This window comes from Anguilla rostrata, chromosome 7 (genome assembly GCF_018555375.3).
Source record: "Anguilla rostrata isolate EN2019 chromosome 7, ASM1855537v3, whole genome shotgun sequence".
In the NCBI taxonomy this organism is placed as follows: Eukaryota; Metazoa; Chordata; class Actinopteri; order Anguilliformes; family Anguillidae; genus Anguilla; species Anguilla rostrata.
The window spans coordinates 19,265,323-19,407,509 of record NC_057939.1 but is presented as its reverse complement, the minus strand read 5'-3'; the positions used below and the strand labels follow the sequence as shown (position 1 = coordinate 19,407,509).

Here is a 142,187-nt window from a genome sequence, read left to right as displayed (position 1 = left end):
AATCAATCAATCAAAGAGCCAGAAGATACACTCGGTGTTTTAAGACAGTCTGACTGAAGTCTGCACAAAGGAAAGGCTTCATGGCAAACCTGTGGCTCAGGTCTGGAGCCTTCCTGGCCCGTCATTGGTTGCCTGACAGTGTTCCGGTGAGAGACCTTCCTCACGCCGACGGTGAATGGGGACAGAGAACGGGAGCGCGGTTTCTCCCCTCTCAGCTCAGCGCCAGCCAGCCCGCCCCCGGGCATCCTCTTCCTCACCGCCGATGAAGCACGCCCCCCGGCCTCGGCGGTGCCGGCTTTCCTCACACCCCTCTTGGAGTTCACTTTCTTGGGCGCTATCCTCTGAGTTCAAACAGCAGAATGATCGCCATTTCATACATGGACGAGCAGCGATAAATCACCAGACACCGCGGCTATCAATGGATTACAGTATGCAGACCGAAATAAATGAAGGCATTACCGGGGGTACATCGGGGTTAATGGCATTCTCTGATCTGGCAGAGCATTCGATGATGGTCGTTCTGGTGGAAAATTCGATCCTGGGTGCAATTCCCTGGTGAATGAGGGAGACAATGAGGGAGAAGGGGCCGGAGTCCTCTGGGGCAGGCTTCTCAAACACAGAGCTGTGGACTGCTGTGCATGCTGGTTATTATTTCAGCAATTCACCAGATCGATTAAAGTTGTTGAAAACAGGTGTTTATGCTTTTTTTCATGTTTTGTTTTTTCTTTAATCTGTATCTGAGTTACAGATTAAATAAATTTGGTTCTAATTGCTCAAAGTGTGTACACCTAGTTATTGAAACTAAATGAAAGAGTCCCAAATGTAATACATTTAAATGTAAACACTTTCTCAAGGAATCAGTAGCACTACAGTACATTGCAGAACAGTTGATTGGACTGATTGAAAGTCCTGCGGTGTGAATATTAATTTTTCATTGCAAGCATAGCTATTTCTAACAATGTGACTAAATTGAGCTAATCAACCTTCAGGATATTTAAAATGTCTTATTAAAAATAATAACAAGCAAGTTATATTTCAGAGGTTGCAACTGTGGTACAGTGGTTCCCTAAGACGGAGTTTGAGAATCCCAGGCTTTGAGAAAGGCAACAGTATTTGCTCTGAAACATGAATCCATTCCTTGTCAGTCTGCTTGTGTGCAGTGACCCCTGCAGGAACAATGCTGATCCCACAGCACAAGGACTTCAACATGTTCCTTCAGAGTTCTGTGGGATTTTCATAAGTCATGGCAATCACGTTTGGTGTAAGGAAAACGGAAAAAGGAATACTGTTCTTATTTGATGTAAACAGAAATTTTAGCATGAACAGAAAATGTTCTGACCAAATGCAAGTTTTTAGACAGATAAGAAGTTACAAAATGTACATTGCACAATATAACATGAAACAAGTCTTAGCGGTAATATAGGTAGAACATGTATTAAAAATAGCAGCTACATTGGAGCGGTGAAAGAGCAGAGACTCACAGGGAAGGTTGGAGCCCGTGTCATCAGCACCTCTCTGTCCACCCCTGGTGAGGAGGGCACCAGCTTGGGCTCAGGAAATAAAAATGTCCGGGCATCCACTTCAAAGTATGCCAGTGACTCCCCCGCTGTTGCCACACCAACACAAACAGCATTATCTCATACAAATACATACTGTAAGCATACTTTCTGTATGATACCTGACAGAACATAATTCCTTCATGTGTACATATAGTATATACAACTATAACATGTAAAGCATGTCTTGCGTATACCCAAATTTTTTGTACATTTTATATACATTTTTTGAAGTATAGTTATCACACAAAAATAATAAACGGCACCTGGGGGAATCTGCTGTATCAGCTCAAATGTCACAGTTTCGCCTGGAAAAGAACATACCATTACATTACCATTGTAATGCCAGTAGGGGTTACAACGGAATTCCAACTAACAGTGGAATAAATGAATAACCCCTTATACCTTGCCCTAATGTTGTAATTCCACACATAGTATTTCAAAGTTACAGATGTTGGATAACCTAAAGGAACTGTCTTTTTACCCACAGCACAAATGTGCGATGTAAATGTATTAGGTATATTTTCATAGCACGGTGTGAAATGTGTACACAACCACATATCTGTTGCATTAAAATTGTTACTACATGCATACATACTTTCCAAGAGCTCAGCAACTTCAGCTGGGTCATTGACTTGCTTGAAAACCTGAGCAAAAACAAACCCAGTTTAATGAAATATGAGATATGTTTCTTGAGCTCAATCTTGGTTCTCTATGGCTTTATGCTTTAACTCTATCTAAATATATATTTACTTATGTGTGACCTCTGTGTCACTGGCTCGTCAATAGTGCTGCAGCCATGAGCAGAAGCTACTGCATCGTTTGCTTCTGCTGAAATTATCACACTTGCATGTTGATTTAATTGAATATTGGTTATAGCTCACCTTCTCAAATCTCATTTTTTCATTGAACAGGAGAGGGAAGACAGCTGGGTGACATACAGAGTTTTTATAATGACGCAGGATGCACACGCTGAGGTAGACGTCATCTTTGTCCACCAAAAACACACCAGGACAGGTCACCTACAACCAGGTAAATACAAGTGGAATAGACTGCATCATCCTGATTTAAAAAGAACTTGCTTTGTGCTTGCACTGCTGAACAGGTAGCCAGTACTAACTAGTTTACTGTACTTATTAGCTAGATAGGATACATGTATAATCTAGAAGCGGTATTTTCAACAGGGGGTCCGCAAACCCCTGGGGATACTTGAAGGTACTGTAGAGGGTCCCTGGCCAGACTTCATATGCAATATATAGATTATATAGACGATATAGATATGTAAAAATATTTCAAAATATAAAACCATCGCTAAATATAATCGCTTTTAATTTATGATGGGGTCTCCTGGATGCCTGTGAGACTGGGCCGGGGGTCCCTGGAACAGGAACGGTTGAAAATCCCAGTTTATGATTCTACAAACTAACGTTGGGGAGCGCCAGTACACATAGCCAGTTTAACTAAGTGTAGCACGCTTGCTGAATTGTGTCCATGCATTAATGTTAACTAGCTACGGAAGTGCATAGTCTGTCATGTATGATGCATAGACTGAGGCTTTTTGATCGGAAATTTTTTACTTCACTACAGTAATTCAGTTAGCTATGATAGCCAACTGCGTTCCAAAGCTTGGCATTGGTTGTATTAACGTTATACGTGACTACCTGTTGCCTAAATGGAAATAAAAATATTATTTGAACAGGTTCCTGGTGTAGTCCGAAGAAGTTTTTTCCCCCATACATGTAATTAACTTTAAACTGTTTGCTTTTTAAATTAATACTATCATTCATGCTAGCTAGTTAACTGTGCCTTTATTCAATTGTGAATAGCAACCAGCTATCTTAACTACAGGTTATGTGCGTTCTAACAGATCAAACGTTAGATAGCAGCGTTGTTTTTCTTACCGCTCTGATGTGCAGTTCAACAACCACTTTTGTGGCTTTTTGAGACATTTTCAAAAGCTTGTTCTATTTTTTTGTTTGCGTGTATTTCTACTATTTAGCATGCAAACACATGCTGCGACCAATATACTTTTCCGGCTCAAAACCACTGGAAAAATGCCACAGTACCAGAAATACTATTTTGGTTAGCGTCAGGTTTCCATGGCATCGCGACGACTACAACACGTGAGCCCAGCTTTGCAACTTCGAGCGGCTTGTAGTACTCAATGGCCACAAGACGGCGATAGAGCGAGTCACATGGAAACCCTCGAGGTTTATGTATTTTATCACCTTGACGCATGAAGGTTGGTGTTTTTATTTGTATTGCTATACGTTACCTTACATTTGCAATCATAACAGGAAGAATCTCGGCTGGTATAACCGAAGATAACGAGTGATGGTGACGAACACACATTGCACAGAATTCGCGTATCATTACTTTAGTCACGTCAGACAAGGACAGCCGCATTTTATGTCCATGTATTTTATTACGTAGTATTCATGTGCACAATATCAATATGTGCATTTTGTACGTATTCAGCGAGGAAATATTTCACACATTTTCAAGAGTTGTCTCCAGATGTGACTGCATTCACCACAGCTTTAAGCCAGTTTCACTTGAATGCTTCCCAGTTTCTCGGGAGGCATAACGCCATTTGACTTCCAGTATGAAATGCACCTTGCTAGTACTTATATAGATGGACAGCAGTGGTAGCCTTAATTGTTAAGTTCCGTATATTGCCTTCTACAACGGAATATTTCAAAGTTACTAAAAGAAAAAGACACCTGTTTGCCCTTGCACATTAATCCGGACATTAATGTTGCGGATCCTGATGAACGGCCAAGCCATGTTCGGAAAGTGAACATCTCCTCAGGCGCCCTTGGCTTGTTGATGAAAAATAGCCTTTTATTTTTAAATGGGTGGCCACCTGTCTCTATAGGCTATAGTTTTTATTAGTTTGCTTGGGTCAAATTCGATGTTACACATTCACCATTAATAGCAGCCAGATATCCAGAGGCAGTTGAAGTGAAACAAGCTGTTCAAGGGTAGGCTGCAGTAACAATGCAACATAACACATTACAATTGTTAGCATATTGCATTACTCTGCTTGCTGTATAATGAGAAATCTCGACTTGCAGTATACAACTAAGTGCTGGAGTGAGTGATTTGGTAAAATCAAGCTGCGTAAAATTTGGGTCTAGCATATACACTTCAGACGAGTAAAGACCCACTGAAAACTAGCAGTTATTCAGGACCATCTGGGATTCTGAGTTCTAAGGTCAACTAACTGACTTGAAAAGGTGTTGAGAGAGGTGAAAGAGGAGCTCAGTGTGAACATTAACCAGTGTGGTGAGTGTCAGGGCAATGTGTTGAAACTGGAGTTCTGAAATAGCCACTGCCTGTGGTACTCCAGGTAACAGTATCTGCTAGTACAGGCTTGTAAATGCCACTTAGTATCATTTTCTTTTACCATGTGCGGTTTTTTAAAATTTTTTAAATCGTTTTTAAAAAAATACAACAACCATATAATTTTGATCACTGAATGTATGCATGAATGGTAAATGGAACCAGATGTCTTATTGCGCATGTGGTTACAGGCCTTAATTATTCCCAATTATGGAGTCTTTTCCCTTACAGTGGGAAGTGCATAACCATTCAGGCTTTAGCATCATACAACCTGGCAGACTGACCGACCAGCTGGAGCAAATGGAGAGATATACCGATATCCTAACTTCTCCCATAGGTGACATTGCACCTCTGTTCTCCATGCATGGTGTCAGAGATTTGGAACCACAACAGAGACGATTAGAATTTTTGGCCCCAGTGAAGCTTAAAATGTTTTTTTTGTTCCCCCCCCCCCCCACATCATAATTCAGAGTAATATACTGAGTCATTGGTAAAGCCGCTGATACACTCATAGTGTGGCCAGACTGTGTGTGCAGTACCTTCACTCACACAGAGCCAGTTACTCTTGTAATCTTTGACTGGACATACAGTCAAACGTGAATTTGATTAAAATAAAACTGATTGACTAAGAGCCTTTTTTTTTTTTTTCTCACGTAAAGAACCAGTCAGAACTCATACGCAATTAATCAAAGACAATCTGAACTGGTGATTCTTTACAACATGACTCCTTTTCAGTTAATGATATCCACAAAGATTCGGAACAAATGTATAACTTCTATAATTCCTGTTACCCTGCAATATGAATATACAGTAGCGCACTCTGATTTCTTCACCAGTTTAACCAAAGATTTCCACCAGAACTACAAGAATTCCTTCCAGATGAAACAAAGTGAACTGTCTAGAAACACTTTTTTATCAGTATCTCATAACTTTAAGTAATCGATAAAAATTAAAGCATTGTTTAAAAAAAAAAATAAAAAAAAAACACTTTCCATACACTTCAGATATTATATACTTAGCTGTGCAATTTTGTATCAAGCAGCAGATTGAGGGACCCTCATATTAAAGAAATGGTCTAGCAGTATTTCATGTTTATTATTTTGAATTTGATAGTCTGCTTGATTGTGACTAATTGAGGATTGATCTTTACTGTACCACATTGTACATTATAGCTGTAGTGCATTTTCAGTATCTGATCTATACAGTACCACAGAAAAAAATATTCTGCCAAGAATAACTACTCCAGAAATCATTCAGTGGACAACTACGGCCAATATGAATTTTTCCAAACCAAAGCAGATTACATTTCTGTGAAAACCCAGTTCTCATATTCTCATCTGTACACTCTCTCTCTCTCTCACTCTCTCTCACATACACACACATGCACACACATCTCAAACTAAGACCACTTTTCAAAAAAGGCATTTTGATCATAACAAATAATACAATTTCATGCACTGATTTGGTCTAGGCTGCAGTGCCTTCTGTGATGGGCTGCCCTGATTGGCTGTGCTCTGCCTCCTGTCCACCTTGCTCCCCGCTCTCCGGTTGGTCCCGTGCACCGAAGCACTTTTTTTTGGCGATTGGCTCTGCTGAGTCAGAGTCACTGTCCGAGTCCTGCTCCTCTGCCTCATCCTTGGTGGCTGAGCCCTCCTGGCCCACAGGGATCGCCCCTTTCCTTTGGGGCAGGACTGTGAAGAAGGCCTCCTGCCAGTCTCTCTTCTCCAAGTACGCTAGGATGATCTCAAAAACTGAGAAATAGAAGAAATAGAAACACACACACACGTGCGCGCACGCACGCACACGCATCAACACACACACACACTCACAGTTACCTCACATTCACAGGCAAAATAAACCTGCCGATCATATTTCCGCATCTAAAAATATTATTGCACATGTCTATCCATTATTCTAAGGCTAAATGGGAAAAGGTGTGGCATAAAATAAAAAAAAACAAGGAACGCATCACCTCAGGGTTCTTCAATCATTGCTTAATATGAAAGGTCAGCAGCGGCAGTATCTCACCGTGGTTAACGGTCAGCACTTTACGGCTGTTCATCTTGACGAAACTGCCCAGGGGTAGCTGCGCATGGTCAATCCCCAGTTCCTGAGCACGCTTAAAGGTAAGTCCCTACAAAACATTGCAAAAGGTCAGCCGAACTGTCGGCAGAAAGCTGGGAGTCCACATTATGCCACTTTGAGAGCGCAACCTTGTGATGATTGTGGTCCACCAGCCCTCCTATCACGTAGGCCTTGTTCTCGTCCAGCTCTTCCAAAACAATGGGCGAGTCGGAGGTCAGGTACACTAGCTCCTTCTTGTCAAAAACGTCTTGGAAGTGCTCTGGCATGATCCTGATGTCCTGGAAGTGGGGCACACACATATGCGCACACACAGACACACGCACACAAACACTGATATCACAGGTGTTAATGCCATTTGCCTCAAACGCGCAAGCTGATGAAACACAACGCCTACGATTTCATGCCTGCGAAAGGTCTGCAATCAGATAGCCACATCCACGTGGAGTAGGTGGTGGGACCTCACACGCACAATATGGCTTTTTGTTACGAAAAATTACAAATTGAAATTGGGAATTAAAGCCTAGGCAACTGACAGGTATGATGTGGAAAACCTCTGAAAAGGAATTAGATTGGGTATTTCACAGCCTGCAGCTACCTTATCCAAGCTATGCTTTGGGTTTGGTGGGGCTGCTCACCAACTGGATATCCTGTTCCACTGGGTACCGATCTTCTGTTCCCTGAGGGGTTCATATTGGGAGTGCCACTAAAGGTATTAAAGAGACTTACATTTCTACTCCCCTGCAGATACTGTGACAGGGTTGTTTTGGATAAGAAAGCCTCTAAAGTTTTACCGGTGTGGTAATGTGAATTAAAGCTAATTTCCACAACACTCCTTAATTCAGGAATGTATGCATATTTTCTGCCAGATGTCCTCTTTTGGCCCAGCAAACCATTATATGCAATTCTAAAAGAAATTTACCTTCCAGTTCACCCATCCTTTGTCTTTTTCATCCATGTTCTGCTTTAACTGTCCACCATGACTGGTCAAATAAAACTGGGGAATGACCAAGGACAGAGCCATTAAAATAGTGTCGTACAATCCACAGCGAGGAGAGAGATTTACATTTTACAGAAGTGTGAAAATGCTCAACAGTGTTTATTCTATAATAAATGAGAAGAACATTCCATATAAATAGCTAGGACTCACCTGCACGGGGTGTAGAGCTCTCCTGTTTTCAGCATAGCACCTCTGAATTTGGTTGTGGAGTTTCTTAACAGCCTTCACAACACAACAAAAAGTAAAGTCATAAAAGTTAAGTCTGTAACTATTACGCGTTACTCTTCAAGATAAAGCTTTATTTATCAAAAGGAGCATGCGTTTGGGGATATAATGTTAGGTACATGCAATTAAAAACTCTTTGAACATGTGAATGCTATTGACTGGTCTACAGTCCAAAGAGATGATGTTCATGTGTTTCAAGGTTATGATACACGTGGGCTCAGGCTCACCCTCAGCATCATTAAGCTGTCAAAGCTGCAGTCCACCACCAGTCTGAGAGAGCTGGGCGTGGCCTCCTTACACCGGCGCTTCTTCATCAACCACTCTGTCTCCTCATCACCCTGAGCCTGCCTCTCCAGACGCCTCTTCTGCTTCTTCTCCTTGCGCTGTTGCCTTCCGAGCACACATATAGCCTGTCATACTGGAACAACACGGTCTCACACGCTACTTGAACGACACATAAGTGCATAGGGTGGGCCTGGCCTCCATATGTAAACCAAGGGTGAGTGTAAGAGGAGGTGTGATAACACCTTAAATGTGAACAGGGCCAACAGCTTTATAGGCGGGGAACTTGCGTGTTGACATGCCACAGATGTTCATGGATTTCATCTCACACATGGAAATGATTCCAAACATCTGTCCTTTAAATTGCCTTTAAATTGGACAACACCCATTTCCTCCACATACTTTTAGAATGTAATGGACACGTACTTGCGCAAGTCCCTCCGCTCCTCCCATTGCTGGAGCCTCAACAATCTCTTCCTCTGCCTCTTCGAGAGGACCTCGGTTTCATCTGCTTGGGTATCATTCTGTTCATTATCCTCTGATTCAACCCCAGCACCATCATCCCCATCTGTAACTGGCTTCGTGTCATTGCTCGCCTCGGTGGACATTTTTTCGGACTTATCTTGCGGTCGTTACCTGAATACATATGGATTATCACACATTAGACGGCAGTGGACTGTGAATCCATTTTTTTTGCTTGCATTTGTACGACACAGTGCACAACTGTCTATATGGTTGCTCAGCAACGCAGTTCAGAAGGCCAGGTAGCTATCGATACATTTATCGGCGCGTCCAGAACATCAACTTCACGTGATTATCAGCGATCAATCACGCGAGGGACCGCACCAACCGACGTTAACGTCAGCTAATACTAAAATGTTACATTTGCGAAGAATTCACTGTTACGTAGCGAGAGCCATGTAATGAGCACGCCAAACAATTTAACTAACTTAGATTAGACGGTCTAAACGTAATTCCAGTTTATTTTCCTTTCTCGGCAACAAGCTAGGTAACGTTAGTTAGTCTATCTTGCATAGATGTAGCTCCTGTACACTGCCAGCTTCCTAGCTAACTAACGTTAGAAAGCACGGCTTAATGTGCTACGTTGGGTCAGTGTTGTTCAGTCCAATGATTGGTACGAAAAATAAAAATCAAGCTATATATTTGTCCGATATATGAAAATACATTCGAAAAATGAATTAAAATAAACATACCATGTATCACAATATCTTCCCACAACCGTAGCACATGTCACCGGTCTGATGTCATCAAAAGGCGCTGTCGTAAAGCAGGAAGCGAAATGAACACATGATTTGGAGCTGTAGCCATAATGGGAAGGTCATGCTGATAATACTACAGAATGTTTTCCCCTGAAGATTTTCCATAAAATGAATTAATACAAAATTAAAATATAATTTTAATATGATTCAATTATCTATGTTATGAATATAAGTTACTCACAGTTCGATGGTATACCACTGCCTCAAATGCCGTATTACTTTTATAGACTTTTATAAAGAAAAAAAATGACGCTTTTTTAAAATAAACAATTCATTAAACCACTTTTCGTCCGCCAGAGGATATAGCTAGCAAGCTAGCCCCAGGGCGTACATGTAGGCGAAATAAACAATGCTTGGTTGCTATATGAATATCAGTATGCTGACTTCAGCCAACCAAGCGAGAGCGAATGGGCCTGGGAAGTTAAAAAAAAGAATTACATTAGAGAAGCCTTAATATAACTGAACCACGTAGATGATCTGCAGTGCTTTTAAACCAAATAAGTAAAAAATAAATTAATCACAATAGTCATGGCCTTTTTGTGTGTTGCTCATGAGGCTATAATCACAGCTATATCATAAATCCTTCCAAATAAATATTTACAGTAGATTGCAAATAAATAGTGTCTTGTAAATAAGTCAGGGTACTTCAATATTTCCCCTGGAGTTGTATTTTGCACATTACAGCCTATGGACTCCATATAGATAGTAAGTTGCTCTGGAATGAGTCACCCCTTAGATACTTTAATTGGATCATCTGTGATATTCATGGTGGGTGTATCAGACACATCTTGAATGTGTTTCAAGATTAACACGCTGAGAAATAAATGGTGCCAGGTTTTGCTTGAGATTTGCCTGTTATCAGGTTTCATACTGTCGTGCAGGGAGTGAGTGTGGATGTGCTACACAGACCAAAGGGCACCTGACAGGCCATCATACACGATACCCTGAATAGTTTTGCTTATTGCTTTGACTTTTCATTTCCAAATGTATCTTAAATGGCAGCACGATTATGGAACAGTGACTATTTGTAATTATATGGCCTCAGAGGTATTCAACAGTTTGAGGAAGGTGACAAGAATTGAATTTGTTTTTTGTTTCATTTATGCTTTTCAGGCTATGACTGCAGAATTATCAAAATAAAATCATCTGCTTAGCTTCATGTCTGAAGTATTGAGATCAGTCAGTAGTCTCAGAACTTCTGTACTTTGTAGTTTAGTACTTTATTTAGTCTCAAAATTACACAATAAGAATTGATTGTCTCTAAATGATCTTGAGACTTTGCAACAATCCCCTTTCCAAGTACATATTGTAGAATTATGCTTTTCAAAATCCTTTTAGTCACCACTATACTCCTTAAGCTTACTGTAAGAATAACCTGATTTACAGTCAGTAATGTGATAATATTAGCGTTTTGCTGCCTGGTGCTGTGGCTGTAAGCCCTTCCTAAGTTAAAAATTACACTGCTTGAAATAAGGATGCATACCATGGTATGGGCTAAGGGTCAAATATGGAAGCTAGCAGGACATGCTCTAGGGATAACTAAATGCAGTGGGATTTTTTTATTTATTCCATTAGTCATTATCAATGGAATATAAGCTGAATTCAAAGAGGAGTGTCATATGTTTCTCAGTTGATGGCTGAAACTCAAATAAATTGATAATAAAATTACAGCATTTGAATAAAATACTACTTCAAATGGGGTAACACTCCACTAAAAGCAAGAAAGCATAATGTCCTTTTCTCTTCGTTTTTAGCTTGGACTTAAGAAAAGCTACAAGGACATTGCTTGAAAATTTAAGTAGTTGGTGTTTAGATATCTATGAGGCCAAAGGTGAAATATAATCAGGAGCTAATCAATGGTTTGCTTGTAATTAAACGTTATTAATTGGTGCAAAATTCCTATTCTGAAGGTAACTGGAAGCCAGTGCAGAGAAGCCAGAACCCAAAACCTGATGACTTAGTTTAGTTTATTTGACAAAATTAAAACACATGTATCAAAAGACGTGCATGTGAAGACATTGTCAAGGATAACACGAAATAAAGACTTATTTCCATTGTGGTCCTTGATGTTCCATTATGATGTTCTTAATGATTCATTTTTGTTGTTTTGTATCAATTGATGCTTTCTTACAGCTTTCCCCCTCAGGCACTGGCGTTATTGGAAAACCCTCCATCTTCATCTTCAGTTATTTTTATTTTTTCAGTTAATGACATTATACTTTTTATAGAATTAAGAAATCACACAGTAAAGCATGCAATTCAATATTAATTTATTAGGACCTTCACAAACCTGATGCATTCCTATCATAAAAAAGTATGACAAATAGACCATTTATAGTCCTTGATGGGAATTTGCATATATATTAACTACTGCTTCTAGTAGTACTGTTAAAATGCTATAGTTGTGAATAGTAATGAAGAAAAATGTAATATTTTGGAGTTTTGCCCATTAAGATTGCTAGATTAATGGAGAAAATATATGCTTTTTATTATAATCTAGATCTGTGCTTCATTCTTATATCACAAAGAGAGTTGGGTTGCAATGAAGTGTAGCTAAATGTATTTTTAGAAGGCCTGTAGCATGACTGGATGTCTAGAAATGCACTGCAGACAAACTTTGATTAAGGTGTCCTTTCCATATTAATTTGATCTCTCCACAGTATAGTCATAGCGCTGTCCGCAGTTTCTCAATGTCTGGTGGAGACTCTCGTTTTTAAATTCCTGCCTCTCCTCTCTTCCCCTCAAGCTCTATCTTTCTCTCTCTCTCTTCTCCTGGTCATCCAGTTACAGTCTGAGGCCAGTGTGGGGTTACAGCCAGCTCTGCCCACTGACATTTCAGGTGGAATGGAGTCTGGAGTACAATATCTGGAGTCAAGATCTGAGTCAAAAACTGGTAAGATGCGGTTTCAGCCCTCCCTAGTAATTTTCATTCCCAACACCCCCCCTATTGGGGATTGACTGTTTTTTTTAGTTTATTTTTCCTTTATTTGATCAGGACAGAGATCCTCTGTTTAACAAGGAACTACAGGCCTCCAGGTTGCTGTAATGGCCTTGATCTGTGGACTAATTGGCATTCATGGCTGTAATAGCCTTGATCTGTGGACCGATTGGCATTCATGTAATGTTTTAACTGGGAAAGCCAGGTATTATTTGCGTCCCCGCCGGAAGGGAGAGCACGTGTACAGTGTGTGAGAGAACGATTCACACCAACAATTGCGCCTCCACAGCCTAAACTCCTCACAGTCACTCCCAGCCCAATCTGAGGGACCTTCATTATGAAGATAATGCTAATGCTTAATAGCTCCAAAATACAACTGGTGTCACAGTGATCGCTCAAATATAATTCCTCCCCTCTATCACTATTTCAACCATTACGTGGACTTAAGTTTTCATCTTTCTAACGCTGATTTGGTTGTACTGGCCAAGACTATTACCGTATATACATTTCCTTCCTTTCTATTCTGCAGTTTGTTGATGCCCGTGGCACTAACCCAAGTTTAGGTATTGTTTACAAACATAAATACACCATTTAATGTGTTTTGGCTTGACCGCTAAAATTTATTCTCACATGCTCCTTTTCAGATGAATCTGCTGCTACTGTTAATTAAACTTTGCACAAATGCCAGCTCTCAGATTTCAGTGCTATTATAAAATCATTGCACAAGATGAGACTTCGAATTTAAGATGTCTGACTCATGCCCGTGACTATGACTAAATGCTTCCCTCATCATTGTATGTCTGGAGCTGATGTCAGTATCTTGTAACTTTCAGCTAAATCTCCCATAAATAAACTTCATAGGTTCTGAAAGTGGGTATTAGAGAATTAAAACGGCTAATATTGTCATTGTCGTATGAGCTTAGTTTTAAGTGTAAAAGACACGTGTGTATGCCAGGGAATGGCATTGAAAGGTCTTGTATGTGAAAGATATTCTTTGTTTTGTTTTGTGCTCGGTTGCTGCATGTATGTGAGTGGCACCAACAGGTGGTAGAATCAACACGGTGCACAGCACCCTCACCGCTGACAGAGTAGCGATCTATCTATAGGACCATAACAAAACAAGCGGTATTGCTGCCTAGTTAAGATACACTTTAACACCCACTGTTCAGTGCACTAACGTCTATAGAGGGCCATGTTGATGTTAATTTATCCACCCAAGCATTTCAGATTTTAAAAAAGTATCAAGTAATATTTTTAATCATCATAAAAAATGACTTTTGTCCTGAAGTGTCACATGGCCTGCTGGTTTTTATTGTTACTCAGCACTTTACTGATCAATTAAAGCAGTTGATTACACAGGAAGCTCCACTCATGTGGTTTCTTGGGTGTGAACTGGTCGGGCGAGGAACAGAGTTGAGGGCCATTAAATGATACCGTAATGCAGTTCTAAATTAACAATTAAATTGTATCATTAACTTCCTCATTTAGGTCTCTTAGGTTGTCATTGGTTTTCACAGTTTTTCAGTAAACTTTTAAAAATGTTTTTTTCCCCACAATTTTCTCCTCAGTTTGGGATGCCCAGTTGTATAAATATCAGCACTCATTGCTGCACCGCGGTGCTATTGATATTGGCAAAGCGCAGACAAGGATATACCCTTCTCCAAAGCCCACAATGCCCCGCGTTGCATCTTATCATGTCACTGTTTGCAAGATGGGCATGCAGAAGGCTGAGTCAGAGGAAGACACTGTTTAGCTGAAGAGGTGGGTTTACAGATACCTCATCACCCAGCAGTTGTTGCTGATGCACAGTGAGACACAGTCGTCCCAGCTGACAGAAACCCGACCATCCCTGGGTGACGCTAGGGCCAACTGTGTGTCTGCCCGTGGGGCTGCCCGCGGGGCAGCCAGCCACAGTCGGCACTGAGATGGTCTGGATTCAATACTTGAAGACTGTGGGGGCCATCCATACACCAGAACAGAGCCTTAACAGGATGAATCTTGCAGCTGCTCCCTTTTCAGAGAGCTCCTGGTCACGTGCATTAGCCAGCTAATGCTTAAAAGGAGCCTTATCTCCTCTAATGTTTGGAATCTATTTCCCACTACCCATAGAGCATTAGAGCAGTCTGCAGAACGTGGTCTCCAAAATGGCTGATTTGGCAAAGGCACTCACCATAGTATAGGTTTTGAAATTTGAAACTCTCCTCCACTTACCATGACTATAGGAATGTCCAAATAATGTACCCAGTGGTTTACAGTGGAGTGCATCAGTGCAGGGATTTCACCAGCAGTGCTACTGGTGTGCAGATGCATGTGGCACTGCTGTAACAGAACTGTGGCAGAATACTGTGGCAGAATTTTGGGCTCTAAATAAGGAACGGGGAAGAACAAAAATACGTTTTTTGAGGCAACTTGACCAATCAGTTTTCATTTATTATGTATATTATGTATAAAATAGGTTTAGCTGAATTTTCAATAAGAACGCTACGTCTCTTTTATTTATCTAAGATATGTTGTAATTAGATAGCATTCTGGGTCTAGTTAGATTGACAAGGTGGGGTGGTTGTGGGAGGTTATGTGGGGACAGATGGTCCCCTGTGTTTATAGGCTGTGTCACAGACACCTGATGCTCACTGCAGCAGCAGGCTTAAGTGGTGCTGTCGTAGCCTGAACCACATCCACAGACTCAGCTCTCTAGTCTAACTTAACTGGCTGCATGTACTTATTGACCCACTGGAGAAACTAGCGGAGGGTGGGGGGTGTTGGAAATGATATTGTGAGCCTGATATTTTTCACAATTTCCTCACTAATATACTTTTTAAAATGAATCATTTATGAATTGTTGACTTTCTGTGGTTGGGATTGCAACTGACTGAAGTTCACTAACTTTCTCCTGAACTTGGTATAAATCTTTTCAATATCATTTCGGTTATCCTTTCCAAAGTACTATACTCTTCTTGGAGAACGTAACGGTATAAGCGCAGTCCTCTCATAAAATGGTGAAATAGGCAATAGCAACGGTGAACCAAATAATATAAATTGCACTCAGTAACATGTCTGAATTACTGCATTTCCATTTGCTCATCAATGCACCATGTACTCTGAATGTACACAAAATATTGATTCTGTAACAGTCACTTGGTTAAGCTGGGGGCTGTGAGTGGTTTTAAGACTACAGCACCATTGGCAGGTATTGTTTACATTGTTTATCATTCAAATTGTTTATTTTTAGTGTTGTATATATGTGCTCTGTCCTTGAAAGCTTGGAGATTGACCTTCACATTTAATATTTTCTCTGACAAGCTTCCAGATTTTATCTGAGTGTGAAACGGTTGGCCTCACTGGAGCAATAGTCATCTGCTTATCACCCAGAAACATGGATCAGCTTTATGGCCTGAATGTCCTTTCCTGTGTAACTCAATCATGGTTCATAACTATTACGCGGCCCCTGAGCTCCATTTTGAACTAATTTGGAGAGGTATACTGTGTAAAATGCTCTCAATATACCCTTCGCTCATCTTGTTTAGGAGGATAATAGGAATCAAAGTATTCTATCAAAGAACGTAATATGAGCACCCCAGAGTCAGCATTGATTCCCAGGCAAGTAGTAAATCAGAGAAATAAAAGTATCCTACACACAGTAATTTATTTGCTGGAAGGCACAGTTACGCTGTGCAGTGCAGCAAATAGACTGAACTTGGAAGCCTTAAGATGTGTGTGGGGTATTTTCTGTCAATGGAATGAAAAGTGTTGCATTGAAAATCCTGAGCTTGGTGCTAGCAGCGTATTTTAATTCAAAAGAACGGCAGGATTGCTCAGGCATCAACAGAAGCTATGCTGTCAGAGTAAGCGACTGTAAAAGCGAGCGTACGTCGGCTGGATGCTTGCATACTCGTTTCAGGTAACAAATTGGTCGGCACCGCTAGTATTGTATCTTGTGTCTGGGCGCAACGGGGTATTAATGCAGATTGTTCAGCAGCTGAGGGAGAGCAGCTGGGAACGAGGAGGTGAGTCACTGGCCATTTCTGTGGAAACCGCATCAACAAACCAGTAAACTCGCTGGAGGAGTCGGCCAGCTGGACCAGGGGTGTGTGTGTGTGTGTGTGTGTGGGTTTGGGTGGGTGGGGGGAGGGGGGCAGAGGCCATAGGAAATGCCGCCTTCCTGTTCACTGTGGCAAATTCTTCACCCCACAACTCTTTAACATGTACAGTAATAAAAATCAAATGTTCAATTAACATACAAATATGTCAATAATGCTGTGTAATTGTCCAACAAGATTGCAACTACAGGATTTAAATCAGTCATGTAAAAAAATAAAACACATAACAGGGAGACTCCTGCAACCTTCTTCTGTTAAAACCTTTTTTTCTTGGCTATAGTTTTTCTGTGCAATATCTGAACACATAACATATTGTAGCAAATAAATAAGTTATGGAAATATAAATTACTGGAAATGTACATAATTTATTGGACATCTTTCGCAATGTACATTGCTTTCACCCATTCACACAACCAACAGTCCACTATGTTTACATAGCACTTCTGTATTTTTCTTCTTCTGTTCTTCTGTTATATCACCCTTCTGGTGCAGTTCTCCCATCGCAGTTCCATAATGCCCCCACCTCATTCCCAGCTTGCCCCTGGCCTGCCGGCTCAGGGTTCCTGGTCTGGTGTCCGTACAGAGCCACCGGAACGTTCCCCTGTTCCAGAGGAGCGGGGCCCTGTTCCTGCCTCCTCAGAGTGCTGTAGCCGTCCATCTTCCTGCGATGTGCCCTTCCTTCAGTCCCTCGCAAACTTGCCGCTCACCCTCTCTCTACGTGCTGTACATACTGCAGCCCGGCCCTGTCTCGTCTCAGTCAGAGCAGTCAAACACTGCCCAAGCTTCCCACAGCTAGCATACTGCAAGAACCGCAATATGGCTGCTACTCCCATTGGGCATACAGATTACCTCTGTCTCCTATGGTTGGTGGTGTGGGAGATTTTTGGGTTAGAAAAAAAGGACTCCCACAGCTGAAAATGAATTTGAACCGTGCTGACCGGGTTAGCAGCAAACAAACCTTGGCAATATGCTCAGCTTTTTAATTAAATCAAGCTTTGTTTCGGTTTGGCTTTATGTAACACACTACTACTTATGTGACCCAGCAACATGTTCCCGTCAGCCGGTTATATAAGAAAAAATTGATCCACTGTTGCACTGATGGTGCGCAAATCCACCAGGTACCACTGTGGATGACCATTTCAAATGATTTCCTCCACAACTTAAAACTAACCCTGGCCTGGTGGCCAGACCATAATCTTTAGTATGACTTCATTATTGCATATATATGTTTTTTCACTGACAGGAGAAAACAATCAAACAAACTGACATTGTGCTTGAGGACAAAATTTCCATAGTTTTTAACATTCACCCAAACCAGGCTTCACAACACAGAGTGAGTGCATAGGTCAATTTATCAGTATTCCTTTCTGCTTAAAAGCACAGCAGGAAATCGTACATAAAAAATGAAAATAATGTAGCATATTGAAGGCACTTCCTTTTTCTGACAAGAAGATTAAATGAATTAGACTTTTGTGCAACTGGCATCATCATTATATTACTTTGTATCTTATTAAATTAATTTAGTTATTGTATTTCTTTTTCACGTTAAGCCATATGCTCCATCGTGAAGTGGAAAAAGGAACAATGATAAATTTGGCCCAGTTTGTCATAGAAAGATTTTTCAAGTATAACAGTCTTAGACAAGCCTGAGAAGTTGTTGTGCAAACCCACATGTTGTGTTATAGAATTTTCTCACAAAGCACCCCCTTAAAAAAGAAAACAAAGCTGTACATAGTGTTACATTGACACTTTAAATCCAAAGACAACTTAAAACAAAACAGGAGACAGGTATATGGACTGTCCTGCAGCTCCAATATCCTGGGTTTGTCTTAAATGTACTGTAGTGTAATCAAATTAGAAAAAAAACAGCAAACTGTGCAGACTTAGGAGTATTTGGTTTGTTAGAGGTTCTGAAGAAAATCTACAAAAAGGACAACTTGTTGTAATGGAGTCCCATAAAAATCCATTTTATATGCTCCTATTGCCTCCTTTAGTCCAAATTAGCACTGTTGTGCAATGTAGCAAAATATGTTTTCCTTCACTAAAATGGGGATTTGTTTTGCTCTAATAATTATTGCTTGATAGCAGAGGGAGCTACAAACATGGTCACCTCCAAATTCCTGTAAATTAAATATCAATATGACAAGGAATGAGTCCAACGGTTTTAAAAAGCAGATTTCGCCGCAGCAATACAACTAATACCATTGTGGTCAAGCATACCCTATCATAGCATAAATTTGGGGCAATGTCTCTCAGACATTGACCAGATAAGCAGTTTATTTATGACATGGATCGGTGTGATAGCACAGCAGGCCAGTGAGGTTTGAACTTACTCTTCCGGGAGCGCATTAAGAAGGTGTGAATCATGGCCGCTGGGAGGGCTGAATTAGCTCACGACAATATTTTAACAGCAGTCACATCATTCCACCGAAGGTTAGCTGGCTTGTAATCAGAGTCACCTCATCATTTCCAGTTGCCCTGGTTTGACTCTACTTCTTTATACTTTAAGTTCAAGTTCGCAACTAGACTTGACTCTTTCACCACTCAGCCCAAAGAAACGGCACCAAAAAGTTGTTTAACTCAGCGTGGCTTAAAACCATCAAGGTCACAGACACATGCCCAGTCTGGCACTATCTTGCCCCATTACACAGGGGGGCAAAGGCCCAGCTGGGACCCATAGAGGAGGCTGTCCCCTAAATAGTCCCAGCTTCAGCTGGCTCCATAGGCCCAGGACTGCCCAGCCTCTGGACCACAGGCCTGGGGGAGCACCAGCTATACAGAGAAACAAAACTTGTGTTTCTCTGGGTTTGCCATCACAGTACCAAGTTATCGTCACAATAGCATGTATAAATATTGGCAACTATATACAGTACCACACTGTGTACTGTAAATAAACTCTGTGAGCATCACTATGTGAGTAAATAATTCTGTAGTGCCGTTTCGGGGAGGGGGGGGGGGGATGAGCCTGTGACTGGACTTCACCCCGGGCACAGTGAGAAGGAGTAATCCTGGCAGGGTAACTGTCAGTGTAACTGGTAAGCCTAATGACAGCCAGCACCCACTTCTCCAAAATTCACTCTCAATATACTCCCAAGGTTTATTTTAAATCAGTGCATTACAATATACTTTCATCACCCTTTAACTGGATCAACGTAGTGAACATAACGGGATGGCAACAGAGGCACACACGCCTCATATCTATTTCACCTTTGTGTTTACTGTCCACAAATGTTGGGAGTCCAATGGCCAGGTCATATCAGGTTTTAAACATTAGGGTAATGCACTTATTATTTCTGCAATAGGAAAAAGTCATTTGATTGAAAAGCCGTTTAATTCCTATTTGAGTTGGACTCTTGATTTTCTCTTATATCTGAGAAAAATTCATGCAGATATTATGCTTGACCATAAATCATTTGGAAGCTGTTTGCTTGTGCATTTTACTTGGGAACTTTGCAGCTACACTATCGAATCTGGGTAAAAAGAGATCTGCTTAAATACTGCATTCAATGCAGATATTTACACAGAACAAATAACCAGCAGCTAGGATGCACAGCTTTAAAAATGTGTACTGCAGATTAAACACTAAGCAACAAAATGAAAACCTATGGATGTGGTAGGAGGGGTTTGGGGGGATGAAGTTCCAGGTGGTGTAGACGACCATGAGCCATGGGCTTCTGGCAGATGCAGAGATGCAAGAAAGGACCAATAAAAGCTCAGCATCAAAGGAATTGTGGGAAAAACCTTCAGAAGATGTCCCTGTATGGAACAGAGCACAAAGGACAATGAGGAACTAGGCAGGACAGGAAACAGAAAATAGCAGAGCTCATCAAAATTCTTCAAATGAAATTGGGGAAATGATGCAGCTGCATCATTAATATATGATATTGATCATACACATCAAATTGGCTCAAATTTCATTTATGGGGTTTTTCCATATAATTGGTTCTGGTGTACACCATCTCTATGAAGACTGCAATTAAATTAAATTGGCTATGTCTGGGGCTGACCTACTTTTTAAAATGAGAACTATCAGCTAATAACTACCAACAGTCAGTCAGTGGACAGATTACTGCAATTATACTGGGGAATGAGTGTAAACCATACCCCTCTTGAGACTAAAACATAACTCACAGTTGTTAGCATCTCCTAAGCTAGCTCCTTGACGATGCTACATAAAAGTTGCATCGTCAAGTATTTCTCTATTCATTAAAAATAAGAAAAAGCTCGGCTTCTGAGAAGGCTAGCTGAGGGTCTATGTGTTGGACCCAGGACATGATTTGTTTATGTAATAGCCGGATTCCTTCGCCGCTCGTCGCCTCCCTCTTTCCCCGTTTAAACGAGCTGGTCTATAAAAGGGTGACCTCGTGGCAGCCCAGTGCCACCGCTCCAGTCTTGATTTCTCCCAGCAGCTGTGCTCTTCCCTGCATCAGCACAACAAATACTTTGCATTGCGTGACCTTTTCCCTCCTGTCACTGCGCTGGAACTGCCACGCCCCCTTCGCCCACACAGGCAGCGCCCTGCGCTTCACAACAATGCCCCTGCAGCGCCCGTCCCTGCTTCGCCCGCACTGTTACAGCGCATCCATTTAGCGCATAGACCAGAAACCAGAAACAAACTGCGCCACTGCAGCAATGACCTGCTGTTTAGCTGGGCGGGTGAAATTACAAAATGGCTTCTGTAATAGGGGAAGGAGCTGGGCTTCTGTAATAGGGGAAGGAGCTGGGCACTTCATATGTTCCATGATCATTTAGCGGACAATGGCAAATTAAAGCTTAGAAAGTAAAATATAATGCAATAAAGTATTTTTGTTGCTTATGTGAAATGACAAATCAAAGTGCATCCTCAGATAAATAATCGACCTCATGTTCATGCCTCCCTGCAGCGATTATGATGACAGGGAATAATAACAAATACTTTTTTATTCACAAAGCACCAGCATATTCTTTAAAGTTTGGTTTGACTGAAAGTCACTACCCTAATGTAACAATATCTCGTTTAACCAATGAACTGTTTTTGTCCCCCTAATCTGAGCATGTGGAAGCCTGAAAATAGACTTGTGCCGTCAAAAATAACTGACAACCTTTAATGTGTGAAAAGGGAACTGTTTTCATGTTTGGTCTGGACCAAGGTCAACACCAGTTCCTCAAATAACAAAACCAGTGTCTACTGGTGTCAGGTTTCCCTGGGGAATAGTGAGCGGTCACTTAACACCATTGATGCCATTTAGTGGAGCATGACACAAATGGGGTGGTAAACATGCTGCATACCTCAGATAGCCTTCAACAAATCCAGTGCCTTTTTTCAGTTGACATTGGAGCCCCTCCAGATATGCAAAATGTACACTAATGCATAACTAGGACATTGCTGGTTAAATGAAATGTGCGTAACTGTGTTAAAGAACTTCATCTCAGGTTTGTGAGTTTTTGATACTCTGATACTCTTCACTTGATGCACTGTGCTATGAAACACATATGTAATCATATTAAATATGTGTTTAATCTGTACAAAATAAAGACAAGAGCTGAAATACTAGTGGAATATAAGCATATCATAAAATTATGACAAGACACAATGCGCATTTTTGGAAAATACTACAGGATCACTGATAATGAGAACATGCTGAAGTAAAGATTTAAACTCTGCTGCCAGTGTGCACAAGGCCCCTAGACACATCCTAGTGCTGAGACTCCACCCACAGTATTCAGCACCTTCTGCAATACAGCTATGTTCAGGTTATACACAATATTTACCATCTTAAATAATACATTTGTTTGCAGGATGATTTAACTCTTGTAACCTCTCATAACCTGTGGTATGTTTTTCAAATAAAACATTGTGACCTCAGTTGCAATCTTCAACTATAGCCCCATGATTAATTGTGAGCAAATAAATTCAATTTAATATATTTTAACTCCTATGCAAAGTAGCCTTTACGCAGTTTTACAAGTTCTGTTTCTGAAAATGCATTTCCAATGGGTTTCACCTAAATATGTACTAACTCAGAAGTTTAATCCTGTTTAACCATCTTACCCCTCTGATATGCCCATAGATTCACTTCTAACTGCAGTATATATTGTGATCTGAGATGATGCATTCATAGTTGATTTTCTATGAAAATTAGCAGACATACTGAAAATGAACTGCTTTTAAAGATTACATTGATCTGCGCTATATAATTGCCAATAGCATTTTAAGAACTGCTTCCACAACAGAGATCACGTGTATTGCAGTGCACAAACATAGTGACATATTCTTGAGATAAATATTTTAAAAGGCATGCATACAGCAGGACAGACGCACGACTCCACTTACCTGTAATGACGCCTGCAGTTTACCTGTGCTCCACTACAAAACTCATAGTAGTTCCATCAAAGGAGGGAGGGGCAATGATCCGTGGACCTTGCTGTGATGTGATGCTGATAACGGGCTTCCCATCAGAGAAGCCCTTGGCCCCCCTGGTGGTAATGTGCTGGGTCATGGGGGGTGCCTGCGGGGACTTCCCTGTGGGGATGTAGTAGGGGCTCTCCATGTAGGTCACCTCCCCCTGTGCCCCCATCATGTGGGGGGCCTTGTCCCCGCTGTCTGCCTCTGAGTGCATGGACATCTGGGACTGCATTGTCCTGGCAGGCAGTACAGTCGGGGTGGGCAAAAAGCCAGGGTATATCATGTAAGTGGGGCCGTAGGCGCCAGGGCTCAACGCTAGCGGCGTGATGGGCATAGGCATTGGGGCCATGGGCTGCTGCGGCATTGGGACGTCCACGTATTGTCCAGTCTCTGGGTCAAAAAGCCTCTTAGTGGCCGGCTGGACAGGGGTGTCCACCAGGTAGTAGTTTCCCGTGGTGGGGTCCAGCAGCATCTTCCTTTGCATCTGCTGGAAGTCTACTGCTGGCTGCTGGGGAACGGGCGAGGAGAAGCAGATGACCTGTGGCTGTGCCCCTGGCATTGCCATCTGCAGGGGGTGATGATAGATGGTAGCGGTGGGACTGTCCGGAGACCTTGTCTCCATGACAATAGAGGACCTTTTCGGCGACTGCTTGCTTTCCTGCTGTCTCCTTGCATCCCCTTGACCGAGGTGAGAGGCCAAACCGGTTGTTTGAGGCTTGCCACTACTGGCTGTGAAAGTGTACACAGATGTCTGCTCTCGGTTGGAGGAGATACTGGGTTTGCCCTCCGTGGCATGGGCTTTGACGGGGATGGTGAGGTAATTCTCTGAGTCTGCAGAGGCAGACACGCTGAAGGGTAGAAAAAGCTTCTCTGCCTCTGTGCCGTTAGGCCTCTCCCTGTCATCCAGCACCCGTTTAGGGTGGGATATCTTTAATGACACTGGGAGTTTGGGAGATTTTGGAGCAAAGCTTTTGGTGCTGAAAGGTACTTGTGAGGAGGCATACGTCTGGGAAGGTTTATAACTGGTGCTGCTGATAGTGGAAGACTTCTGGCTTTGAGTGAAAGTGGCTGCACTTTTGTTGCTGAAAGTTCCGCTTTGAAGAGACTGTGATTTGGCCACATCCTTTTCCTCCTGGACACAGGGAATGTGCAGTATTTTTGCAGCTTTTTCCTCTTTTTTAGGTGATATTGCTGACACTGGGGCAGCTGTCAGTGGAGGTGGTGATTTGTCTGAGTTAGGATAAGAGTCTCTCCTCACAAGTCTCTCCAAGCTACCTGCTGCTAAACTGTTGGTTATATTCCCAAGTTCTTCCTCAAATTCATCTTTTCCTAAACTGCCGTGCTCCTCACTGGCAATAAGTGATAGCACGTGGCTGTCCGTAATTGGCCGAGGCTCAGTTTTGCGTTTCCATTCGTTCCTATCAAAGACATAAAGTTGCTCCATCGTTTTAACTGCAGCCTGTAGCTTCTCTAATGCAGCCTGGTTCGCCATGTTTGACTCAGGTTTCTTTTCACTGGTGTCTTGCTTTCTTTTAGCCGCTTCAATTTTCACCCCAACAGACGCTTCAGATAGGTCAGCCTTTGATTGCTTTGCAGTGACTATAGAAGCTCTGCCTGATGGTCGGTGTATCGGTGTGGTTCCGTTTTTGGCGCCCTCTACAGGTAGTTGAGGAGATGACCTGTCAGCCCCTAGTATATCCTCAGCAAGTCCGTGTTGTGAAACCTCGATTAAATTTCCAGATTGCTTCACATTGCTATTTGTATTCACGGACTGACACTTTATAACTATAGGTGAAAGCGATGCGGGGTTTCGGTGAGGCCCTGTTTTGGAAGCCTTAAGTTCAGAATGAAGGTCAGCAATAGCAATAGCCTTGTTTTCGTTATTATCCAAAGAAACGAAATGATACGAACTTTTAACCAATTTTCTAACGTCTCTGACCTGGTGAATCGGCGTTTGTAGCTTGGACTTGTTTTCCCTTATATCTCTGACCATGAAGTGTGGCACTTTTTCCGAGGACTCTCCCTTTAATGGTGCAGCGAGCGCTTGACATTTAGAGTCATCAGCTGTCTTTATCAGGTTGGCTACATTGCAACCTATATTCGGAGTTAGAAGCTTAGCAATGTTGAACGGGTTGCTTTTGTTTTCTTTTACACTCCGCAAGCTGATTTTGATTTCAGGTGACTTCGATGTCACAACACTTCTAGTAGCATCCGCAAGGTAAAGAGTTTTATCAGAACGCAATTTCTCTACGCCTCCATTCCCATGATCCGTGGCTGCGCGAGTTGAATAATTAATATTCGGCAATGGCTTTCCAAGTTCACTCTCCTCAGACAAAACTTGGATACTCGGCACGAACAAATGCGTCATTTTTGTTAAGCTGTTGGCAACTTCGTTGTCAATGTCCATTTCCCCAAGCTTGCCGGTGAACATAGGCGGTTTCCCCACTGGAGTTTTATCGTTTTTATGTTCCTTTTGAAACTCTAGCTCACCGTCCCTCCAGGATCTGAATGCGCTATTTTGGCTACGAAGCAGCGTGCTTTTAGACGCTTCGAATGCTCCTTTTTTAGTATCGATTCCTGCTTCATTTGTTGACTCAAAATTCGTTTCTGGTACAAGAGTTAAAATGTCTTCTCTCGGACTTTCGTCCTTGTGACAACTCGAATTAGTGTCCACTATGTCCCCCAGTTCATCCAGGCAAACAATAGTTAGGTCAGAACCCGCCTCTGAGTATTTAGAGTTTTGCCTTTGTAACCCCTTTGACTCGCCCATTGTAACTCTCTCCTTTTGCGTGTCCTGCTCTTTGTATGAAAGACATGGAGACAGCACGGAGTAGGATTCACTGATTTCCCCTCGCTCCATTTTCCGCTCTTGTTCAAACTGCATTTTCTTGGAAATAACATTTTTAAGAAGGCTCGAGGCGAATATTGCTTTCTTGTGTGTGTCTTCCATGGTTTCCCCTGGATTACAGGGTTGCTTGCTGGCCTCATTCCCCGACTCGCTTGGCAAGATGTTGGTAACTTCATCTGTGGAACGTGATCCTGCAGCATTTTGTGCAAATTTTGCATGTCTATCGCTTCCAGGGCCCCCAGTTTTAACATTGCAGCGAAAATTTAACGTTTCCGTTAGAGTTATAACCCCACTCTGCCCTTGCCCAAATTTCCCCATGAGTTCTATCTTCTTAGTTGAAGATGATGCGTTTTTGGCATCTGACAAGTTGCCATTCAGTGCAAAGATCTGAGTCTGGGGCGCTTTTATATTGGCTAAAGTCAACCCCTTAATCCCTTTGCCCTCTGCATTCTTGGCGATTTCAAAAGTTGATGTTGCACTTTTATGGGAGACTAGATTTTTATCTCTTCCCTGTGTCATGTTTCCATATTTAAGGTCAACAAACGTGGACCACCTGTTGATCCCCAGCCCGTGCTCTGATGCAGAAGACTCGCTGGATGTACTGAAATTGATGGCGTCAAAGTACGGGTAGGCTAAACTTCTGAACGCTCTGGCAGTTAAATTACGAACTTCCTTATCAGCATCGTCCAATTCACTTACAGCGCTGGACGCACCGCTGGAATACTCGTTAACATCTTTCCCCTTTAACTTACTGCCAAAGTGCAGGCGGCAGGGGGCTGCGATAAAACATTTCGCACTATCACAGATTTTCTCTGCTTTTGCGTCTCTAAAAACATAGCGACTCATGTCTCCCTCGTGCTTGGCATGATAACGAATGTTTTCCTTTTCTTGTATGTTGCTAGGCTCATTTATAGCTCTGGAAGTAGTTTTGATTGACAGGTGAATCTGTCCTGCTGAATTCCCTCTGCCTTTCTGGTTCTTTGACAGACCTTCATCTGAGCTGGCGCATTTGTCCGAGTCACAGAGATCGTTTTCATGCTTATTGCTGACTGCTACTCTGGTAGTAGCGCGCCGGTTTGTATTATTAGATTTAACCTGATTGCTTTTCACTCTCGCTAAATGTCTGTCTTCTGGTACCTGTCTTCCTTCTATCGCTTCATCGCTGTCAAAAGAAGGATAATCGGCAAAAGAGTAGACCAGGTTATCGTCTTCCAAGTCCCAGCAGGATCCCAACCCAATGTCATAATCGGCATCGTGATCCTGTTCTGACAGCTGAATTTCGTGGGTTGTAATATAATGGGACTCGTCCTCCATGGTACTGGGCATGCAATGATTTGATAATTTCACGCTTGCGTCGGCCTCTGTTTCTTTCCTACTCAGGTACATATCAGAATATTCCAATTCTTCGCTGTCAGATGAAGTATTGTTTGATATGAAGTTGCTGGGCGCAATTCCTGTTTGGGGTCCTGTGTCGATATCCCGCTTGTGCATTTGGGATTTGGTACGGTCTCTGGAATCATCATTGTTTTTAGGGAACTCGGACGAAGAAGCGATTTCAGAAGAGCCAGAGAGATCGCCCGCGGAACACTTCTGTACTCTGGCATTACCTGAGCACTTTTTATTAATGGATTTGCAGTCCATGATAGGGAGATTACCGAAATTACTATCCCGTTCACGGTCGCCTGGGTTTCCGTCTCCCGAATCTGAAGTGGTGTCACTATTGCATTTAAATATTGCCAGTTGGCTCCCTTCGCCGGTGAATGTAACTTTTACAGTTTTTGTGCCCTCCGCTTTCTGGTCGAGTGAATTATTCATATCCACATAGTTAGATTCGTCTTGTGTCCCGGAGTTGCAAGTATCCTTGTCGGGTATCGGTTTTCTGCACGGATCGGTACATCCTTGGGAAGTTAGAGGCTTATGAAGTGCTTCCATTGTCGCTTTCCTACAGTTAGACTTATTGTTAGTGATATTATTTGTAACCCGGAAAAGAGAGAGAGCGAGAGAGAGAGCGGGATAGAGAGAGACAGACAGAGAGAGAGAGAGAGAGAGAGAGAGAGAGAGAGATATCCAGGAATCCCGACTTCGCTCCCTTGTGTCCAATGGTCCAAGCAGAGTCTAGTGAAGTTTTCCCTGTGTTCTGCAGCTCTTGTGGACAAACGTTTGTGTAGCGCACGAGTCTGTCGTTTCTGATGCCGTTGGCAACAGTAGCGGAATCGGTCTCCCAGCTCCCTGCCTTTGAGACGCGAAAGCAAAGCATATGGACATTCTCACTATTGCTGGACTGGACAGCACGTCATCTACCCTATCTGGCACATTTAAAATGAAACCATGGCCGTCTGGACTAATCATATCATGGCGTCTAATGGGATATCGTAATTGAAAACGTTTATCATAGGCCTAATGACAGCAACAGTTGGGGCATATCGATATTTAGAATAAAATCTGTTATGGTTATACATGCAAGTGTGAATATTCGGACAAAGAATGTTTGTATGAATAGACTATTTTATCCGTATAAAAATCCAACAAAATCTTTATCGTTGGATTTGCTTCCTAGACGTTACAGGATAGGTTGCCAAATGAGCAAGTAAACCCAGGGACATTCAAAAAGCTTTTATTCCCAAGTTTGCTGTATTTAAATATACGAAAGTGACAATAATTTCTTTCAGAATATTAAGTTCTTTATCATTTACGTATTTATTGGTTAAAAAACATTGTGGCAATCGTTTCAGCACCCAGCTCCGTTGGACAGCACCCACGTGAATCTAGAAACAAAAATGTGGTCGATTTTACTTTTGATTGTTCTCTTAGTTCTTTATGTAGCCTATTGTTTTATGGCTGTAGCGCTGCTCTAGGTGGCGTATTAGCAGGTGTTTAAATAGACTAAATAAACTAACATAACGTACTCTTGAACAGTCTTTGTATTGTTCTGAAACCATACAAATCATATTAACCAAGAAAGCACTGCAGGCCTACTTCGTATACAAGCTACAAAAACCTTGCCTTTTCAGATCACTGCCATCCATATATGATGTTATACATAGGTGTTGAAAAGATATCAATGTTAATTAAATGTGGAAATGAACTGTCATTAATTCACATGTTACCATTTAGATACTAACTATGTAATACTTCTGGTAGGAGTCTGAAAGATATCTGGTGATTCTGGAATATTGGAATATTCTATTATAAAATAAGTACCCTTCAAGAAACTGTTCAAGATTTTTTTTTATTTATAAAATTTGTATTTCAGATCAAATACCAAATCAAATGAGTAGCAGCCCATTGGTCACCTTTGTTGGAATAAGGTTCTTCCAGAGTACAAATAAGAATAAGAGACACAGAAGTTGTATGAAAATCAGCTAATGGCCTCTTTGCTTTGAAAGTGTAAGCTTAGCAGAAGGAAATGTATAGCATAGGATAGGAGGGATATGGTGAACTGTGCATATTCTGGATGTATATTACTGTCAGTTAAATAGACAAGTCCTTCCACTGTATGAAATGCAGCATACTGTAATTCTGACATTAATCTTCAGGCCTATTCATGTAATATGACTGACATAAACTCAGTCAGTGATATAATTAAACAGTCAAACCTGCATAAAACTGCTGCTTTACGTAGCTCTAGCAATGGGTTGATTATTTATTTATTTATTTGTTTACTTTTTTATGTATTATGTACTAGACCCCACTGTTCCTGTCAAATAATCAGTTTCTCAAATGTGGCCTAGACAGTCCAGCAGATCCAAGTTTAATTGTAGTTCTCAGTTGAACTTCCCTCCATGGTAGCATGGATGCATGAGTACTTACCTTTTACTTGCTTAATTCAGTTGATGCACTCGCAGGCACGAGGAATATACTACACTATCCTTTCCCCTGCAGCTTACACGTGTTTGCTCACAATCAGCATGAGACTGCAAATCCATTTTGTTTACTATTTATTTATTTATTTTTGTCTATTGGGGATTTTGTCTTTAAATTATCGCTTTGTATGACATAGCGACATAGGGGCGACATAGCTCAGGAGGTAAGAACGGTTGTCTGGCAGTCGGAGGGTTGCCAGGTTGATTCCCCGCCTTGGCGTGTCGAAGTGTCCCTGAGCAAGACGCCTAACCCCTAATTGCTCCCAACAAGCTGATTGGTACCTTGCATGGCAGCCTTTCACCATTGGTGTGTGTGTGTGAATGGGTGAATGAGAGGCATCAATTGTAAAGAGCTATATAAATGTAGTCCATTTACCATTTGGATGAAGAAAAGCTTGGATCAGTACTTACTCAGCTTTTTAAGTTTTCTTTGGTCACTTATCGATACATACAGTAGCACAGAGCACGCTGAGCATTTACAGAAGACCTTCGTAAAGTCGTCTAGGTGTGAATATAATTTTGAATTACCAGAGCGTCGACTCGAAATGTTTATGATTGTATTGCTGTATGAAATGGAAATATTGTCCTTCTCCAAGGAAGTAAATTCTTAATTCCATACCCTGTGTGTCATAAATTCTTTTTAAACCTGCCATTCACATGATACTGTAGCCTAACTGGGAGGGGGGGTTGGGGTGGTCAGGGGCGGTTTTAGTGATTTGGAGGCCCCAGGCAAAGACCAATGTGAGGCCCTTCTCCATTTTGCTTAACACAATCATAGCTAGTGAACAAAAACTATTTGGAGGCAGCTCTTTTCAGTTAACAAAGCCACAGAACTAAAGGACAGACCCAAACGAGAATTCTAACTGAAGAACTTCAAATGACCTTCAGTCAGTTAGAAGAACACAATATGACAAGAAAAAAATTATAAGTATATAATCTTTAATTCTTTCAAGACAAACATATAGTACATGCTTTTTGATAAAGCATTTGAACATCCACAATTCTCTAGGGGTAAAAGTCCCGGTCCGAGCGGGTGTCTGGTTTGTGGTGGGCTGCTGCTGTCTGTCGGTGTCGCCTCTGGCACTTTCCTCCCACACTATAGCTGGTTCACCGCAACCAGCAGAGCCAGTAACGCTAGAAGTTGTACTAGGTGCGGTGGGTGAACAACAGGCTGAGGCAGCAGTAAGGCTGCTAACGTTAGCTAGCTCAGCTTCTTCAACTAACGTCACACCTGTTATAACGTCAGCTAGAGTGAGAGCACCTATTGTCAAACAACTTCGTTCGACAGACAGGAAAACGTAAACTGATTTGCAACTACATATGAAAAAATAGGCGAAATATTGGTAACAACCTGCACCTAGTTATGTAAGAAAAATGTCCTCGTTATCCTCCAGTGGTTATTTTTTATGTGCCGGCAAATAACTCAGAGGTGGTCCAGCTCTAGCTTTTGGTTGCTAAGGGGACGTGTATCGACCACCCCTAAATGAATGGAACTAGAAAGATGAATTTGCTAGAATAGACTAGACCCTGTATTCTCCAAGTCACATGGTGCAAGCTCCTCTGGTGCAGCAGGTGAGGTTAGAAGTCATTGCATCGGTGGAGTAGGCCTCCCCTTCATGCACATCAGAGGGCAGGCAGAGGACTGTGTAACGGGGGCCGGTCTGCGGCAAGCTTTAAACCAAGGCCACTCCGCACAAGAAATATGAGTAGCCTGCCGAGCTAAAGACAAATGCTCCCCAGCTAAGGGAACTAATCAAACTCTTATTGCTTCTCCTGGGAGGACGACACACTCCGTAGCAGACATTCACGTCTTTAAATCACATCTCTGAACTTTTTAACTGTTGCTCAAGGAGACAGGGGGGGGGGGGGGGGGGGGTTTAGTCGGAAACTGCCACAGTCAGCACTGACACCCTCAGGCTAAGATTCTGGGCTATGGGGAGCATCATTGTAACAGGAGCTAGTACATTTAGTCAGACACACTACCCAGTTGGTGTAAACATCACTACATTCATCCAGAAATTCAATGCTTGTGTCTCACAGTAGCGTGTAATGAAACATGGTGTCATTGCAAATGGTACCCAACCAAATGGATGACAATGAGAAGTCCCGGAGTCAGAAAGTAAAAGTCCTGTTGTGTGTTTCTGCCACCCATGAACTCAGCCAGCTGATTGCAGTAATTAATTCTACCCCCTGTCTGCGCTAATTAGAGAATTGTGCTAATTAGCAAATCCGGGTGATTGGAACAAAATACTGGGGAGGACTTTTACTTTCTGAACCTGGATTTTCCACCTGTGAAGACAATGCATCTCATGCACCGCATTTGAACTGAGGCTCCAAACTACAGAGAAAGAAAATCTGCCTTATTGGTTTCCACGGGGACCTGTGTTATCAGTTTTCTGTTTGATGCTCCCAACGGACTGCACCACAAAGTGTTTTTTCCAAGTCAAGGTCAGGACCTGATGTAGACGTACTTCAAACACACACACGCACACACACACACACACACACACAAATTATAAATGTAATATAGTGTACCTAAGGTCTTTACGTTCATGTGCAATGTGTGTGTGTATTATATAGACAGGCACAACTGGGACAGAGGTAGGATGACCTCACTGTCAATGATGTATCTCACCTCTCAGTAACAATCTTTTATCACCATTTCATTAAGATGGTTTCCCTGGAACATGCAAAGGGCAGGCTTGTTGTTTCACCAGGATACAAAGACACAACACGGATAGCCTGGTAGTGCTGGGGTATCGGATGGAAGCCCACGGCTCAGAGCGTGTGAGTGAAGTCATATGGGAAAGCCTCTGTCTGTCATTTTGATGACATATTACATCTGACTGATGACCGTAAGCCTTGCTTCAAGGCTTTGGATAAATTTAGAGCATGAGACTTGGCCATACATAGAGCCAAAGTAACACTTCTGGAAGCATGGATTCAACCCCTCAGTTTATCAGTATTTTTTTTTTTTAAATATGTTTTTTTGCACTGTATTTTCACTTCAGTTACAATATAGGCTTTTTTGGCCTACAATATAGGCTTACACCCACAACTTTGCAATTCTGCAGTTTATATGATCACACAGAAGCACACACATTCTGAACTTATCTGATCATACTGGTCTTTTTGTGTGCTGTGATTAAAGTGAATGCGAAGGTGCATTTTTTTCTAATGCTTAAATTTAACTTCTTTTGCATTGTCTAACAAGACATGAAAGGGAGCACTTTATGCTGCACAGTTAAGATAAAGCTTTTGAATGATTTGTAAATGAATTACTCAGGTAATTGGCGAGCTTGCTAAGAAAGTAAAATAAATGACAGCAGTTTGATGCCAGTGAATGTTCTATTTGTAATACTCCTGCTCACCCACCCTTCATTTGTAAGCATTTCTGGCAGGCCCAAGACTATGCAGTAAAATGTTCATTGTAAAATCTACTCTGATGAGATTTTAATCAGATACAGTAATGTACATAGAGTTCAATCTGATACAGTAAATTTCATACATCTTGGACTCATATTAATTATGTTAGAATAAAAGTAGCACTGACTGTTCAGAGGCTGCAAAAAATGATCAAACTAAATTTTAAAGTTCACACTGGGTTTGCACACAAGACTGGAGCAGAGATGGTGAGGAGGAAAAAACAGTCAGTCTCACTGTGATCTCAATCCACTGTCACACACTTTCAGCCACCAAGACTCAGGCAGGCGATGACAACGAAGAGGACCTTTGGCAAAATCCCAAATTTTGTTGCATTTATGTAATAATTGTTCTCACCCCAAGGGTGAGCTCCTGTAGCAGTGTAAGCGGCTTGTTAAATGGGCGTGGTATCACATGGCACACAAGGCTGGTAGACCAATTAGACACATTCATAAGTGGCTTTATTTAGACTGAAAACCCCAGTACATGAGTAGCGATACATACTTTACAAATTGCCTACATGAGAGAGAGGGAGGTAGAGGGAGAGAGAGAAAGAGAGAAGGAGAGAGAGAGAGAAAGAGAGTGAGTTTTGACTGCTCAATGTTATCACCATTCTGCTCTCAACAGCTGCAGATTCCTATTCAACAGTGGCATCCACTGCCAGGACTTACAGGCCCAGAGGCCCCTGGCTGGCCATTCAGGACCAGTTCTGCTGGGTAGAGTGAGTCTGCCAGCACCACTGAAACGCAGGTTGGATGTTTGTGTAACTCGTTTGACCTCAGGATGTATGTCAGCTCTGGGCACAGTTCCCGGACGTCTCTGTGGAGTTTGCACACTCTTCCCATTCATACATCGGTTCCAGGTAGTCCACTTTTCCCCAGTGTCCCAAGAAGCAAAGGGACAATTTGCATCCACCTGGAAAACACAGCATTTATGGTCATGCCCACTCATGTGCTTCCACCAATCAGCTGTAAAGGGGAGGCTTAGAGGATCATTTAGAATAACTTCCATATTGTCATTTACCCCTTTATGTATACCATCTCAGCCACTTGACTGTCTTTTACTACTTTGAGTCATGGTGGCACCCCCCTGCAGTGCAATCAAAAAACACTCAAAAATGGTAATAACTGGCCATTTGGTTGGTCAGCAGGAAGTAGTTAAGGAAAAATCTCTTCTGACTCCTTTGACTGTGCTCAATTAAGCAATCCAATCTGGGTAGGTACGATAAGTCACTTTTATTTTCATTATGGTAGAAATGACAGAGTGGGGTGATGAAGGGTAATGGAGATCTGCAGGTATATAGAGGCAGTGGGCTGTGTGGAGGCATCTGGCTGGTGATTAGGGCAGCGTGCTGCTCCCTAGCAGTGCGGTAACTGGAGAAGACCCAGCCCACAGGGCAGATAGGACGTGGGCGGAGTCCTAGAAAGCAGCTGATGCCAAGCTTCAGTGCCACCTCTTTCTATTGGACGAGAAAGCAGGAGGAAGGAGCCACACATTCTTTCTCCTGCACTTCTGTTTTGCTGTGTTGCACCTCACCATCCTTTCTACTTGCATTGTTTTGTCATCTTCCATGCAGAAATGTTCAAGGCCATGTTTTAATTGCCTGCACAAACAGGATAAATTTAGGTAGCTATTTAAAAAATGAACCTGTCTGCATAAGTATGGTGATATCAGTTACTTTCAAGAGCTACATTAAAACAGCAGGTGTTAAATCATAGCCACCATTAATCAGAAGTGACTGGGAGTGCATAGACTTAGCCAGGAAAAGACGACATTTCACACATATAGACTCTCTCTCTCTCTTAAACACACATGCTGTACACAACACAGGTACATTATGTTTTCTGTGATATTGTTATATGAACATGCTTCATCATGCCACTTCCCTGGTGATAGGACCTGTTTTATCCAGCCATTTTGCTGCTGGTTATTTACCAGATTCTCCTGAAAATGTGGTTCTGCTCATTAAAAATGAATTATTCCTTCAACATGTTTGGTCATACTGTGTAGCGCAGTTCACCCAAATGTAGCAACATGAAGAATTGCTTTTTTTGGACACTATGACCATGTCCCTTTGGTTCCTGCACTGTTTTCACCTTCAATAATTAGTTCACTTTCCACACGAGGGCTAAACCTCAATTGTATGTATGCTGTTACCATGATAAAATGTAATTCTTCAGTATAATATACCTCAACAAATAGTTTTGCTGATCTTGGCGCAGTAGTGCTCTTAAGCACCTAGACAACTCTGTTGGAAAACTTTTAGGCAGAAAGATGAGAAAGTGTCACGCAGGGAGCTTAAAATCATTTTCGGTGGGGCACGGACCGCCGGGCCCGGGCAGTTCCTCAGTGTCCGGCGCGGAGAGTGAGAGCGCTCCGAAAGCTCCTGATCGGAGTCGTCGCTCCGCTGATGTACGGCCCCCCGTGCCCGGCGGGGGCCCCCCGGCCCCCGGGACGCCGGAGCCATATACTGTGGCGGGGCGGCGGCGGGCCTGACACCCGCGCCGGCACCTGGCGGGGCACCCCGCGAGAGGACCCGAGATGCATGAGCGCTCTGCCATCTGCTGCGGGGCATTCGTCAGCGGCCCCGGGGCCGTGCCAGGCCAGGGGCTTTCCCAGGGGCTGTCAGGCTGTAAAGGTTACTCCGCCCGCTCACTTTCAAAAGCGCCGACCGCATGTACTGCAGGTCAGGGGGCGGCAAAATCGCTAATAACAGTTTAGGTTCCACCCTGTATTACTCTGCATTTTTGACATGGCGAGAATTTGTTGGGGCCTTTACATTTTGTGCATTTTGTGGTTTCCTGCACTAAATAATATTGCCTTTTAGCGTGGTCTAACCCAGCGTTTCCCGACCTTTTTCCTTCTGCGGAACACTTTCCAAATTTACAGAATCTCATGGCACACCACTCTCAAAAGCATAAAAAAATAAACACCCTGCAGCCCCCCTCCACACACGCACGCACGTAGGCCTAAATGTTCTTTTGGGGTTTTAATTAAGCAATATGCATTTTAATGACATTTATTTTGGCTTTTGTGAATGGGATTTGTTCATTTGAGTTTTTTTTAATTAATCTGAACATTAAAAATTTTTAAAAGATTTTTCACATGGCACACCTGACCTTGCCTGACGGCACACCAAAGTGCACACCGGTTGGGAAATGCTGCTCTAACCTGCACAAACCAACCTGCAGAGAGTTTGGTTTATATACTGTTTGATCCTGAATGCTTCTTGTCACCCTGTAATAAACATAGTATTTTCTCATTTATGAACTTAAAGCCATTTTATGGCCTGCTATGATGATGCTGTGGACCTACAGTATGGCATGACAAGTAAAACTTGGCAATATGTTGCCATGTCAATCATGCAGCGCTGGAACAGTTTAAAATGAGAATTGAATAGCAGCTGAGTTAAAATTTCAAATTCCATGAATTGGTGGCAGCTCAAGTTCACATTGCCGAGACTGGGGAGTACAGCAGTAGTGCCTCAAAACATCATTTAACAGTATGCTATGGCATACACATGTGCATCATAAAATATACCATAGCATCGTTCGCACAGCTAGTACAGATAACAGAGTATCTTAAACTGAACTGATGAATAAGTGAGTGCCCTGGTGCATCCTGCACTGTGCTTGCTTACCTAGACTAGAATGTTACAGAAGCTCCAATGTTGCATATTGAATATTGCTATGAGGGATTGTCCAGCTATGCTTGTTACAGTGCAGTCCATTAAAATGTGGACACCGGTACATTTTTGCTTTTTTGGCTCTGTACTCCAGCACATTGGATTTGAAATGAAACTATGAATATGAAGTTAATGTGAATTTTTTTTATTTCCATATCAGGTGATCCATGTTGGAATTATAGCCTTTTTATACATAGCTGCAAGGTGAAGCACCGTCTAATGAATTTTTGGGTATTTGGTTAGATCTGAGCACATAAGATGTTTTTGTACACCTCTGTACACTTGCTGCTGCCATCAGAAATCACATAACACCACCAGCAGCATGTATCTCAGATGAAGGTTGCTTTGGATCATGATCGGTTCCTTTCTTTCTCCACACTTTCTTCTTTTTTGTACAATCACTTTTGTACAGGTTAAAACTCATTTGGCCATTTTTACCAGTGGTTTGCATATTGTGCTGAACCCTCTGAGTTTATGTTGGTATAATCTTCCCGTTATGCTAGTCTTTGACATGTCCTTGCCTACATCCTGGAGAGTGTTCTTGATCTGATCAACGGTTGAAAAGGGTTCTTTTCACAACTAAAAGTATCATTTGTTCATCCACAACAGTAGTCTTCTGTGGTTAGCAGGTTGTTTGCTATTGCTGAGCTCACCAGTGCATTATTGTTCCCTAAAAATGTGTCAAACAGTTGATTTTGACACACCCAATGTTTTTGCTATGTCTCTGATTGATTTATACAGATTCTTCAGCCTCAAGATGGCCTGCTTTACTACCATTGACACTCACTTGGTCCCCCATGTTGAGAGACAACAGCAACAGAATCTTCCAAACCTTTTGTTAGCTTACTTGTGAATGAATTAATGATGCAACAACACATAGCTGGCCAACAAACAGCTGAGTAGCAAATTTTCCCTTTACTTTTGCTCCCTTAAAATGGGGGCACTATGTAGAAACATGGCTGTATTTCCTACATGGATCACCAGAAATGGATATAAATACCCTCAAACTAAAGCTAACAGTCGGCACTTAAACCTCATACTCATTATTTTATTGCAAATTTATTAGTGTAAATAATACACTGTAATTTTTATAAAGTGATGTAGTACACAGCCAAAAAAACAAAAAATGCGTCACTGTCCCAATACATTTATCTGTGTATATGTATGGACACTGGCCCTGATCGAGTAGATGTCAAATGTCAGTTAGCTGCCAGAATGCTGTGGCTGTCTGGAGAACTATATTAGGGGCCTGGGGGAGGCAGTGAAGGCCCCAAAACAGAATTTGTTTGTACAGAAACACGACTCTGAACTATCCATTTTGAGGGAGTAGTTTTTCATCAAGCATGCTGGCATGATATGACAGTAACCCGGAAGCAGAAGATCGAAAATTAGTTTCTGGTTTTATGGCTGTGTGGCAACTGCAGAATAAATATAAGCATGAGTCAGTGAGCGAGTGGTGCTACGCTGGACATAGAAATAAATTATTACAGCTGTTATGAGGGAAAGCGTTATTGGTCTGAATGGTGGTGACTGTTTTCTGAAATCATCAGCCTTTACACCTATGTGATCTCTGTCTCGGTTATGTGGACTCTAGCAGTTAAACTGGCATTTGAAAAGTGCAAACTTGGAGTGAGATCCAGTTTCAAGCTCACTTGTGAGCGTGGAAGCAATGCTGGCTTGTTCTCGCTTGGTACCAAGTAAAGGAATTCACCCAAAAACATGATACAAGCTGGGACTACTGCTCAAACAGACACATCTGAAGAACTGAAAACAACCGAAAACACCATTATTGTTGTAGTCCTACTATCTGCAAACTGTCCCTCTCCCTGTGTAGCACAGCAGAAGCGTTTATGTCTTTAAAAAAAGCAATCCAAGATATACTGAGCTGTCATCAATACCCCGGGAAATGCAAGGCATGTGTGGTTGCTCCCTTCTGGCTCCAGAGTATCTGTTTCACATGTCTGAGGAGTACTGGCCCAACTACGACCACCGCGGAGCAGAAGTGCAGTTCCACAGGGACTTCCAGATGTGGCAGCATCTGCAAGCACAATGCTGGAGGTGAGCCTCACCATGTGGTGTTTTGCACACAGTTTGGGACAGATAGATTTGGTATCTTTGTAAATTGGTTCACATAGTACGTGAAGCCGAAGATTGTTTATATAAACAAGTTAGACTCCTTGTGATGCTAAAAATTGGAGTGGCAGGTGGCCCAAGCTGACATTGACATTATTTCTTCTGACACAGCCTAGCAGCAAAGAAGATGGCAGAAGTGTGCTTACTGATTTACACACATTCCATGGCTAGCTGCTTTTCCCTCCACTCCAATGCAAGACATACCAGGTGTAGTGCTGTGATGGTGCTATATCTTGCTTCTGGCCTGAACGCCTGTTGAATTAAGAATGGTGTTTACGTCATATTTACCAGTAGAGGGCGCCCACACACCCTCTGGGATGACATTCTTCTTATGGAGGGAGACTGCTCGGGCAAAAACGTTTATACGATTTGCATGAAGAAAATGCGTTTAATGATGCTTAAAAAATAAAAAATACAATAGTTTTGCTTTCTAACAATGGTAAAATTCTAAGACAGGAATTGCATCCAATATAAGAAAATATTATAATGTGTCATGTAGCAAGCCTGTGGTAACTGATTTTACATCATATGGAAGCAATGGAGTATTTTCTGATCATTACTTAGAAACACGTTTGAAAAGTAAAACTAGGAAAAAAAACTTGGTATTTGTTTTTGAGGGTAATTTTATTTGATTGTTTTTATTTTTTATTTTACTACGGTCTGCGCTGCGCACCACCTGCTCGGAACTGACGCTCAACACAGAGGGCGGGTTGTACCAGCCCCAGGTTTTTTATTGGTTTAGAGTATTCCATGCTTGCGCTGACGTATATTTTGTGCGTCGGTACATGTTATGATTCAGCCGGTAAATCACGGTACAAAGGTTGAAATTCCCAGATAAGCTTGCAGAAAACCATGAATCGATCGTTTTCAGTAAAAGATACACGATACGATGATTTGAAGTTTGTGTGTGTCCACGATTTGGTCAAGGGCTAGCCACCGTTTCTATTGCCGAAACTGTTAGATTGCTAATATCAGCTAATGTCAATAACAAAAAACAAAAAAAAGTTAACGTGTTAAGTGGAGCTAGATTCAATGCGCTATTGCAGACATGAACAGTGAAAACGTTTCTATTTGTGAGAAGATTGTGTCATCTTCATACATACGTCAGGGATCTCAGGCTCGTCGGAGTCATGAACAGCTAATACGAGTGCTGCTAGAGCAGGTAATATTCTGTCTGTTTTAAAAAAACAGTTACCGCATAAATGAACGATACAAGGTAATTGCAGTTTAGCGTTATGTGAAATGGTGCAAATAAGAACACTTGAAGTGTGAATAATAGTTTTTGTGGTCTTAATGGGATTGTTTCAAAGCAGAAATGTTAAAACAAGGGTCAGAATGTTTGACTGCAGTTTCATGGTATTGGAATAAGAATAATGAAAAAAAACTCAGGCTTAAATGCACCAGTGGCACATTCAGATGCCGACTTGAATTTGACTATCTCACTGTGAAGGGAAAGTGTCCTGAGGAAGGATGGAGTGAGAGCACCATAGAACTCTTTCTGAGTGAACTGGCGGTGATGGACAGCAACAACTTCCTGGGTAACTGTGGGGTCGGCGAGAGGGAAGGGAGAGTGGCTTCTAGCCTAGTTGCCAGAAGACATTACAGGTAAATTCCACAGCTGAATAAATCCGTCCATCCATTGTCTATACTCACTTATACCTGGGCAGGGTCGCAGGAGGTGCTGGAGCTTATCCCAGCATGCATTGGGCGAGCGGCAGGAATACAGGAATACACCCTGGACAGCTTGCCAGTCCATCACAGGGCCACATACCATTCACTTACACAGTCATACCAAGGGGAAATTTAGACTCTCTAACCTAACCTGCATGTCTTTGGACTGTGGGTGGAAACTGGAATACCTGGAGGAAGTCCACGCAAACACAGGGAGAACATGCAAGCAGAATAAATGACCATTTATATAAATTACAGCTATGAGACATTGTCATGAAAGCTTCAGCAGGGACAACTCAGTTTCCCAGTATCTCAATAATCAAATCTTTCAAAATCTTTCATCTTCATCTCATTTGTATTTTGTAAATAGTGCTCAAATTACATATATTTATATGACACAAATGTAGTATATGGTCAGTAGCATTGTAGGATCAACGCCTTTTTTAAAAACAGATTCTTTATGTTTATTCTGTATTAGCTGAACTGCTTTGGATATTTTTTTTTCCTACATGGAACCTTTGTATTTCCCCAGACTTATTCATGGAATAGGCCGCTCTGGAGACATTGCTGCCGTACAGCCCAAGGCTGCAGGCTCCAGTCTTCTCAACAAGCTGACCAACTCAGTAGTGCTGGACATTATAAAAGTAGCAGGTGTGTACTGGCTAGTTTTCCTATATCCATTTAAAATTGAACTGGGTTAATAAAGTTGAACAATGGCAACCACCTGAATTGTAAATCTGTAGATGTCCTGAATAGTCAGTGCAGATTTCAAAATAAATTGAACGTGCCCCAGGGCAAATAAGGTGGTCATCAGCCGTTTATTGATGTATTTTGACATTGCATGGCAACAGCACAGCAGCATAGTCAGTATGTCCAATGGCAGCATGTAGCCTACCCTTCGTCCAGTAGCATTATTTAATGTAAGAACATTCCACTCTTAAAAAACACTTGAAGCCAACAAAAGGGTGATGACCATCATTTATTTAAAAAAATACCACTGCAAACCAGTGAAACTATATGCTGTAAAAGCTGTTCTAATAATATCGGACCATTATAACTGTCAAGGAAAGTTTTGAAGGAATTAAAATTAAACGGGTCAAAGCACTTTGATAATTGAGTGTCCTCCCTGTAAAAGAAGCGTGACTAATACTGTTTGTTTTTATATGGAGGTGTGCGGAGCGTGGCTAGTTGTTTTGTGGTCCCCATGGCAACGGGAATGAGCCTTACACTCTGCTTCCTGACCCTGAGGCACAAGAGACCCCAAGCTCGTTATATCATCTGGCCTCGCATTGACCAGAAGTCCTGCTTCAAAGCCATGATAACTGCAGGTGAGGGAGTCCTTGCATTAGCCCACTTAACCTGATTATCTTTGTCTCTTTGCTGGTCTTTATTTGTCATCAACACACTTGCTTACAGTCTGCTTGATGTGCAGTCCCTTCTCATAGTTTGATTGACACCTCCCTATGAATGCAGCATACCCTGTTCTGTCAGGAATCTCTTATGTCCATTTTTGCACTTCTCCTATTTTTGCCTTCGGTGTCGGTAAGGAACTCGGCAGTAAGTAATGGAGTCCTACTGTATGTCTGTCTGAATGATCATTAGTGACAAGTTTTTTTCTGTTTAGAGAAGCATCTCAAGTTGAGTGACATCCTTTTACCTTTTTTTTTGTACTGTACGGGCTCAGACCTAATGCCAACATCTTTCCCATTTTTAATTTTGGCAGGGTTTGAACCGGTGGTGGTTGAGAATGTTCTGGAGGGAGATGAGCTGCGCACAGACCTTGAGGCAGTGAAGAGGAAGATTGAGGAGCTGGGTGCTGAGAACATCCTGTGTGTGCACTCCACCACTTCCTGCTTTGCCCCTCGTGTCCCCGACAGGTACACACTGTGTCCTGCTTCACGGTTTAAATTATTAACAATTTCAATTTGAGACTCTATTTATGCTGTTTAATGCTGCTTTGCAACTGACACCCAGGGAAGTACTCACTGAAGTATTTCAAACCTCTCCAGGGACTACAGGTTAAAATGAGCCCTTCGGCTGACTTGTGTAGCATACCAGAAACAGTAACATCCAAGCTGAAAATTATACTCTGTCAAATAAATGAGATTTAAAAAAAAATAGAATGGCAGTTTATGTTTCTGATGAATTTTTACACTGTCCATAAATGTTCTGTTTATAAATGGGGCTTATTGGGCAATGAAAGTCACAGGTAGCATCTCTGTCTCTCACAAAGCTTTGTGCGATGGTATATACTGATCCATAAAGGTAGCATCGAAATCATTACTGCAGCACTTCCAGCTTATTGCTACTTTACAGTTAATTAACTTAAACTGCCAATAACCAGGGACTGAGTGTCTGCGAGGATCTATGATAATGGTGATTTTTACGGGTGTGATATATGAACCGCACTGGCTGGCACTGGCTTTGCTGCTACGATGGATTGTAGGAGTCGGATCATTGCAGAGCGCAAAAGGAATCAAAACTCCTCTACCACAGAACTAATTCTGAGGATGAAAGAGAAATGCCTATGAAATATGTGGCATATGCATACAGCAGTCTGTTTCTACACGTTATGTCATAACTAGTAACATAACTTAAAATTACATGGTGAGTGAGGTTTGTCTTAATTACCTGCCAGAAAAAGGCATTTCTAAGCAATATGATTTGAGTTATAAAGAACACGGGTACGTCAATAATACAGTATTTAATTCAGGCTGCACAAGAGTACACATTTTCAGTTTGTTTAATTTTGTGACTGTTGACCTGCCATTTTGATGAACTTTGTCGACATGCAGTTGTGCAGCATGGCGGTGTAGTGAAAATAGCACTGCTCCCTCACAGCAAGAACAGTTTGCATGTTCTCCCCATGTTCATATGTGTTTTTCTGGTTTCCTCCCACAGTCCATGCATGTCCAAGACATGCAGTAGGCCCATTGGCGACTAAATTGCCCATAGTTATGAATGTGTGAGCGAATGGTATGTGTGAGCCCTGCGATAGATTAGCGAACTGTCTGGGGGTGTATTCTGGCCTCATGCCCACTGCATGCTGGGATACGCTCAAGCCCCCCTCCCTCACTTCTTGCGACCCTGACCAGGAAAATGTGGTTTAATGATGGATGGATATGCAGTTGTAACAGGGGACCAGATCCAAAGGAATACAGGCCATCCTGATAACATAGAAATGTGCCCAGGAACCCGTATTTGCCAACAAGAAAACAGCCCTTATTGCCATGGAATAATTGGTGGCGAGATTTATTTATGAAATGGCAGAAATATAAATGTGTTTTTGTGTCATTTTGCAGGTTGGAAGAGTTGGCAGAGATGTGTGCCAAACATCACATCCCTCACATAGTCAACAATGCATATGGGGTACAGTCGTCTAAGTGTATGCACCTCATTGAACAGGTATAATGCTGGCATTTCATAATAATCCACACTGTTTTAAAACACCCACACAACATTCACTTCATTGGCAATTCTCTAAATGTAACTGTATTGTTGGAGTAGTTATGTTGCATTTTATAGCACGTTGCTGTGAACTAATCTACTCTATGGCTCATTAATATCAAACTATATTGCAGTTTAATAATAAGCATTAGTTGGCTGGCTAACCATTCATATGTAATAAGTTCCAGTAATATGAAATCCTTGCCCTCTTGCCATTTCATAAAATAAAATATCTTGTCTTTGAATTTAAAGATTTTATCCTTTTGTGACCTCTGTGGTGGAACGTTGTAAGCCTAGACTGAACGCTTTTAAAAAAGGCTCAAGCTTAATAATTACCAATGTTTTGTTTTTCCTTCTCCTTGTCAGGGGGCACGTGTTGGAAGGATAGATGCCTTTGTTCAAAGCCTGGACAAAAACTTCATGGTTCCAGTAGGTGGCGCCATCATCGCTGGTTTTGATCAGTCCTTCATCCAGGAAATCAGCCGAATGTACCCCGGTTAGTCCTGTTATGCGCACAGTATTTTACACTTCTCTTTCCTATAGTTAAATGTTTGTGGCAGTTAAACTTCTGAGAATTCTTCTGCGTCTTTGCAGTACTGAAATGTGTCCTTTCTTTTCCCCTGTGTGAGAGTAGAGTCTTTAATGGTGAATTTTGCAAAGGGTTTGTTTGGATCATTTACTGGTTGGTTTTGTCAAGGAGGCAAGTGTTCTGACCCCACACCTACACCCGTGCTATTGTTTGCTCTCAGATGCTGCTCAGGGTTTAGTTTTGAACATGTCAGTTAAATTAGCAGCTATCAGACACTTTATATTCTTATCTCTGCAGCCCTGAGGCTGAAGTGCACGGTGTGCTGGTCTTCATTTTTACTCGCCATTTAATTGGTCGATTAAAGCAGTTTATATACACCGTTAATTCACCTCACCTATTTCATGGGACTGATTTCGTTGTTGATTTTATGGTAGAAGCAGAAACCAGCAGACCCTGTTCAGGGTTTGGCCTTGCTACTGTTACAGTTAAATAAGCGGTTATCAGACACTGTATGTTTTTGTCTGTAGACCCGGGGTCTGCAGCCCTGGTCCTGAAGAGCTGTGTGGTGTGCTGGTTTTCAGGTTAAAACAGAAACCAGCAGACCCTGCGGCTCTCCAGGACCAGGCTTGATGGGATCACATACATGTAGATATGTGATGTCATCATCATTAGATACAGGAGATCTTTCTGCAACAGAACAGCTTGACATATGTCATCATCTAATTACAGGTTGACTTAATTGGATGAACGCAGTTCATTGGATAATATTTCCACAGCTATTATTTGTGGTAAAAGCACAGCGATGTGTTTTTAATTAATTAGTTCTACCTCCTAGCAGAAGAACTGTGCTAATTAGAAAATCCAGGTGATTGGAACAAAATACTGGGGAGGACTTTTTACTTTCTGAACCTGGATTTTCCACCTCTGTCTACAGGTAGCATAGTACCATAGGAGAGAGCTAGCATTGATTGGAGGAGAGATGCATCCCTCCCTGATAATATAGTGCTAACACAAGGAATCATGGCTGGCTTTAGCCAAGCGTGTGTCATCGCACTAGTAGTGCTAGCTGTAGGCAGCTAATGACCTAGCCGAGTCTCAAACCTGCACTCTCTGCGGTAATGGGGAGGGCCTTTACCAACTGAGACCCTCAGGAGCCCAGTTCCTCTTTCACCCTGCTCTGAGAACATGGCCACTGAGGGGTGCAATTTTCCCTGCGCCCCCAGGCCGAGCTTCGGCAGCCCCCTCCCTGGACGTGCTCATCACCCTCCTCACCTTGGGCGCCAGCGGCTACAGGAAACTGCTGAGGGAACGCAAGGTAAGGCAGCGGGCGTTAGCATCGCGCAATGCGCCGTCCCCATGCCGACGCTCGCCGTGTCCGCTCTGCTGAGAGCGCGGAGTACTGCAGCTGCCAAGGCTACGCCGTAGCGAGCAGAAATTGATCCCGGGGAAGCTGAGTCGTTCACTAAAGGACCCCCACCCATCGCTTTCAGGAACACCTCAGCAGCACGCTAGGTGCTGCGATCTGCGATTTTATATTGAACCAGGTGCTCTGTGTGCTGGTGCTTTGAAGCATACGTGCGCTTTGTATCACGGTCAGGCTGCTGTCTTATAAGCTTGTGCCTCTCCTCGCTTAACGCGATATTAATCACACATTTACATATTCATTATCATTATATCACAGTATTGTCATTATTGAGAGTTATTGAGAATTATTAATCATTACCATTACATCTGTGGCTTCATTTCCACAGTGATTCTAGACTCTGGGTTTACTTTAAAGTTTCCCAAAGGGGACATTTGGATACAGTGCTGCTGCAGTGCAATACATTTCATCCATTACGGATGCAGGAAGAAAACACTGCGCGCGGACACCGCGTGCGCACCATGCGTCGACCCTCATGCAGACGCATCTGGAGAGCATGTCCTTATCCCCTGAGCTGACAGCCGAAAGCCCCCAAACACCCAGAGGTCTCACCTGCCCGTGCTGGACAGACGTATTTACAGCGCTTTGGAAAGGCCCCTGGCTCTTAACAAGTGGAGGGATTGACAGGACCTATCGATTTACGCGTGCTCCGCTCATGAATATTTGATGTAAAAATCCCTGCTGATGGAATATAATTGCACGAGCGGAACTGAAGGATATCCCTGCATCCTCTTAAAGGAGTAAAACGATCCCAGATAATACAGGAAGAAAAAAATGAATATTTCCTTCCCTCGCTCGGTACTTTGAGTGGGCCATTTGGCTAAGAAACCCTGGTTCAGTTGCCCTTACTTATGAGGATATAACACTACTTCACAGATGAAGGCAATATCCTGAAACACTTTCAAACTTTGACTCTTTAGCCTTGTCTTAATTGAAAAAACTTTTGTTTTCCCCTATTTTCTACCAGTTTGGAACTACCAATCATATTCACAGGCAGCTTGTCTCCTCCGCTATCAGTTTGGGAGAACACAAACACGTGTTGTCAGGCCACTGATTCTGTTCACACATCTACACACAGAGCCATCTAGAAGATCTTTAATGAAGGTTGCTACTGCTGCTGTTAGCCCTGAGCCGAATCAGTTTCTATTTAAAATATTAGCAATCCAGCCCTGAGGCGTCTCGCTACGCAGTGTTATGTGGTGGGCGGCGGCGGGGCAGATTCGTGAGGCGGTTCGGCGAGGTCAGAGCTGGGGGCGGTGGATCGGGGGTTGGGCCTGCTGGGCGCGAGTGTTGTTTTGTTCGGTGTTCTCCGCTCCCGTCCCCGGGCCGGGCCGGGCTCCCCGCCAGCGCGGCGGCTGTGTCCCGCCGCATACCGCCGGCCTCCTGTCCCACTCCCAGAGCCCCGGAGGGGAAGAGCAGGAGCTATTTTTACACTCGCTCGCCCGCCCTACACCGCCCTCCTCCTCGGTTGTAAAGTACAAAGAGAGAGAGAAATAAATAAATAAATAAATAAGTAAATAAATGAAAGCTGCTGGGGCATCAGTTTGTGTCCCTGGTGCTGCCTGCGTAAAAGCGCTCAGCTGGAACATATGGAAGGCTCTCCAGCATTAGCAGCGTCAGGAGATCGTATTTAGAACCGTGCAGCCTGGGAAGTTCGTCAGGAACACGGCTGTTTCTGTTTTTGTGAATTCTGCAAAAAAGCTCAGTCTTTCAGTTAGCTTCAGTTAGTTTTTTTTTTTTTTTTTTTTTACAGACTTTGCATTATTACTGTGTGTGTGTGTGTGTGTGGGTGTGTGAGAGAGAGCGAGAGAGAGAGAGAAACTGCAGAGAGTGTCTGGTGCTCTGAGCACAGAGTGTGTGAGAGAGTGTGTTTGGTGCTCTAAGTAAGGTGGGTTAATTATTGCACAGAGAGATTAGTTGTGCGGTTTTAGTGGCTGTAGGTGGCTCAGTGCCGGTTTTGGTTCAGTGCTCTGCCCTCCCCCCCCCACCCCCCTCACGGCAAATGATTTTTTTAAAGACAGCCACTACAGCCTGCACCCACGTAGCCCCCTTGACGGTAAAGATATCTGTACGCTACCGTCTTGGGTTTCCTGGATAACGGACGCGATCTCGGTGCCAGCGCTGCGGTGTGGATTACGCAACTCCCCATTAAATTCTCACTCCGCGGCAATTTGCACCTTCTTTTGTTGTTCCCCATCACTTAATGAGACCTCACGGCTGTGCGACTTTTATCACCGCTGTACTTTCCGGGGACTTTGATTGCTCTGCGTACAGTCCCACAAACACTTTCCCGGCTACTCATTACCGTGTAATGAAAACCCACAGGTGAGTTTCGAGTTATAATGGTGTTTCTAATTTAGCGACGCAGCCGAGGCAAAAGGAGTTAATGGTTCTAAAGCGAAGCCCCGTCCCGGAGCGCCGGCGTGTCGGTGGCACGCCCGCCGTCGGGAAATTGCCGGATTAGCGGCAAACAACCCCTGCCGCGCGAGGTGGGGCGGGGGAGGGGGGGGATGAAACCGCTAGGCTGCTATTCATAGATCTTCATTTGCATTTGCTGAAGGAGATGTACGGCCACCTGGCGCAGGAGCTGCGGAGGCTGGCCGAGGCGCACGGGGAGAAGCTGCTGAGCACGCCGCACAACCCCATATCGCTGGGTGAGCCGGGGGGGGGCGGGGCCTCTACACGTTACCACTTCCCTAGCCTAGCCTCGTCTCCCCACAGGCTAGCACTGTGTGCTTTTCCACCCTGTCCAATAAGTGCTGCTGCTGTCTGTGTGCATTTATGAATCTGAGAATGACTGGCTACATTGCCTATGTATGCTCTTTGAAATCACTCCAATGCTGCTCCAAGGTTCCAGTGGCACATATTTGCAATATTTATTTATTTAGTTTTATTAAATAAATAACAGAGATGCCTTAGATACATTTTTCTGTTTAACCAGCAGTATTTCTGCTCTGTTGAGTTGGGACTCACTTAAACAGAAGCTGCAGCCCACAGAAAATGCTAGTCTGCAGCCGCTGAAATTGCAGCACTAGATATCGCCTTCTGAAGGTGATTTTGTCCTGAAAGCGGGCAGGTGGGCAGTGCGGGCGGCCGGTTTAATGCGCACCTGTTCTGCGGCTCCCTCTCTTTCAGCCATGTCTCTGGACAGCCTCCAGGACCGTAGCGACAGAGCCGTGACACAGCTGGGCTCCATGCTGTTCACCAGACAGGTGTCTGGAGCCAGGTGAGCGCCTCCAAAAACAGCCCCCCCCCCCTCCCCGCGCCGGGCCGCACCTCAGAGACCAAATGGCCTTCCGCATCGGCGACGACAACGGCGCAGAGCACCAAGAGTAATATCGGTCCCGTCAAAACAATCTCCTCCATTCGGGCTCCGCAGTCGCACACGTGAAACCAGGCCAGCTCAGGTCCATTAACTTCCTTGCAGTCTATTACTGGAACAACAAAGGCATTCGTTTGGAAACTGAAAGTTCCTTTGAAAGGAAGGTCCTCTGAATACACAAGCACTTTCTGAAAGTAATTGTGTTAGCATCCTAATGAGAACGGGTGACTTTGCCGGCGTATTAATCTGCGCGGGTTTTCATTAGTGCAGATGGCGCTTAAAGCTCACCTCTGTTCTCTGGGGGCCTTCCAGAACTTTCCTCTTGAGCTGTCGCTTAATTGGCGGTGCTGAAAAAGAGAGGACTCTAATTTTATGCGTTTCAGATGGTTCGTTTAATTTCTGAGTATTTGCTTTTCGTTTCGCTTGCATCTTATCTTGCTGAGAGAACAATTTTCTGTGGAGTCTGCAGTAAAATGGATTTTAGATGCATAACAATTCTCCATAGCATGGACACCAGAGTGACTGCAGTGGTGACATCACGGTTTTTTTATTTAATGTGCGTTAGAAAAAATGAAGTCACAGGCAACGGGAGTCAGCAGCTTCTCGCACATTCCCAGCTGTCATTGATGTGTTGTTGAGATGGTTTTAAAGTCCTCTGGCTGCTCTTGTGAGCGTACCTCCCCATGAATAGACTTGGATGGCGGGCACACGTGTGGACATCAGAGATCAGCCGCTCTCCTGTTTTCCGGGGTCATTAGCATCTACGGCTGAACCCCCCCCCCCCTTCCCCTCCCCCGGGCCCTTCGATACTTAGGGTCAGGAGATCAATAGGAAAAGACATGGGGCAGAACTAGATGAGGGCAGCCTCTAGTTTGTTAATGCACTCCTCCTATCCAACTGGCTCCCCCACGCACATCAGCTCAGGGTCCTACCATTGATTTTCCATTGGAGTATAGACAGACGCTTATATAGTGTTCTCTTGTAGGGACTGCACACGTTTCTAAAAGCGAACGCGCTGAGGATGACTTAAACTGCGTGCTTGTTGCTAACCAGAGAATTATCGGCCCACTCTTCCCTTTCCGTCCTCCGAAGTCACCAGCAGTGCAAACAGAAAGAGAGGAACACAGCCGATGCCTTGTTTCCACAAAGACAGTAAAACTCCTTCACTGTGCAGATTTCGTCGACAGCGGAGAGGCGTTGAGGGAGCTCCCTGACTGCAATTCAAATGAGATCGCTGAGCTGCTACCGATAGCGCTGCCGCAGTGCGTCCTGCGGGCTTTCGGTTTAGCCGTCGCTATCGAAAAAGGCCCAGAGCGAGATCACGCACAGGATGTTATTTTAACACTCTCCCGGGGATATACCAGGATCTGGCTTATCCAGGGTGTGGCTGGTCACGGTTAATTGCTGCCTCCAAACTCTGTTGTGATGGGAGATAAAAGTGAAATGAAATCAGCCTGTTATAATTAGTCCTGCGTGGCTCTGCTTTGGGCTGCTGACAATGATGCTTGATGCTGATTTTCCCTTCTCACGTGACCCAACCCCTCCTGCCTACTGCTTGACCTGTTGGAAGAGAAGGGTTCCCAGCTGCAGGGTAACGTCTCTGTGTTGCAGGGTTGTGCCCCTGGGGAACGAGCAGGTGGTGAGCGGGTACACCTTCAAGGGGTTCATGTCCCACTCGGAAGCGTACCCACACCCGTACCTGAACGCCGCCTCCGCCATCGGCATCACCCGGGACGACGTGACGCTGTGCATGAAGAGGCTGGACAAGTGCCTGAAGAGCCTGAGAAAGGAGGCCGGCTCAGAGGAGACCAGCACAGCACCCCCTGCTGGGGAGAATGATTCTGCAGCAGAGTGAATAGGTAGCACTCAAAGGGCCCGATTTACTGTGCTCATTAGCTTGTGCCAAACATTTTAGCACATGCAAAGCCAATAACATGACCGATGATTGGTCACAGTATTTGTTTTGCACCAGTCATTGGTTGTGTTATTAGCTTTGCGTGTGCTAAAACGTTTCGCGTATGTTAAAGGTCTTAAATCAGGCCCAAAGCCTTAAGCAGTGCATGCTTCCATTTGTGGGCGGGGCTCGCTGCAAGACAACTCGGCCTAAGTCAGTATATCCTTCTTCATGAACTGCCTGACTGCTGAGGTGTACACAGAGTTTGTATTCTTGGTAGTTAAACCATTTTCTGCAAAGCTCTGACCTTTTAACTGTGCCTTTAGTCTCTTTACCAAATGAGAAAACCATTCCTGGTGTGATTATTGCTGAAAATGTAAAATGCTGCCTGTGGCAATATGGACGATGCTCTGAGCCTTGAATGTGTTTTCGCTGAATAAATGCTAATTTCCTCTAAATCGTTTTTTTGTGTTTTTGCCTTGTTCGGCATTGATCAGTCGCTGTGTTGGGGCAGCCATGCTTGTGATGTGCGGGGACTGGGATTGCCCAGTACGCCGTGCTGCAAATGTGACCAACTGGACCGGGCTGTCTGACAGGATTTCAATCAGATGCTCGTAAAAATGCTGGCTGAAGCTCTTTCCCTCCGGTCCCTAATCTCATTAAACTGTGTTTAAAAGGCAGGCCTTTCTCAAGACAGAAACATTGACGTTTGGGTCCAAACTTGTCAGTCATTTCAGACGCTATTTAAACCCCATCCCAATGGCAGTTAATATGGGATTTCTGTATGTTTTTATCACAGACCTAGTTTTTTGACCACTCTGCTAGTGCTGGCTGTTTATTTACCATATTAGTATTACTGATAAACAGATGGTAAATTACATAGCAGAACGCCATAAAGCACATCTCTTATAACAATGTACAATAGAGCAACTGCAAGGGATGCATTACCTTTTATATACAACATAGAATTTCTAGTAAAAACATATAACAGACTGAATCTTTGGTCTATATTCAAAGTTCAGGGACATCCAAATACAGTGAGCTCCATGATGATTGGGACAAAGACATATTTTCTCTTGAATTGGCTTTGTTCTCCACAATTTTAGATTTGTAATCAAACATTTCACTTGGTGCAGATTATCAGCTTTTCATACGGTATTTTTCGTACATTTTGGTTTCCCCATGTAGAAATTACAGCACTTTTTATACATATTCCCTCATTTCAGGTTACCATAATGTTTGGGACAAATGGAAACATAGGCCAAACCTCAGGCTTAAAAATCAACTGTTTGGAACATGATTAAGAAGAAAGTAATTGCAAAGGTCCTGGTAGGCTAATGAAGACCTCTGCAGTTGATGACCACACAGTGCTCACCATAATGAAGAAGAACCCCCAAACACCTGTCCAGCAGTTCAGAAACACTCTTCAATAGGCAGGCATATATGTGTCAGTGACAACTGTCCGCAGACTATTTTTCAGGAACAGAACTACAGAGGCTACACTGCAAGATGCAAACCACTAGCCGCAAAAGCAGGAGAGCCAAGTTACTGTTTGCTAAGAAGTGCCTAAAAAAGCCTGCAGACCCTTCTGGGAAGGCTTTATACTAGATATTGAAGCATTGCTGCAGTGGTTTCCATTCAGCCAGAAGAGCATTAGTGAGGTCAGGCACTGACTGTGCTATTAGGCCGGCTCGCAGTTGGCTCTCAAATTGATCCCAAAGGTGTTGGATGGTGCTGAGGTCAGGGCTCTGTGCAGGCCAGTCAAGTTCTTACACACAGATCTCAACAAAACCATTTCTATACGGACCTCACTCTGTGCCCGGGGGCATTGTCATGCTGAAACAGGAAAGGGCCTTCCCCAAACTGTTGGGGAAGCACAGAATTGTCTAGAATGTTATTGTATGCTGTAGCATTAAGATTTTCCTTCACTGGAACTAAGGGGCTAAGCCCAAACTATGAGAAACAGCCCCAGACCAATGGGGGTGTCCAGATACTTTCGGTCAAATAGTGTATGTCTTTGTCCCAAACATTATGGAGCTCACTGTAGCTCTCCTCTGTTTAAGCGAGGCTTGCCGAGGAAGAAGGTTCTGCGGGCCTGTCTCTAAGAATGGTAATTGATTAGTGTGCCCAACAGCATAATGTATCAGTGTTGGCAGATGGTTAATCTATATATGGATTCTGTACATTCTCTGTACATATCTTGTTTGAGGTAATGTGGTTTTCTCCATTTAAAGATGCGTCATTCCATCCATTGTTCCTTCCTTCATTATTCCGGTGACAAACTGCAAGACAGTTCACAGAGAGAGGCAGACGGGAGAAAATAAACAGGTTGTATTCAATACTGAGCTGTATATATAGCTTTTGGCAAGGTAGAAGCTTTTCAGCAAGACACCAAAGAACACCCAGAAGGCACCTTACTGTCTCGTTTTCTAAGTTCAGTTTTTTTCTTTCTTTTGTATTCTGTTCCCCCGCCCTCCTTGGGGATAACCATCCAGACAACAAGATACGACCTGCCCTGTGATGCTAGTTGAGTTTATGGAGGTTGGATTGACAGCTTAATGAATGATGCACTGGCATGGACTCCTCGCTCCTGCAGTCTCTGACCAGTGCTCTCCACAACCCTGACATTCTGCAGGGCCTCCCTGCTCCCGCTGCCTCTGCACTAGCGTGTGCGTTGACTGTTGCTCCCCATCTCTCTCCACGCTGAGCGAGCAACATTTTCTTCTAGGGCTCCTATTTCCACTCCTGCTGCTCCAATCTTGATGACTCCACACATGCGATGTGCTGGGCTAGAACACCGTCGTATTTGTAGAAATTGTTTTCACGGCCGCAGATTTTTGAAGTGTGTGTATCGATCGTCTCTTCCGCAGTGTTTAAATCTTTAAAAGACTGTATGCAGCTGCTGTGGCACTATGTTTTATAAACTCAGTATTGTGAGCATGGCCACTGAGACAAATTTCAATGAACAATTGTTGTACTAGGGTTATTTAGTACTCTAATTGGCAATTAGCATTCAACTCTAATTTGACTAACTTCTAATAACATTTTTTGGCTATGTTAATTGAAATATGTACAAGTCAATGAAAAAATGTGCAACTTTGCTAATGTATTTTCAAATTGCAAGGTTGCAATACTAGATCAAGGGCATTTTTCATGTAAGGGCACTGGTGGACTTGACATACTTTGCATATCTGACTATAATATGCCTGTGCCTATAAGTGCTGACAAATTGCCAAATAACAATGAAAATGAGAGCACTTCAGCATCAGGATCACAAACCCAATTATAGGGCAATCAGCCTGACACCGAAAAATTGAATGTACCTCTTTCATCCCAAATGCCTGATGTCTACTACTAATCTTATCCTTGTCTTGAAAAACCATTTGCCAACTCCCACAAGGTGTCTGCTATAATACTTTACTCAAATGCCTCCCAGTCGTGACACAGATTCCCTAAAATAGCCTGAGATGTCCCTCTCGTACCTCGCAGCACTCCATCATAGGTAAGATACCTGCAGGTTTTCCCTGGATGACAAAGCACAGCCCATCTGTGCAGCGACCTGGTACAGCTTCATAATCACTCAGAACCCTGCCTGCGTCACGGGGGACGTTCCAATGCCTGCACGCCATTGGCTCTTCACATCCTATTAGGCTGGCTCAATCAGACAGTTCATTAAATGTGGCCTTCCTCACATATATGTGTATGTGTGTATGTGTATTATATATCTTTCTTCTTTTTTTTAACCTCTGTCCTAATTGTCAGCATGAATGATAAATGTTGAGCCGTCCTGCGATTCTTTAATAAGGGGAACAATCACAATTATTTGTCACTATGAAATTACAAAAGTTCTAAGGCGACTAATAATGATGATTTCAAAAACACCTTTCCAAATTAACTCAAAATACAAAGTAACAATTTTAATCACTGACATTTTTATGAGCTTCTTTCGTTTTTGTTTTTTAAATTAATTGACACAAAATTAGAATTACTTCCTCGTGTTATTCTGGGAATGCCATTCATTGTCACAGCCTCGTGCGGCTGTAAGTACTGGACACATTTTTGAACGTTAAATTAAATGGGGCAGTCTAACCAAGAATCAACGGGATAACGTGCGTAATAAATAATGAATTCGGCGAAGGGGGCTGCAGTCGAAATGCTGATGTCAGGGATTCGGTGCAGCATTCCGTGGTGCAGGGTTTAAGAGTAGCAGCCTTGTCCGGCGTTCTTATTATACCCATGTGAGCCGGGCAGCCGAGATGTTGTCTATCGCTATGCATTGTACGATACTATGTTTAATTGTTTTATGTTTGGCTACACCGGTTAATCTCAGAAGGGTTTTCAGATGTCCTTCTGCGTGTACTTGCTCCAAGGAGTCGATTATTTGTGTCGGTACTTCGTCTGTCCCACGGATTACACCTAACGACATCAATTCACTGTAAGTATTCAGAGGTTTCTGAGATAAGAGAAGATGTAATGACAGGGTGTTTTCAAATGCGCGTGGTTCATTCGTTTAGAATGATTAATATAAGAGCAGGTATGAGTCTGAGATTGTGCAGGTATTTAGCGCTTTGCGCAAAGCTTACCTAATGTTTCAGTAAGTTGTTTCAGTGTTTATATTTTCATGTGTGTTTTTAATAATTCGTATGAATTATTTATAACAAAGACATATACCTGTGTTCCTATTTACTCCATATACGGGATTTAAACGATAGCTTTATTCGTGCCGTTATAGGCTGTTTGTCATATGTGGGACAGTACATAGGTTATGTTATTAGTTCTTAATAGCGTGTACTGTCAGAATCTTGCTTCATATCTGTTTTTTTTTCCAGGAGCATTGTAAATGGGACATTTTCAGAAATAAAGGAGGCTATGTTCTCACACATGCCTTCTTTACAATTGCTGTAAGTCAACATTAAAACTATCATTCATAGTTTGTTTTTTGTGTGTGGTATGAAATGAAATAATTTGCTGTGAATGTGGAATGGAATGTGTTTTGTTGGTATTCCAAGTGCCTGGCTTTAAAACTCCAGCAAAGTTCAGCTGAAGATGATATGTCAGGTTCAGAGATTGCAATGGCAGCAGCGCTGATCTAGGTGTCCTAGGTAGAGTTCTAGGTTGGTGATCTGGGTAGAGTAATGCACAGAATGTATACAAAACAAAGCACAGCACATTGCACAACAAACAAGGAGGCTACAATCACTTATCACCTTATCATCAAACATCCTCCACATTTTGCAGGCCTATGGGTGATATAATGAGAGTTATCTCAGTGGTTCTGTCATGTGCGAGTCAATGTCCCAGAGGGTCCCACAACAGTACTGACTGTAAACAGCACTGTATCCAAGAACATCTAAGATACATGCTATATCAGATCAGTTTATTTACCATTCAATGTCACAATATGGTCTCCTCGCAAGAACCTATCGATTAGCCTGGTTATAGGGATCATTCATACTGATGAATGCCCAGCTTTAAGGGTGAGAGAGCATAGCTACAACCGACATGAATGCCTGCAGGGCACTGGCCGAAAACTCAGAACAGTTGGATTCTGCCCGCTCAAAGCTGCCAAGTGACTGTTACCAGCTGCTCGCTGGGCACTGACGCCATGAGCCCCACATGCACATTGAGCCCTTGGTCCTCGGAACAGAGTGTAACTGTCCTGCAGGACATTAGGACATTATACCACTGTGCCTTGACTCTGTCGCCACAACGATAAAAAGGCAAGGAATTAAACTGAAGTTCCTGCTGATAAACAAACTGCTGGAACAAAACATGTATACAGAGCTTCAAAATATTTCCTTAATAGCCATTTTGATCTCTTATGAGTTACGGCAAACCTGACATTGCTCATGAAACATATTTATAATATATTTTTTGTGTGAAAATGTAGAAAAACTTGTCCAAGAAAATGTTTTATTACTAACCATGAATGAAAAATGAAGATGCAGTAGATTAAACATAATTGTATTGTGCATTTTAAATATTAATATTAAATATCAGACAGTATGCACTGATGATATGTAAATACGCTTCCTTTTCTTCTTGGATCTTATTTCTGAGGTTTGAACCATCATGAACATTGAACATTAGTTCAAACATCCACAAGCAAGCACAAAATAGAATCTGTAAATCTGTATTATTCAACCATGGAATGGTGATTCATTTCTGGTGTAATGTAGTGTGTTGTTTTTATTGTAACATAGTAAGTTCATTCCTGTGGCTTCTATTCAGAGGCTGAATCCATCTTTAGAATTTATGATACAAGTCTTCTGCACAGTAAAACACTCTGATAAGAGTATATTTTACTCTTACACATGGTAAATTCTCTCTGTAATCTCTGAGTACTCTGAGCAAATTTCAATTTTGGACTCTGTTAGAAATGAATAAGCAACAGACATTTTTACTGTGTGATACTGTGTGATATCTATAATACATTTTTCTGTATATACTTATTTAATGTGGAAATCTTCATTCCCGTATAACCAGTCTCATTTCTCTTATCCATAGGCTTCTTAATTCAAATTCATTGACAACCATAAAGGACGATGCCTTCTCTGGCCTCCCGCACCTTGAATATCTGTAAGTGTCTGGTTTCAGCGTGATTACTGACGCTGTGCGGTGATGGAGCAGAATAGTGATGTGGAGGAGTGAGGTGGCAAACCCCAAGGACAATAGCATGACTGTGCACCACACCCACATGCTCAGAGCCCAACCACTGGCACTGTTACATACGGGTGCTCGGGCTCACCAGGAGTGTTCAGCATTAGGGTTGTTGTCATGGAAGGTCAAGGACAGAAGGAGAATAATTCTGCATGAGATTAAAGCTCTGAAGTGGAAATTTCTATATGTCAGCCTCAGGAGCGCTAGATTCTGCTGCAAATACTACCGTGTAGGTTAACAGGAGTGTCATTTTCTGTATATCACAGCAAAAGCGAGGCATTTTTGTAACATATTTTATTTAACCTTAAAGTCCCAGTGGGATGAATCTCATTTTCAAGAGAGACCTAGCAAAATGGCTGCAGTACATACGTACAGTACATCTTTATAACAAACATGACGTTGGCTAAAATGGTTACAGCGTCTGGTTCTTTTTCACTGCTCTTATATTTGCTGCTGTCGCTTAAGCTGCTCCCCGTTTTGACAATCTTACACCATTTTGATTCAACAGATTCATAGAGAGTAACAAGATAGAGACAACATCCAGATATGCTTTCAGAGGTCTCCGGGACCTGACCCACCTGTGAGTCACAATTATTGTCATCATTACTGGATTTCTCATTATTCTGTCACTCAATGGATGTGGAGGGAAACTGCACTGTTGACTTGTTGTTCTCTTTGTAAACTGGCTGCCCTCGCAGGTCTTTGGCAAACAACCACATTAAGGCTTTGCCAAGGGATCTCTTCATCGATTTGGACTCTTTGATTGAGCTGTGAGTTGACAATTCACTCAATACAGTTGTGTACACAATAAGTTGTTATTTTTTAACATCTTTTCCAGTATCAGTATATTTAATGGGGGCATATATGGGGGTTCAAGTGCATTTGCACTTAAATGCAGCTGATAACCTTTCAGCATAACCTTTCTTAAAGAAACTGGTATTTGCTCCCTCTGAAGTAATATACATGTACTGTGTTGTATTTAAACATTTGCATTCCAGTTAATATTTGCTCTTTGGGCTCCAGAATTGTCTGCTTTTGAATCTGCACATGCACACATTTAACCTGTTAATGCCCAGATTTTTTCCCAGGGATTTCTTACATAAGCATCTATAGTCATCCAAAAAATGGAAAAAGAGTGGTAGAGACTTTGGCAACTTTAGTTGCTCACAGGCTTAAATGGGTTGAATTATACATTCTTTTATTCTTGACAATGTAGATTTTTGTTGATTTGGAATGTGGGGTGATTTTCTTTATTTTTTATGTGACAACTTCTAGATTACTGAAAGAAAATGATATATTGTGTCATCAGTTAATATGAAGGCAACATAATATTTAAAAAGATTATTTGAATGTTAGATTCAGATTTAATTCCTTGTTTGGTTGTCATTACAAAAACAATAATATTCTATTGAAATACATTTACAATATATTGGGAAGAATAACATTTTTAGCAAAGCCATTTACCCCAAATCACATTTGTGATTATTAAAATATAAAATAAAATATAAAGAAAGTTATGTTTGAATTGAGGACATGAAGGCAGACTGTTACGTAATGTAAAAAGTGGGAGCTTTTAGTTGGAGTTTGGTGTTAAGATTGGGATTAGGCCAGAATCAGTAGAAGTGCAAGAGGTTTTCAGGTGACCACTTTTGATACGTCAGGAGTGTATGGCTCCTATGCACTGTAACTGCATATGCACACACTGATCCCTGAGATATTTACAGTACTGTTTGCACTGTACTGCAATATTTGTTGCACTGGGGACAATTTAAGGACACTCACCCTGCTAGGATTGAGTTGCGTTTGATGATATACATTTCCGCCACAGTGACCTGCGGGGGAACATGTTTGAGTGCGACTGCCGGGCCAAGTGGCTGATGACGTGGCTGAAAAGCACCAACGCCACAGTGTCGGATGTGGTCTGCGCCGGCCCCGAGGACATGAAGGGCAAACGCCTCAACGACCTCGCCAGCCTGCGCAACGAGTGCATATCCACAGGTGACTCCGTCAGCACCTTTCTGCGGGGATGGCACGCCCCCGTGCCAGCCTAAAGTTACAGACACTGAGCTCAGCAAGGCAAAGACACTGATCTCAGAGAGCCGCAGACAATAAGCATCACCTATATTTCCTGATCTGTAAATTTAAGTTGTGGTTCCCTCACTACTTGTGCCAGGTTGCTCCATAACCATTTCTTAGTGCCTTGTAATCTGGATGTGTAAGCAAGCCATATTGTTTCTGACCCTTTTTATGGACATAATAGCGAATGAGGGAATTTTTTTGACAAGATAAATAGAATCTTTGTAAACAGGTTGTTAATGTGTTGGTATCTGTGACCACAAAAGAGCTGCAACCCAGCAAATGTTTTTGCGCTGCGACTGTTTCCTTACTAAATCTGACCCCGAGTTCTGAAAGGCAGAGACACTGAGCTCAGAAAAAACTTGCCCAGGTTGTGCACTTTGGCAAGTCAAAGCATACCAGTGCCACTCACATCAGAGATTCAGCCTCCCTAAAGATAATCTATGATTACTGTCATACTAAATGGATACAGTTATTTTATCTATGTTACAGCTATGATGTGAATGAGAAACAAACTCACAGGTCACCACCTTTTCACAGTTGTTTGGCAACCTTCATTTTTATACCCGTTTCAATAGACATTCAACCATTTTGATTCTGGACATCCATTTCATTACTGTTATCCACCAACTATTTTCATCAGCTTTTGAAAGAAGTTCACCTATTATATCCTGGCAACTGTTGAGGAACTAGTGCTGTGTAATATCTTTGATAATCCTCCATCCTCTCTGTTCAGACTTTGTCCTCCATCAGTCAGTGGCCACAGAATCTCTATCAGTGGACACCTTCTCCTATAAGAATGACGTCTACGTGGCCATTGCGGCCCCCACCACAGAGAGCTGCATGGTCATGGAGTGGGACCACATTGAAATGACCTTCAGGAGTTATGACAACATCACTGGTAGGCACTTTATAAAGCAGGTTTAATGTCCTGCCCCAGTTAATTCTGTCTTCTCTGGGGCATGTTCCCTATGGGGACAGTGGACTGCAGATGATGTGAAATGAGTGTTTCAACATTGCACAGTAACCTGACTGTCAAGGTCTTGCCAAAAAAAGCATCTCACTTGCAGTCCCTCTCATTCATTTTGCTCAGTAAAGAGCTTCATTGTGCCTGTTTGATTAGCATGTTTGATCCTTATTTCAAACACTTGAAGGTGGGAAATTAATATTTACTGTTTTTCAATGTTATGGGTCATCAGCTGATTTCCTGTTTTCTATATATAATTTAATGATAGGTATTAGTAGGTGATATATCTGTATGTGGTTCTACAAAACATCTTTTGACCATGTTGTTTAGAAAGTACCCCTTGTGTTTGTTGAAACTCAGGACAGTCAATCATTGGATGCAAGTCTGTCATCATTGACAACCAGGTTTTTGTCATTGTGGCCCAGCTATTTGGAGGCTCACACATCTACAAGTTTGACGAAGACCAGAGCAAGTTCACCAAGTTTCAAGATATTGAGGTGACCAAGATCTCCAAGCCTAATGACATCGAAGCCTTCCAGATTGGCAACGAGTGGTTCTTTGTGATCGCCGACAGCTCCAAGGCGGGCCTGTCCACCCTGTACAAATGGAATGACAAGGGATTCTACTCCTACCAGTCCCTCCATGAGTGGTTCCGGGACACGGATGCGGAGTTCATCGACTTGGACGGGAAGGCCCACCTCATCCTAGCCAGCCGCTCACAGGTCCCGGTCATCTACCAGTGGGATAAGAGCTCTCAGAAGTTTTTACAGCATGGCGACATCCCTAACATGGAGGACGTGGTGGCTGTCAAAGCCTTCCACATCAAAGAGGAGCTCTACCTGGCCATGACCCGCTACATCGGCGACTCCAAGGTCCTGAAGTGGACCAGCAAGCAGATAATGGAGGTACAGGCCCTGCCCTCGCGTGGCTCAATGATCATGCAGCCCTTCTCCTTCAAAGACAGACACTACCTTGCCCTGGGCAGCGACTACACCTTCTCCCATATGTACCTGTGGAACGAGGAGAAGAAACTCTTCGAGAGGTTCAAGGAGGTCTACATCCAGGCACCGCGGTCTTTCACCGTGGTGTCCACAGATCGCCAGAATTTCCTCTTCTCCTCCAGTTTCAAAGGCAACACTCAGATCTTTGAGCACATCATCATTGATCTCAGCTTGTGAATGTCAGTCAGTGCCCAGGGCTTGCCCAAGTCCAACCTCTTCCTCTGTCAGAGATTTAAGGGAAGGAGGGAGGGAGAGAGAGTCAAAGGGACAGAGAGGATTCATGTGTTATCAGGTTTGAATTCATACTTTGCATTTCCTGCATTTGTATAAAAGTTTTCAAATAAAAATATCTCTTGCAGCACTCTTTTAAATGTTTATATGCACAGGTATTTACAAACAGCAGTTACTTCACCGTTATCATAGAGATAAAAAGATGCGTTACCGATACATTAAAAGTATCGGTAAAGCCAATTTCAACTTAGCTAAGATTTTTTTTTAATTAAATTTTTGTCCATGTGACTTCAGTTGCCAAATATTCAATGGAGAGAAGAATTGCCTTACCTGTTCAAAGGCTGTGAGTTTAAGTCCTTTAGCATCCACTGTCATTGTCCTTGCTCATGACTGTCACCAGTAATATTCTCTCTAGAGGTGTACTGTAAGAGCTCCATTTTGAATGCAGAACCTTTGAAAGCACAAATTCCCAGACAAGACCACACAAATGGATTCAAATAACCCTTTACCTCAAATGGTCAAGACATATTGTGGTCTTTTCTGTCTGTCTTGTATTCAGTGTTTGATAACCTTTGCAGTGTTGCCAGTAGGTCCCAAGAGTGTTCTTGGCATTTTTGGGCTGTCTATCAGCCAGTTCATTAAATGAACAGACTGATTCTAGCTAACTTGCTTCATATCTTATTACATGGTGGGATGTTTCCTAGATTTTCTCTATCCTCTAATGCATTTCTAATGCATTTTCTACTTAACTTTTAGTCGCAAATTCAAGTTGTGCTGTACTTTCTAGATTTTAGTGGAGTTCTTTTGTTACTGAACTCATAATATGGGGACTTCTGCTTGCTCAGTTTCATTACTCATCATGGACAATTTGTTTTATGTACAGATTGAACCAGGGTCTGTATCTCTGTCTAGTTTGTTTTGATACCAAAGCTTCATTTACCTTTATAAACAGTCTCAAATATAGTGTTCAATATTGCGTTGTGAACTATTTTTCATTCAAGTCTTTACAGTCTATAGAGACAATGAGCACGACACAAATCCCAATCAGTTTATCTTTCTATCTGAGTAAAATAAATGTTGGGACAGTTGGGAAAGTGGAGCATGGTTTGTGCAGGGAGTTTAAACCAGGGATGAAGGAAAGTTTTACAAGACAAGCGCTTTGTAAATGTGTAGTTTTTGATCAACGGACAGAAAGAGATGGAGCGATTCTTTGTCCCGCTCAGCGTCCTAACAAAGCCTGTTTTTTCAGCCAGCGTTCACCCGGGCCGCGTGTCTGAGGATGATAAACTGCACCCTTTGTGGTAGCTGTCCAGATTACAGACTGCTAGACACGTAGAGTTCTCTCTTTTGCCATCCCCTCTCCGTGCATCACTTTAATACAGGCAGGATTGTTTTCGCTTGCCAGTTTGGCAGACCTCACCATAAACTGCAAATTGTTGTGTTTACTGCCAGCTAAAATGATTGAAGTAAATAACATTTCATATGTGGCCTCCCGGTTGGCCTAAAAAGGAAAGGGTTTAAAAGGACCAGCCCCTTTTGGGCATTTCAATTAATGAAGAACAGAAAGTAGAGGTATGCTCTGTACCTTCCAATATCTTGTCTCTGTTGGCGTTGTTTTGTATGTGTTTAAATGGGGTGGGGGACGCATTGTGAGATTACATTTTTAAATTGTGTAGGACATTGTACTCCTAAGGTTGTGGTCCAGTTCTGCCAAGTGTCCCATTGTGCTGTATCAGCTGCCCTGTTCTCAGTTATTGTATTACAATAACTGAGAACACGTTTCTCAGTACTGGTATGGGTTGTCATAGCATCAGAGCAAATTTTTCTTGAAAAATGTCATTCCAGAACAAACAACAGAAGTTGAATTTGCCTGGGTGAATATGTGTGTGGAATATGTTCTGTCACAGTCATATAAATTTTATTTCCTTTGTGTGATACAATAATGTAATGGCGTAACATATTCCATATTTTAACACAGATGTTAACTATTAAGAAACGAATATATCTGTTTTCAGTGTCATTCCACTTAGAATGGCACAGAATTGGTTTGCACATAACTCAAAAATACTAATGCTGCCCATGGGAGCATGCCGTTCAAGAATGAATGTTTAGTGCATTCTTATCTGATTAACTTTAAATCTTGGAAAAATCTTAACTGCATCTACAGTAGTACTACTATTACTCATGGAATTCCTTTGGCATTATGTCCTATGGTACCACTTAATCAGATATGCAAGCTATATGACATGTAATTGTTTTGTATCAGGATAGAAATTTGGTTTTAAGCTTATTGAATGTTATCCATATTATTATGACTATTCTGGAAACTCAAAATAAAAATGCTAATGATTAAAACATGTCTCCCTTTATCTCCAGGCATTCTTTGATTAGCAAGTAGAACTTCATTTTCATATAAGATTTGTGCATGTTTTTTTGGACAGGGTTCAATCAAGTTATTCCAGAATAAATTATGTTTGGTTTGGTTTGGTCTGGTTTATCGCAAATGAGTTAGACACCACAGAATCCAGGGAGGCAGTAAAAAAAAGTATACCATACTGTACATGAGAACATCTACATTCTTAGTCTTTACACTACAATATTGTGCCTATCTTCAACTGAAGTAAATGCATTCAACCCTTCGCTGCTTTCATTAAAAAACAGAAATAATTCAGATCTCCCTGACATCTTGTATTAAAAAAAACAATATTTAAATACATTATTATTGACAATCTGACAAAATACGATCATTGATGGATGCTTTAGCTGAACATCTTTGGCCAGAGAACATTGATTAGTAGTGAGGGAGGACCACACAGATAGAATATATGAGTTGCAAAATAATTGTAGTTTAATTTGATACCGATGCTCCAATGCCAATAAAATATAGAAAAGGGCAATTTTATGCTTGCATTCATCCCTTCAGACATGATTTGTTCTAAAAGTTTCCACAGAAAGATTGTAAAGAGTCTGGGTTGTGGGGACAGAAGTTCTTAGGTGAGTGGGGTAAGGTAAGTGGTCTGCTCAAAACAACTTTTTTCTAGATTTTGAAAAAATAGATCTTTGGAACCTTATAGATGGGAAGGGTGTTGGAAAAAAGGCTGAGTCAGGTTCTTGGTTCCAGACACAAAATGTAATATGAAATTTGGGGCATGATCTATCCTCCTTCTGAAAGGTCCAGCCTACACAGTAGTGTGAAATCACCCACAGAATGATGCTACCACCAAAGGATGCAGTAGGAGGGTCACAAACCAGAAAAATACAATTCTTGCTCTTAATTTTGTATTTTGAAATAAAACAGTCCAGTGGTTCCCCACATGCAATTCAAATCACTCACTCTGGCATATCCAGCTGTGAATGGTATTGGTCCTTCCTATCTTCAGACCATACACACACCGAATCTCTCCGTTCAGCATCCTCTCACCAGCTGGCTGTCTCATGTCTTTTAGGATCTGCCTGCCACTCTTCGTGACCCCATCTGTTTTCTCTCTCCTCAGCCACTGACAGTGGAACAAGCTTCCCCAGTCATCACAAAGGCAGAATCACTGGCTGTCTTTCATAAACATCAAAAAACGCATCTTCTCAGACTCAATGTTTCTATTTAATAATAAATAAATAAAAACTTTCCCTTTATCTTGCAGGTCTTGAAGGGTATATCTTGACAGTGGCACTTACCTGCTTGTAATGTTGCCTGTCTCCAGCTCTTGTGTTTGCTTACTAAAGTAAGCGACGTGCATTTTTCTAAATCAGTTTGGCTAAAAGCTGAATGACTAAGCTGTCAGTAGAGGGCAGCAGAAGAATGCCGTCATGACGAATGCAACCCAAACGGGATAGGAATCTGAAATCACCATCAAATCGACCTTAAAACCCATTGTCCAGTAAGGACTTTGTGATGAACCTAATTTCATTGTCCACTGATGTAGAAAAAATGATAATGTAATAACGGCAGGACTTAGTTTCTTCATGCGACTAGGTTTTACCCTCATATGACAAAGACGCTAGCACTTGGTGCTGATTGACACCATGGCCATGAATAATAATTATTACATTTCACATAAAGTTGTTATGTAAACGCCCAATTAGCTACGTCCAGTGTAAATCAATATTTATACACAATACGTGAAATACAAGAATTTTGATTAAAAATAATAAGATTAAAACAATTATCAACTGTGAATAAATTCATTCAGAATGCTAGCCTACTGCTGTTTGTTTTGTATACAAGTATAACATTCTGGGGGAAAATAATTCAATCAATTTTTCCTTACGAACAAAAATGAAGATACATTACAGTATGGTTTGTTATGGTATCTTTCAGTTTAAAATACTTGATTTCAACAAATACAAAATATTTCCCTTTTTAGGCAAGTATTAAGCCTATACTCGTGCTTCACCATTAGTTCTCGCTAATCCGCAATCGTTGGCATAAAGAAAATGTTGAAGTCAGTATGAAATATACTGTATTTATACGTACATTGCAACGCAAGTGATACGTAACTATGATGCAAGCGGAAAATTTCCATAAATTGTACAAGCCAAAGTTACCGAGCTCAGGTACACCATCTTGTGTTCTAAAAGAGGTATTGGTACCATTACAACGCCAAATGCGATAACACGTGGTCTACCTAATACGGGTGCAACAATTCACGCACTGAATTCGCGCTGAATTTTTTTTTTTAATAAAACATTTTCACATCCTGGCTATGGAGTAGTAACCTGCAAATAAAGAAACGTCCGCGAATAAATGATATTTTAATGAATTTTAAAGAATGAATGCAGATCTCAACTAGTATGATTATAAGTATGATTCTCCAAAATTTCCACCCTAGAGTCGCTAGCAAAATAAAGATTTAAGCTATTTTACGAGTCATATATTACCTCTTCATCTTGACACGTTGTGCATCGATTGCTTTTTCATGTGTACCACGGCACTTGCTGAGTAAAATAATCTTGCAACTCAAACACCATAATATGGATTATTGTATTACAGATTTGACGCAATATGTTTTTCAATATAGTATTTCTCGGGGGCAAAAAGAGACGGATTTTAACCTCAAACTCAGAATTTGGTCAAAATCCGGTTCCTTGTACCCCACATCCTGGCCCCGCCCTTCTGCAACAGCTGACGTAAGTTGAACAGCAGATAGAAGTGAAGTGGCGTAAGAAGAGGAGGAAAATCCCGGATAGCCTGCCTGCTTATTATTATGTACAGTTGCTTTCAGCACCACCGTGTTTGATACTTGCAAACGTGACATTTTAATTTTTGAGAAAGCCAGCAGAAATGAATTCTTCCAGAAGGAACGAACATGACTGGCAAGGTTTGGTGAGCGAGGTGAGTGCGATGCAGCCTCTTTTGACAGTCGAAAATGATCCAGTTTCGTGGGAGGAAATTGCTGTCCCAGTTCAAATGCAGTCATAGTGGTTTTACCATATGCTAGAAAAAAGAACCCCTCAGCGTAATGATGCGTCCCTGCAGTAAGCAAACCTCATAAACACTACGAGTTTACAGCAAGTGAAATCATTATGCCCTGTGCAGTCGAAAAGTTGTGTTGCCTTTCCCACCATAAGGCGTAAATACTGGTGGCTGTCCACTTCGGTGGCCCTGTCTGCATTCGTCATACCATATGTGTGTCCTATAGTGCCCGTACCATGTAATAAAGATATTACACCCACACGAAACATGGTGCTGCCTACATGGTATGCCCTCAACATACATGGCGAGGAAGTTGAAATAGCGTTTCACCCCAACCAAAACTATTTTGATAGTATTTTAGGGATTACATTTTTGTTTGCCTGCAAATAATTTACGTGGCTGTTTTGACTTGTATTGCAAGTGTAGGAATAATTGTAACCTATCATTTGAATGCATTTGCAAAGCTGTTTTTGTGCTTTGCATTTTACTCTGACGGATTACCGTGCTGAATTGCTCAAAACGTCATCATCATGTGTGAAGTAGATAAAAAATAATGCTATTGCAGTATAAACTGTAATGTGGACATATTGCATTATGATTTTTTTTTTTAAACTCCAACATGAACACTATTTCTTTGTTGTTTGTTATGGTTTGTCGTGTGATATAGACTTAAAGTGGCACCGGCATTCGCATAATCACACATCAGTTACTTTTATCATAAAAGATGTTTCCTAGTTGAAAGGATAAATGATGTGTGTTGCACAGGGCTGATTTTTGAGCCATAGACTCTGGATTTGGGAACTCTGGAAAGCAAAAAGAAAACATACAGGATCAGGAATAGACTTCTATAGACTTTGGAATTCACCTTAGACTTTAAGACACTATTGAATATTTCCAAACCAAAGGCAATGCAAAATTGACATGTTTTATTTACTTATTACATTGATTCCACAATCTACGAATTGATTCCAGATGGTTGTACTTGTGTCTGCCTCATGACATGTAGGCCAGCGGTCTGAACTGGAGATAAAAATGAACATTTTGCAATGTAGCACAAAAGGCAGATGTCCTCGGTTCGACTTGGTTGGTATGGGATTCACGTATGAAACAGATGTCAGAGGAAGATGAAATTCTCGCAGTTTCAGTCCACATGTCTGATTAGAAATGGAAAATTGCTTGATTGCAGGTTATAACCTGCAATCTCTTCTTCCATGTTCTAATGATCTAATTAAGCATCAGAACTAAATATGTACAAAATTAGCTACTAATTATATTGAATCAGTGTCTGGAAACTGACGGACTTTGAAACTTTGCTGTACTGTCTGTAGAATGTCACCAGACTTTGACAACAGTGAGGTTTAAGGGAACACAGACCTCCTTGAGAACATTAATGTGCCACCTTTTGGCAGAGATTATGTAGTTTTCAGTTTGTAATTTCCTTCACACAATTCACACACCACTCTTTTCTTTGTATTAACACTGTGCTGGTAAAGCTTTTCCTTAGGCAAGAAAGATAACGCTGGTCTTATCTCCCACCTTTAAACAGGTTTAGTGTTTATTTATCCACAGGTGCAGAACAGTGTGTGTTTGATTAGTTTCCAGTGAAGAGGGAGGAGCTATTCTTTCTGTAATAATAATAATAATAATAATAATAATAATAATAATAATAATTCCTCACATTTATATTTCGCATTTCTCTAAACTCAACATGCTTTTTACTGTGATGAGGGGGAAACTCACCTCAGCCACCACCAATGTGTAGTCCCCTCCTGGGTGATGCATGGCAGCCATTAGAATTAGAATGCTCTAAACAAAAGCTGAGGTGTAGAGGGAGAGAACAATTATTTTGCCAATTAAACTGGGGGGTGATAGGTGGCAGGTTGCGAAAGCCAGGTTGAATTTAGCCAGGACACAGGGGAACCGTTTACCCTAGGCTCTCTACGCTACTGGTTTAATATCAGATGGTAATAGGTTCGAATGGGGTGGAGATATAAACATAATGTTCTGTGTCTAAAACTACTGTAGTAGAGGAACTCTGATGGTCTGTATTACTACAAAGGAGCAAAATGCATACTAAACCTTTTTGAAAAAGCTGTGATAGGGTGTTGACAGAATGCAGTAAATTGCACTCTGGTAATTTCCCCACTGTGCAGTCTTAGTTTGCGGATTTTGATAAGCATAGGTTTGCAGGTCTGTCCATAACCTGTCTTGTTCATGTGCTTGGTCACCACCTACCATTGCATTTTAACTGAGTAGTCGTAAAAGCAATAGTATGGAATAAGGATTTATTGATCCCCAAGGGGACCTTCACAGAGCAATAGGAACACTACAAATGGCCTGTGTCCCAAACGCGCAATGAACCAGCTAACAGGCAAGTGAACAGTAAACCCGGTGTGCTTTATACAATAATGCATAAAAGAACAAAAAACACCAGCGTAAGAAACCTGAACATATGCACCATGCTGTCACATACGCCCACACCCATTCGCATGCAGTCATTAAGCGTCTTATTGCTGCAGGGAGGAACGATTGTCAAAATCTCTCTACGGAGCATCTTGGTGCAATAAAACGGGCGGGAAACGTGCTCTGCATCTGCATGGGTGTTCTTCTGTAGGGGGGACGCTCTGAGGTCTGCAGCGTACGACACAGTTGTCTTTGAAATTTGCTGTTCTGCGGTTACTTCAGGCAAGTGGAGCTTCTTTGCAACTCTGGACCCTGCCTGCTTCGCTTAATCAATTTGTTGAGTTTATTAGCATCTGCTTTTGCCATCCTCCAATGCACTGCACTGCAGCACAAAACCTAACTCTACCTACCATACCTACATTGAATGTGTATTGTACATGCATTATGTGCTTACTACATTTTTTTTTTTTTTTACATTGTTTCAAATTTTACTTTTCATTCATACATTAAATGACGCACTTTTGAAACATTTTATTGTTTTTTTTTCCTAAATTAAATTAATGTTAGCTACGCAAGGCTGTTCGTTGATAGTTAAAGCAAACGATTTATGTCTGTTTCCACATGAGTGTTGTAAATGCAAATGTAGGATGGCCTATACTCCTCTCCTCTAAAATACACCACCTGCTCTACTGTACTGATTATCATGCAGTAATATTTAATAACCAATGCAAGTTCCACTCTCAATATTATTAAATAACTGTGCAGCCTCTGCAATTCCTGAAATCTATGACTGGCTGACTATAGTCCATTTCTGTGTAGAAATTGTATTTCTTTACAGTTTTTGACGTTCTTTTTTGTCATTATTCAGCAGCTTGGGTAAATATTGAGGGTAACTTACAATTCATTCAACGATTTAAAAAAATGTAAAAGAAAGCAAAATCTACACAAATACAGGAAGCGGCACCTCAACCTCGGTTCACTGTGCAGAGTGATTTATGTTTGAAATACGTGTTTGTCTCCTGTGTGAAAACAATTTCTATTGTACTGGCATTTGATTTGCCCCTTTACATCCTTGGTCCTTACGTTGAAAAGCAGCTGAGCTCCCAAAGCACAAAAGTAAAAATAATATATGCAGTGCAGAATAATGGTTAGGGAGCTTGACTTGTGACTCAGAGTTTGCCAGTTCAATTTCCAGCCGGGACACTTCCACATATACCTTTGAGCAACATACTTAACCTAAAATTGCTTCCATCAATATCCCACTGTATAAATGGATCGTATGTAAAATGTTATCTTTGTATGTCACCATCGGTAAGAGTGTTTTCTCAATGCAAATATGTTGGTTTTACCCCAGGAACTGTCAAACCCATTGGTGCATCTCCTGTGTTTCTCTGTAGGGGCGACAGTGCCTCTGTTTGCTCAGCGTTAGTCAGAGTAAATGTGTTCACTGTCACAAAGAGAAAGGTCTTCACTTCACAATGGTGGTGGAAAAACAAAGGTTGACGTGAGGTGTGGAAGAGCTGGAGAAAGAGGCGGCCAGCAGATTCGGCTGGGCCGCGGTGAGCGTCGGGAGATAAAATGGAGCCCAGCCACCAGGGAGACAATGCAGCGCTATCGCCTCCCTGTCTCACCTGCTCGGGGTCCTATTGTTCCTCTCAGGACGGCTCTAGCTCCAGTTTGTCCCTTCCCCTCTCTCTCTTTACTCAGTTCCTGGTCTGCAAGCGCAAGCTGGAGAGCAAGAAGGAGGCCCTGCTCATCCTGTCCAAGGAGCTAGACTGCTGCCAGCAGGAGCGAGACCAGTACAAGCTGATGGCCAACCAGCTGAGGGAGCGCCACCAGGGCCTGAAGAAGAAGTACCGGGAGCTCATCGTAAGGCAACATTACGCTATGGAGCACCCAGAGTATAGGGGCTGTTATACATACATTATTCTACAGAGCACCCATAGGATTTGGGCTGTTATACATACATTACACTATAGAGCACCTATAGCATAGGGGCTATTATTTATTTTGGCTGGACATTTGTTTGCCACCTGTTAAAGAAATGTTTTCAATGAAAGAAAACCTATTTTTATTGACTGTTTTTTTCTTTTTCTCCTGCTTTGGAATGACTGGCTTTGGAATGGCCTGTCATATTTGTTAGCATTTTCATTGAGAACAGTTTCTGCACATTCCCAAACGCCTGCAGTCACCTGCTGCTTCTCTGCAGTCTGCAGTCCACCGAATGAACTGTGCAGTCTTTGCCCTGAAAGACTGCATGACTTGTGCATCAGGCACAGACAGAATGCAGGATCTTGACCGACCAGAGGGGGGCGCTCTTGTGCCATGAGGCAGGGAGTTACCTGCAGATTGGAAGCCTTCCTAGTTGGGCGATGTTGCAGGCTGTCCTGGTTTAAACAGGAAGCATTGAGGTGGACAGATTGCCTGTATTTAACAGTGTCTCATAAACAAGTTTCTCAAAAAGGGTCCAATTGCTTTTGATAATAAAAGAAATGAATGGATGTGGTAGGTCTTTGTAAAATCTGCACAGAAACACAAGATCAGGAAACGCGATAAACCTCTGAAAACATCTTAAAGATGATGGTTTTTTAGGTGGTGCTTTTATTGTAGCTTTTCATCTTTAGACAGTAAGTTACTGAGACAAATGAATAGCTGTATTACTTGAGAGAAATGGTGTGCCTGTTCTTTCTACATTCCTCATCATTTCAAAGCATGAGAGCAGCAGGAAGATGCGTTTGCAACATCTGGTGGAGCTGTGAGTTTCTTGCCATTGAGATTTTGAAGTGGGAAAAATTGAGATTGCTTCATGGCCACAGCTGTATATGGGTGAGTAATTACTAATGGTGTTTTAATGTTTATTGCAGGATGGGGACCCCAGTTTACCCCCTGAAAAACGAAATCAGGTACGCATTGAGACAAGAAATGGCTTTTTTTCTTTCTATTCTGTTTCTGTCTTGGTGTTATTGAAATATTTTTCAATTACAGTATGGCATTAACAAATTGTTCTATCTGTTTCTGCTGTAACAGGGACTTGCGAAATAAAGGGAGTGTCCCCATTGCACCTTACAGTAGACATGCTGTTCCTATAATAACGTGCCTTTGTGGCGACCTTGCGTTCTTTGTTTGACTATGGGTACACTGTGTCAACAGAAACGTTTGGTTAGCTGTGGGAACTTGTCGTATGCAAAGATGATAGGTGAATGTCAAACAACCAATGACCTGAGTTGTAAGGCTGGAGTTTATAGAAGTTGGGTTTCACTGGTATAATGCTTGGAAAGCAAGCCAACAATCTGCAGTACAAATAAATTGTCTACTCAAATGACAATATGTTTGCAATGCAGTCAAGAGGCCTCATTAGGTTATGAATAGCATATCTGGTATAGGAAGTAGCACAAATTATAAGCATTACTGTTTATGGACACTGAAGGTTTCAGATTAACATAAATCTATGTGGTTGAAAACAATAAGCACTAAGCTACAGTATATGACCTCTGAGGTCTTTGCATGTAGAGTATAATGTATTTCCCTAGGGTCCTCACATGGTGTATGACTGTTTTATGCTTTTCATATATAAATGCATTCTCTTTGGCTTTTGGTGTTGAGTACTAGTGTTTGATAGTGTGCAGCGCTGCTGTAATGTTCAGGCTTCAGGAGATGGTAGCGAGGCGTTAGCGTGAGCCCTTTTTCTGGGCGAGCGAGCTGACAGACACGGTAACATCTGGAGTGAAGGTTGGTGAGGCGCGCTGCTGTGATCTGAAACCTTCCTGTGGAGATCTGCCTCCTGCCTAGTGCATTCTGCCTCCGTCTTATCCCTTCATCACATCTCTCTCTCTCCTACCCCTTCTGTTTGTTTCTTTTTTCTTTCTCAACCTCTGTCTATCTCTCTCTTTTTCACTGCTCCCTTCCCCCTTATCTCTCTCTCTCTCTTTCTTTATCCCCCTCCCTCTCCTCCCCCCTCTGTTTCTCCTCTCTGTCTCTCTCTCTCTGCCCCTCCCCTGCTGTCTCTGTCCCTCTCTCCCCAGGTGAACCTGGCCCAGCTGTTGAGAGATTCCCGGGAGAGGGGTAAACAGCTCGCGGAGGAGATGAAGGAACTGAATCAGCGGCTGGCGGAGGCCCAGGGGGATAACAAGGTACGGCATCCATCTCTGCGCCCCCTCCCCTGCGCCCCTCGCAAATCTGTGGGCGCAGCTGTGGGACAGGCGCTCTCCGCTTCCGTGGAAAGGATACGAGGGGAAATTCTTGGCTGCTAATCCGTTTCGGCCCAGTAAACAGGTGCACGGCGCCCACGGAAACGCAGAGGCGGGGCGAACTCTTGAACCGGCAGGATCTCGTCGTCACGTGACTAGCCTTAGCAAGAAAGGCTTGCCGTAATCAGTGACCGCAACCCTTAGCCCCTCCCCCCCTGCTCCTCCCACAGCTGCTCAGGATGACCATCGCCAGGCAGAGGCTGGGGGACGAGGAGGTCGGGGCCCGCCACTTCCCGGCCCATGAGCGCGAGGACCTGGTGCGGCAGCTGGAGTGGGCGCGCGTAATGGTGAGAGAATACAAGCTGCACTTCCTGCCGCCAGGGCTCGCACTTCCTGTCACCAGGTGCGCATGTGTCATGTGTTTCAGTGGACGTGCAGAAAACCCTGACAGCAATAATACCAAACCCCTAAGCGGATATAAACTTTCAGTTTTTTTGGGGGGGGCGGGAATAAATTCTTGGATGGTGTTTATTTCCTTTGAATTTGTCCCTGTCACTGTATGTAGACCAACCGTAATTAATATAGCTAATGCAAACTGTTCAGTTGCCTTGTCCTTTATTTGAAATCCATCATCTACAGCATGGGGATCCAAATTGACAAATTAATTGTGGTGTTAACTTGTTTTGTTTGGCAAGGGAGCAACCTGACTTGTGTCCATGGGTCATCAGAGGCCTGATCACATAGACCAATGTATCTGCAGCAGTGCCACACAAAATGGCTTCTTTGAGTGCAAATATTTTGATTTGTGGAATTTAGTTTGATATGCACCAAAATCACTCATAACAGTGGCAAAATAACACTGATGAAGAATGTGTATAGGATTGGTTTGATTACAGAAATGGGGAGCGACTTAGTTATCAGTAGGTTTCACACATGGTGCCTTAAAATTATGCTTGATGATGGTAAAGGGGCCAGTAAGCTTGTGTTGTAATGATTTTGTAACACAAGTGGTTACTATAATATTTTCTGCTATGGAAATGGCTGTAGCCACGTAACATTGCAGAAGTACTGGAAAGTGACGCCCTGGCTGCCTTAATACCATATTTGCGAATGGTTGTGGAATTAAGAAATGTTTCTCTATCATATAGCTTAGTACTATATTATAGTATGGTTATTAACCGCTATAATGATTGTGCGAAAGCAGTGTCCTGCAGTTTGTCTCTTGGTCTTTCTCTTGCGCAGAACGAGGAGCTGGAAAACCTTCTGAAGGCGTCGAGCGACGAGCTGCAGGATGTGAAAGCTGAGCGGAGCGTGTTCCAGGAGAAAGCCAACCGCCTCAACCAGGAGCTCAACCACATCCTGGGCGGTCACGAGAACCGCATCATCGACGTGGACGCCCTCTGCATGGAGAACAGGTGTGAGTGTGAGTGTGAGTGTGTGTGTGTGTGTGTGTGTGTGTGTGTGCGTGCGTGTGTGCATGTGTGCGCTCGTGTGTGTGTGTGTGAGATCAAGAGAGTGATAGAGAAAGAGAGGCAGGCCGACCACAGGAGCATTGTGGGAAATGTAATCTTGTTACTCTTTCAGCATGTTTTCATTTGAGCTTATTTCCGGAAATTGCATGTTTAGCCAGATTTCAGTTTTAATGAATGCAGTGAACATTAATGTCTGAGGTACTTTGTCTTTTCTACTTTCTTGACTGCCTTCATTTTTTGTTGCATCAAAAAGCTCTTTTTTTTACAACAAGGTTAGTGTCATTGCAAGCAGTACATTGAATTTATTTTTGAAAACTCATTGAAGTGAAGAACACCTTGAAAAAGCTCTGAAACTGTTCAGACACTCCTCTGCCTTTTGTTCTTTGCCTTTACCTGTAGCATCGATAAATCAATGTTGAGCTTAATTTCCCTCTAAATTATGAATGTAAGTTAAAGAATATTATTTTACAAAATGTCTGACACTTGAGCGGTTCAAGTGTACTTACTATATCAGAGAGCTGTTGGCAATAGATTGTTTTCCATTTGTACATTTCAAAGATTTTTAAACAGTCACTCCATTAACTCGAATTTCTCAAGCGCTTTCCTTTTATATCTTTTTAAATGAAGACCAAATGAGACCGGATGTATCCTGAGGCTGTTTTCTGTAAGCATCTCCATGGCAATCCTCGCTTCAGAGAGTCTCTCTGCTTGTTCCTTACTCCTGTCATTGAATTAGGCAGCAGAGCCTCCAGTGGGGAGGCTGCTTCCCCCTGTGTAGGCCATGGAGATCAGCGGTTTATACTGTTAGGTTCCCATTCGTTTATATTTTTCTTGATTTAAACCAGTTGCTCTTGGGTTGATGTGCTACTGCTGATGTAGTCAGGAGATGTGCGTATCTATGGAGGCCCATGAGACGGGTTCCTTGGCAAACCAATCAGGATTTGAATTGGATCATTTGAGGATTCACATAAGGCTTCATTTTATGGATGTTTTCTGTCAACCCTACAAGTTCTTGCTGTTCCTTTGATTGGAGTAAAGCACTTTATTTTGGAGAATCACCTCAAGTCAATGTGAGTTTTGTGTAGCTGTTTTGTCAATGAAAAGATAACCCAGTGCAACTTCACCGAAGAACCCAATTTCTTTGACAGATACCTACATGAGAGATTTAAGCAACTCCAAGAAGAGGTCAGCCTGCTGAAAGTGAACATCATGAAGTACAAGGTAGACAACAGTTTAATCAATCTGGTTCTTATAGGCACAAAATGAAATGAGTGTGTGAATCTTTTGCATAAAAAGTATTCTGTGTGTGTGTGTGTGTGTGTGTGTATGCGTGTGTGTGTGTGTGTGTGCATCTTACCATACACTCAGCTCCAACCCATCTTTGCCTGTGGAATGAATTATTCTCAAATAGAGTGAACATTGGTTGATAGAAATACAAGCAGCATCTACTTTGGAATGCTGTATTTCCCCAGATGGTAAATGTGCGTTGGCATTCAGAAAAATATCTTATCAGAAGATATGCAATCTAAGAAGTAAAATATGCAGCATAAAAATTTACTGAAACGAGAAATACTAATTATGCTCAGTCATTTCAGAGTCTTTAAATATTATCAGCATTTTTGGCAAAGGGGTGTCATGTTGAATCTTTGCAGTCTCCATTAATGCCGTAGTGTTTCTGAAACATTAATCGTGTGTGTGTGTGTGTGTGTGTGTAATGTTTACTGCTGTCAACATGTGTTGATTTGCAGAATGCTCTGGAGCGGAGGAGGAACTCGAAAACGTGCAGTAAATCTAAAAGCAGCAGTCTCACGGGAGTGCTCTCCGCCAGACAAGGTAAGACTCAATCCCAGCCTCGTTTCTGAGCGGGCGGAACGGCACCTAGCCAATGAGCTCCAGGACCCTGTGCTTCCTTTGAACCGCGTTCAGCCACAATCACTCTATATACTAAAATTGCATTCAATTGCAATTGCAGTTGTGTTCGGGATGCGTTATCAGTGTTATAATTACCCGTGGCATTGATTCAACTGATAAAGAGCTCAGTAAGGAACTTCCATGATTATTGTAGAGGTGACTCAGGACTTCTCTGGGTGTTAGTGCCACAGATGTATGAAGCGGTCTTAATCAAGGCGGCTAAACAAAGGGCTGATTCAACTGTCAGAAGTGTATTTGTTTGTTTGCTGATGGAGGACTGGAATGACAGTGCTGTGAGTTAGTGATGGGAGAGCAGGGCTTAACCAACCCCCTCAGGGGTGGGGCCACTGTTTGTTGTCAATCCCGGACTTGTTTGCTGAGCCAATCCAAATAACTTGTCTGTCCATTGGGAGCTGCTATGATTGGTGAAATTTGAGTGAGGCACAAATAACACCCGATAGCTCCAGCCCTTGTTGGGGCTCAGGAAGTTTTACTCTCACATCTGTGTGAGTGTTAACTTGTGCATTAAGTATTGTGGTGTTGAGGAGAGGCAGGAGTCTTTTCTAATCTTTGGGAAACCTTCTGCAGTACATGAGCTGCTGGCTGAAGAGAGTGGGTGTGGTCTCCCCGCCACGCCTCAGTCAGTCTCAGACCTGAAATCCCTGGCCACCGCCCTGCTGGAGACCATCCATGAGAAGAACATCATCATACAGCACCAGCGCCAGACCAACAAGTACGCGGCTTTCTCTCTGTACTCCTTTTATTATTTTATTATTTTTCCTAATTTTTCCTACTTTTTATATTCTTTATTCAGAACATATTGCAAGTTGGTGTATAGCAGTATCAAGTTGAAGTGATGTATTGGGTTTTTTCGCTGGCTGTAGTCCTAGGCCAAAGAAATATGGCAGCTTGTTCACAGGCTGATCTTCTGACTGAACTGTCACCTCGCACAGGATCCTGGGAAACAGAGTTTCTGAATTGGAGAAGAAGCTGAAGACCTTGGAGGTGTCTGGATTCTGGAGTCTTCCAGGTTGGTGCCACACTGCTCACCTTGGACCTGTATTTTCCCAGAAGTCCACAGCATGCATTCAGCATGATAGCCGTCATGTGGTCCTGCATGGAGCGCAAGGTCTGGCTGTCTCACATGACGCATGCAGCAGACTCTAGTTTTGCTGCATGTGAATGCATGGAGGGTGCATGTTTTAGTTCAGTATGCCTCTAAATGAACTGCTCCACAACATGCTTCACACAGCACATTTCTCTAGTCCTGGCGTTCTCAAGTTCAGTCAAAGGGACCCCTGTGTATGCTGGTTTTTGTTACAGCCAATCTGTAGCCCTGTTAATACATCTAATGCAGGTTTGGCTGGTTATCATTTGCTTTGTTTTTGAATTCTTCATTATGTACCAAAATGGTTATAGTTATAGTGCCATTTGTCCACACTTTCACCAATTAGGAGCCTACTGAATCACCTCATTATTTAACGTGGTCAGTTATACAAAACAATTCTCTCTTTACACACTCATTTTCAATATAGCACAATGTGAATATGGGACTTTGATTCTTCATGGCATGCAGACTTATTTCTGACATAATTTGGCATAAGAGAGCAAATAATCCCTGAAAACATGAAGAGCGTAATTAAGAAAAAATGTACAGCTTCTTAAAATTCCGGGATTGCAATGGTGGTTAGAAAGAAAACCAGTATACACCCGGGTCTCCCAGGGCCAAACATGCAAACCACCTCTCCAGTCAAAACAACGGTAGCCTATCGTCTCCACAGCACAGCCCATATAGCATGTGTGCTACAGTGCTCAGTAACTGCTACGTTTAAAGGGTGCTGTTTAATCAGGCTAATGGAGGTGAACCGGTTTAAGTCGAGCAGCAGGGCAGAGAACGGTATCGCACAGCGTGAATACGGAGAGGCGCCTTGTTTGCTGTTGGCTGCACGGGTGCGTATGTGTTTGAATGACAGCGCTGATCCAGTGAGAGAGCCTGTGAAACCAGTAATGTGTCTGCCCACCCCCCAGCCTATCCCCGTGCTGTTATATATGTACATTTCCAGCTCACTGTTTGCAAACCCTGCCTGTTTCATCCCGAGTCTATTAAAATCATGCAGCACTGTTATGAAAATCTGTGCTCCCAGCATGTTCGCAAACTCCCAGCACCCAGACGTAAAGCCCCCAAGCCTGGAGCCTGATATTTTTCTTGCATATTTTGCATCAATATGTTCAAGCCCATCATTTTTTTATTTCTTTATTTACTGTTGTAAGTTGAATAGGGTGCGAGCAGTATTGTATGCAATGCTGAATGGATCATGTGACTGAACTCCACCGTCTCTCTTCTCCTTCTGCTGCCCAAAGGCCTGACCTACAATGTGTCCCTGGGATTAGGGAGTATGTTTCTGCTACCCTGATATTTGTACCATTCCCGCCATTGTGTCGTGCCAGCAGAAATCTGAGCCGTCTGCCAGAAGCAGCCGTACCCCTGTGTATTCCCCTCCCCGTGTTTGTCTGCGTCTTATTCACAAACCAGGGTTCTGCGTATAATGTATCTCGCTCAAGATCTATAGATAGTGCCGTTTTAAGATGTATCAGATGAGACAGACAATTCTTTAAAAAAAATTATCCAGTTTTCTGTCCACGTCAGGAGTGTTTTAGCTCCCCAAATTTAGTTGGTGCTTGTATTTCCTGTACCATTCTTTCTTTGAATTTTAGTGCTGCATGTTTAATGTATTCGTCATTCAGGTTGGTCTCTTAACAATATTATGGAAGAAATCATAACCATTGGCCCTTTCTCAATGCCTTTCCTGTGTGCTTAAGGTTTTTGTGGTACATTATTCAGATATCCCAGATGAATGATTGGAGTGGGGTAGAAGTACTTCAGAGTAATTGAGCCAAGGACCAGCTTGCATTCCATACTTCACCAAACGAAATCTTCATCAGCTAATCTTATTTAAATTCTATTGAAATATAACATAAATTATATATCAATTACATATCAATTCAATTAGTTTCAACTAAATTGAAATGCAAAAACTCATTGCGTATTTGTCCTCCTAATATGAGGTTGAAGTTTGGGGAAGCAACAAACAAACAAAGAAAAAAGAAAGAAAAGAACACAAAAATGAATAGAAATTTGTCAAAATGTATTTTTTTAAATGCCTGGAACAGTTTTCAATATTCGAGGCATAGCATTAATGTGATAAACTCAACTCACAGATCAATGCCTGGCTAATCTGCCCTAGGAGAATGAATTGTAATAACAACAATGCACTTTGATGTTAATACCCGCTGTCCCCAGAAAGATTGTAAAGATATGCAGGATGGGTTGTTCGCGATTAAACATGCCTCATTTGAATTAACTGCATAACCTGATTTTTCAGTCCAGAAAATCAGGGAGGAGGATGTGAACTACAGTGGTCAAACTACAAATGCAAACGTCCTGGTACATCATATATTTGAAGGGGAAGTCACATAAACAGCTGGTGAAAATAAGCTTTTATTAAGCCAGGCTGTTCATCAATGCGAAGCATTGCTGCAGATTTCTTTCAAAGGCATCCTTAGATTTCCCACTGCAGGACTGTGTAAATAAATGCAGTTCTTCCCATGTCCAGTAGAGGGAGGTGTGGCACTTTGTTTCAGGCTCCTTTTAGGCTTGAGAAATCCTGCACTGTGAAGCTTGCCTGTCATAAGACTGTCATTCTCCCACCATAAAACTGACAAGCATCCATTACTGAAAATGATTGCCCACATTACAAACACATTTAGGGAATGTGCTGTTATTAGGGAATTTGTAGACGAGACAGAAAGTGGCTCATGAGTCAGTTCATGAAAGTGAAAGTGGGGAAGAGTGGCCTCGCAGAGACGGCCGGAGACTGGTGAAAAAAGGCTGCTCAGGCGTGTGATTAAAGTCCAAACATTAAAAAAGGAAAAACACATTGTTGCCATCTGGGGGAAAACTAAATTTGAGTCAAACAACTCAACACAACACAGCCCCACCACCCCCTCCTCCCTCTCTCCCCCCAACCCACCCCACCCCACACCCAAAGGGCCTTCCCTTTAAGGAGTCGCAGGCAAACACACCATCTGAAAAGCTGTCAGAGTATATCACCCACACAGGCAACAATGAGCCCACTCACCACACCGAGGACAGGCAGACAGGAACGTCCTGAAGGGCATCGTATAACTGCGGTCTGTTTAAACCCGAACAGCCCCAGCACAGTGCGGTCTTTGTGTGCCCGGGCCGCTCATGTGAGGCAGACACAGTGCCGCTGCTGGAGTGAGGTTATTACGCTCTGGCGTCCTTCCCGCGCGCTCGTTTCCGCCGCGTCGCGTCTCCGCGGACCAGCGCTGATGTCTCCGGCAGTCACGACGGACGGCGCTCGCAGCGTCCGTTTCTGACCGGCGGAACCCGCTGTACGGTCGAAGTAACCTTCTGCGGAGCGCGTAGGTACGCTACTCCCTGCGTGACGACACATGCCGGTGACTCAGAGGAGACGGACAGCGGGGTGTCTTGCTGAAACGCGGGAGCAGGGCGACTTGGGGAGCTAGCGCCCGCTAGGAGCTAAAACGCGCTGCTTCAGTCCCACTCGCTATTCAGCAAGCCATGGCCTGATGTCGTGGGACTCGGGCTCCGTGTAGCATACATAATTGCCGCAACTTTTAATTGCCTTCGGCAATCTGCAGAACAAGTTGTCAGCAGTCTTGTTGCGGAGGCCAGTGAACGCAGTTTGTTATTGCAGTTTGTTATTGTTTGACGCCTCTGCCTGAAAGCTGTTAGATGGAACATGTCTCAATTGAAGGATGTGATGACGTCACTGTCGCGCTCATCCTCACAGTGAGCATTTGTTTACCCTAGCATTCGTCATGATCCTACTCTTTTTTACTAGCCAACACTGAACATTCTCTGGAAGATTTGAAAATGTACAGTGTGGGTCATATTGCACGCACAACTCTGGCACTCTGGCTGACCTTCTCAAATTATATTACACAACAGTTGAAAAAGCACCACAAGGGCGTACTAATATAGAGCAATGAGAGTTGTTGGAACTGAAATGGGCATTTCTTTATCTAAAATGTTTATCTAACATTTTACTTTCTATGTCATGCAGTGTTCTACAGGAATCATGCAAGCCCATATTTTGCTGCACAGCCTTTAAACTGTCTCAGCCAATGGTCGGCACTGATTTTAAAGCAGAATCGGTACAGTGGCACTCTACTCTGTTCCCTGTATTTGTCTTGGGGAGAAAGCGAAGCCCTGTCTGATGCTTGATTGGATTACAACAAGCACTCTTGTGAGTGAGATGCATGCCTAATGATCTGTGGCACTGCGAAACTCCCCCTCAGTTAGGCACCCTGGATCAGGACATTGTGGGGCTCAAAAGGGACACGCCCCTCTCCATAAGGAACAGCATTCATCTTCTGCGAAAAATCATCGCCCGTCCTCCCCCAAATAATCTAGAGCAGCCAGGGTCCAACAGCCAATCGGAAACCGTGACAGCGTGTGGACATATGATTGGTGCATCTGACCCCTGTCAAGAGGAAATGACAGGAGAAAATGCACTTTGGAATGGAAACGAAAGTGCAGTGAAAGGGGGGAAGGCGATCAATTACCGTTATGTGTCGAGTGACATCTTGTGCTTGGACAGACGTGGGGCATGGCATCAGATGGTAGAGGAGTGCTTCATTTGTGCCACATAACATCTGTGATCCATTACCTCCCTGTCTGGGTGCGACCTGGTCAGTTTGGCCAAAGGTCTTTTTAGACATAGATCTGCTGCACGGTCTTCCTTTTGCGTTTGTTTCTTCCCCAACCGAATGTCAGCAACGTGAGCCTTTTCTAATCCGGCGTTAAGGTAAAAAGCAATGCCGGAGCACGTTTCTGATGTCTCCAGCATACAGTGTACAGTCCCCTGCGAATAGCATATGGCGTCCGTCCACGATGCGTGCGAGCATCACTAATGAAGACTGATGAGAGGGAACGGCAGCCGCTTCCTGTGAATCCAACGCTGTTCGTGTGTGAAGCCTCCGTCTTTTCCTGCTTACACGCGCACCTTTCAAAAACAACCCCTCGCTAGCCGCACACCCTTTATTTTCTCTTAATTAAGCAAATATGGGTGGTATGCGTGTGGGTGTTTGTGTTTGAGTGTGTGTGTGTGTGTGTGTGTGTGTGTGTGTGTGTGTGTGTGTGTTTGTGTAGAGGAGGAGGGGGGGTGGGGGAGCAGCGGTGGGAGACGGGACTTTTGACATGTGTTGGGTAAACTGAACCGCGGCGAGAAGTAACCGCCGCTTTTGCGGGCTTTATGACTTGTGGCGAATAGGAGGACGAGACGCCATTAGCCTGAATGAGAGCCAGCACCCCCGGTCTCCTCTGCTGGGGCTCACGCAGCAGCCAGCGCAACCGCGAGCACAGCCACCCAAAGGTGAGTGTGTAATTGTGTGTAACTGGCTGCGCCGTTCATTAACGATGCCCTCGGCGAGCGACAAAAGTGCCGTAATTAGTAGTGCATGCTCTCCTTCCCGCCTCTCCTTCACAAAGCCCTCATTGGTGCTGATGGATAAGTACCCATTCCTCTCAAATGCCATGGCATTTTGAAAATGCTAGCAAATTCTGCCCACTGACATTCAAAAACGTGGGGCGTGTTTTGACGGAGGCCTATAAATATGGACTCGGCCGTGCGAAATTCTGTTTTTTTGGGGGGTTTGCGGTGGTGGGGGGGGAGTTTTCCTCCCCTGCGCAGAGTCTTTAACCTTTTGGCTGAACGCTCACAAATATGGGTCAGTAATCCCTGAAATGAGAGCGGGTTTTTGGGGACGTGGCAGAACTAAGCTGTTCCCATCAGCGGGCCTGTGACGCCGTCGGTCCTGTTCGTGTGATGTAATGTTGCAGTGCTGTTGAAGCGGTGCTATCGCATGCAACACTCTTACGTTGGTCATACTTATACTATCTCTGAGATCTTCTGCAACATTTTTGTATATTTACAGACAGTGTGTATTCAAATAAAGTTTGAATGACCACATTCTCTTCAGATGGTATGATGGAAAAACATAGGGCTAAGTTACATTAAATAATTTAGGATTATTTAATGTATTGGTTAACATTGCTTTGGACTAGAGCTTGTTGAATTTGTGTGAGCTAAGATAGCCAATATTGTTTGTAATGTGGCCTCGTTTTGATATTAAAACTTTTAACGACAGGCCTGGATTTTTCAAGTTTAAATTAATGACTTATAGACATTGTTTTGTACGCGTGAGTAACTTGCCATTTTTGTACATTGAAAACGTGTTTTTGTTGAGGTACAGAGTTGTACTTTAACTGGGCTTGCCTGTCTGTGAGATGGTTCTGTATGCGGTATAGGCTGCCTTGGCTTTGTGAACTGCAGGGCTGCATTGAATTGACTGATCTGTGAGGGCTACAAGTGACTTTGATGATGATATAACTTCTGCTTGATTTGCTGTTTAAGTGCCCTGTTTGCAAATGCATGTACCTTTTCTTTTGGAATTTAGCGTGAAAAAATGGCTGCATAGTAAATATCATGATTATTTATTTTGCTGTGATGGGGCATCTGTGCGAGTGCCTCGGCAACATGTTGAGAAGCTCTTTATGTGTCCTCATAATTGCCCCCCCGCCCCCCTCCATCATTGCACATGGTTGCATCTGCGCGGGGTTCCGCCACCAGAAGGGTGCAACCATGTGCATCCTTGACAGGGGGCGGAATTTTCAGATGCCTTAAATCTGTTACATTTCCACTCTGCCATGTGTTTGCACCAGCCCAAATGCCAAATGACAGACCTAGCCCTTTTTCTACCCCCCTCCCCCACCAACCCCTCCCCCCTCCCTCGCTCTGCTCTCCCATCCTCCCGACAGCTACATTTGCTTTTCATGACCTCAAAATAAAAATAAGACCCCTGATTATTGCCTACGCATTTGTTAAAATAAGTTTTTGCGGTGAACCAATTCCAAAAACCTTCATTTGTATTTAACTTTTTTTTCCATGTTGTCCTATTCAAAACAGCCGCATTACAAAATGTAATTGCTTTATAAATCCTTTAAGGCTTTGGCATGATAAAGGAGATGAGCTGTCATCGGGCAGTGGCTGGCCTCGCTGCGTGTCCTTTGCTTAATAATGCATTAGCAAATTGGGATGCATTTCCATTATCACTGAGCTCACACGATGACCATTAATCTTGTTTGTCTCCAATCTGATCAGATGACAGGACAGGAAGTAAGGAAGCTCCGGCATGGGAATATGGCACAGCTGGCAAAGACGGCCACCCAAAAGTGTGGCCCGGCTCCCAAGCTGGTCCAGATGGCAGCAGTGGGGGAGGCGCACCTGTTTGTTTGGACGCCTCCGAGCGCGGTGCCAGAGAGGGGGCGGAGCTGACAGAGGAGGAGGCGGAGATGGAACAGAGGGACGCGGCGGTTGTGAAGCTGACTGAGGAGCAGGCCGGCACTGAGCTGACAAGTCCAAAGGAGGAGCGGGAAGAAGAGGCAGCCACTGCCCCTGGCAGTGCCCCCACTAAGCCTGAATCCCTCATAGATAGCCCCTTAGAACACTCTGAGTCTCAAGCTCCTCCCACTGTTTTAGGCCCCGCCCCAAAGGAGGGGCCTCCTCCATGCCACGCTCAGGAGGAGGAGGAGGACCATCCTGAAACCTCTGGCCGTCTATCTGTACTGTGTTCCCAGGCCACCAGCCCCACCCACACTGAGGAGTCGGGGCCTGACGGCACTGTGGAGGAGAACGACAACTACTTCCGTGAAAGCCTCGCGTAGTTTCTGCCCTGATCTCCCTGGTAATGAAGACATAGAGAGGTTCACACAGCACACAGAAAGACGGGGAGGACGAGGGAGACACCACGCTGCCTTGGGCTCCTGCTGCAAAACGTGCTTTATCTGCGGCGTTTGCTTTGTACTTGTTTTACACGTGTTCCGCGTGTCTTCACCAAACATTTACCTTCGGGAAAATAAAGAGACAGGGTCTCCCAGATCCCTGGTCTCTGCAGGTTTTCCTCCTGCGTTGCCTGTGAATGTACCTGCCTGTGAAGCACACACATGCCCTTGGAAAGATTGATGAATGGATGAGGAGGGTGTATGAACTGTGCAGTGAGCAGATATATTTTCGGATTGTTCCCAAATAGACTCTCTGCACGCGACTGTTCATGAGAGACTACCCAGGAACTCGGTAAACCCCTAGGAACTAGGAAATGATTTGCAAATATAAAATTAATTTATGGCTGCACTAGCTTATTTATTATTTATGGATATGGTATATTGCTAATGATCAAGCTGATAGAAGTGTACTTGAAGCATAAGGCGGAAATTGCCCTAGTGGGACGTTGGTAAACTAGCCGTTTCTAAATGGCTCTGTTTCTTAAACTGAGCTGTTATTTTTGTTCATTGTGCATCTCTCTTTGGGTACAGGCTCCCCTGCTCTGCCCTGTGTGGTTTGCTGACTGCACACAGGGCTTCAGAAAACATGGCACATGCCAAAGTCCAAAGGCTGGCACGGTAGCGTGGCGCCAACCTCTCGTGATGCCGTTGCACAACATTTGTCCATGCATCCAGCCATTTTGTGACCCGCTTATTCCTCGTCAGGGTCGCAGGGGGGGCTGGAGCCTATCCCAGCATGCATTTGACGAGAGGCAGGAATGTAGGCAGAAATGCACCCTGGACAGGTCGCCAGTCCATCACAGTGTGATTTAGAGTCTCCATTTAGCTTAACGTTTGTTTTAACTTAACATGTGATATTTTGATCTTTCGCATTACACTCACCACGGCAACAACAGATCGCCAGACGGACCGTTTGATTTCTGTAGATCGGTCTCACTGCCAAAACCATAAGAGTGTTTTACTCTGAGGGGTGTGAATTACTTTAAATGAGATCTTCCTGGGAGTTTGTACTGTAAACGGAGCGAGCTTCTTGGATTCTAGCTCTCACCCCATCCCTGAGACTCAAACCCGTCGTGCCAGCTGGCCTCCCTGAGAAGAAAAAAAAAAAAGCACGGTGCCAAAATTTATAAAACTGCTTATTTTGCAGAATGCCGTTTTCTATTTTTACTCCACAACAACGTTCCCGGGATTCAGTGCACGGATCCCTGCTGCCCCGCAGCTGATCTGGCAGATTGGCGCGATGCTCCAGGAATGAGACGGCTTCATAAAAGAGATGGAATTTCTACCAAAGAAACCGAAGCGTTGTGCTGTGGCAGCGCGGCCTTTACAGAAGCATTAAACCAGTGTACCAGCTCGCGGTGGCGCCTGATGGTCGCAGTCGTTGCCGGGCCTGTGTTTCGTGAAATAACTGTTGACGGAAGTAACATTTCTTCTCTCTTCCCCTCGGTGTGGTGCTGAGCGCTAACTGAATAAATCGAATAAAGTTTGAAGGGGTTTCCATGGTAGACGACAAAATGCATCGCAACTTGGGATTGAGGAAGTTGAACAGTTTCGGCTCCTGCTGAGAGGGTGAAACGAAGGCTTTGTCTGGGCGCTAGATGGATTGAAGTCGACGATTCACTTTTCATCCCCTTCTCTTGCAGATTGCCTGGCGCAGTCTGTCATTTGGCACAGTGGGAGAGCAGATCTTCCTGCTACATCTTCTGCCTCTTGCCCGATTAGACAGAGAGCTGCGCATTTGCAAAAGGCCAGGCACCGTTCAATTAAACGTGAGGGTGCCTGGGTGAGATCTCATTCCCCGGTGATTGATCGAACTCTGCCTTTTGGACACCGCACTTTCTTGCCAGAGAAGAATTTCATTCCAGTTCTTGATGGTGTCGGGCGGTTTAGTGCCATCCTGTGGTTCTTGACCACGTTTCTGATGCAGGTCTGGCTGGAGTCCGGCAGATTCCGGCTTCTGTTCGCAGCTGTTGGGCCCTCGCGTGAACAGAAAATACAGTATCCTCCACTGGAATTGTGGGAAAAATGAGGCCACAGTCACTGTTGCCCTTGCCTGGGCCCATCTGAGTAATTTCGTTTTTCATACCCGTATCTTAGCAGCAGTGTGTGCCGATTGCTGATTGGCTGCGAGGGTCAGGGTATGCTGGGAGGGTCCGCGGGACAGAGCCCTCTCTGCTTAGTGACAGACACAGTCATCTGACTCCGGGAGCCAGAGGGGGGTGTAATTAGGGGCACCGCTGGGGGAAATCGCTCATCTGCTGATTTTAATCAAACTCCAGAGGAGCCGAGTTTGGTGTGCCAGCCTGGGGTCGCGGCGGGGGGCCTAGTCAGCGTGTCGCCTGCACGTCGCAATCCCGGCCACACCGGCGGCCGAGGACACAGAACGGCGCGCTGTCCCCGGCGGTCGTGACGGGGATCCATTTTAGGGCCCGTCGTCTCGGGGAGGGGCTGGCGGGAAGCAGCCATTTTGCACACATTCCTGCGTCAGGTTACTTACTTCAGCAGCGCCCCTGATGGATCTGTCAGACATGAAACCACTTCACCTGTGCGAATCTGTGCGGTCCGAATGCAGTCAGTCATTTTCGGGAGATTTGAAATTTGAAAGTCTTCGAGCCCCGAAGGTCCGTCTTCCTGTTAGAAAAGTGTAACTTTTTTTTTTTACTTTGGTTGACAGGTCTATAATTCAGAACTGGAAAATAACACTGAACGCTCAGTAAAGCGTAATGCCCTTGTCTTGTAGAGCATTTGACTCCTTGTTTCATTCCTCTCATGCATTGATTAACAAGATATGTGCAGAAGTAGTGCACCATATTTCACAGTGGCAGGACCCTAGCTTTTGTTCTGTTCTGATTGCATTAAATTGGCAATATAAGTTAAACCATTATTATTTTTATTATTATTATTATTATTGTTGTTAATTATGAAACTGCAGATAATATTTAATGTATTGTCTGTTGCTTTATTGTTAAGCAATGATAGTGTTTGTATAATAAACGGGCATAATAAAAATACAATATACTGTTCCTTCCTTTGGCTGCTGATCTGCAGCTCTCCTCATACACACATTTAGATGTCTATATGAGGGTGATAATGCTTTCATTTGGATTGGCCCCTTTGCACAAGTAATTTCTTTTGGTCATCTGGATTGCTACGTGGCTCAGCATCTCCTTTTCTCTTATACTGTTCCGGTGATACGGAGTTGTGCCTCTTTGAGTTATTTATTGCCTATAATTATACTTGTTGTGTTTCCACAAGGGCAAATCCTGTGCAAACCGTTGGTGGAACAGAAGGGTCAGTGCACTTTATGTCATTATTTATTTTCCATTTGATTTGTTTATGCATTTGGAATTGAGGTGGAGAATATGTGAATAGTTATGCAAATAAAGCGCATAAATCACATTGTTGTATGCTACTGAATACACTCCTGCGCAAAGGGGAGACACCCAGTCAACTTTGTTTTTTTTATTTCTGCTGTTATGTGTTCCTGGAACGTACAGTGGAGCAGGTCACAAGAAGACTGGGAATATTTTCTATGCCATTGTTGAATGAATATTGTGACATTTAGCTGGTGATGTCACCGTTGAAAAGAGATACACTTGTCAAGCCCAGATAAGCGTGGAGGCTATGCTGGATGTCTGCAGAAGCTGGGCTTTACAGTCAGATCTCTATTAAGATAGTTGATTATGGGCTGGCCTGATAACAGGGGACGAGAGCACTGATATCTAAAGTGTAACAGAAGTAACGGACTCCATGCAGTTCTAATGTGAAAGCGCTCCAGAAGGGCGGGGAATTGCCCAACCTGGCAGAGTGTGCGCTGTTACAAATGTAAATACGGATATTCGGCATCCATTTCAAGCTCAAGACTTTGCTCATGCAAACGCACGGGGCCACGTTCAGGCACAAAGCTGCTCAAAAACGCTGGAAACGAGGCCTTGCACTTTACAGGAGAAAGAACTGCGGCTCTCACTTTGTCTCCTAATAGCTTTTCCTCCTCGAATAAAAGCGTGCCCTGCTGGGAAGACCCCTCCGGAGTGACAGTTGGTCGCTTCAGTGGCCCGGCAGGGTTTGACTTCTCTAGTCCTGGAGGGCCCGCTACCTGTGGGGCTTCAATCTCAATTACTGCTGCCTGTGATTAAGACCCGGAAAATCACAGCTTTTCACCTCTTAATCAACTGACAAGGCCCGAGGTAGAAGGAAAACCAGGAACTAATGAAGGACCGGAATCAGTCAGCCTTAGTCTGAGAGCCAATAAATGCACCAGCAGGTGCGGTCCAGATAGAAGTGGCCACAGAAATATTGAAGGTGAGAGTAAGGCTGGCATGAAGCACTTTGTATGCCCGATGGGGGGGCAAGAAAATCCTCATTTAAAGTTTAGACATTTCTGCCACTCTTTCCTTCTGTCCAGATCTTGTCAGCAGTGACCTTTAGCAGCTCCAGATGTGGCTGACTTGATGAATGAGCCATGGATGTAAATAATGTTCCCATTTTACGGAAGAATACAGTACTCATTCCTTGTTATTTTATGTGTTATGTGATGGTTTTATTAAATCCTTGCACCCTGCTTTCGGCTTGTTTTTGATTTTTACTTACTTTTAGATTTTTGGAGCATTTGTAACATCTCACTGTAACGCTACAGTGGAATTACAATTTTTCAATAAGCAATAGTAAGGGGTAGTACTATAAGTAATAATAATTACAACAGCATGTTAACAAAAAATTACAATAGCAATGAGTTCATCTGGATTCCAGGAGTGGAATGGTCTATTACCTGGGTTTTCTACAGGGGGCATGTACCCCCCATCCAAGAAAAGCACCCTCATCTGTGAAACATGGTGGGGGGTGTAATGCTTTGGGGATGCATGGCTGCCACAGATGCTCTCACTTGTGTTCATTGATGATGTATCTGCTGATAGCAGCAGCAGAATGAATTCATAAGTGTTCAGAAGCATCTTGTCAGCTCAAGTTTAACCAAATGCCTCCAAATTCATTTTAGGATGGCACCTCATCCTACACTAAGACAATGATCCCAAACATACTGCTAAAGCAACAAAGGAGATTTTCAAAGCTAAAAACTGTAAATCCTTGACTGGCCAAGTAATTTACCCAGTCTGAATCCAAGTGAACATGTGTTTCATATGCTTAAGTGAAAACCTAAGGCAACTAGCCCCCAAAACCAGCAGGAGCTGGATATGGCTGCAGTACAGGCCTGGCAAGGAATATCCGCTGAAGAAACTCAGCAGCTGGTGATGTCTATGGGTCACAGACTTCAAACAGTCATTGCATGCAAATGATATGTGACAAAGTACTAAACATGACTCCTTTCATTTACATAATATTAATTATGTCCCAAACATTATGATGCCCTGAAATGGGGGAACTATGAACACAACATTCTGTCATTTCTACATGGTGAAACCAAAATGCAGACCAAGGGGTGTCCAGATACTATTGGTCATACAGTGTATCCATACCTTTAGTTTTTGTTATGCATATTTGTTCTAAACAATGCAGATATTGCTTTTTAATGACATTATAAATGATTAATTGTTTCCTGTTGGAATAGAATTTCCCAATTACAGGAAGTACAGTGTCTCCTGTACATGTAGTATATTTTCAAGATTTCAGGAAAAATGGCCTGCGCAAATTTATTTGTATGAAAGTTTCATAGCAAGTTCTCGATTTGCAAGATTATTTATTAATATAAAACACTACCTTATTTTAATATTACTTTTTAAAGAACTGTTGATGCGATTACAATACACAAATCAACTTTGCCTGCCATTTTATTTTGATGAATAGCACACAATTACACATAATTATCACCATATTATTCTGTTAAAATTTTCATTTAATAAAAAAGGTTAAGGACTGTGATTAATAATGTTAATATAGACTGTCAGTGATAGGTAATTTAGTCTGTATGTCCTGTGTCATTTTCCAAAATACATGTCATTTTTGATCACCTTCACTTCTCCATCTGATTCTAATTTTGATTCACATCACTGCATCATTTCACAGATTCCTTACACTTGCCAGAAGGCTAGTTCCTGCTTTTCTTCCATCCTGGCTACTTTCTAACTACAGGAGGTTCTGTAGTGATATCAAAGTTTATGAATATGGAGGAATGTCCAAGTACACTACAGCCATTTCCAGAAAATTGTCCCCTTCATGGATATTCACAAGATGTAACTACCTGAAATGTTTCAAAGGCTGAAAAACACAACTTTGAATGTGAACACGGAGCATAGTATCTGGTTGTTGTATGGAATCTGTGAAGATACTCAGTGGCTGATTACGGCGTTTGCATGGTTTATTCTTCCACAGTAGGCTCCACTGTTTTATTCCAGTGTCTGGAGGTACTGACTCCAATAATGCAGCAGGCCAGCCTCTGGCCTGCATTCCCATGCAGAAGGCTCCCCTCATTGCTTCCCAGGCCCATGTCATCCTCTTTTGCATGGATCACCACGGCCCGACCCAGGACAGAAAGCTCCCCAAACAGCGTCGCTGGGGCTATCAGAACCTGCCGGATGCTCCTGTTGTGACCCGAGAAGTTTCCAAGGTCTCCGGGGTGATTGGGGTGGTTGACCTTCAGTGGATTGTAGTGGCCACCAGTCGAATCGCAGCCACTGCTCAGGTCCCCAAACTCGTGGATATGGATAGCTCTAGACTGGTCATCATTGGAGGGGAAGCCCTGTAGGTTGATCAGTACCCGTAGCGTGCCCTTGGGGTGAACCTGCCTGAACAATACCTGCCCGTAAATCTGAAGCTGCCCCTCGGGCAATAAAGAGCTGGGCCTCATCTCACAGACAGCATACTGGGTTCCATTGAAATCAGGGACACTGGGAGCAGCAGTATGATCTTCTTTTAATGGGATCTCTTCACAGCAAAATGTTTGGAAACCAAGAAATACCACTAGCAGCAGGCAGTTGAATGATGGTGTATTTCTTTCCATTTTTGTCATCCTATAAAAGACAAGTAAAGAGTAAATTAAGAAACGAATATAATCTTAAAGTTGCTTTAAAAATAAATAAATAAATAAAAACATGATTCAGGTCAGTTATTTAAACATTCCAGAATGCACACAATATTATTAAAAATCAAAAGTAGCAAATTAATTTCTACATGGCATGCATTACACACGAGTAACTTAAATAGCTTTGCAGTACAGTGGACAATATGCCATAAGGCTGTACAACTTGCTGTATAAGGCTGTATAACTTCAATGTAACAGTTTTTGGATTCTAACTCCGCTAGTGCTAATACTGAATTCCAAGCTTTCCACACAAGCCTCTAGCTGTTCTTTCCGAAGAAACTAACCTAAAAAAATTCCTATCTACCATTCCAAAAACATAAACAAATGTTTGACCTCGCAAGTGGTATTCCCATACATTTTGTATTATGATTAAAAGAACGACTTGTAGCTTAAAGAGAGCCTACATTTTTATCTACGTTGCAAAACAGCGTAGCTTAAATGTAATTCAAAAATTTGCTTAATAAAGGATTCCAAACAATATATTACGTAGCCTAATGTATCACTCAATAAAGCGAATCATTCAAAGATAACTCAAGAATAATAAACTTAGTAAAAGCGACAATGATATTTACAAATTCTACAACAGCTCTCTCAGTAAACAAAAGCCGCGTGTATTATGAGAAATTCTAAACCTAAAACGTTCTATAATAGCCGTACTTACTTGTTAATAGATTGAACATAAACGATCTCCATACACAGCACTCTATACGTTTAGACCAATTCCTTTACAATTGACAAAACGAGAAGAACGTTAACCAGGCTTTAGACAAACTTTGGTAAGTCTTGCGAAATGATCATATTTACAATGCAAATACGCACACAATGACTCCACAAATTTGGGCAGGGCTTGCATAACAAGTAAGCGTTACAGGTAAACTGAGCATTGGATTGAGCTGTCTGACTATTTCCCATTAAAATAAAATGGCAAATAAATTGAATAGCAAAAATAAATATGAAATTACTTATATTTTCTCTGCATCTGATTGTGTCGTCGCTTCTAATCCGCGTTTCACATAAGAGTATCTTTATTACTTAATTTGTTTCTGCTGTTGCTAGTTAGAGGACTGTGCGTTAGTACAGATAATCTCTCTAATTTTCAGTTGCTGTTAGTTAGAGAACATAACTGTGCGTTAGTTAAACAGTGTATGCAGTCACGTGTTACTGCTAAAGTTCCCAGTATTGATGGCTGGACCACAACAGAGGGGCCAGCCCTACAAACGCGAATGTATGTGACTGAGTGAGTGAGTGAGTGATCAAATTACACCATTGGTCGGCCGGATCACGTGTGTTAGGTCCAGCCATAAACTAGGGTTTAACCTCGGGCGCGTTCAGCCCCGACAAAACGTAGCAAAACGTTTTTTAAACTGAAACGGTGGTGTGTTGAACACCCTGTTGTGTTATGCAAGCGTTGCAACTACGGCAGCTGAGAAGGCCATTCTTTGTGTTCTTTTCGATGAATTTTCGGAGCCTGATGAAATCGGTTTGAACAGCCTACGTGTTTAATAGGCTACTATAAAATACTTTCGACAAACATGACATCTAATGTCTTCAGTTGTTGCATACACCAAGCTGCAGTGGACGCATTCGTAAAGGACTTCAGTTGGATCCATAGTGCTCACTGCCTCAAGGCTACAGCGGGGTTTATGTACACGTCGCTGCTGATTGGGTAACACCTCTGACAAACCCACCAAACGTAGTAGTATGGCAAATATAACCAATAAGATGCTGCAAAATGTGCGTTTTGTTCTGAATACGAGTAGTGTAGCATAATGAATCAGGTCTGTATGGACAGTAATGAGCAAAAAGCTTGTCAATCTCATGGCTGATGACCAACTAGGTGATAAGGTAACATCTGGAGGTTTAAATACCTATTTTGACGACTAGGAGGTGATTTAACTATAACTGATGTAACTAATCCATGAACATAACGGGGTTAAACCGTAAACTAATGAAAGTACAATAACGCAATACAAAGCTTAATGTAGTAAAAGCAAAAATATTTGCTTGTCTGCTTGATAAATGCCAGTTAATGACTTTCCTTATTGCACATTTATGATTCTAATGTCAGAGAGCTGACATGATGATTGAATTATATTTTTGTGTTATATTTTGTTGTCACATGAACTATGTGGGTTTTATATTTGTTTTATTTATCCTTTAGGATGCCCTATGACTGACATCTCTTTTATGAATGGGGTGCTACCATAAACACATTAGCAGTCATGTGACAAGACAGATAATTTGTGTGTGCAGTGCAGCCAGTGAGCAGCAGAGAACATTATTAACTGAATATGACAAAAATATTTGAGAAAAATCATCATACAGAAAATCATTTTTTTAAAAATAAAGTCTTCTATTAATAGAATCATGAGGTTTCTGGTCTTTCAGTAGGAGCTTTTCAGTCTTCTGATCGATGCCCAGATTTTTAATTCAGCCGAGAACAATCCACTTTTTCCTGCCCATTCTCTGAAGGCACCTCTCTCTCTCTCTCTCTCCCACTGTCTATCTCTTTTTCTCTCCCTCTCCCTCTCTCTCTCCCTCTGTCTCTCTCTCTCTCTCTGATAGCAGGCCTGCCAGGCTTTCCTATTTCACACACAACTGGACTGTTATTTAATTGCCTGTGAAAGAAAGAGAAAAAAGTCTGGTATTTTAAATTAGCCTTGGATATAGAGCATTAGTAAGGCTTTGTTGTAATGTTAACTTCCTCTTCCCCATCACCATCAATCCCCAGTTACAAGCAATGAGCCATTTGCCATTACAAAGCTTGTTAGCAATGCCCAGGTTGTGTAATTACCTGTGTCGATGGCAATGATTGTCTTAGGTACTGGCCGATTCATCACTACATAATCCAATAGGTTTTAAGTGGCAAGGAAGCATTTAATGAATATAGATAAGTAATATTTTTTAGAATTATTACTTATTTCTGTGTATTATGCACTCTGTATATGTCCTTTGCAAAAATCCTGTTTACATTAGTATTGAGTGAAGAAACCATGTTGTGTTTTTCTAAAGCTGAAAACAAGGGCATCTTCCAATAATACAGTCAGTTACTGTTACGTTTGGGTACTTTTAAGTGAAAAATCTTAAACGCTGGCTACCCTAAGGTCTTTGTATTTATTCATGAGCTGAGCTACCAAATGCCAGGGAAGTGGTCATTACAGCATAACAATGGAGGGCTGTTGTTCATATTGTTCTGTATTCAAGCTAGATTCACTATATAATAGTGAAGAAATTACACAAGACTATAGAATTTCCTTTGTAATTCCACATTTCTTAGAAATGCAAAAGGTTAAAATTGGATTAACATTTTAATCATAATATAACTAATACCAGAGATACCCAACGGCAAACCAAATAGCAAAAAATAACAAGTAGCATTCCACTGAAAGCAAGAATAGTATGGACTAATTTGTTACAGTGTAAATCAAATTTTCTGATGCCTCTTAACAATCATCCCATCATGTTGACGTTTCAGCACACTTAGATACCCATAAGGACAGAACGTATATGTTCTGGCACAGTTTGACATTCACCAGAATGGACTGTGGCCTAGGTCTAATATGCACCATACCCCGAACTGTAATAGTAAATGCATTTAGTGCTTTCCAAACATACTCCAGGTATGCTACCATGCAACACTCCTAGTAGGCTAGGTCCAATTTCCTTACCCATATTCAGGTTTGTTGAGTGTGAGTGGATAGTGATTGCTACCGTAGATGAGTGAACATATTGCCAGATTTTAAAATGGCGAACCTGCCCGATAAGAGGCTCAAACCTGCCCAATCTTGAAAAAATAGCCCAATTTTTTTTAAATAAAGAAAAAAAGCACAGGACTAATGAATATACATACATACGAACACACACATTATATGCCTACTTATTTCTCCTCATGCTCATTGTGCAAGATCTAGGACAGCACTCACATGCACGCCACGTGATGACAAATGCAGCCACTTTTTGGATTTTAGTTTATTATTTCCCGTGATGTTTCATGACTTTTCTATTTGAAAATGTAGCTAGCTGTATCTGTCTGTGGTATTGACTGCATGTATCCCAAGTTTTATGCACACCATGCACTTCTCCAAGTTTGCCTTCGGCCTGGGGAATTAAAAATAATCCCCTTCCCTCCAAACGTTCAGGATAACGCCTGTCAAGTTTTGCAAGTTAACCAAACAGTAGCTTTTAACCGCCTACAGAAGCTTTGTAACTTGTAGCTAGCTAACTAACGTTTTTTCCCCTACTATCAGCTATATTGCTGCAGACAATGTCGGACCTAGATGTCGGAGGAAATAGTATACAGCAAGTTTAGCGACCGCCTCTAAGCAGTTATTGGTGGACTGTAGTGTTACGGTTTACATTCTTTGCAGCATAAACTGTACGGGGCTCTGTGCTGGACTTAATGACAGTCTCTCAGACCTATTGTGGTATCGCCTACACACGTAAACAACTGAATCTGGCAAGCAACCACTGCGCCCTCTCTGCCAAAAAAAATTAAAAATCTGTTAAATTTATAATGGGTCCTACACACATTCCATTACATAATAATATTGCCTTTTTACAGCCAGACAGAACAAAGGGGGGAAATTAGTGTAAAGCAAAGTGGAACCTCTACATGTCCCTATCTGTCAAAGAAGGTACTACACGCAGCACGAGGAGGGGCGGTCGTCTTCACTGGCGCTCAATACAATATCTTCCGACACGAATTTGTACCGGCTTCCCTAGGCATTGGTCTATAGCATTGCGCGCTGCTAAATTCCCGTTATCTACTCTTACCGTCTTATTCATTGATGAGCCTCTTAAAAATACCAATTCCTTCTCAGAATCATTATACGACTTATTTTAGATAGGCCAACAATTTAACATTTTCCTCTATTTTCCCTGAAATAATAATGATGAGGTAAGTGCTTCCGGTCGCCATCTTGTCGCTAACGGTATGTGTGGGAAGGAGGGTTTGGAATAATTGTCCACTTTGGTTGATTATTTGAAACGTATGCGTGTACAAGATGTCGAAAAGACATCGGCTGGATTTAGGAGACGACTATTCATCTGGTAAAAAGAGAATATCATCTGACGGGTAAGTATAAGGGGCTGTATTATTATCAAGTATGCTGCTACCAGCTTGTGTTTGGATTTACAATGTTAGCTAAAACGACCACGCTGTGTGATGAACTGCACCATGCCCAAAACAAATAGCTAGCTAGCTGCCTGCCATGCAGTGGCAGTATGATGTATCTTTCGCCCGCCAATATCATTGGTCCTATAGCATTGTTAATTATATATTAAGCTTGGCTTATAGCTATCTATAAACTATCGATCAAACATAGTAAACTACATGTATTCAGCCATGTTATATTTTGCCACAGCTGAAACCGACGCCGGACGACGTTAGCTAACGTTGGGTAGCTAGCTAGGGGTTTATAAGTTTAATAGCTAATGTTGTTGGCTAGCTTGCAAGTGTGACCTTCTTGGACATTGGCAGCAGCCAGCTGTCTTGCGCATGGGGCCTAGTCGCGCCTCATCTAGACATCAAGGAACTTGCTGTTATTATGTGGTGTATCTTTGAATTTCTGTGCGTTTAGCTTCAACCTATGTAGACATTCTGTTTACAACTCCAGCCAGTTTTATAAGTATACGCTGCATGACTGCACTTCGGTAGCATTGTCAGCGAACTAGCTAGGTCTAGCTATCTGGCTAACATTGAGCATCCCAGAAAGCGAGCTTTCAGTTGAGCATGACTGAAATACACCATCCTACTGGGTAACCTTGGCTTTGGGCCTATCTGCTGGTAAAACTAACCAATAATTCTACTGCTGGTAAGTTAGTAAGACTTACTTAGCTGGGCCGCATGAGAAACTTCTAGACTCCACAAGTAACATTAGCATATAGCCTGCATAGGCTATAAAGGTGCTGTGGTATGACAGGTGAGTTATCAATGCTGCTCGGACTGTTCTCTTATGGTACTGGAATTCATATTTGCATGTTACGATAGCTCCTTGAAACAAATGGTGAGAGAAACGAACAACCCTCTCAAGAGGCATCATAGAAATGACCAGCTAACACAAGCTTATGACTATTTATTCATTTACCCAGTTGACTGACGTTGGTTTACTGAAGATGCACCGCTTAAAGCTATATGAAACCCAGACCAGGTCAGCTAAACGTTATTTCAACAAAAACGTTTTCTATGGACAAAAATGGCAAGTTACTCACGCATACAAAGCAATGTCTTATTCTTTCATTGAAACTTGCAAAATCTAGGTTTACCGTTGAAAGTGATGATCTCAATATGAGGCCAATTTACAACAAACTAATACGTAACTATAATAATATCTCGTCTACAACTCAAAAATCCTAGACCAAATTTTTCCTGATGACATTATACCCGAAATGGTGAAAATTTGATTCATTTTGAAATATTCTTTAGGTTTTCTTGGAGATAAACTTTAGAATCTCTCCTGACTATATTAACCACTCATTTTTGGGTTAACATTGTACATGTTTGCTTCACACCTTAATCATTAATAATAAGTATTAATAAGAAATTAATAAGAAATATTGTTTGTCACTATCGCAGTGGCAGTTTAGCCTGCCTGTAATAATAATGTCAGCGATCCCACCTCTTCTGTGCAGATTTCACAGGATTAGTAAACTAGATAGCTAATATATTTATTTTCTACCATCCTCGAGACCTGCTGTTGCGATTGGTTGCAAGGAGAGGGAAGTGGAGAGGGAAGGAGGGTGACAGGCGGTGGGAAAGCAAGCTACTTTTAAGCAAATTTCTTCCAAGAGCATATAGTATACAGTAAATATAATTTTACACCTCTAAAGACCCATTCTATTATTTGGTTTATCAAGTGTCCTTTTGGAATCTCCAAATGGCCTTTTTGGATACCTGCCTAGGAAAACAACACACAATGCTCATTTTTGGTATTGTCATCAAACTTGAACCGGGATTTGTCCAGTGTTGTGACTGATGCTGCAATGTGTTTCTAAACCCATTAGGCACAGCCACAAGCATTCGTACCCTGCTAAAAAAAAAAACATTTGGGTGTGAAAAAACTTCCACTGCATTTGAGCTTCTGCTACTTTGTTTAAGGAATATTTTGAGTTATTCTGACTCTTTGAAAAGAAACTCCCAAGGTTACCTTACAGAAGAGTTCAGGATTATGCTTGTAATTGAAAGGGTTCATGAACAGTAACCATTTTATTTAGCATATTTTATTTTCAGGCTTGTGTTAAAAAAGGGGGTGCTACTTAAGGGGTTAATGATTGTTTGATCATGTCTTAATAAAACCTCTGATATATAGGGCCTACAACTCATTAAGTGTTAGGTCTATTTTGAGTCATTCTTTTTATAGGCCGTATAGTAGATATTAAGTTTATCGCTAATAATAAATAATCGTTTAATGGGCACTGACGATTGATTAAAAGAAATGCAGGAAATTTGCCTCCCTAATTTGGACTTGTCTGCACATTAAGCTATTTAATTTTCTGTTTGGTGTTCTTAACAATAGCTAACTGCTTCAAATGGATCTGGCCTCCCAGCCTTGTGTTTGAGAACATTGGGCCCATGCTGGGCTACTATCTTAGCAGACAAAGATGCTAATTACGGGTCTGCTCACAGTGCTTCACTCAGTAGTTTGTAAAGACCCTGTGAATTCAACATCTTCTGATATAGTTGTATTTATACATAGATAACCAGAGAAAACAAAAACGGTGATATTAAGCCTCCTTTGTTCAGTTGATGTTTTTAATGAGTCCTCATTACAGGAGGATTTGGTATTGGCCATTTCGAGCAAGTTACTGTACATGGCTGCTTGCATTTTAACCAATCAGCGCAGCAACATGTAGGCCTAGCTAAGTTCAGTCGACTAGCAATTAAAGATGTGCAAGAAGTGAAATTACATAATGGATATGCCTGTCAGACCTCCAGCTCTCCTGCATTGAAATGACATACTTTACACCAAAAGGAAATTTTGTTTTCATACTTATAACAAATTGAATGTAAATCATGTAAATCAGTGCAATGAACACTTTAAAAGCCAGAAAAAAAGATTGCAGAGGATTTTTATTGAGAGTAATGAAATGCACACATGACTAATGAAATGTGACTAATTAAAATGATTTAAGTTCATTATAAAGAGTAAACTCATTCCAGGTCTGTGCTTTTGTCCTTTTATGGTGTGTACTTTAAACATCCTATGCCATTTTGGTTACACTTAAGCAGGCTTCATACACAGTACTCCAGTTACAAAGGTTGGAATACTTTAAGGTAAATATTCTGTAACATTGCCTGCATAACCCTTTTTAAAAATACATGTGTATAGATGTAAATAAATCAATAAGTGTACTAGTCCAGACTGCTGACTAATGGTACTGGTACAATTAGTGTACCCCCTGATAGACCATGTTACATTGAAATTTGCACCCTTGGCCTGCGCAGATGCCAAATCTGGCCGATTCTCACCCATTTAGGTACTGTTCTATTTAAGGTTTTATAACTTTAAATGTGAGCATTGCAGAGACTCAGAAAATGGCTTAAATGAAGCAAGTCACTTGTGCCATTTGGATTAGTTTATTTTCATAAATGAGTTAGTAGTTAAGTAGAAGCTTAGTTTTGCTACGCAAACACTGCCCAGGGTAAGCTAACAATGCTCCTATGCTAACACCTATTTAGCCCCCAATACAAATGTACTGAGCATTATTAGCAAAATAATGTCTTAACAGTTGTCTCTAACAACCAATTCAAATATAACAATATGAAAAATATGACAACGTGAATAATTGAAATGTTACAAGCAGCAGCACGTACATCTTCACCATGTTCATATGTTTCCTGGCTAGACTTCATGCTTCCCCGCTCCTCTTCTGACCCACTCAGCATGGTCGATTTTGCTTTAGCAATGCTGGTGAGTTGGCAAAATTAGTTGTCTTCCAAAAATCAAAGGAAAACAAGTTACGCCTCAACGAGTGCTTATGTATTACTGTGTAAGGTTACGGTTGACTGTGCAATGCTATCCTGAAGCAACTATTCATGCTGTTGCGTGGGACTCTCAGTTGTTGTTCTGAATTTTCAATGAAACATGCCATACACTGTTGAAAATCTTACACCGTCCTCTATTGGATATAAGAATTATCAAACCAGAAAAACCACTAAAAATAGTTATAACTGCGTAAAAAGTGAGTGGGGTTTTGTGCGTGGCTGATGTAAATGCCTTGCACAGAGTAATGCTTTTAGTGCTGTTTTAGTTCTGTGGTGATTAGCCTAATAAAGTGCAGCTGAATTCGTCATCTGCTTCATTTCACGGCAAAGACATCAGAAGTAGCCATATTTGACCCATGAATCCATTAGGCCTTGCTAACGTTAGCTTATTACAGTCAGATGCACAGTGTGTTTCTGGGAGATGGAGTTAGGATCCAATAGGCGGGCATGGTTGGTGATGTGATGTTAAAAGTTCAGTTGTTAGTAGATATGGATAGTTCAGCCATTGAATTCCTCTGTACCCATGAAAAGGCATGCTGAATGTAGTTGTTTGCAAACAGGTAAATAATGAATAAGACCTACTGAGCTTTGGCGACTATGCAACATGACAAATTGGGCTATCAATCCTCTGTAGATACACTATCTTAATGTGCCTTTTGATCGTTTTATTGTTTAAGGAGCATAAAAACGTCGTTGGTTGTTCATGTTTATGAGCTTCTCACTCTGCACTGATGCTGTTGCCTACGAGTGTCTACTCTTGTTCAACTCGTCCATGACGAGTGGCTTGAAGGTCCTCATCCTTCATTGTAGCATTCAGTAACACCACTCAGAAGGTGAATAGACATTGACAGTGTTTTCAGGAAATCGTTTTTACATTTGCAGATAACACTCGGTGTTACTGGCTAAAATGCTAATTCAGTTGAATTGGCAATAACAAAAACTCTGCAGCATGCACCATGAAGTGTCTTATAAACTTGTTTATTTTTTCATTTTTAAGGTTGCACAGTTACTATTGTGTAGTAGCAAACACTATAGTTTTGACCATATTGGGTTTTAAAAAAATAAGCTATATAAATGGTAAATATACATATAAATGAATATATAAAGTGGAATAGGCTCTGTATTTGTCTATAATGTATAGCTATGGGCTGTTGTTTTCCAGATGTACTCTACATTTGATCATCTGATGTTCATTTCATAGACTTATAATAAAGATACATTTCAGCCTTTTAAAAGTCTAATGACAAGCCTAATTCTTTTTCAGTGTATGTTTTTGTTTTGTTCGTGGACATATATTTTAGTAATTTTAGTATATTTTGATACTAAAACGAGCACCAAATCTGTACATCACTAATGATTATTATTGCCTTTATTTAATTTCTTTTAAATTCTTTGTTTTTTTGTGCATGCAAGCATGCTTGACAAGATGTACTTGAGGGTGGAGAGGTTTACCTGTGGTTTGTTACCCTTGCAGGGCCTAGTGTATTTTTGTGCACTTAAGCTTTGATTAAGCCCATGAGGTAAGAATGAAATTTTGGAATCTTTAATGGTCCCGTCCATATGTCCTCACAGGAAAGATCGCGACCGGGACAGAGACCGCGATGACCGTTCAAAGGACCGGGACCGCGACAGAGACCGGGACCGGGACCGCGACCGCGACAGAGAGAAGGACGCGAAGGCCCCGAGCATCTCCCTCAACCCCATGATGGCGGGCGGCGGCGGCGGGCTGCTCCCGCTCAAGCAGACCGCCATGCAACAGCAGATCAACCCCTTCACCAACCTGCCGCACACGCCGCGCTACTACGAGATCCTGAAGAAGCGCCTGCAGCTGCCCGTGTGGGAGTACAAGGAGCGCTTCGGCGACATCCTCAACCGCCACCAGAGCTTCGTGCTCGTCGGGGAGACGGGCTCCGGCAAGACCACGCAGGTGAGACCCTCCCCAGAACCGCCCAGCACCAGGTGTGCCCCCCTCCCCTCTCTGTTCCCTCATTCTGTAAAGCCGGGGGAGAGCCACAGGGTTTCATACTAAAGTCTGTATTTCAGACACAAGAAACTGTGCAGGGTGTCTGTACTGAGGTACTTTAATTGATAAGTAAAATTTTGAGTGACCAGGAACACCACCGAACCCTGTGTCACTCTAGGACCGTGGGTGCAGACCCCTGCAGCCCAGAGGGGCGGTTTAAACCGCGGTTGGAATCGGACGGAGGCGGTATTGCCGGTGGCGGCAGCGTCCTCCTGCTAGCACGCCGCTACCGTCGCGTTTGCCCACGGGCTCAAATCCGTCCCGAAGTTCTAGCTTGGCGGCGGCTTATTTACGCGGCATAATCCTCCTGCGTTTAGGTCCCCGCTGGACGTTCGTGCGCCATTAAGCCCGGCGAGCGAGCGCGGGCCGTGAGCGTTCCCCGGCGGACGCGGGGCGGCGCGCGGCGCGCGGCATCAAAACAAACCGGCTAACCGCCGGACCCCGTGCGGCGTCTCAGCCCGCAGCTTTCATCTCTGAGCTCCATCAGCGGCTGAACCGCGGAGCCCCAGAGAACGCGCGGGGGGGTTATGGGGGGTTATGGGGGGTTAGCGGGGGGGGGGGCACGCTGCGCGGTTGAAGCCTCGTCCGTGAGGAGGCTTTGTCGCACATTTATCACGACCGCCTCACACGGGTCGGCCTTTATTTCTCGCGGCGGATTTGTTGACATGTTAAATGCAGGGAGTGTTTATCTCAGCAGCCAAAAAGGGTTGGTGCCACTGACGGCCGCTCATCCGAACACAAGGCTAATACGGTGGAAAGAACAGCTTTCTAAGTTTAGTTCTCTCTTAGCAGGTCTCATCATTTCTAAACCAGCTGGGATCCCCGTCGTAGCTGCACGCGAACGGGAGCCGGGGCAGGCTCGCCCGCTCAGACACTTTTCACCCCCCTTCCTTAGTTACCCGGAGTTCTTACTTTGCATCGCAACACTGCGAGAGTTCAAATCAATTTTATTTGTATTGCGCTTTTCGCGTAGAGCTGTCAAAAGGACGCTATACGGAGTAGCAGAAGGGAAATTGCTTGCCTGAACCAGCAAGTGAGGTAAAAAAAAAATAAATAAAGAAAAACTCTGTGGGAAGAAAAACACTCAAACAGTGGAGAAAAAAAACCCCCTGATGGGAAGAAATCTCAGGACGAACCCTTCATAGCCTCCTCTGGTTGGCCTGAGGTAAAGTAGAGGTAGAATGGATGTAACAGAAATGCAGTGAGGGATCTATCATGGCAAATAATCAAAGGGGTTAAGCAGGTTACAGTTGAGGTACTAAACTGGCTGGTAAAGTAGAAAGTCCAAATGAAGGGATTTATAATATACTAGACGGCACGCAGCATTTCAGTTGTACCTGGAACATGCAGGATGCCTTTGTGACCATGGTTACTAACCTGTGTCTGCAGCTGTCTAAGGACAGGCTCTCTATAGACACTGGCCCTGATTGACATGCCCTGGCTCCTCCCCTTGCAGATCCCCCAGTGGTGCGTGGACATGGTGAGGGCGTTGCCAGGCCCAAAGAGAGGCGTGGCCTGTACCCAGCCCAGAAGGGTGGCGGCCATGAGCGTGGCGCAGAGGGTGGCGGACGAGATGGACGTGATGCTGGGGCAGGAGGTGGGCTACTCCATCCGATTCGAGGACTGCAGCAGCGCCAAGACCATACTGAAGTAAGTCCCTCACACCTGCGAGCTTGCCCTCGAAACCACGTGTTTGCCCTCGAACCCACAAGTTTGCCCTCGAACACGCAAGTTTGCCCTCGAACACGCAAGTTTGCCCTCACACCCATGAGTTTGCCCTCACACCCATGAGTTTGCCCTCACACCCGTGAGTTTGCCCTCACACCCATGAGTTTGCCCTCGAACACGCAAGTTTGCCCTCACACCCATGAGTTTGCCCTCACACCCATGAGTTTGCCCTCACACTCGCGAGTTTGCCCTCTCGCGTGCCTTTGCGTGCCTTTCACATGCTATTTAGGCGTCACAGTTTGTCTCCCATTACCGGACGCCTGCTGTTTGTGAGCATTAGTCTTGTGAAAAGCACTGCGTGGCCTGCCGTAAACCATATGCTGAGCAGCACCCGCTCGCGCTCGTTCTGCTTATGGCTCGAGACTGTGTGAAGCCAACGTGATATTTCTGTTATGTCGAACGGCTCTGTTCTTTTTTGTTGTTGTCAGAATCCGAGGCAGTTCATGTGTTATTTCCTCCCCCTCAGGTACATGACGGACGGCATGCTGCTCCGGGAGGCCATGAACGACCCCCTGCTGGAGCGCTACGGCGTGATCATCCTGGACGAGGCCCACGAGCGCACGCTGGCCACCGACATCCTCATGGGGGTCCTGAAGGAGGTGGTCCGCCAGAGGTCGGACCTGAAGGTGCTCCCTCGCTCCGCCGTCCCAGAATCCCCCCCCCGCCGAAGGACGGACGCGTGTCGTTGCGCCGCCGTGGCCGTCGAAATGGCTTTCGGTGGCAGCTGTTTGCGTCTTGTTTCTCCCCCCCCCCCTCCCCCTCAGCCCCTCCACCCCTCCCCCCTTCGCCTTTTGCTGACAATCGGTGATGAAGTTTCCTTTGTTTGACAGCAGCGCAGCCATTGAGGAAAGACAAACTCGAGCGTTTAGCTCAGAAATGCATAGCCAGTCACTTTCCGGCGGCACGGAGATTGTTCCCGGGTCAGCCCATTTAGAGCCATCAATCCAGGAGGAGGGGAAGCGTAGAGTTTTTATAGATGGAACGCGCCGGACACAATTCTCATAAAGCAGATGGGTAATGACTGCTTGTTGTTAGGAACGAATCAAAGGTTATACATGTGTTCAAAGACTGTTAAATGAGGTCTAGGTTATTCTGAATGATCTTCTGCCTGTGTCCCTTCTAAATTTAAAGTTTAATTTGCCTTGATTAAGAGCAATTATAATGTTTTGCAGTGCGTAAAGCGGATACAGAGACAGTGGCCCGAAATATTTAGATTGAAAATTGAGAGAGGCTTCCCATCAGAATCCTAATGTGTTTTATCTAATGGGCTCGGTGGAACAGAGTGTGGCTGATGCAGCTCCTCGCATGTAAACTTATCTGACCTGGCCTGGGGGATCGAACAGCTGGGGAAGGCACCACAAGCCACTGTTTCACTAAGTTCACCTGGAAACCGCGTGAGATTCATTAACTAGTTAATTCTGTTCTTAAGTCGTAATTTTTAGTAGATGTTTTTTTTTTTTTTTTTTTCTGAGATCAGGTCATCGCCCAGTAGACCAAAGAGCCAGGGCACTGCACCCCACTGTTTCACGAATTTCACCTGTAAACCACAAGAAATCCTTTAACTAGTTGAGTTTTTAAATTTGTAATTCTTAATAAATGTTGTTTTTGTTTTTGTCCGAGATCAGGTGATCGTCATGAGCGCCACGCTAGACGCCGGAAAGTTCCAGGTGTACTTCGACAGCTGCCCCCTGCTGACCATCCCCGGGCGCACGCACCCCGTGGAGATCTTCTACACGCCCGAGCCCGAGAGGGACTACCTGGAGGCCGCCATCCGCACCGTCATCCAGATCCACATGTGCGAGGAGGAGGAGGGCGACGTCCTGCTCTTCCTCACCGGCCAGGAGGTGAGCGCGTTTCCTGGCGGGGGGGCGGGGGGGGGAGAAGCGGCATTCGCGGTGGAGAGCCGAGCTCGCGAGCGGCTATTCCGCACGCACGCGCGTGCAGGCGTGCGCCGAAACACGCATGCACACAAAGGTTAAAAAATCAATGCTCAGACTAATAGTGGTATTTAATGTCTGGCCCGGTCTGTTTGGAAAATACCCTAAAAATGGGAGAAAGTGACCCAGATTCTGCCCTCCTCATGAATCCCTGAAATTAAGCAATTTATTATTTTTTGCTCCCGCAAATGTTGCTTACTGATGTGTAATAGAGGGCGAGGTTCATGCCGAAAATGATGAATTTGGTCACAGCTGGGCAGGCTCAAGCCTGGCGGAAATGTGTCTGACAGCCCCGCCGTCTCCGGCAGGAGACGGGGAACGGTGCCCCCCCCCCGGCGCCGGCGGAGTGGTCGCGCGGCCCGTCGTCACGGGGAGGGTGGAAACGGCGTTAGCCCCCGCCCCGCCCCTCCAAGCCGGCTTTATAGCGCGTGAGGCAGAGCGGTATAAATGCCCCTCACACACAGCAAGCTAACCGGAGCATATTAATGACCATGCAGCTCTTAGTCCAGCCCAAACCGCTCGTGTTCCCTGGGTCTCTCTGAGGCCACCCGAGCGGCCTCGCTAATGAAATCATAATGGCTGGGCTTTCCACATCAGATAATGTAAAAATCAATTCCTTAGTGATAATTCATGATTAACTTGATTAATAATGAATAATTATTCATTACCCAATGGCTTAGGGTAGTGATATCGTACACGTGGAATATTGTAATTTGCCAATGTGAAATTTATGTATTGCAGTTAATCCAAGGTGATTGGTTGGCTAATGCCATTGAGAGGCCTATCTACGGCTGGTTAATACCTTGTGTGTGTGAACACAGGATCGCGAAAGGTTGAGCATAATCAGTTAAATTCCAAAAGAAGTTATGATGCTGTTTTGATACAGCATCATAAGAGCCACAGTTCCATCAATAACGCAGAATGGGAGGGAGGGTTTTTTTTTTTTTACTGAAATGTGTTGGGAATGATTGGACAATAATCTATCTGCAGAAATGGCTCTCTAAACCATTGCGTGGTTAGTTTATTAATGGCCTCTTAATTAGGTTAAAGTCAGTGTGAGGTGGGTCCGGCAGAAGCGATGTTCAAAGAGTCAGATGGCATGCCCCTGAGACTGTATTAACCTCTTCGGCTTCTGCTCCAAACTTTGATGTCTCCTAATGACTAGAATGGAAACCTGTTTTAAAGCACGCAAGCTGTTTTTTTTCTGTAAATCTTCGAGAGATAAGGGAGCATAATTTATAACGAAATAAACTGCGGGTGGAGGAGCGTCCCCTCGGTACGCGTTGAGGTGCTTTGTTGCGATAATCCTCGGCGAAAGGGAATAGGTGGGAGAACGAGCCACTGCAGCCTCACTGCTACACGGAAGCGCTTAGGCTGCGCCCACAGCAGTTAACCTCGATATGCAGATACGCAGGAGTCGTCCTAATTAGCCGGACTGAGGAGAGAGCGCTTAATTACACCAATTAAGCGGTTAACACCCACCTCGCCGTATACGGAGGGGAGCGGGCGAGCGAGCGAGCGTGCGCCGCGGTTCCCCCTCGTTTCAGGTACGGGGGGCGCTCGCTCGTCCCCCCCCAATCCCCCCCCCCCCACTCGACGCCAAATGTTATTTTTCATGACAGCTGCTGCGTCCAGAGTGCTGATGGGCTATTAATGCCGCGGCTAATTCCGCCGATCCATTTGTTTAGCACTCGAGCGCGTACCTCGGCTCGCGCTGATGAAGACACACAGCCGCTTTTGGCCCTGACACGCGCACACGCACACACACGCACACACACACACACACACACGCACCCCTATCACTTTTGTAACGCAGGCACCTTGAACTGGTTAGAATGTTACCAAACCAAACAAAAAGAAAAAAAGTTGCCTGCAGCCAAAAACGCTTTGAGAAAAGGGTATTAATTCTGCCGGGGCTGGGATTAGATTGCAGCGCCTTCAGTGTCAGAGAGTGGCCTTGATATGATAATGGAAAACAACGTATTAAAAATGGCTCCAGTAATTTCAGAATGCACCTCGCTCCAGGTTTCCGTGGAACGTTCTCTCCTGCGGTCAGCGCCAAGTAATTCATCTGGGTCACGTGACCTCTCGGGGAGCGCGCTGCACTACCCGCTGCCACCTGAGGGTGGTGCTGCAGCACAGGCTGAGGAGGCGCTCCGCCGAGCCAGTTATGTAGGTTACATGTTATGGCGCTCGTTTGAGACAAAACAATTGGATCAGTTCGTTAAGCGAAACCCGTTCTTGCAGTGCGTTATTCAGTTCCGCCCAAATCGCTCCCAAATTGTCATTGCGAGGCACGCGCTCGCGTTTTGGCAGGGATTTACCTTCCGTCAGGGAAGGTGGCGCCTGTCTCGTTCTCTGTTGCCAGAGGTTACCCTCCTTGAGTGGTTTAATTTAGTCCCTTGTACTATTTTAAGGAAATGCAGCGCTGGAAAAGGAGAGCTGAAATCATTTGCGGAGCCAGATGACGTATTGAAGATAGGCTTTTTGAAATCATGCAGAGCTTATTTTTTTAACTTTTCCCTTCTTAACAGATAAGATCGAAGCGACTGCTAATGCTAAGCGACAGCTCTTGCACTTGTTGAATTGTTCATTTAGATTGTGCTAAACCTTCTTTTATATGCATGTATTTGGGATTAATTGCATATTCCTGCGGATCTGCGTTTGAAACCATCCTGAATGCCCCTGCCAAGGATGTTGAAATTTAGGACACTTTATTTTGTGAAGCCAGCAATCCTAATCCTTCTGCTGGTACAAGATACTAAGGTACAGCTGTGTCCCTTTTTATATGGGAATACATGTTTAGCATTCTGCTTAAAAATGTTTTTTCCAAGCTTTGTTTTGCAGTAAAGGCTAATAAAAGCTAATCAGCTATGTTCTGTTACTTATCTGACTGATGGCTCTTGTGTGCCAAGGTGATACTCTGACTACAAAAACAAGCATTAATTGCTAACGCTAGCAGCCAGCCGTGTATGCATCGGTCATGGGCAGGACAAATGTGCCCCGTGCTGGTCCTCATTATTCTCTCTCTCATTTGGGCTTTTAGCAGACGCTCTTATCCAGAGCAACTTTTGGTCTCTGACCAGCCCAGTGGGGATCCTAATGGCTGCTTTACCCTTCTGGCGAAACGGCAGTTTTGCTCTGTGTCCCACCAGAAAGCATTTTCAAAGGTGACCCACCCCGGCCACTGTGAAATCCACGTTTCAAACAAGGGTAACTACCCGGACAAGTTTGGTCTGGCAGTTTGTAAAGGGTGCTGATGCACACAGACCCCTTGCACAAGATGCAGTTACAATAGAGAAGAGTCCGGAGTGTTCCTTGGGGTTTGTCAACTCCCCTCAGCTCCACCCCCTTTTGCTTGCGGAACAATCCAGGCAAATCGTGACCTCAGCGGTCCAAAACCACAGAGCAGCATTCCTGGTTAAGCCCCCGGCGGCCCCTCCGAGCCTCGCCACCGCCATTTCCGCCATGGCCCACCTGCTCTCCTGCGGCCGGTAATCTGCAGAGCCCAGCCGCATCCATCCTGAGTTCCCACCTGAGGAAGCCGGGAGCATCGCTTGCCTGCACCTTCATGAATATTTCAGGGTGCTGGTAGCAGAATGCCGGAAAGGGAATGAGACCCACCTACTTTTTAAACGGTCTCAAGTGGGTTTTATCTAAAAAAAAATAAAATGGCGAAGTTTGGATGATGGAGATCCTCGCTTTGGGACATTAAATTGATTGTTGTTTTGGGTCAGTGAGACATTTGTGGGAAGATAAATTTTTTGCACAGATGTGTTTGTATTGCATGGCAGTGTGCTGAAGTGCAGCGCTCTCTCTCGTGTTGCCTCGGTACATGATTGAAGGCATAATGAAGTTTTTCTCTTTTTTTGGCGGGGAGCTTCATTTGACAGCAGGGCCGTAGGGAGTTCTGATCCAGGCTTCATTTCCTTGCTTAGATATTCGCGGGCGCTCCGTGTTGCGTATGGGATCTCCCGCCCGCCGCGCGTCCTTACCGTTTCCGTAGGTGACACCGGGCCCGGAGCCTCGATGACCGCGCGCCTCACGCGGCGTGACGAGCGCCCGTCACCGACACTAATCGCCGCCGTCGTCTTTCAGGAAATCGACGAAGCCTGCAAGCGGATAAAGCGCGAGATCGACGACCTGGGGCCCGAGGTGGGGGACATCAAAATCATCCCGCTCTACTCCACCCTGCCCCCCCAGCAGCAGCAGAGGATCTTCGAGCCGCCTCCCCCCCGGAAGCCCAGCGGGGCGATAGGCAGGAAGGTACGTACGCTCGGAGCTCGGCGCCTCGCTGCTCGTCTCCTGGTTTAAAAAAGGAAAGAGGGAGGGAGGGAGGGAGGAGAGAGGGAGAGAGGGAGGGGGGGTACCTCCAGCTTTGGTGCAGAACTGACTCACGACATATGCTGCTTTTGTCAGCACACGATTCCCTCCAAATTATAACTTGGGTTTTTTTTCCTAACGCGCGCGCGGAGAGCAGCCTCGGGAAAGCCGGGGGAACTGCAGTCTTATCTGGCCACCTCTGTTCTGGCTCCGCGGGTCCTCGTCCTCACTTTGGGAACGGGGGCCAAAACCGCCCGCCGTCTTAATGCCAAAGAAACCGGCGCGAGTTACGGGCGCCAAGCGCTCCTCCACAGCTGTGTGTGTTGTGCTGGATCTGGCGCTCTATCACGCTCGACTGTGCCCCTGATTTCAGTGTCATTTTTTTTGTCTATTTATGGAAATTATAGAGATATTACCCACGTTCTATGCTTTTTTTTCCCCCTCCCTCCTCATTGTTGATTTAAAAATCCATACATCATGCCCACAAAACCTCTTGGACCGCAGCTCTGTTGGACAGGGATGCAAGGGAACGTTAAACTCGTTTATGAATCTGCAAACATTTACCCAAACGTCTGATGGTGGTTTGATGGATGGCTCATCGTTTGCCGCCTTCCCAATGGAGCCCGATTGATCTGTCATCGTTGGTATAAAAGATTATTAATAACTTTGTTTGACTGATCAAAAACCTGCCAGCACGTACGCAAACGCGCTCGTCGAGCGCTCTGCTTGCGGACGGAACACGCGGGCGCGGTCACGCGAGGGCCTGCCCGAAGTCTGACGTGACGGGTGGCATTTGCTTTGATGCCGCTGTTTTCGTGTTTCTTCAGATGTGAGCGAGGCTGTTCCTGGCTTTCTTCTGTGTCAGTGCTTGCCACTTTCAGCGAATTATTCTTCCCGTTTTCTCCCCAATTTGAAACAGCCAATCATATTTTTATCGGCGCTCTGCCGCAACCTCCGCTATCAATTTGGAAGAGAGCGTGCGAGCAGGATGGCGGCCGCCGCTTTTTATCGCACCGTGGTTCGCGTGTCGGGCGTGCCGAGGCGTCGGCGGAGGGCGTTTCATAAGCGGTAGGCCAGCAGGCGCCCAGACGACGGGAGGGAGCCGCTGGTGCATAAGATGGCGCATGAAGCCCGTCCATCCCTGGGCGACGGTAGAGCTGATTTTGTGTCGCCTTGCTGGGGTCCTGGGTGCAGTCGGCACACACTAGAACAGAGCCTTGCGATACCTGACCATGAGGTCCATCCACACACTAGAACATAGCCTTACGATACCTGACCATGAGGTCCATCCACACACTAGAACAGAGCCTTACGATACCTGACCATGAGGTCCATCCACACACTAGAACAGAGCCTTGCGATACCTGACCATGAGGTCCATCCACACACTAGAACAGAGCCTTGCGATACCTGACCATGAGGTCCATCCACACACTAGAACAGAGCCTTACGATACCTAACCATGAGGTCCATCCACACACTAGAACAGAGCCTTGCGATACCTGACCATGAGGTCCATCCACACACTAGAACAGAGCCTTGCGATACCTGACCATGAGGTCCATCCACACACTAGAACAGAGCCTTGCGATACCTGACCATGAGGTCCATCCACACACTAGAACAGAGCCTTACGATACCTGACCATGAGGTCCATCCACACACTAGAACATAGCCTTACGATACCTGACCATGAGGTCCATCCACACACTAGAACAGAGCCTTACGATACCTGACCATGAGGTCCATCCACACACTAGAACAGAGCCTTACGATACCTGACCATGAGGTCCATCCACACACTAGAACAGAGCCTTACGATACCTGACCATGAGGTCCATCCACACACTAGAACAGAGCCTTGCGATACCTGACCATGAGGTTCATCCACACACTAGAACAGAGCCTTGCGATACCTGACCATGAGGTCCATCCACACACTAGAACAGAGCCTTACGATACCTGACCATGAGGTCCATCCACACACTAGAACATAGCCTTACCATACCTGACCATGAGGTCCATCCACACACTAGAACAGAGCCTTACGATACCTGACCTGGGTCCATCCACACACTAGAACAGAGCCTTACGATACCTGACCATGAGGTCCATCCACACACTAGAACAGAGCCTTACGATACCTGACCATGAGGTCCATCCACACACTAGAACAGAGCCTTGCGATACCTGACCATGAGGTCCATCCACACACTAGAACAGAGCCTTAACATACCTGACCATGAGGTCCATCCACACACTAGAACATAGCCTTACGATACCTGACCATGAGGTCCATCCACACACTAGAACATAGCCTTACGATACCTGAACATGAGGTCCTTCCACACACTAGAACAGAGCCTTACGATACCTGACCATGAGGTCCTTCCACACACTAGAACAGAGCCTTACGATACCTGACCATGAGGTCGATCCACACACTAGAACAGAGCCTTACGATACCTGACCATGAGGTCCATCCACACACTAGAACAGAGCCTTACGATACCTGACCATGAGGTCCTTCCACACACTAGAACAGAGCCTTACGATACCTGACCATGAGGTCCATCCACACACTAGAACAGAGCCTTACGATACCTGACCATGAGGTCCATCCACACACTAGAACATAGCCTTACGATACCTGACCATGAAGTCCATCCACACACTAGAACAGAGCCTTACGATACCTGACCATGAGGTCCATCCACACACTAGAACAGAGCCTTTCGATACCTGACCATGAGGTCCATCCACACACTAGAACAGAGCCTTACGATACCTGACCATGAGGTCCATCCACACACTAGAACAGAGCCTTACGATACCTGACCATGAGGTCCATCCACACACTAGAACAGAGCCTTACGATACCTGACCATGAGGTCCATCCACACACTAGAACAGTGCCTTAATAGATATCTGACCATGAGGTCCATCCACACACTGGAACAGTGCCTTAATAGATACATGACTATGGGGGTCTATTCACACACTAGAACCGAGCCTTAGTAGATACCTGACTATGGGGGTCTATTCACGCACTAGAACAGAGCCCCAACAGATTCCTGACTGTGGGGTCCATCCATGCACTAGAACACAGATTTAACAGGATGACCTACCTAGCAGGTCCCACCCCTTGAGTTGGGTTTGTAGCCTCCTCCTTCGTTGCCTTTGCGGTTCTCCGTTCCTTGGCTGCCGCAGTGGACAGCTGCATGAACGCAACAAGTGGCGCCTGAGAATTTACGCCCGTGGTTTACAGCAATCCGTACCGTTATTAAGTTGTCTGATGTCCAAACGCATGGTCATTGCTCCAGAGGTGAAGAGCTCAGCTAATGCAGCGGTGGGGGAAAAGGTGCATGGATGGTTTAACCACTGTCCATAACTGATAGAAACTCTGTGATCATTATTCTCTGTCCAGAGGTAGGGGAAGCAGCGAGCTAGGCCAAGCAACCATAGTCCTTTATGCTGTTTGTTCCCCCAAGTAATGCCGTTTAATTCTTTACACTTGTTGGCCATGTATTCTGGCTTTTTATTAAAATGCAAATGCTATTTCAGGCCGATGTCTATTAGCGGAACAAGGAGGCGTAGGGAAGAGTACCGAAAGGCTAATTTAACACCTGCGCTGGGAAATATTTTGCACAAATGTTTCCCCCCCATTTCGGAGTGCCCGACACGCGCTACGGGCCTGTCTCATCGCTGCATCCTTCTCCAAGTTGGGCCGGTGCCTCTGCCAGCACCTGCGTCCTGTGAGAGGTGTGAAGTCGAGCGAGTGCTTCTCTCCCGGCCTGCAGTCGTGCAGCTGGGCTGCTGCAGTGGCTGCGCCGCAGGACAGTTAATGCAGAAACCGCATTACGCAGTTAATGCAGACACCGCATTACGCAGTTAATGCAGATACCGCATTACGCAGTTAATGCAGAAACCGCATTACAGAGGATTAGACTCCAGATTTAAGTCTAAGAATTCTGGGATTATTTTTTATCTCAGTCATAGACTGGCAGCAAAGCCATGAAATGCATTTTCAGTTTGTTTTTACGTTACTAATTTGAGTGTGTACACACACACACATGCAAATTCCTTTTTACTTTGTTAAACTCAATGTTTGCAGTTTTGAGTTATCACATGAACACGCAGTCCTATTCACGCGTGCACTTGCTGCCCTACACACATTTTAGTTCACAGAATGACAAATAATACACACAGGCTGCACCCTACCAATCAACAAGAGATATATGCACAATACATTAATGCTGGAACACGCACAACTTACACGGCTGTTCCTCCACACGCATACTGAAACACACAACCAAACAAACCATACTCATAACAAACAACACACACACACACACACAGACAAACACGCCATGTAACTCAAAACGAAACTCACTCGGACATACAAACGAATTTCATTGTTGAGAGGCATCAGGGGTAGTTATTAGAAACAGATGCCACATTTAGCCTTGTCACTGCATATAATATTCTTCATCTGATTTTACTTTGGCTCTAGACCAGAACAGTGATCCTGTTGTTATGAAAAGTATGTTAATTTCATAACGACTCCTGGAAGCAAGCATTCTCTGTCATTGTTCTGCTGAGCTGTCAATAACTGTTGAAACAAACGGTTGAAATATTTGTAATTCTTGTTTGATGAGAATAATTATGGGTGGAGAAATTCTGTGTGCTAATAATTCATCTGAATTGTTTAAATTGTAAATTATATTGCAATCTTTATTAAATAATAGTAATTGAGCATGCTGTTTATCTGTGTAGTTCTTCATTTTCAGAAGAATAAAGCAAGGTGGTGTTAATGCAAGATCAAATGTAATTCCCCCTCCATGCCAAGACATACATTAGCTGGATCAACAAAGCTGCTAGCAGTCTAGTTTACAGTAGATGCCAATGTATTGCAAAGCATACACACAAACATAGCAATCCCCTTATATCTGAATAACACGTGCATGAATGTGTATTCAGAGTATTAGTAGGCTTTTATTTTGAAAGCAGCAGTTAGTGATGATGTTTACAGGATGTTTAAACTGCCCATTGACTTTAACCTCAGAATGTGAGAACAACACGGCCATTCGCTTCCATTACTTCTAACTCCACATCAGTGTCATTTATTCTCTCTTTCCCCTCTCGAGTAATCGATGACATGCTTGGTTTGTTCTGTTAAATTGTTATTTTGGGCAGAGTATGGGTAATGCTTGTATTAAGGGAGCCACAATAAGCTCAGGCTTCAGCCTATACCTTTTTTTCGGTGCAGAGAATATAATGTTTTAATTTTGGTTTATTTTGATACAATGACTTGGTATTATTTTACCTTTTTTTTCATAAATGTATGGTGAAATTGTTAAGACCGAAAAAATAAAATAAATAAATAAACTAAAACATGCTTGTGTAAGAGGTTAGGGGGGAGAAAATCAGTAGCGCACTTCCTGTAACCTTATTCCTGTCTTCCTGGACAGGCAAAAAATTGGAGCTCTGTATTATGAAGCATTACCATTTATTTAAATGACAGTGTCTGCCCGAATATAGGATCTTGTAAGTACGATTTTGTTTTGTTATGGGTTGGATTACGGTAAATCAGCCTTGACACCTTTGGAGCGGCGAGCCGACTCGGGTTCCTCTGCTTTGGCCGGACGGGCGCATATCAGACCTCCTTAATCAGCGTCCGTTTCCTTCCGCCGGGTTTAAACGAGAGAGAGAAACATTCCGCTCGGCCTTTTCTTTTCCCTGCCACAGCACATCATTTTATCTCCGCCGGCTCCTTTGTGTGTACAGAGGGCTCAGGATTTGCAACAGTTTGATTGCGCTAAGCCGCGGACGGGAATTTTTAAAAGTTCAAACATTATCTGTGTTTGCTCGCGCCGTTCGGAGGCGTGTTGACATGAAAAGAGCGACACGGTTACTCGGGGGCCGGGTCTGAATATGGCACGGCCCGGGAGATGCCATCTCTGCGCTCGGAGAGAGAGAGAGAGAGAGAGAGAGAGACCGGGAGGAGGAGGAGGAGGGAGGGAAAAAAGGCCCCGGCGATTTGCATTCCGCGTTTCTCCGAAGCCGCGCCCGTTGGAAGGCGGCGGCGTTGGCGGCCGCTCTCTCTCCCAGGTGATTCCGGAGGTGTCCGGGCAGTCTGCACGCCTTCAAGTATCATTTTCCCTGCCCCTCGGATATCCTGGGCGACTCCGGTCGCATGGAGACGAGCTTAAATTACCTTGTTAAAATGTCAGGTTGTCAGAGCCCCAGTATATATAACCCCGCCATGCAAATAAGGACCCGCAGGCAGCGTGTAAACACCTGAACAAATTCCTGGCCATCAGCACCTTGGCAAGGTCGAATAATTGAACCAGCTCGGCCGCCTGGCGGAGCCCAAACGGACTTGTCATTTTTATTAGGATTGGACGGCGGCGGCGGCGGCGGCGGCGGCGGTGGGGAAGGGAATAATTGAACGCGGGCGCGGCGTAACGCGGCGGATTCCCCCCCCCCGTTATGTCAGAGACTGATGCTGATGTTAGTGGGGGTGTGGCGAGACGTCGCAGGCGAGAGCCTCGCGGAAAGGTAATGGAAGAATTAGGGCGCGGCGCGACGGCAGCCGCGCATGCTGATGAGCGCATTAAGCCCGGCCGTCCATTAGCACGCGCGTTTCCCCATCAGCGCGCCATTTCCTCCCAAAAAAAACCCCACAAAAAACGCAGCTGATCGCCCCTTTACAGTTTAATGATTTTGTGCTGGAGCTTCCATTCACTGTAATTACCAACAAAGACTTTAATCCCCCCCCACCCCACACCCTTCGCCCTTCTGAAGTATCCTTCTTGAGCATTTTTGACAAATGGGCTCTATTAGTACAAGGATTTCTTTCCCCCTTTTTCTGGATCTTTCTTGTCTTCTGGGTATTCCTTGAAATGTCAGACCCGTACGTCCATGGCAAACATTTTAGCGCCTAGCGTACGTGTCCAGGCCCAGAGCGTTAAGGAGCTCTCCGTATCTTTACTGATCGGGAGAGGTGGCTTTATCTGTCAACGCTGCAGTTTCCCCACCGCGTTGGTGAAGAACGGCCTTGTTAGTTAGAGTCCCAGACTCTGCTTGGTAATGACCTGGAAGTAACATGCAGCGATAATGATGTAATGATATCACCGATGAAAAGTCTGCTCCACAATATGGCCACAGACTAGCAGGAGCCAGCCCCCGTGCCTTTTAAGCACTCCCGGGCTCCATATGTGCTTAGAATCAATGTAATCGATGGGAGGCTATCCGCTCTCACGTGATTATGAAATGTCAGCAAGGCGCTGTTGCCGTTGTGTCCTCCCACCGCCCGATATTCCAATGCCCGTTAGCGCCACGGCTAACGTGCTAGTCTCTCGTAGTTATGTAATGTAATAATGAGTATTGGAGGTGGAGCCGGCGCTGCTTATTTACTGCATGTCATCGTGCTAATATGAAGACCGATGCCGGCGATCTGTGCGCGCCCCGATCTGCGAGGCTCTCCGCTCCCTTGATTAAATTGGCGGGAGCCTAGCTCGCCCGCGCGGCGCAGTAAAGTCGCGCGGGCGGCCGCGCCGTTTCCGAGCGAGAGATCACCCTCTTCGTCCTCGGCCGCGTACTTGGTCACCTTGGTTCCAGATCGTTCGCGGGTGGATCATTGGCTCCGGGAAAAAGGCGCAGTTTCCCGGCACCCTCGGGTCACTAAATGCGGCTAAGCGCTGTTAATTTCTCGCATGCTTCGCCAAGCAATTTGCAGGGGTTTAATTTGGACGGGGAAGGGAAGGGGGAGCCGTTTGTGAGATTTACGACGCTCCGGTGCTCGTGCACGCCGGCTCGCGTTGATGGCTGCAGACATTAATAAGTGTCAGCCGATGCTCTGCTTTGTTTTGCGATCTGTCTTGAAAGTGTCTCCAATTCATAAGCGCTATGACAGCCCCCGATCCCTTTGATATGTGCGCTGACAGTTTCACGGGCCCATATTAAATTAGAGTGGTCCGCGCGAACCCAACTTGGGGAAGGGAGCCGACTGGTTGAGTAGTAAATGTCACCGATGCCATCTCTCTTATTAGTTTGAGGGGTGCGTAGATCGAAGAGCCCAAATCTCTGTCAGTTATCCGCTCGCCGGTTTGGCTCAAAGCGCCCGTCCGGTGTTGCCGCGGCAGCTCGGGCCTCAGCTCCCGCCCCCGGCTCACCACGGAGAGTTTTTATTGGCTGGCTGCAGTCTCCTTTACCGGACGGACTGTTAATTTCAAGCGGGATGCATCACGGTAGGTTAAGGATGGGAGAAGCCCTAATACGGTCCACAGCGCTAATAACCGAACAGCACTGCATTCTAGTCGCTAGGGAAACGCGCGGCGGTAAAAGATGGGATTTAAGCGGCGGTCTGGCTCGGGGCTTCCGGCGGCCCGGGGCAGCTGCGGCTCCAGAGACGGGGCGCGGGGGCCGGTGAGCGCGGCGCTCCTGCCCTGCGGCGCTCGTTAACGGCCGCGGGGCAAAACCGTGAGCTCGCCCGCCAGAGCCGGTACCCAACAAATTCAGTCCTCCAACCAAAAGAAACTTGATTTCGCTGATAAGGAAAGCTTTTATAATACATTTTAAGGGTTCCACTGGGGAAGTAGGGATTTAAAACCAAAGGTTTCACATTCCAACCCCCCCAGATGGACCGCCGCTGTCATGCTTTTGAGCGCTGTGCTGAACTCGAATGGCTCTGTGAAACACCCCCCCCCCGGTCAGTGGGTGTGAGTAAAACATTTAGAAGGCGTGGGCCCCTGCGTCACCGGAGCAGAGCACTGCGTACATATTTAATGAGGTGTCTTTGTGTGTTGTACCTTCGTCCCGAGCCGTGCTCTTTCCGGGCGGTCCCCCCCGACCCTGTGGCTGCGTCAGGTGGGCGGCGGGGCGGCTCGCGGCCCCGCCCTCTGTTTGCGCGTACGTCGCCGCGGCCGGCGGTTGATGCGTACGAACTGACGGGGTCGGCCGGACGCTGCCGCCCCGGACGCCCGCGTGTCATTAGCCGCTGATGAGCTTTTCCAAGCGGAACCCGGGGATCACACGGGTCAGCGTCGTGAGGGAGCGTTCAGCCCGGGCCCTCGCTCCGGGCCCCACGCTGTGAAATCTACAAAAGAAATCAATAATTAACGCGGGTCAATTGGCGTTTAATTGGAAAAAATACACAGAGGCAAAGGTCCAGCCTGCCGAGGCCAACCCACTCTATTATTATTTGGTCATTTTTCTTACAGTTGAGGTGGTTTTCTTGTTTTTTACGGATGTTGGATTGTGCTCCGGAGCGCTCGAGCCTGTCACGGTCGCGGCGTGGTCAAGCGGTTGAAGTGTGGGGTTGAAAGCGCGGCCGGGCCCACCTCCTGTTTCGGGGAGAGATTCCGAGGCGCGGCCTGGTCTTCCTGACCTCGGAGGGGAGAGCGCTAACTCGTTATGCCAACAGCCGTGGTGAGGGAAAGAAGGGGGGAAAAAAAGACCTGAATTCCTGAAGTCTGGCCCAGCTGCAGGTTCTGGCTCCGCTTTTCGCGGGGTCGCCCTCCCCCCCCCTCCCGGTCTGCCGCCGGGGTCCGGCTGGCGTGTGGCGAAGGCCGCGCCCGGTTTCCCTCTGTTTGTTTAAAGCTGACGGAGAGACCCGCCCGCAGATGCTACTCATTCCATCCCCGCGCCTCCGTCCGGCTGTCAGGGCCCGCTGACGGGCTCGCTGTGAGGGGATAACAGCCGCGGCCGAGGATCCGGGATTCCCAGGCGTTCCGATTCCCTGGTTCTCCTCCCGTCGCTTAGAGTCCTGGCGGGAATCCATTATTTATTAGTTTATTTAAGATTATTCGGGGTCCCGTTAATATTTGAGCTTGAGTAAATGTTGCGGGCGGCCGCAGTGCTTTGATCAGCCGCAGCGCGTCTGACAGTGAGGAGATTTAAGCGTTTCCGAGCTGCGTGATACTCCGCGTGGCCTTGGTTGCAATCTGAGGAACAGTGCCGTTATATAAAGAACATCGTATCTGAAAATGAAGGGGTTTTCTTTGTTGTTGTATTTTTAGAAATGTTTTTGTTCTGATCTCTCTCTAAAGCAGCAATCCCCGTTCCACTACCACATGAATTTGCCGTCACGTTTGGATAATTGCAGTTAACCACAGAGCTAATTCATTTTAATGAAACTTGTCTCCTCTTTCAAAGAGGCTTTTTAGCTCTCTTCCAGCAGTCCATTTGGGCCTTGTCAATTTGGCGAGTTTAGCGGGTGCACTTACGCGTCCGCGCCAGGCTCTCACCTCCGGGCACATGACTCATCGGCGCGTTCGGGCGGGATCCTCGCGTGCGACCCGTTTTGTTCCCGTTTTGTTTTCCGGAGCGTTTTAGCGCGTGATTTACCGCGGCTTTTATTTTCACGGGAAATTAACAGCGACGGTTTTTGACGAAGTACGAATGGCGGACAGCGGCGCAAAGCGGATTTGGAATCGGCTCTCTCCATCAGCGTAACGTGCCCCGATTGGGGGGGGGGAAAAACTTGGAGCTGGGAAATAATTTTGATGGCGCTCTCGCTCAGACAGAAGGCGTTCCTTCAGAAACGGAGAGGTTTTTCCGCGCGCGGGCGACACTGCGTCTGCTCCGGGGCGAGGAAGCGCTGATGCGTTTGGACGCGGCGCCCCGCTGAAAGCGGCCCGTTTGGGCTCGCCGGCGGTCTGCCAGGCGCGATCCCGCTCCTCCGCCCGGGGTCCGCTATGCCGCCTGCACCGGGACGCTCCGCAGACGTGTCCGCCGGATTCAGTTCGCTCGCGATACGTTGCTCTCGCCCTCCGAAAAGTACTTTTTGGGGGAAGTGGAACGCGCTCTTTTTTTCTTCTTGTTCCCCTCCTCTTTCCTCTAGGGCTCTCTCCCTCTGCTGAAAAGCTCTCGTGTTGAATAGGGCAGCCCATAGAGCTGTAATCGAGCCCTCGCGTCGCGCTCCGCACGACCCCCCGGTGGGCACGGTTATTCTGGGGTGGTGGGGGGGTGGGGGTCATCATTTAAACATCATCCCTAATGTTTTGTCCATTCCTCCTGCGCTGACGCTGTTCCAGTATCGACACCCTTCCGCCGAGCTCCGTGCTCAGCAGACTGGAATCCTCCCCTGCTTCCTTTGTCCTTTGTTTCTGCTGTTTTCAGCCAGATGAATGCATAATTGTGCTGGTCTTTGTGTCTGTGGTGCTGGTGCTTGAGGTTTATGAATGAATGAATAAATGTTTGACTAAGTGTTTGATTAAGTAAATGTCTATTGTGAATGAGTAAATGTATGAATCAATGAGTGAATGAATGAATCAGTGAATGGCTGAATGAAGGGATTTGTGAAGTGGTGTTGGCTGGTTTTCCTTCTGAAAGTATCATGTCTGCAGCCCCCACCCTAACGTGAAGGGGAATAAACGCTGCCCCGCTCATTTCCGCAGGTTGTGGTGTCGACAAACATCGCCGAGACATCCCTGACAATCGACGGCGTGGTGTTTGTAATTGATCCCGGATTTGCCAAGCAAAAGGTTAGACTCTGCCCCCCCCTTCCCCACCTCCCACCCCCCCCCCCCAAACCCCTGCATAATCTCCTCCCATCACCTGCTTCTGTTGCCCACAAAATCCTCAGATAAACGCTCACATGCGTCTGACAGCGCGGGAGATGGAAATGCTATTTATTTATTCTTCTGACATTTGGAAGCCCGGCGAAAAAAAAAAAGAGCGGGAGGGAGAACAAGAAAACCATTTAAGATGGGATTCTCTCTTCTCCCGGAGTCAAAATGGCGGAACGGCTCAGAGAAGCCGGCCGTGGCGTTGTTGGCTGCTCTCACCGGTCTGTGCTGCGGTCCCTCTCCCCCTCCCTTCAGGTGTACAATCCCCGCATCAGGGTGGAGTCCCTGCTGGTGACGGCCATCAGCAAAGCCTCCGCCCAGCAGAGGGCGGGGCGCGCCGGGAGGACACGCCCAGGGAAGTGTTTCCGCCTCTACACAGAGAAGGCCTACAAGACCGAGATGCAGGTGAGTCGCCCGTCTTTCTGTTTGGGGGGGGGGGGGGGAGCGGCCCCCTGCCCTTTCCGTGTTGGCGGGGTCTGTGAGGTTTCTGTGCTCGACTGCGATGCCTTACATCAGACCGCCTGCTTCTGCGGAGGCTTCCCTTGACCTCACCCAGGGAGCACAACAGAGACTTTCTCTCAACAATCGCGGGACAAAAAAAAGGCATCAAGCATTCCACTCCCATTCAAGCTCACAATATAAATACCAAGTGAAGTGCAGCCTTTGAGATCTGTTACTGAGCGCGCTCCGTGTTTAAATGCGCCGGGTGTCCGAGGTCGCGCCGGGTTCGTTCGGCGATCTTAAGGAGATGTATTCACACGGGTAAGGAAAGGCTCGAAGCGCGCGCGGCGCTGAACGGAGACCCAAAGCGCCGTTAGCCTGTGGCTCGGCCGGACGCTCAAAGCTAGGCTAGCTGGGGCATGTCTGTGAGTAAGTAAGGACGCGCGTCTGTGAGGCGGAGATGCAGCTGTCTGTGACGTGAGCGTGCTCAGAGCCACGGCCCTGGGGTTGTTTGCTCCCGATATTGGGGACTTGTGTCACGTGACCTCCCCCGGCCTATGGCAGCAGCCGGGCACTCTGCCGGGCATGAATGACAGAGCGGCTGCAGTGGCTCTGTAGGGCCAGGGGGAGACGTGCTACCCTATGGGCCCTCGTGGGCATTGCGCCGTGGTTTTATCATGCGCTGTGATGTGCTATAGGGTCCGTGTGCACTGCTGTTCCTTCACCAACAGCCTTACTGGGAATCCGTGTTTCATGAAATGTCAGAGTTTTCGGCTGGCCGGGAAACAGAAGCAGTTTTTTTTTTCTTTTTGTTTGCTTTGTTTTCACAGGCAGTTGAAGTTCTTGACATAAGAACAGCTCAGCCACTGAGGGAAAAGGAATATGAGGGAGAGAGAGAGAGCATGAGAGAACAAGAGAGAGAAAGGATGGATGATTTTGCACCACTCCCTGGTACTGCAGACTTGTTTATCCTGCAATAGCTCATGGTGCAGTGAAACGCCCCATAGACCGCAATCAAATCTCGACCGTGTCGCTGCCGACCGTGAGCATCACTCTCACCATAGCAGTGCTATGAATGGTCTTACTCCCGACCGTGAGCATCATCCTCACCATAGCAGTGCTATGAGTGGTCTTACTCCCGACCGTGAGCATCACTCTCACCATAGCAGTGCTATGAATGGTCTTACTCCCGACCGTGAGCATCATCCTCACCATAGCAGTGCTATGAGTGGTCTTACTCCCGACCGTGAGCATCACTCTCACCATAGCAGTGCTATGAATGGTCTTACTCCCGACCGTGAGCATCACTCTCACCATAGCAGTGCTATGAACGGTCTTACTCCCGACCGTGAGCATCACTCTCACCATAGCAGTGCTATGAGTGGTCTTACTCCCGACCGTGAGCATCATCCTCACCATAGCAGTGCTATGAGTGGTCTTACTCCCGACCGTGAGCATCACTCTCACCATAGCAGTGCTATGGGGGGAGGGTCTTCAATTGACAGTGTTCCTTGCGCACCAGCGCCTCCTCTGGTGGTTCGCCAGCAGCGCGGGAAACGCAGTCCTCCATTATGGCGTCTACATACAGCTCAGCTGCGAATTGACAATTTGGTGTGACGGTTGCTTGCTTGCGTGCAAAGTCACGCTTTTGAGTCACACAGGCATCATGGGAAGGCTGGTTTTAACCCGCCCCCGTGTTCGTACAGACGGATGTAATTCTTGCGCGCTTTCCTCCCGCCATGTCCGGGAGCCCCGCCGTTGTGACCCCCCCCGTCCCCCCCCCGCTCTTTTAATAAGCGCCACAGGAGGAACGAGACGCGTCCTGACGAATGTACACGGGAAAGGCGGCGTCGCTCTAACCGGGTCATCCTTTCACGTCACGGCGAGCGAGAGGGCGCATTTTAACAGGAGTCAAAGAGCCTTTCACCGGCCCCAGTCAGCGGGCCTGCGCCCCCTTTGACATACGAGGAAGTGTGAAAAGAGAATCCACCCCCGGCTAATTAATTTCAGTTTTCTCTTTCTCTGACAGGACAACACGTACCCGGAGATCCTCAGGTCTAACTTGGGATCGGTGGTCCTGCAGCTGAAGAAGCTGGGCATCGATGACCTGGTGCACTTCGACTTCATGGACCCCCCAGGTAAGAATCTGCTCCCAACTAAAGAAACCTTGTTCATTAACCATACGTACGGTGTCTTAGCCTTTCTGTTATTTATTTTCCGATTCTGAGGTCTTTCCAGTCAGTCCAGTCCTAGGGTTCTTCAAGCACCCCTTCCTGACTGCCTTTATGAAAGGAGAATATGCTTTAATATACTGTAAACCAGCACTTTCTGAAGAATGCAATAATAAATATAGTTCACAGAAATGCATTTAAAAATGACATTGCACTATAATGTAAGGGACAATAACTTGTATTGTAAAGTGTTGCAATATTTTCAGATTTTGGTAATAGAGTGGTTTTGAGTACATTGCAGCATAATGCTTTTCTGCGAGGCTCTGATATTGGGTGTTTCAGCGGGGTGTGTAAATGCACCAGGGACTCCAGGGGAAGAGGAGAGGGGGTTGTGTTTTTTTTTAGGAGGGTCTTCCGCAGTCAGTTAAAGCCCCAGCCGCTCCTCATTGGTCGGCTCCTGGCTGGAGGGCTGCCAGAACGCCCCCGCCTGTCTGGTCTGATCTGGCGCCCCCCTCCCTCGCATAGCCTCGAGGACAGGGCCGCGGCGCAAAACTTTAGCGGGGGAATCGCCCTGCTTAATACGGCCTTCATCCCGGCTTAGCCAATCAGAGCCGCCGTTTCTCTCATACAGAACGGAGCGGCATTTTGAGCGAGCGGGAGCTGGCCGAGCAGGCCGGTTGTGTTTTAAGCGTCTGGACTCATCGTGGTGACCCTGTGCTGGGCTGTAGGGCTCTACCCCTTCACCACCACTCCACATATTCTCCTTCTTCTCCTTTAAGGAAAATTATTATAAATCCTGTTACTTTTACTGTTTCCCCCTATTCGGAAACAGCTCCTTTCAGTATAATTTGCGGTCCCAAATGACAAGTTGAGAGATTTAAAAAAAATTGATGCATTTTATTAAAATTTTAATCAAATTCTATTGTCATAAAGTTTCAAACTTTGATTTGTTTTTAATTACGGGCAGATTAATAGGGAATCATTAAGTGAACGGTTAAGGAAGAGACGTTCCTCCCCGTCCGGGCCTTGCTCTCTCTGATATCTCCCCCCTGAGTTATAAGCTCTTATTCCTCCTGGAAGACGGAATATGAGATTTTAATAATGATGCATGCGGTTGGTGGAGCTGCCTTTCCAAACACCGGCTTGCTAACCGGAGACAGCAACTCCCGCGCGCGGTTCGCAGAGACTCTGCCTTCGCTGTCGGAAAAGGACACGTTTTCTCATTTGCGTAGCGTCTTTGAATTGATGACCTAATTCAGGCCGTGTTTAGTAGGCTAAACGGTGCCTTGAACTAGCCCCGGAACGGAGTTTGCCCAAGTTATTTTGGGGACGGCGTGCGGCGTGGCAGATAAGCGGCGTTGGCCGCTTCACGCCGTACCGAGTCGCAGGCGAGTATTCCAGCTCCTGGCGTCTCGGGGCAGTGTTGCCGCCGTGCGTTTGCTGACGGTCGGCGGCGTGTTTCGCGCAGGCTGAAGTGGCGGAGAGCGAGACGGGATTAGGGGTAAGTGAGCATCGGTGACGCGGGTTTTTTCACAGATGGCTCACCGCGCTGTTTTCCCCGTCGAGCTGGCAGCTTCGGGGTGCCGCTGCGCTCCCCTCCCGGCTCCGCTTCCCGTCCCGCGCGGCGAGGGGCCCGGCGCTGACGCACGCTGACGCCCAATCGGCGGCCCGCCGCGGGCGCCGGCGTCGGTCCGAACGGTGGCGCCGACGCCCCTGCGCTGCCATGTGCTGACCTCACAGCAGCCTGCCAGGCTTCTCCCTCCGTCCCGAGCAGTGCCCTCCTGAACAGATTCATGCTTTCGTGTGTTTCTCTGTTCAGTCTGTTGAAAATGTAAGGCTGGGCTGTTCAGCTGGGGGCCTGAGGTGCCAAATGCAGACTGCCTTAGATTCCCTCTCGGCCCTTTGCTTGTTCAGAAGAAGAAAAAGAACTGCTGCTCGGACCGTGCGTCAGAAACTCCCACTCTCCCGGTCTGCAGCTGTAAAGTGCCTGCACGGCACTTCCTCCTGTTAGTGGAGGAATAAATACTCATAGTTATGCATATTTTAAGAAGGCGCCTACTTCGTTTTGACACGATACGTCTTATTCGTACTTTTATGAGCAGTATGTGGAATTTTTTTGGCCCATTAGCGCCATGTTAAAACGAGCCGAGCGCCCTGAAAGAAGCAGCTGAAGAGCCCTGATGTAAGATATGAGACTGAATGAATGCGATGACATCACGGTGTCAGGGCTGCTTTGTGTGGGGAGAGGCCCTGTCTGCAGGAGTGCTGCCGTGCTCTTCTCCCCGTTGGACGAGGCGAGGCGGGCCTGCGTTTGAATACATATTGAGCCTGTCAGACCTGAGCTTAGGGACCGGGGTGATTTTCTCTCTTTTTTTTTTTTCCTTCTCCTGTTTGAGCAGAACTCTGTCTGGCCCCGCTATTGTGCTGTTGAAAAGTCTCTCCTGCTGAATGCTGGCGCGGGGCAGCCGTGTCTGTCTGTGCGAGTGTGAGAGTGCGAGCGTGTGTGTGTGTGTATGTGTATGCCTGCGTGCGTGCTTGTGGGCAGGTGCAGTAACGAAAGTGAGCGGCCGCTCCTGGCCTCTCTGTCGAGAGCGGCTGGACTCCGCTGTGCCCCGTCAGCCTTCCTCAGCGAGCAGCAGCTCTGAGGCTGTCAGTCCCGCCGCTCTGTCTGCTAACCGGCCGGGCCGCGCCCAGAAGCCGTTCGGCTCGAGCCCGCCGCGTGTCCGCTCGTCCAGCCCTGCCTCGTGCTGAGCTAGACTACACCGCAGCGCTTCAGAGTCCGTTCTTACGCTCGGTCAGATTTAAATGGCGTGTGAACAGCAGCGTCACGGAAACTGTTTCTGAGAGCTGGCGTGCGAGGCGGGACGGTGGCTGTCAGAAGCGCTCTGCTGTGAGCCGCTGCTGCTCTCTCTCTCTCTCTCTCTCTCAGGGTGCATTCTGGGGCTTTTCTGCGAGGTTTGGCGTGTTTGCCGCCGGGGAAGAGCGATGTGTGGAGGCGGAGCTCCGGATCTCGGGCCTAGCGCACCTCCGCGCGGCGCGGCGTGCCTTTTCAATCCCCCTCCCCCCCGCGCGCTGACGGATGAGGCCACACGCGGCCGAATGAATTAAATGTCAGCCCCTCAAAAAGGAAAGATGGAACGCTTCCCCGGCCCGATCGGAATCTCTCTTAGCGCCCATTGTTTTCCTTCTTCTTAATCAGGCCAGGTTCCATTAAAGGGATTCAGTCCGCCAGTGCGCCGGGAGGCGGTGATGTCACCGCGCCAATGCCCTCATCGGTGAAATGTCTCGGTGTCGGTGGTCAGGGGTGCACGGGGGGGGCTGGGGCGATCGGGACGGGGACTCCGGGGGTGGGGGGTGGTGGGGGTGGGTTTAGCCAGCGCTGAACGGGGGACCGGCTTTTAGCCTTGATTGCGTTTTTTGCTTCGCTAAATTGAACAGGGGCCTTCATCAGCGGCCAGGCCGGTCATTTGGAAAGCGGGCTCATTTTCCCGCTGACCTGCCCTCATCGTGGTGCATGCACTCGCCAGGTCGCTGCCCCATGAACAGAAGGCCGGTCTTCGGGGAGTTACTCACCATTAAGGAAGACCTGCTCAAAGGCATTCATTCTTACAGGCACTGGGCAGTGCAGCACGTTGCCTTTCATGACCGCTTGGCACGTGTGTTTAAGTTTGGAACGTTATACTGGCACCTGGCTAAGAACAACAAGAGAGGGGGCACTTCTGAGTTTCAGTACATGCAATGTCAATACCTTTTTCTAAATTGCTGCAGGCTTTTTAGTTAACCAGACAGGGATGAATTAAGCAACTGAGTAACCTTTAATCTTGACAGAAACGGACGGTTCAGGTTTGTTTAGGATTGATACCATGCAGAGTGGAAGTCTCACACACACGCTCTGAAAGGGGCTTTCAGCCAGGCGGCCGTGTCCCTCCCAGACTCCCAGCACCGTTTAAGCTCTTGGCTCCATTTCTCACTCCTTTCTTTAATTTTTGTTGTCTAATTTTGTTACATTGCTTAAATGGAAACAATGCAAGGCCTGCATCTGTTATTCTTTCATTTGAATGCATCGTACAGAGAAGGATGGGAGTGTTCCTCTGCTTCTCCCCCAAACCAAAACGATGCACCGCATTCGACATCCCGCTGCTTTCAGGAAGGAAAATGTCATTCCTTACAGGATGTACAAAGACGGATATTGTACATGTTGGATATGTTGACGTGCGCTGTATCTGACTTGGTGCTGTGCTTGGACAGGTTGGCATGGTGTGACAGTGTGTTCCCTGAAATACCCACGGAGGCTTTTGTTTGTCTGCGTTTGCTGTGATATGAACATAGGCACGGAAATACATGGAAATCCATTTTTCCTTGAACAACATATTTACTATTTAAATGTAATCCTGAAGGTCTGACGCCATCTCTGCGATTAGTAGCCCCTATCATTAATCTCTGTGGAGATCCGCACTGTTCTCATTAGCATTTGGCCTACCTGATTTTCCTTTGTTCAATTTAGCCTCATGCTAGGATAATGCGAATCAGCCCTTCCTCTCAATTGCACGCGATGCTGGTTAATAGCTTTTTTTCTCAGATGTGGCGCGCTGTGTATGGATTACATTTTACATGGTTTCATAATGTCACGGCGAAGCTGGATTTTAACCAGGCCCGCCCGTACGTTTGACTGGAGCCACGGCGTCTGTAAGTAATGGCGCTGGCTTTTCACAGCGCCTGAACCCTAAATCGATATCTCTTCCTTTTAATAAAACGCTCCAGAGTTTTCCAGGGTGGGGGGAATGGAACCTGTCATCGGCCCGGGTCCGAGCCTGACGTGGCCGCGCCTCCCAGCCGAACGCCAGGCCTGTAATTTTCACTTAACATGCGACTGATGATTGGGCTTCAGTTTTTCGCAGAGCCCGAGGTCAATGAGTGTTTCTGTGGGACGTTCCTTTGAGCGGAGCGGTGTAGAGCTGCTCTCACTCATTAAGTAAAGGGTTCCCCCTGTAATTGCATCAGGCGGCGGCGGCGTTTGTTTTGAAGCACTGAAGCGGCGAATGGAAAAAAAACGAGCTGGCCCGGGGGTCAGGAGCGTTGTCCCCGTGGCTCAAACCGTTGAGCTCAAACCCCCTCCCCGGGGGCCCCCCCTCTGCTCCACAGCTCCGGAGACGCTGATGCGGGCCCTGGAGCTGCTCAACTACCTGGCGGCCCTGAACGACGACGGCGACCTGACGGAGCTGGGCTCCATGATGGCCGAGTTCCCCCTGGACCCGCAGCTCGCCAAGATGGTGATCGCCAGCTGCGAGTTCAACTGCTCCAACGAGATCCTGTCCATCACCGCCATGCTCTCAGGTAACGTCCAGGGAGGTCGCCCAGCGGCCCCGCCCCCGGCCCCGCCCCCTTACTCGCTCGCCGAAAAGCTCCACACAAACCTACCGGGGAAGAACAAAAAAAACAAAAAAGCACATCTCGGGGTCTTTTCCGGAACCTCCGCTTTATTTTCCTCGGCTGGAATTAGCCTCTTCGTTTGGGCTGCCTCTTTAATTCGGCGCGGGTCCCCCGCTCGCAGGGGGTGCGGAAAGGTCCTCGCCAGCCCCCCAGGACTTCCTTAAGACAGTGACGTGCGGAGGGAGAGAGCTCGGCGGTGTCAGTTAATATTTGTCAGGGGGGAAAAAATGCATGTCTACACTAAATTAATGAGTTTATAGTCTGCACAGCTAGAATGTGCTGCCGCTGTAATTGCACTTTAGGCTGCCAAAGCAGAATGCTGCTTATTGAGATGAAAACAGATGCCTTTGAAGGGGAAAAAAGGAATTTAACTAGCTGTTTGAGCGCCGGGCGCATTAATAATGGGTGCGCTGGAGAGCGGCTTTCTGCTGAGTTCATTACCAAGTCAGCAGCGCGCGCACAGCCATCATATCACCGCGCCGGCTGGGTGTTGTGTTCAATAAACACCGAGCTCGCCTGTTAAGCCCATGATGGAATAGGAGCGTGCTCTGACGGGAAGAGGAGAAGAAGAAAAAAAAGTCAAGGAAAAGCAGGGGTAGGCTTTTTTTGAGGAAACGAAGTGGCGGTTATTTAATTGGAGCGCTCTGAGAGCGGAGCGGGGCGGGGTGAGGTGTTCGCGCGCGGCGCTTCGGTTGGGCCTGCCCTTATGAGGACGCTCGGGCCCGGAGCGGCAGGGCAAGGCCGGGCCAGATGTTTCTCCTCCTGCTCCTGTTTCCGCTACCTCGGAGATTACAACCGGTCTGGTGCTCCGCCGTGCCCGGAGACTTATGCCCGTTTTACCACTTTTTATACCCGTTTTGCACTGGCCTGCATTTAATTTATCAGTTTATATCAATAAGAATCATAATGTTGTAATTCAGTCCTTTACAGTAAAGCATTTCCCAAGCTTTTTTGTTGTTGTAGGTTCGGTATGAGAATAAAGATGCATCGACATAATCCTTCACATTTTCTTTAACAAATATCCTAACAGTACTTTTACATTGCTTTTCTAATGTGCAATACACAACTGTAAAACCAGACTGTACTGTTTGTTAAATATCTGACATTAGAGGAGGTTTCCCATTGACGTTTCAAAGACAAGAGCAGGGCAGTTACTATAAACACAGTACCAATGTTACTATGAAACCATGTAGCTAGCCCACTAATTATGTTAACCTAGTGGGCTAGCTATATGGAGTAGTGGCACTAATCTAGCCAGCAATGAACTTTTAATTCTGCTGTTTTATGAAAGTTTAAACCCTAAACTTAACACATTTTAGCTCATTTTCCCTAGGCCTCTGTTAGGTGCCCCCCCCCCCCCCAAAGTTGAGCAGTTATTGCACAAATATAGCAGGGGGAATCTGTTCAATTATTATGTTTTTCTTTTTAGTATTTCTTGTTAGTTTTCTAAGTTGCCGATTAATGTTTGTTCAAAAATTCATTTTCTCTGGAATTGCATATGAGGTGCTTTGATCTACTTCCAATTGCTATAATTTCAGAAGATCACAAACCCGCAAGTGAAAATAAATAATGTGAGATAAGTGCAGCATTTTTATCCACCAAATGTTCGCATTTATGTGTTCATTAAAAAGTTAATATTTCAAATTCAGTGGGCCGATGCAGTTGCCCCCGTCCTAACATTTCCACAGACCAAAATGTGTATTGTTTCTCTGCTTATTGTCTGTCACGTGGTTGCTCCATTGGTTTAAGACTGGTTAATAACGATCCATAAACTTAGAAGGCTGTGCGACAAATTGGGGGGCACTGTATGTCTGTCAGGTCTTTCAGAATTCCAACCATCTCCACTTTATAAAAAATGAATATGGATTAAAAAAACGACAGTTCTTTTGTGCAATTTTCTGTGCAGCAGTTCGTTTAAACTCTTTGCTTCCAGACGAGGTTGTCAACCCCCAGCAGTCAGTAGGCAGTTCATCATGCATTTGGCGAGCTCTCGAGAAAGCCCTGCCCCACCGTGTACTGCCCTGTCCCGCCCTGCTCTGCCGTTTCCTGTCCCACTCTGCCCCCCCGTTCCACTCTGCCCCGCCCTGTCTCACTCTGCCCCCCCGTTCCACTCTGCCCCGCCCTGTCTCACTCTGCCCCCCCGTCCCTCTCCTGTCTCCTCTCCCCTCTCCCACCTCTCACCCACTCTGCCCCACTCTGCCCACCCGTCCTCCACTCTGCCCCACCCTGTCCCACTCTCACCCACTCTGTCCCACTCTGCCCCACCCTGTCTCACTCTGCCCCGCCCTGTCCCACTCTCACCCACTCTCCCCTGTCCCACTCTGCCCCCACCACCTGCGCGTCCACTCTGCCCCACCCTGATCGTCCCACTCTGCCCCCTTCACTCTCGCCCCACTCTCACCACTCTTCCACCTGCCCCACCCGTCACCTGCCCACCCTGTCCTCTCCCACTCTACCCCCCTCTGCCCCACTCTTCCCTGTCCCACTCTGCCCCCTGTCCACCCCGCTGTCCCTGTCCCCACTCTGTGCCTTCCCACTTCCTCTGCCCCACCCCCTGCCCTTGCCCACTCTGCCCACCCGTCACTGCCCCCCTTTCCAATCTGCTGCCTCTCTGCCGCCCTGTCGGGCTCTGCCCCGCCCTGTGCTCTCAAGTGCTGTAACTCTAGGCCTTGTTCCTCTGTCTGTGAATGCTTGACTTATCCCTATGGGCGTCTGTGTTGGGGCCCATACCAACCTTGTTTAGTCCCACAGTGCTTTGTTCGCCCGACGGAGGCCAAGAAGGCGGCTGACGAGTCCAAGATGAGGTTCGCACACATAGACGGAGATCACCTGACCCTGCTCAACGTCTACCACGCGTTCAAACAGAGTACGTATGTCTGTCCGTCAGTCCGAATGTCCACGTACAGTTTAGAGAGGGTATTCCCTTTTCATATGCCCCCTGTGCTTATCTAAATGAGATGTTCTTTTCAGTTATTCTAATGCCAGTGTTATCTATTTGCCCAAGGTTGGCTTAAATAAGTCAGGATTAGTTCAAGTTGTCTGCTTTTGGCTGGCTCAGCTCACATTAGCTGGCTAACCTCCTTTCAGCACGCTTGTTTAAGGTGATCAAACTAGCTCTAGCCTGACATGCTAAATTAAGCCAAATTCATGTGCATGTCAGGAATTTGAAAGCACCAATAACAGCAGTCGCCTGCTGCTAAAAAGGGTCTACAGGGAACTCAAGCATGTCTTATTATGAATGTGAAAAAACATGCTGACTGCTTTTCTTAATATAAGATACTGTTAAAAGGAAAAATACAGTATATGCAATTAAAGAGAATAATCACTGAGCATGCTGTAGAAATATTAGTCATTTCACGATGAAATGTAATGAAAGGTACCCAGAGAAACTGAAACAAATTGCAGTGTGGTAGAGATCCTGGCTAATTTCTATGTCCCCTGTTGATTTCAGCAGTAAATAAGAGATTTTATTTGCACACTGCTGTGCGTATCTCATCAAATTACTGGCTTGTTCTGCCTTATAAGTAGCCAGATATCCACTGAAAATTTTAGTCTGTTAAAATTTTAAAAATGCCAAAACTCTTCATCCCCTTGCGCCAGTGTGAAGTCATCAGCTTTTCTGAAAGAATATTTGATGGACAGTGTACAGTGCCGTGAAAAAGTTGTTTCCTCCATATGGGTTGTAAGGGTTTTTGATGGCTTTTTTAATAAATAACTGAAATTATCATTTAAAAAATGTATTTTGTGTTTACTCAGGTTCGCTTTGTCTAAAGATCTGAAACCATTCTGTGTGACAGATATACTATAATAGCGTAAATCTTGAAGGAGGCAAGGCTTTGCTACAAGTTCTGAACGCAATGACAAAGGGCTTGGATAGCTTTTGGTACCGTTTTGTGAAACTGAAGAAACAGATTTCTAGAAGATATGCTTAAGGCAGCCGACTAACTCATACCCTCTGTCCATGGAGTACTGTTGCCATGTTAACATGAATAATGAATGTGTAGAGGTGTTGGTGTTTATTGAGTATGATACTCTTGTTGCTGCGCTTGTTTCTCTAGGTCTGCCAGGTACTGGTTTTAAAATGAGCTTGTGGATGTGTTTAGCTTTTTTTTCATTGGCCGTTAATGCATCACCCTAGGGGTTCATAGTTTGGCAGTTGACTCTTTTTTTTTTCCTGTCTTAAATGTAAGACAAATGGGGTTCTGACCACTTTTTCCTGTGTCTTCCCGGCAGACCACGAGTCGGTTCAGTGGTGCTACGACAATTTCGTCAACTACCGGTCGCTGATGTCGGCCGACAACGTTCGCCAGCAGCTGTCCCGGATCATGGACAGGTTCAACCTGCCCCGCCGGAGCACGGAGTTCACCAGCCGCGACTACTACATCAACATCCGCCGCGCCCTGGTCACGGGCTTCTTCATGCAGGTTCCTCACGCGCTCTTTGCCTAGCTGCCGCCGCGTCACTTCCTGTAACGCCTCCCTCCTGGTTTCGCGAGAGCTCCTCGAAGGCGGGCGCAGACCGGAGCCGCGAACGTAGCCTCGCGGCGGTTTTTTTGGCTTTTTTACGAGTGTGTATATTTTGTCTCCTAATTAAAGCGCTAGCGGCGTCGCCGCTAAGTAAAAACCCCGCGGCTGGAACATTTTGGCATGCGCGGCGCTCCTTAAGAGCGGTTCGGCGTCGACCGGCGCTCGGCTGCCGAGTAAGAAATCAAGCCAATTTCACCTTGTTCGCAAAAATAAATAACATTTTGAGAGAGTGCAATGTCCGGGGGATACGAAATGAGCGCCCTGACAAGTTGAATTACTGTATTAATATTTAAATATTTGAGAACATTAACCTTTTTCAGAAAGACAAATTTGCCACTTATGTTTGAGTGAGGGTCATTTTCCCCGCATGCTTTGTTTTGAATTGTTTTTATTGAGACTGATTGCTTCAGCAATCATAACAGCCGTCGTCTGCATATTTAAGTGTTGCGGGGGGAAAAAAAACCGAACTGGCTGTTTCTGATTTATCTAACATTGCACACGTCAACACTTTAGAACTAAGATCAGTCCCTTAGGGAGAGTTTTCCTTCTCTGTTTGCGCATCTGCGTTCATTCACATTTTCAAAATGATGCAAGCATTAAAGACGGGTTGAAACCTTGAAAGAAAGTAATGCTAATTTCAGATGTCTTTACCGCGAGACCCCTGTTCTCTGCCTATTTGCATGCAGTGTGTATGTGAAGTGCATTAATGATACAGCGCGGGACTAATGAGGAGAGCTGGAGGGGTCTTGCTGTACAAATGGGCGCGTGTGCGCTTGCGTTTGAACAGGTGGCCCACCTGGAGCGCACGGGACATTACCTGACAGTGAAGGACAACCAGGTTGTCCAGCTCCACCCCTCCACAGTCCTGGACCACAAGCCCGAGTGGGTCCTCTACAACGAGTTCGTCCTCACCACCAAGAACTACATCCGCACGTGCACCGACATCAAACCAGAGTGGTAAGCCCGTGCCCCCCCCCCACGGCTAAGCCCTGCGTTCATCGCCTCCGTCCTCTGCATTTCCTTTTCCTGTTTTTCCTAAAGTTCTTCCCGCGCGTGAATGAGTTTCTCTCTCTCTCTCTCTCTCTCTCTCTTAGGCTGATCAAAGTTGCTCCCCAGTATTACGAGATGGGCAACTTCCCCCAGTGCGAGGCCAAGAGGCAGCTGGAGCGCATCGTGGCCAAGCTCCAGACCAAGGAGTACTCTCAGTACTAATGACAGCAGCACCCGCTCTGGTGGTCAGTGCTCAGAGTATCACAACTCTGTGAAGTTGTACTCGACGTGTCTAACATCCATCGTTTGGAGGATTTTAAATGTTTTTTCTCTACTGTTCAGATTTGATTATTTTTATATATTTTTTTCTTTAGCCCCTTTTTTTCTGTTCATCTGATAACGTGCTCTGAAAAATAGTCATTGTCGGCCTTTACGTCCTAGCTTTGCTTTGGAAGTATAGGAAGGATACTAGGCCGCCCGATTCAGGCTATCGACAGGAAAACAGCTATCGACCATGTCGTGCATGATCAGCCATGTGGATGTTGACATTCCTTTTAGACATCGTGAACTGTTAAAAAAAAAAAAAAAATGTACTTGTGTAGACGGTCTTTGGTTATTCACCGATGGAGTTTTTGATAACTTCAATAATCATAATAATTATTAAATACGACTAATATCAGTTTGGGCAGCTTCGGATGCATGTAGTGCATGCCAGTGCACTGCCACTGACGTGCACTCGCAGACAAAAGGAGCACCAGCTCTTTTTCTGAGGAAGGGCCTCCTAGACGTCCCTCTGTTGGGTGGAATGTTGATGTATCCAAAGGACATCTGAGATGTATGCATATTGTTTTTTTTGCTAGCTGTTGGTTCAGCTGCGGTAGCTCTGGAGGAGTTATGTATATGTGGGAAAGTTTGGAAATTTGGATCGAATGGAAATAAATGGGGAAAAAGTTGCACAAATGAGCAAAGCTGCCTTTTAATTTTTTTTTTATTTTTAAAGAAATTATATTAAGAAATTTGTTGCCAATGTGTTTTTTTTAATGTAAAGAGTGGGTTTTTTTGTTTGTTGTTGGCTTGGCCAGCAGTAAAACAATATACTGAAGGGACTGCAGAGCTCCCTTTCCCATTAGTGGTGAAAAGCGAGGACTTGAAGGACTGGTGCATTTACAGGAAAATTCTTAATGCTACCAATCAATTAAAGCCGACGTATTTTTAGCAGACATAAATGGGAATTCAAGAGGTAATCCGAGAGAACTGTTGTTAATTATAAATGTTTAGAAAGGCAATCAATGAGAAGCCTTTCACCGAGCGGAGCGGCGCGGCGACCGAGCGTATATCGCAGGAGTTGCGCGAGCTTCGGCGGGGAGCCTTTGAAGTCGCTCGGAGCGCATTAAAGAGTCACGGTCCTGATGAACGCGGTGCGCCCCGGCAGCGAGGACCCCTTCGGGAACCCTCCGTCTTAAACCGCTCGGGCTGTCTTTGGAGGTCCTCAGTGATACGCAACAAAATGGTGGTGTTAGTTCAACTCTAAACAGAGTACATATGAGTCCAATAGGGGCCATATACTATGTAGGAGTTGATTTAGAACTTAACGTTTTACTGTGTATGTGCTAGATTCTTTGGGTGGGATGAATGGGTAAAGGTGTTCCAACAGAAAGAGTTTGTTTGACTTGAGAATGCCAGAAATAAGCAATGCGTATGAAAACCCATAGGTTGTTATTGAAGAAAAGTCTATTTAACATGTCATGCCAAAATATTTCCAGTTGATTACTACCTTATACCATTAACCCAGTATATAGTAGAATGGTTTAAAATTTATGACATTTTCAGTTTGTATTTTTGGACAGATCTTATGTATGAGCCAATTTTCTAGTAAAACTGAGGATCAAGTCAGCTCACCGTGTATAAATTTTCTCATGCAAAATGATCCCTTTTTGGTAAATGAAATTTACAGAACTTCAGGGTATTGGGTATTCAAGAGCCCTTTAAAATTTCATTCCTGAATGTTTCCCACTCCGGGTAATTTCTTCCCTCTATAATAGAGACTCATCTGGAGATCTTGTCTGTAGTTCTAAACCGACCCATTTTTAAAGTAAAAAAAAAAAGATATTGATCTCAAGTCCCTATTCATGAGCACAGACACTTTTCTGCACTTGGGAGTCTCCGAGGATCTGAGATGCACCGCTGTCACCGTGGTGACGCTGGCGTTTCCCTCGAGTGGAAGCAGATCTGCTCTGAAACGATCCGTTTGGGCTGACGCGTTAGCGGCCGCGCTCTGCCTCTGTTGAGAGGACTTTGAGGAGCCGTGGGTTTTCGCATAAACTGTTCTGAACTAAATGCGCATTGATGGGGACAAGCGATAACATCTAAAGCCCACTGCTCATTACATCTTGAATGGCTCGCTGAATGTAGCCTGATTAAGCAGTCAATTCCAAACGGCATATAGTCAAGAACTGGACCAATTAATATGTGCTGATTTGTAGAGCACAGTACTTAAATTGTATGTGTTTCATGAAGGAAAAGAAGTTTAAATAGATTTTGAACCCTTGAGGCTCATTCACAGAAGAAGTCTTTTTTTTTTTTCGCTCTGCAGAAAATGTCGTTTGGGTAGTACTGTGAGCATCACAGATTGGTAAACAAACTGAAAGTAACTGATCGAAAGATGGTCTTAGTCCATTATAAAAGGTGGATTGTAGACTGGCAAAAGGTCAAGGTCCCCTTATGATACATGCCGCAGAAGAATGAACATAAAATGATGACATTTTTAGTAGATTCTCAGATATGCTTTTAATTACCAGGGGCATACACTAACGACTACAAATGTGATGGAACAGAAAGCAGCTAATTTTCCATCAATTTCACGACCAAAGTACAACCAGAATCTAAGCACATCCCATTTTGTTCACAGTATGGTCAACGCCCTTGAACAAAGTAGTAGCCCATTCTCATTCCCTATATAGGACCTATGTCACTCCTTCATAAGCATTTCATAGCATGTTCATAATCATTACATAGGCATTAATGTTCATGTCAATGACCGCAAACAAGCATATTTCACTTGATGTTATGGTAATGTCTCTTGCTGCATCAGTGGTAATACAACACACCATATTCTGTTTGTTGTTTATGAAGGAGCTGTATAGCTCTTAAGGACCATTCCAAAAAATGGCTTTCTCAACATTTTTTAGCCTAAGAATATAAATGGTTGAATAATGGAAACACATTCAAGAGATGGTTTTTGTTTGTTTTTTTGATTGGTGTTGCAAAATAGATGCGCATATTTGGACTTTGCTATTGTGTTGCCATGTATTAACACTACTCTTTACATAAATTACATAGTGCTAATGCTTATTAATCAGGTATATAATGTCTTCGTTACCAAAGTGTAAGGTACTTCTAAATCATTTACAAGTAAGGGGTGAGGTATTTTGGTCAAAGGGTAAAGTTAATTGGCAGTGTGTTATGTCACAGTTGAGAGTGGCATTTTACATAATATGTCATGTCATCCTACAGAAAGCTGGAATTTATGTTTGACCCAAAATGTCACATCATGCGAATCTGTCATTCGTTTTGTTCTTGTGGGAGGACCTGCAATTTTCTGTGATTCACCGTGTTTAATGTTATGTGGACACTCTTTAGAAAAGTAATATCAGGTGCAAAACTCTATAAGGTGCAAAAGTGGAACAGCAGTTCCAGTATGCAAGCAAACACAGAGAGAGTGTAGCATTTCAACGGTTTTACAGTTTCGCTATAGCGGAGACAGGCAATTACCTTTAGCTGGTATATCAAACCTTTGTTTTGTTTTGCTGAAATGTACTGGGAAAGTTAGGTGAGCCTAGCAGACGCTGGCCTGGAATGCTTAAAAAAGTTCCCTCAAGCAGTTGGTCAGCAATCCCAAGCAAAATGAACTACATGAAATGGAGCTTGAACCAAGGAGGAATTCAGTGGCGAGAATCCACGAGAGGGGCCTCAGAAACCGAAACTGGTGTAAACGGGTCTGACCCTCGAGGCTCGGGTCAGTGGAGGTCCTGAAACATCGAGGTCCCGTGAAGTAAGAGGGATCGCCAGAGTCCGCTGCCTCCGGGACACCCGGGGACGGCCTGTCGACTGTGTTCGCTGCGCCTGTCCACGGTACGCGCCCAAATGTACGCTTACTTGGGTGCTTGGTAACTTCATAAAATCAATGCATTATTCAGAGTGAAATAAATAACTAAATAAATAAACCCTCGGCAGTTACTGAACTCGTGAGTCTAGTCCCTGCGGTGGATTATGCTAAAATGGCCATGGTTCAATGCAGAGGCGTCTGTTCTTTTTAAGATTTACTATTTATTTCCTTATATCTGGGGCATTTGCTTTCATACTGTTGACAATGTATTCAGTGGGTTTTGTTCCC

The 142,187-nt window shown here is 44.6% G+C and overlaps 8 protein-coding genes and 1 long non-coding RNA gene across 11 annotated transcripts in view; 4 read left to right on the top strand and 5 right to left on the bottom strand.

The window, feature by feature from the left end:
* spata6l (spermatogenesis associated 6-like) overlaps positions 1-3,683 on the bottom strand; it is a 9,684-nt gene extending 6,001 nt beyond the window's left edge. Inside the window, exons 1-7 of the mRNA XM_064343485.1 lie at positions 3,458-3,683; positions 2,441-2,578; positions 2,155-2,203; positions 1,823-1,864; positions 1,482-1,606; positions 460-552; positions 90-341 (exon numbers count right to left, since the gene is read on the bottom strand). Coding sequence (XP_064199555.1) covers positions 90-341; positions 460-552; positions 1,482-1,606; positions 1,823-1,864; positions 2,155-2,203; positions 2,441-2,578; positions 3,458-3,505 — 747 coding nt within the window. The 5' untranslated portion in view covers positions 3,506-3,683. The remainder of the gene's footprint in view (positions 1-89; positions 342-459; positions 553-1,481; positions 1,607-1,822; positions 1,865-2,154; positions 2,204-2,440; positions 2,579-3,457) is intronic.
* A 2,110-nt stretch (positions 3,684-5,793) lies between these two features.
* trmt10a (tRNA methyltransferase 10A) lies at positions 5,794-9,774 on the bottom strand. The gene is made up of 8 exons (XM_064343486.1): positions 9,705-9,774; positions 8,917-9,126; positions 8,436-8,598; positions 8,134-8,205; positions 7,906-7,980; positions 7,115-7,264; positions 6,930-7,035; positions 5,794-6,652 (listed from the first exon to the last, which is right to left on the bottom strand). Exons 2-8 carry the CDS (start codon positions 9,096-9,098, stop codon positions 6,369-6,371), a joined length of 1,032 nt encoding a protein of 343 aa, XP_064199556.1. The 5' UTR covers positions 9,099-9,126; positions 9,705-9,774; the 3' UTR covers positions 5,794-6,368.
* Positions 9,775-18,258: 8,484 nt separating this feature from the next.
* c7h4orf54 (chromosome 7 C4orf54 homolog) lies at positions 18,259-28,343 on the bottom strand. Its single transcript, XM_064343482.1, has 2 exons — positions 23,119-28,343; positions 18,259-20,561 (listed from the first exon to the last, which is right to left on the bottom strand). The coding sequence occupies exon 1, from the start codon at positions 27,968-27,970 to the stop codon at positions 23,138-23,140; it is 4,833 nt and encodes a 1,610-aa protein (XP_064199552.1). The 5' UTR covers positions 27,971-28,343; the 3' UTR covers positions 18,259-20,561; positions 23,119-23,137.
* Positions 28,344-39,894: 11,551 nt separating this feature from the next.
* Positions 39,895-51,886, top strand: sepsecs (Sep (O-phosphoserine) tRNA:Sec (selenocysteine) tRNA synthase). Its single transcript, XM_064343481.1, has 11 exons — positions 39,895-40,304; positions 40,593-40,747; positions 41,346-41,464; positions 41,983-42,141; positions 42,537-42,690; positions 44,116-44,218; positions 44,627-44,756; positions 46,013-46,104; positions 48,773-48,866; positions 49,348-49,438; positions 51,146-51,886. Exons 1-11 carry the CDS (start codon positions 40,191-40,193, stop codon positions 51,387-51,389), a joined length of 1,455 nt encoding a protein of 484 aa, XP_064199551.1. The 5' UTR covers positions 39,895-40,190; the 3' UTR covers positions 51,390-51,886.
* A 3,415-nt stretch (positions 51,887-55,301) lies between these two features.
* lgi2a (leucine-rich repeat LGI family, member 2a) lies at positions 55,302-64,718 on the top strand. The gene is made up of 8 exons (XM_064343479.1): positions 55,302-55,863; positions 56,258-56,329; positions 57,936-58,007; positions 58,597-58,668; positions 58,787-58,858; positions 59,917-60,086; positions 60,901-61,065; positions 61,492-64,718. Exons 1-8 carry the CDS (start codon positions 55,685-55,687, stop codon positions 62,307-62,309), a joined length of 1,620 nt encoding a protein of 539 aa, XP_064199549.1. The 5' UTR covers positions 55,302-55,684; the 3' UTR covers positions 62,310-64,718.
* Positions 63,838-67,444, bottom strand: LOC135259286 (uncharacterized). Its single transcript, XR_010331231.1, has 2 exons — positions 67,239-67,444; positions 63,838-65,913 (listed from the first exon to the last, which is right to left on the bottom strand). It is a non-coding gene; the product is annotated as an uncharacterized LOC135259286 (long non-coding RNA).
* A 55-nt stretch (positions 67,445-67,499) lies between these two features.
* On the top strand, positions 67,500-91,197 carry ccdc149a (coiled-coil domain containing 149a). Of its 2 annotated transcripts, XM_064343477.1 has the most exons (12): positions 67,500-67,692; positions 71,884-72,045; positions 73,041-73,079; positions 74,199-74,306; positions 74,594-74,710; positions 75,606-75,778; positions 76,984-77,056; positions 77,584-77,668; positions 78,335-78,479; positions 78,700-78,776; positions 84,067-84,168; positions 85,957-91,197. In XM_064343477.1, the coding sequence occupies exons 1-12, from the start codon at positions 67,642-67,644 to the stop codon at positions 86,517-86,519; spliced, it is 1,695 nt and encodes a 564-aa protein (XP_064199547.1). In that variant the 5' UTR covers positions 67,500-67,641; the 3' UTR covers positions 86,520-91,197. The 2 variants fall into 2 exon arrangements, with proteins under 2 accessions (XP_064199547.1, XP_064199548.1); XM_064343478.1 differs by lacking the exons at positions 84,067-84,168; positions 85,957-91,197 and adding an exon at positions 80,108-81,012.
* Positions 91,198-92,401: 1,204 nt separating this feature from the next.
* Positions 92,402-94,496, bottom strand: LOC135259284 (extracellular superoxide dismutase [Cu-Zn]-like). Its single transcript, XM_064343480.1, has 2 exons — positions 94,331-94,496; positions 92,402-93,598 (listed from the first exon to the last, which is right to left on the bottom strand). Exons 1-2 carry the CDS (start codon positions 94,360-94,362, stop codon positions 92,947-92,949), a joined length of 684 nt encoding a protein of 227 aa, XP_064199550.1. The 5' UTR covers positions 94,363-94,496; the 3' UTR covers positions 92,402-92,946.
* Positions 94,497-98,344: 3,848 nt separating this feature from the next.
* On the top strand, positions 98,345-138,754 carry dhx15 (DEAH (Asp-Glu-Ala-His) box helicase 15). 2 transcript variants are annotated; one of them, XM_064343476.1, is made up of 14 exons: positions 98,345-98,566; positions 104,225-104,579; positions 106,132-106,325; positions 106,870-107,029; positions 108,029-108,247; positions 112,439-112,606; positions 124,066-124,152; positions 124,492-124,641; positions 126,707-126,815; positions 131,991-132,182; positions 135,022-135,144; positions 136,512-136,702; positions 137,592-137,761; positions 137,899-138,754. In XM_064343476.1, the coding sequence occupies exons 1-14, from the start codon at positions 98,559-98,561 to the stop codon at positions 138,014-138,016; spliced, it is 2,244 nt and encodes a 747-aa protein (XP_064199546.1). In that variant the 5' UTR covers positions 98,345-98,558; the 3' UTR covers positions 138,017-138,754. The 2 variants fall into 2 exon arrangements, with proteins under 2 accessions (XP_064199546.1, XP_064199545.1); XM_064343475.1 differs by lacking the exon at positions 98,345-98,566 and adding an exon at positions 98,580-98,743.
* Positions 138,755-142,187: the final 3,433 nt, after the last annotated feature.

Excerpts from the sequence above, each read along its gene's own strand:
- trmt10a (XM_064343486.1), bottom strand. The coding sequence starts at position 9,098 with ATGTCCACCGAGGCGAGCAATGACACGAAGCCAGTTACAGATGGGGAT. Across the intron at positions 8,599-8,916 it reads GAGCGGAGGGACTTGCGCAA|GCAACAGCGCAAGGAGAAGA; the intron begins GTACGTGTCCAT and ends TGTGCTCGGAAG. Across the intron at positions 6,653-6,929 it reads AGTGCTGACCGTTAACCACG|TTTTTGAGATCATCCTAGCG; the intron begins GTGAGATACTGC and ends TCTATTTCTCAG.
- c7h4orf54 (XM_064343482.1), bottom strand. The coding sequence starts at position 27,970 with ATGGAAGCACTTCATAAGCCTCTAACTTCCCAAGGATGTACCGATCCG.
- sepsecs (XM_064343481.1), top strand. The coding sequence starts at position 40,191 with ATGAACAGTGAAAACGTTTCTATTTGTGAGAAGATTGTGTCATCTTCA. Across the intron at positions 41,465-41,982 it reads GGACATTATAAAAGTAGCAG|GTGTGCGGAGCGTGGCTAGT; the intron begins GTGTGTACTGGC and ends TTTTATATGGAG. Across the intron at positions 44,757-46,012 it reads AATCAGCCGAATGTACCCCG|GCCGAGCTTCGGCAGCCCCC; the intron begins GTTAGTCCTGTT and ends CTGCGCCCCCAG.
- lgi2a (XM_064343479.1), top strand. The coding sequence starts at position 55,685 with ATGTTGTCTATCGCTATGCATTGTACGATACTATGTTTAATTGTTTTA. Across the intron at positions 55,864-56,257 it reads CCTAACGACATCAATTCACT|GAGCATTGTAAATGGGACAT; the intron begins GTAAGTATTCAG and ends TTTTTTTTCCAG. Across the intron at positions 61,066-61,491 it reads GAGTTATGACAACATCACTG|GACAGTCAATCATTGGATGC; the intron begins GTAGGCACTTTA and ends GTTGAAACTCAG.
- ccdc149a (XM_064343477.1), top strand. The coding sequence starts at position 67,642 with ATGAATTCTTCCAGAAGGAACGAACATGACTGGCAAGGTTTGGTGAGC. Across the intron at positions 75,779-76,983 it reads GCCCTCTGCATGGAGAACAG|ATACCTACATGAGAGATTTA; the intron begins GTGTGAGTGTGA and ends TTTCTTTGACAG. Across the intron at positions 77,057-77,583 it reads TGAACATCATGAAGTACAAG|AATGCTCTGGAGCGGAGGAG; the intron begins GTAGACAACAGT and ends GTTGATTTGCAG.
- LOC135259284 (XM_064343480.1), bottom strand. The coding sequence starts at position 94,362 with ATGGAGATCGTTTATGTTCAATCTATTAACAA. Across the intron at positions 93,599-94,330 it reads TATGTTCAATCTATTAACAA|GATGACAAAAATGGAAAGAA; the intron begins GTAAGTACGGCT and ends TGTCTTTTATAG.
- dhx15 (XM_064343475.1), top strand. The coding sequence starts at position 98,673 with ATGTCGAAAAGACATCGGCTGGATTTAGGAGACGACTATTCATCTGGT. Across the intron at positions 107,030-108,028 it reads GCCAGAGGTCGGACCTGAAG|GTGATCGTCATGAGCGCCAC; the intron begins GTGCTCCCTCGC and ends GTCCGAGATCAG. Across the intron at positions 135,145-136,511 it reads CTACCACGCGTTCAAACAGA|ACCACGAGTCGGTTCAGTGG; the intron begins GTACGTATGTCT and ends TCTTCCCGGCAG.